This window comes from Heptranchias perlo, chromosome 25, assembly GCF_035084215.1.
Source record: "Heptranchias perlo isolate sHepPer1 chromosome 25, sHepPer1.hap1, whole genome shotgun sequence".
NCBI lineage: Eukaryota > Metazoa > Chordata > Chondrichthyes > Hexanchiformes > Hexanchidae > Heptranchias > Heptranchias perlo.
The window spans coordinates 38,449,765-38,586,566 of NC_090349.1; the positions used below are offsets into that span (position 1 = coordinate 38,449,765).

The 136,802-nt window shown below is 43.6% G+C and overlaps 3 protein-coding genes and 1 long non-coding RNA gene across 9 annotated transcripts; 2 read left to right on the forward strand and 2 right to left on the reverse strand.

Annotated features, from left to right (window-relative positions):
• Nucleotides 1–40,244: 40,244 nt before the first annotated feature.
• Nucleotides 40,245–79,276, reverse strand: hps4 (HPS4 biogenesis of lysosomal organelles complex 3 subunit 2). Of its 5 annotated transcripts, none has more exons than XM_068006075.1 (14): nucleotides 79,206–79,276; nucleotides 76,007–77,091; nucleotides 62,728–62,818; nucleotides 60,079–60,222; nucleotides 59,847–59,954; nucleotides 58,611–58,727; nucleotides 56,701–56,795; nucleotides 55,846–55,918; nucleotides 54,233–54,251; nucleotides 50,746–50,845; nucleotides 49,320–50,214; nucleotides 48,121–48,253; nucleotides 44,562–44,670; nucleotides 40,245–43,309 (listed from the first exon to the last, which is right to left on the reverse strand). In XM_068006075.1, exons 2-14 carry the CDS (start codon nucleotides 76,045–76,047, stop codon nucleotides 43,138–43,140), a joined length of 2,097 nt encoding a protein of 698 aa, XP_067862176.1. In that variant the 5' UTR covers nucleotides 76,048–77,091; nucleotides 79,206–79,276; the 3' UTR covers nucleotides 40,245–43,137. The 5 variants fall into 5 exon arrangements, with proteins under 5 accessions (XP_067862176.1, XP_067862175.1, XP_067862178.1 ...); XM_068006074.1 differs by lacking the exon at nucleotides 79,206–79,276 and adding an exon at nucleotides 78,797–78,845; XM_068006078.1 differs by lacking the exons at nucleotides 40,245–43,309; nucleotides 79,206–79,276 and adding exons at nucleotides 43,860–43,944; nucleotides 78,797–78,845.
• On the forward strand, nucleotides 78,855–89,858 carry dgcr6 (DiGeorge syndrome critical region gene 6). Of its 2 annotated transcripts, none has more exons than XM_068006082.1 (6): nucleotides 78,855–78,990; nucleotides 82,008–82,213; nucleotides 85,909–86,069; nucleotides 86,844–86,944; nucleotides 87,631–87,771; nucleotides 88,698–89,858. In XM_068006082.1, exons 2-6 carry the CDS (start codon nucleotides 82,104–82,106, stop codon nucleotides 88,773–88,775), a joined length of 591 nt encoding a protein of 196 aa, XP_067862183.1. In that variant the 5' UTR covers nucleotides 78,855–78,990; nucleotides 82,008–82,103; the 3' UTR covers nucleotides 88,776–89,858. The 2 variants fall into 2 exon arrangements, with proteins under 2 accessions (XP_067862183.1, XP_067862182.1); XM_068006081.1 differs by having other exon boundaries at nucleotides 82,029–82,213.
• Nucleotides 89,859–96,322: 6,464 nt separating this feature from the next.
• LOC137342246 (uncharacterized) lies at nucleotides 96,323–119,303 on the reverse strand. The gene is made up of 3 exons (XR_010967219.1): nucleotides 119,231–119,303; nucleotides 118,052–118,439; nucleotides 96,323–96,516 (listed from the first exon to the last, which is right to left on the reverse strand). It is a non-coding gene; the product is annotated as an uncharacterized lncRNA (long non-coding RNA).
• On the forward strand, nucleotides 104,265–121,064 carry slc7a4 (solute carrier family 7 member 4). Its single transcript, XM_068006079.1, has 4 exons — nucleotides 104,265–105,402; nucleotides 109,917–110,584; nucleotides 114,071–114,179; nucleotides 114,956–121,064. Exons 1-4 carry the CDS (start codon nucleotides 104,421–104,423, stop codon nucleotides 115,147–115,149), a joined length of 1,953 nt encoding a protein of 650 aa, XP_067862180.1. The 5' UTR covers nucleotides 104,265–104,420; the 3' UTR covers nucleotides 115,150–121,064.
• Nucleotides 121,065–136,802: the final 15,738 nt, after the last annotated feature.

The following is a 136,802-nucleotide window of genomic DNA, read 5'->3' on the forward strand; positions in this document are numbered from 1 at the left end:
TTTGTTCAGCATGGGCACGCCCATCTACCTAAACCCGTAGAATTTAAGTTCAGGTTGGTAGGAGCCGGTTCTGGGTAAGGGGTACTGCTGAAGTTTTAACTAGTAAAAACCGCACAAATTCCCAGCAAATGTATGTTTCCTGCTGCTTGTCCAACTAAGATCACCCTACCCTACTTAAGACATTACCTTATAGGGTTATTTGGAACTGAAGGAAAAGTTCTAGTCTCCAGTGACAGGTCTCATCCTCCAGAATCTCATCAATAAGCCAGGTTGGCTGGGTCAGCTATCACAATGCCCTGGATCTGCCTACCTCAGTACTAAGTCTGCCACAGAAGATTAACTGTGTTCCAATTTCCCGTTGTTAAGTGTAATATCTTGGAGTCAATGGGGTCCCCCGTGCCTTCTTTGCTCCCACCCCCATGTTACCCAGAGGATAGCAACCAGCTGGTCATTAGACAACTGTTAAGTGCGGATCCAACCCCTTCCTAGAAGGATAGCAGGTACCAGGAAAAGCTCCTATGCAGTATTGTGAGCAGCATAGCTCACCGTAAAGTATGAGAGTAGATTGCCAACATCATTGTAACTACAACATACATGTATCATACTCCATTTATCAGTTAGAGGTGTGGATCTTCAGTGGCAATTGCCTGCCTCTCTACAATCCAGTCAAGGTATACAAGCAAAAGGGCTGTTTTCATTAGAATAGAAGAGATTAACGGGTGATTTGATAGATAAATTATGATGGAATAAACAGAGTAGATAGAAACAGACTGTGACCAGTGATTGAGGGGCCTAGAATGATGGCAACTAGATGCAAGATTAAATGCAAGAGATTTAGGACAGAGAGCAGGAGAAACTTTTACAGACAGTTGTGAGGCTGTGGAATGCACTACCAGAGTTAGTGATTGAAATAGAGACCATGTTGTTTTCTATGCATGTGCGCAGTGTAATGGCCTGGCTTTGGTGCTCCATTTCAATCTGACCAGTTGGGCAGTTAAGGCTACTGACTTGATGATGCCATTGAGGTCAGACAAACTAAAACAGTTTCGTATGTTTAGTGTGTGAGAAGGGAATCTGGCAGCAGCTGACAAAGAAAATGCAGAACATCGAAGGTTGGGTCATTTACATTTACGTGTGGAGCGAACAGCAAGATAGCTGCTTGTTGACACTGGCTGTGTCCTAACATAAAAGCATCTTAATGACCTGTCCTAATATCTCCTTCTTTGGCTAGGTGTCAATTTTTGTCTGATTACGCTCCTGTGAAGCGCCTTGGGACATTTTACTACATTAAAAGCACTACATAAATGCAAGGTTGTTAATATTGGTTTCACCCATTTTAAATATTCCACTATTCAAAACCTGGGAAGTCTTCATATTCCTCAGTGTAGCACTTGTAAAGATTCTTGTTTACAGTAATACCTCAATTTATATTGAATTCAGGTAATCTGTTCTAGTTTAGTCTTACTAGCAGTTTTTTTTATTTTAGCCAGTAAAGCTGGTTCTGCAAAAAAAAAGTGAATAAATTTGTACAGTTCCAAACTATAATCGGCTTGTAGTTATACTTCAACTGGATGCTGAACATTGTTGCTAGTGTTTTGGCCTGATTTTGCCCAGTTTTCAGCAAAACCTTAGTTATCCTGTACATTAGGAAGCGAATTACATTCTCGTTTACAAAGTGCAGTACAATCCACCATTGTTAAGGATGCTATTTTGCTTTTGATAGAAATTGCCAGAAGTGAGTGAAAAACCTTTTTTTTAGGGGAAATGGGGATGGAAAAGCAGGCTGCAAAATACAACTGGAATACTAAAACTGGTATTTACTGCAGGATTGAGAACCTTTTCAGATTTCCTTATTCCTCAGAGATGAAAATATATTTTATTGGAAAGTAAAATATATTTAGTCCCAAGTATTTTCCCCTCTCCTGAAGGCAATGACTCTTACAGTTCCACGGGTACTGGCCTGACACCTCTTCAGTACTTCACCCAAGTTGCTGATCTCAACGCCTAGACAGCAAGTATCTGCAGGATATTCAACCATCAAAGGCATCACAGCCAAATTACCAGATGCCCTTTTCTTTCCAACAGTAAATGGGACACTTTGTAATAGGGGCCACTACGTAGCAATCGAGTGGGAATCGTGGTTGATTTCTCCCTGTCTCCCTAACTCCGATCTGTTAACTAAGTACAGGCGGGAATCAAACCTGTATGCAACACCAGCTGGGACTTTTACCTATGAGACCATCAGGAGATCTGATAAAAGTATATTAAATTGAAAATTTCATAGTGGCGCATGAGGAAGAGAACAACCTCCTGTAAGTTTGGGTTTAAGGTGCTTTGACTCACATGTTGAAAAACCACGTGGTATTAACACTCTGCCTGTGATTTTCCGCTTCTGTGCCCTCCAATCCTTTCTCATCTTTCATCCATTTTAATGGATGGAAAATCTTGGGCCAAGGAATGCAGAAGCAGAAAACCTCCCCTTTTGCGTCATGGTAACGCAGTCAATTCCGCAACACAAGCAAGGTAAAGGAATTATTTAACACCAATGCAGAAACAAAGCCGGTGAAAAATGGACAGTCCGAACCATGAATAAGTTTGGAACGCAACATTAGAGTAAACTTATAAGTCCGTTTGGCTGCGATCCATCCATAGTCAAATTAACTGGTTGAAATTCACTATCTAAGGTTTATACATCAAAGAATCAGAACTTGGGTGAGCTTTTTTTTATTAGTTCATGGGATATGGGCGTCGCTGGCAAGGCCAGCATTTATTGCCCGTCCCTAATTGCCCTTGAGAAGGTGGTGGTGAGCCGCCTTCATGAACCACTGCAGTCCGTGTGGTGAAGGTTCTCCCACAGTGCTGTTAGGTAGGGAGTTCCAGGATTTTGACCCAGCGACGATGAAGGAATGGCGATATATTTCCAAGTTGGGATGGCGTGTGACTTGAGGGGAACATGCAGGTGGTGTTGTTCCCATGTGCCTGCTGCCCTTGTCCTTCTAGGTGGTAGAGGTCGTGGCTTTGGGAGGTGCTGTTGAAGAAGCCTTGGCGAATTGCTGCAGTGCATCCTGTGGATGATACACACTGCAGCCATGGTGCGTCGGTGGTGAAGGGAGTGAATGTTTAGGGTGGTGGATGGGGTGCCAATCAAACGAGCTGCTTTGTCCTGGATGGTGTTGAGCTTCTTGAGTGTTGTTGGAGCTGCACTCATCCAGGCAAGTGGAGAGTATTCCATCACACTCCTGACTTGTGCCTTGTAGATGGTGGAAAGGAGTCAGGAGGTGAGTCATTCGCCACAGAATACCCAGCCTTTGACCTGCTCTTGTAGCCACAGTATTTATGTGGCTGGTCCAGTTAAGTTTCTGGTCAATGGTGGCCCCCAGGATATTGATGGTGGGGGATTCGGCGATGGTAATGCCGTTGAATGTCAAGGGGAGGTGGTTAGACTCTCTCTTGTTGGAGATGGTCATTGCCTGGCACTTGTCTGGCACGAATGTTACTTGTCACTTATCAGCCCAAGCATGGATGTTGTCCAGGTCTTGCTGCATGCGGGCACGGACTGCTTCATTATCTGAGGGGTTGCGAATGGAACTGAACACTGCAATCATCAGCGAACATCCCCATTTCTGACCTTATGTTGGAGGGAAGGTCATTAATGAAGCAGCTGAAGATGGTTGGACCTGGGACCCTGCCCTGAGGAAATCCTGCAGCAATGTCCTGGGGCTGAGATGATTGGCCTCAAACAACCACTACCTTCTTCCTTTGTGCTAGGTATGGCTCCAGCCGCTGGAGAATTTTCCCCCTAATTCCCATTGACTTCAATTTTACTAGGGCTCCTTGCTGCCACACTCGGTCAAATGCTGCCTTGATGTTAAGGGCAGTCACTCTCATCTCACCTCACCTCTGGAATTCAGCTCTTTTGTCCATGTTTGGAGCAAGGTTGTAATGAGGTCTGGAGCCGAGTCGTCCTGGTGGAACCCAAACTGAGCATCGGTGAGTAGGTTATTGGTGAGTCAGTGCTGCTTGATAGCACTGTTGACGACACCTTCCATCACTTTGCTGATGATTGAGAGTAGAGTGATGGGGCGGTAATTGGCCGTATTGGATTTGTCCTGCTTTTTGTGGACAGGACATACCTGGGCAATTTTCCACATTGTCGGGTAGATGCCAGGGCAGTGCCCTAGGCCCAACCATCTAGGCCCGTAGCTTTTGTTATATCCAGTGCACTCAGCCGTTTCTTTACCACGTGGAGTGAATCGAATTGGCTGAAGACTGGCTTCCGTGATGGTGGGGATATCGGGAGAAGGCCGAGATGGATCATCTACTCGGCACTTCTGGCTGAAGATGGTTGCAAACGCTTCAGCCTTGTCTTTTGCACTCCTGTGCTGGACTCTGCCATCATTGAGGATGGGGATGTTTACAGAGCCTCCTCTTATCGTTAGTTGTTTAATTGTGCACCAGTACAGATAGACAACTGTCACCTGTATAATCGTACTTCAGCAAGAGTCAGTACCTTCAGAAGAGAAAAAATGACAGAGAAGCCTGCACTGGGTACAATCCATATCGGTTAGGCAATTATGGACTAGGGAAACATCTCCCTGTAAACTGTGTGCAATAATTTGATAAACTGTACAAGGAGATAGTGTTGCCAACCTGGTTAATTGTTGTAGAGTAGATTTTGTTTAATTAAATGTTTGAGGTCTCAATAAACCAAAGAGCTAAATTTAAAAAGAGAAAAAAGTTAAACAGAGGATCCTCTGAAGCCATAGGCACTGTTCTTTTCCAATTACCTGCAGAACCACAGTACTTTCAATCTGTATAGAACAAAGATGTGGTTCCAGAGTGATGCTCTGACATACTTGGAATATGTAATATGATTATTTTACATTGCAGCCTGTACAGGATTACTTTTTCAAAACAGAAACAAAATCTCTTGGATGCTGATCAATTTAAAAAATTCTGCACTTTCTGCAAAAAAAAACTAATTTCTATTGAATGTCCATCAAGATTCTAAAATAAGGAGGTGATCAGCATAATTGAATTGCTTCCGTGGAGTTATGGCACTGGCGCCTTTCTGTAGCTGGCTTATGTTCTACTCACAGCACTGAGATTGCCCTGGTCAAAGTCACCAAATGTATCCTATGTCGGTCCCATCTGAAACTTTAACTTTTTTGTTCTCTTTCAAACACTGCTGTGTGTCTTTCCAGCATTTTGTCTTTTTATTTCAGGCTTCTGGATTTGTGATTTTATTTTTTTAATCTCCAAGATTTAAAACTTTTCTGCTGGGAGATCAGACAGTGGACCTGTCTGACCATTAATGTAATGCTTCTCGCACACTTCGGGAAAGGGATGAAATTAATAAAATCTTTAATGTTTTGGGATGTCAAAGCCAGACGCAGGTCCTAGATTTGATCCATGATCTGTGCTGAGTTAGATAATCGCAACAGTAATTGGGGTGGTCTCAATACCCTGGGCTAGGGAGGGGGAAAGAAATCAGTGACCAACATCTCTGAAACAGATTATCTGGTCATTATCACATTGCTGTTTGTGGGAGCTTGTTGTGCGCAATTGGCTGCCCAACCTTCTAGAGGAGAAACTTGCCATCAATTTTTTTTAAAAGCCAGGAATTCAGTCTGAATATTTTTAAACCATTGCAATTTTGAGGTGACACCAGCTTTGGTATAATTAGGTACACTGTTCCACCGTAAGAAATGTGTTACAAGTCATTATTGTGTGTGGTATTATGGGATGTCTAAGACACACCTGCTCATCTCAATAAGTAATTTTACACCACCAAGTTATAGTCCAACGATTTTATTTGAAATCTACAAGCTTTCGGAGGCTTCCTCCTTCCTCAGGTAAATGTCAGGAATTCCTCGAAGCCTACGCATTTATGAGGAATTATGAGGCTTCGAGGAGTTCCTGACATTTACCTGAGGAAGGAGGAAGCCTCCGAAAGCTTGTAGATTTCAAATAAAATCGTTGGACTATAACTTGGTGGTGTAAAATTGTTTACAATTGTCAACCCCAGTCCATCACCGGCATCTCCACATCATCTCAATAAGGTGTATGAGATGCCTGAATACTTGCCTGAAACAAAAATAAATAAATGTTGTATGAAATGTGGGAACATCTGTTTTAAATCTCTAAAGAGTCAGTGGTATACTCTGCATACAGCAAGTTTACAACAGGTCTGCAAAGTTACCTTGCTTTGCAACAGACTGTACTGTGCCTAGTGTTGTGTGGTCCTGTTTCATTGCTTTTGCCCAAGTTGTGGGTGATAAAGAAATGGATTTCTCATATCTTCGGAGAGCTGATTTTTTTTTTTAAAAACGTGTGTGTGTGGTAGAAAGGGATTGCGACCTGTGAATTTCTGAATTTGCAAGCTAGAACTGTCTGGTTAAACCAAGTGACATTTGAAGGTGACGGGTTGCAGCAGGTTTTAATTATATTACATAGATTGGCCTGTTTCTGTGCTGTACATTTGGTCCAACTGGTCTATGTTGGTGTTTATGCTCCACACGAGTCTCCTCCCACCCTATTTCATTGAACAGTGTCAGTATATCCTTCTATTCCTTTCTCCCTCTTGTACTTATCTAGCTAGCTTCCCCTTAAAAAAATAAATATCTTTTTCAATTGCTTCCAAGATACGACCTTTGCACAGAATCTTTTACAGTCAATGTTGCCTTATCGGTAATTTGATTCTTCTTTTGATTCAGAACTTGAAAAGTTACATGCACTGTTTTGTATTCATTCTTTTCAAATGTGTATTTTAAAGTAAATTTGCATTGTTTGAAATATTGCAATGAAATGCTTTTAATGCTGAAATAACAAACTGTCCATTTTATAGAGCTTTTACTGCTATTTTTACCTCTTTTCCCCCCCCCCCCCTTTCCCATTTTCACTGTCCACTGCTCTGCCCTGGACATGTGCCCGAGAGAGGGCAGGCTAGTTGATTTAACAGAAGGCGCCCATCAGCGCTGCTAAGAAACCAGTAACTTCAAAATGGCCTGAAATAATCATCCCTCTGACCTCTCCAACCCTGTAGGAAGGTGTCTGGCCTGTGATTTCACCACCCACCCCCCCTCCCCCCAAAGTGACTGAAATTAGGAACTCTGCAGAGCAAAACAAAAGAAAGAACTTGCATTTATATGGCACTTTTCATAACCTCAAGACGTCCCAAAGCGCTTTACAGCAAATGAAGTACTTTTTGAAGACACTATTATAAAGTAGGTAAACGCGGCAGGCAATTTGTGCACAGCAAGGTCCTACAAACAGCAATGAGATAATGATGGGATCATCTGATTTTTTTGGTGTTGGTTGAGGGATAAATATTGGCCAGGACACCGGGGGAACTCCCCTGCTCTTCACATATTGCAGTGGGATCTTTCACGTCCACTTGTGGGCAGATGGTCTCATCCGAACGACTGCACTTCCAACAGTTGTGCTCTGGCGTGGGACTTGAACCCACAACCTTCTGATTCAGGGGCGAGAGTGCTATCACCGAGCCAAGGCTGACAATTAACAGAGGAGGCAATCTGCACCCCACCACTTTATAGCAGCATACATTTTCTGTCAATTAATTATAAAGTGATGGCCTTAAGCAAGTCTGCAGCTCTGCCCTTCCACCCCCCCTTATCGTACCAGTGAGCATAGAAAATAATTGGACATGGAAGAGATGATATTAACGTTAAAATATCAGGTTGTTAGCCGAGCCATAACCTTGCAGATGAGTGCTGAGTTAGCCAATTGGCCGGAGCATTATTGGGTTAAGGAGAAGAAAAAACTAACTCGTACTCCAGTGACCCTTACTGAAAAGTGTGCATGTGTGGATTTGGAGTATGATGTGGAGATGCCGGTGATGGACTGGGGTGGACAAATGTAAGGAGTCGCACAACACCAGGTTATAGTCCAACAGCTTTATTTGAAATCACAAGCTTTCGGAGCTTTGCTCCTTCGTCAGGTGACGAAGTAGCAAAGCTCCGAAAGCTTGTGATTTCAAATAAAGCTGTTGGACTATAACCTGGATTTGGAGTAGACAGGATTATGCTTGGGTGTGATGCTCCACACTTTTGATGACCTGGCAACACTTACTAAATCGGCTCACACTTGTAGAATGGCCACTTAGGTAAGGTACTGAGAGTGATCAGTAGCCCAGCAAGGAGTCAGTCAGTGCCTTCAGGGAAGGAAGGAAAAATTGACAAGAAGGGGGGGTATATTAGGTTGTAATCAGTATGCTCAATATCTGCAGGTAGATGGGTGAAGACATGGAATTATGAGCTGTTAATAGGAGATGTCTATGATAGTCACAAGGCCATTCAGGAATTTCACACTTTTTAAAGATTAACAGGAAAGTGTTGAATATAAGAGCCAATGTTTGAGTAAAATGCTTTAGTTGGGTTTATATGGGTCATCCCAGAATGAAAATAAGTAAGGTTGTCCCAAATATTCTCACTCCTACCTCACATTCATAGTCTTTCATTCAATTAGAGGTTGGTGTTCATTTTGTTGGGAGGGGGAATAAATATAACTTTCAAAGTGATTTCCACGTGTGTTCTTCCAATTGATTCCCAGACTAAAGCATTTAAATTGTATTTACACTGCAACTGTATCAGTGCTAAGCAGTTAGAATCAGAGCTCAACCTGATCCTGGAGCAGGCAGCCTCACTTCACTTTGCTCAGGGTGGTGCCTGACTGGATTTACACTATACTGTAATTTAAATACAGCCTAAGAAAACAACACCTGTAAGAAATAACTATACAAAATAAAATCTCTTTATTAGCAGCTTAGTGATCTCTCCAATAAGGACATTTATTATTAAAGAAACTGTGAATTTTTTGGAAGGAAGGATCCACTATTGATTGCACCAAGCCCATGAGCCTGGAGGTTGCTGCTTTAGTGAAAAGATTTTTCAAGTAACTTTCCTTTGTCATCTTGCTGATTTCAAGTTTAAAGCACTCTAACGGCCTCTGTATGGTACTGTTAGCCTGCCATATTTGTACCACTCAGAATTGTAACTGCCTGAGTTTATACAATAAAGCTTTATTTTTTTTTGAAAGAGCAGAAATTCCTTATGCCATTACTTTGTGTTGCATAGCAACCTCAATAACTTCAGTAAACATGCAACATTTTTTTGGTGGGTAGTGGGGGGGTAGCAATTGATAGATAAAATGAGTTTAAAGAAAGAACTTGCATTTATATAGCGCCTTTCACGACCTCACAGGATGTCCAAAAGCGCTTTACAGCCAACAAATTACTTTTGAAGTGTAGTCACTGTTATAATGTAGGAAATGTGGCAGCCAATTTGTGCACAGCAAGGTCCCACAGTTAAAATGCTGACCTTTCAGCTCTGGTATCTAGGTTTGAATCCAGCTCAGAATGATGGGAAGAAAGACCCCTCGCTGAGGTTGTTGACTGAAACATACTGAGCAGAAAGGTCTCTTGTTCTATCCCCTGTCTTGTGTTGAATTAACTGACCTCGACTGGGGAACTAACATTGGCTTCATTGCTCCTACGTCAGGGAGGGGGAAATCAGCCAGGGATCCTGTAATCCAGTCACCCCTGCTGGAAAGTGTGTGTGTGTGCGTGTGTGAGAACATCGAGTGAGGACAGAATCAGGCTTGGTCACGATACTTTCTGCAGTTAAATAGCCTATGACACAACCTGAGCTCACGTGCAAAGTATGACCAATTGTGTGAGATACTGGAGAGTGATTGGTGCCTGTGGAACCGTATTCTAATAGGGAGGCAGTGCCTTCAGGGAAGGGGAGAAAGTTGATATATTTTTTTTAAATTGTAATCAGTGTGTGCAGCCTCTGTGATTAGGTGGGTGAAAAGGGTGAGATTTGAGAACTGATGATAAGAAAGGTACCTGTCGTAGTCACCAGATAAATTGGGCTTTTCATACTGCTTAATTTGTAAAGGGAATGTGCTGAATGTGGAGAGCAAGTATTACATAAAATATTCATCACATTCCCATTAACTGTTAAAATTTACAAAATGCCCAAGAAACTCCAGGCTCAGTTACCTGATGTAATCAGTAGTACCTTCCACCTCCACCCAAAAAAGTGCAAGGGTGCTTTAATAGTTTCTTTATATGGGGTGATCGCTTTAAACTAATAAGGAGATTTTATTTTGTATAGATAATCCATTTTTACAGATGCTGTTATTTTTAGGCTACGTTTAGGCTGGTCGTCAGGGTCCCATGTTAAAGGTTTTTGGCCAGTCTCAACCCAGTTCTTAATTGACGTGCGTCTAGACTGACTGTCACTCAAAGACCATAAAGTGTGGCAGTTGTGGGAATTGAAGTAACATACGGGTACAGTAGTGGGGGGGTTCTCTATTCAGGTAGCAAAATAACATTTTGGGATGCAGTATATGAGTAATTTGAGACAGGACGTGTGGCAAGTGTAGCATGTTTGGGAGGACAAAGGTAACTTTGGTCCTATGGTTCCCAAAACACACTCTGGTTTTCCTCGCATCATGTCTGGGTCTGTTGGAGACTAATTGATGGAGATTGATTGCTATGATTAGTCAACAACTACCAGGATGGTAGAAAGCAAACTCGATGGACTTTGGTCTTTTGTCATCTAGTAATTCCTATGTTCCTAGGTTGGGTTCAGATTCATTGTTGAGGCAGAATAAAGGAAGCACCTGAACAGTGCTATCCTTGAGCTGGAATATAGGACGTTGACACTCAAAAGAGTTCTGATACTGGAAGCAATTTCCATATCCTCAGCTGGACTAATGCAAACATTGACCAAAGGAAACGTATTTATATAAATTTGAAAGAGATTTTGAAAAGGCTACAAGTTTGGAGTGAGAACTTTTGAGAAATTCTTTTTAAGAAATATGTGATGTTCTAGAGACTGTATCTGTCTCAGTAACTGAGGAATGTAGCATGTATATCAATACCAGTTTAGTCAGTCTCCATCTGTGTCTTTTGTCTCTTTAAGTGGTGCCTGTTAAAAAATCTGCTTAAGTGATGATGTTATGTCCAATTTTACATTAAGAATGTGATGTATTCAGATCGTTATCTCTGACACAGCCCAGTGATGCTGATCAGGTACAGATTTTCTCCTTTTTTAAATCCAATATGATATGATTTGATTCAGGATGATACATAAAAAGCTGGAGTATAATCAAAAGTCAATTATCCAAACTCTCCATTTTAAGTACTGGGTCAAGTTTGCTCTCCCTACTCTGGAGTTGAGAAAACAGAGTTGTGTCAAAGTGAATGCTGCACATTTTCCAGCAAAATTCACATACAAATGCCTAATGCACTCGTTCTGCATTTCCTTGTGCACTGTTTTAAGGTTAACTCCTGTCTTTCAGGTGAGACATTAAACCGAGACCCTGTCTACCCTCTCGGGTGGACATAAAAGATCCTTATTCGTAGAAGAGCAAGGGAGTTCTCCCCAGTGTCCTGGCCAATATTTATTTCTCAACCAACGTCACTAAAACAGATTATCTGGTCATTATCACACTGCTGTCTGTGGGACCTTGCTGTGCGCAAATTGGCTGCCGCGTTTCCTACATTACACCAATGACTGCACTTCAAAAGTATGTCATTGGCTGTAAAGCGCTTTGGCATGTCCTGAGGTTGTGAAATGCACTATATAATTCAAGTTCTTTCTAAAGTAGTGCACAGGGGAATGTAGTACGAACACAATAAGCATTCCTGCCGCTCAGAAAATATACCCCAAAGTATCTCGGAGGTGGTGTGTTTTGGTTATCCACACTCCCGTTGCCAGGTTTTCCAAAGCTTGTTTTATTTGTGTCAACAAATTTTTCTCTGCGCCTCACTTGGAAGAGAAAACATGACCTGTGCCCCAGCCCTCATGGTTTCAATACACGAGTGATCTGTCACTGTTCCTGTAGGCCTGACTTGGCTAGTGTGTCTCATTGGCAGTAAATTGACTTTTTTTGAGTCAGTATGTTGCTCGTCTGAAGAGAAGGGGACTATTTTTGAACCAAATTCTTGGAGCTTGCCCGCAGCAGCCTCATGCTTTGGCGAGGTTGAACCGCTGGTGTGCCATTGTTCCCACTGTGTGTACGACGTTCTGTTCAATGTGCTGTAATTTTAAGAAAACACAGTGTTAACCAGTGTCACATTCTCAGCGCTTAAATAAATGTGTGTTGGTGACAATATGTTGAATGGTTTCTGTCTGATCTTATTTTCCCTTTCTCTTTGTGTTGAGGAGGATTCACTAGGCCTCATTCCTTCTGTTCATGCGTATCGGTGTCTGTTTATAACCGATGATTCCTATTTGAATTGCCAGTTTTGCTTAAAAAAAAATAAACTTAGCACAGACCCTGCTTCATAGTAGGCCCAGCAGTGGATGATGGACCCACACTGGATGATGGGCCCACACTGGATGCTATGAGTTATGACTACCCCCTCATGGTGGCAAAAAGATTAGCTTCTTACTTGAAATCTGACCTTTGTTAGCTGATGTAAACTGTCTCAGTTCCAAGTTGTGAATTGCCAGCAGTGCAGACTGACCCCATATCCTCTCCGTCACTAAGACCGCCTACTTCCACCTCTAACATCTCCCGTCTCCACCCCAGCCTCAGCCTATCTGCTGCTGAAACCCTCATCCATGCTTTTGTTACCTCCAGACTCAACTACTCTAATGCTCTCCTGGCCCACCTCCCATCTTCCACAAACTTGAACTCATCCAAAACTCTGCTGGCCCTATCCGAACTTGCACCAACTCCCGTACACCCATCTCTCCTGTGCTCGCTGACCTACATTGGCGGATTCCCATCCTTGTGTTCAAATCCCTCCATGGCCTCGCCCCTGCCTTTCTCTAACTTCCTCCAGCTTCTACAATCCTCCGAAAACTCTGTTTCTCCAATTGTGCGTCCTCAATTTCCTTTGCCCACCATTGGCAGCAGTCCCTACAGCTGTCTAGGCCCCAGGGTCAGGAATTTCCTCCCTAAACCCCGCCATCTCTAGGAAGTTCCTTAAAACCTCCCTCTTTGATCGAGCTTTTGGTCACCTGTCCTAATGTCTACTTCTTTAACTCATTATTAATTTTTTGTCTGATTACCTTCTTGTGAAGCACCTTGGGATGTTTTACTACGTTAAAGGCACTATCTAAACATAAGTTTTTGTTTGACTGACCTGAAGGCCAGATCTTGTGCTGGATTTGGTTGCATATGCACACCTAGTAGCATCAACCAGCAGCAGCCTTCAAGCCCTCTCTATACCTATTGACAAGGTTGGTGTAATGAGGATTTCAACTATGACTGCAGGGAATACTTCTTACACCCATCCATCTTTTCCATGGCACTTTTCTCTCCTCCTCTCCTGGATACATAAGACTCCTTGCTTGGGTACAGTGCCAGTCTCCTTGTACCTCACTCAAGGGTGCCCATTCTTTATGTGCAAGCCTAGATAGTGAATGTCAGCAAGCAATTCATTCATGGGGTGCATCGCAACCAAACCCAACCCCATCTTCATCCAGCGTCCAGACCACACTTCCAGCAGGAGTCGCTGAACAGTGATCAGGAGGAGGACCCTGACTCGGGAGCACTGCGATCGATTGTACTAGTCCTACCAACGGCCCAGCTGATACTGGTTAGCGGAACACAGAATGGGAATTAAACCGAATGCCTTCGGGGGTCTCAATGGTTCAGCTACTCACTACCTTAATCATCTGTTAAGAAGTTTCTATTTTCCAGTTGAATATGCTCTGATAAATTAGAAAGAGTATTTGAGAGTACATCAGTTTGGATCATTTGGTAGCCCATTGACCAATGGGACGAGCAGTTGTGGCTTTGTGCCCCATAGCAGGAGTTTGACCTCAGTCCAAGTTCAGGCTCCAGTGCAGAAGTGGGGGAGTGCTGCATTGGTGAAGGTGCCATAGTTCAAATGAGACATTTAACCAATGCCCTGTCTACCTGTTCAAGTGGGGGTGGGGGTGGGGCTAAAGATACCACATCACTATTTGTAGAAGAGCATGGAGTTCTTACAATATCCTTAAAAAAAACATTCCTTTCCCCCAGCCAATTCCATCAAAATCAGAGTAACTGGTCATTCATCTCATTGCCGTTAGTAAGATCTCACTGTGCAAAATGGCTGTCGAATTTGCCTATAAAAAAACACCCATTGCAATTTAACGTAGTTCATTGTGGCTCAAAAAAATCTGCAGCCATTCCAATAGATTCTCTCTAAGTCTGCCAGAACAGCAGTAAACTTATCCAGCTCCTAGCCTTATGCCAATGTTTCTGGGATGGTCTTTTAGGGGGAGGAGCCACCACCTGCCCCTATAAACCCATCAATGTAAGGGAGCGCAGACTCCCCACTTCGGGAGTTCCCGTTTCTAGGTCCTCAGTCAGGACCTGGCATATGATTGATGTAGGTCCGCCTAATCGCACAAGCGTATCTGCCCAAAAGGGGGCGGAAGTGGAGCCCACCAGGGGATTCAGGACGGTGTCCGAGCTTGGACCCCTTATGGAACAGGAGGTATTCGAAGGGGAGGGAGATGCATCTCCAAGGTCTACGGTCGGGTACCACAGATAACGTCCGCGCACCATGGAAGGTCCGCTTCTCCTGACCCTGCAAACTTCGACAGGGCCAGCAGCAGTGGACGCTTACGCCAGGAAGCGGCCCCCTCCCACAAATTTTTGGGGCCTGTAGGTGAAGCAATATGAGGCATTTCTGAGAGGTGGGGAAAAACTGCAATACAAATCTTTTAGCTTAAACTGATCATCTTTTTTTCCATCTTTGCTGATGTAATTGATGACTTGTCCCTCTGCAGCTGAGCTTTACAAATCAGTCTGTACAAGCAGAACTGCATGGACACAGTTTGAATGCTTAATCTGCAAGGTGTGGTTTTGCATCAATGATTGAGACCCATGCTGCGGTAAGACATCATCTGCATTTCTTACTCCTGAATGCTATCCAGCCTGAAAGTTGCATGAGGATAGGATCAGACTTGGGCTGGTATGCCCCCACCCCCAGTTGGAGACCCTTGATGCTCACTCTCGGAAGACTCGCATAAAAAGAATAGCCATTCAGATGAGGTACTGGAGGGTTGCCAGCACCTGTAGAACTGTATCCATTAAAGAGGCAATGCTTCGTGGAGAGGGATGGAGAAAACTGGAGTGGGGTGGGGTGGGGGGGAGGGATGTGGCAGAGAAATATTATAACTCTGATTTTTAAAGTGGGCATTACCATCCATACTGCGTGAAGCAGCTGCAAGGATTTAATATTTGGATTTTACAGTGAATATTCTTGAATTGTTTTGTTCTAAACAGTTAAATGTTGATGACATCCCCAGGGGAAAAGGAACCAACTTCTGCATCGCTCCCGGCTTCTGCACCAACATCCCATTCCACTCCCGGCCTCCGCACCAACATCCCATCCCATTCCACTCCCGGCCTCCGCACCAACATCCCATCCCATTCCACTCCCGGCCTCCGCACCAACATCCCATCCCATTCCACTCCCGGCCTCCGCACCAACATCCCATCCCATTCCACTCCCGGCCTCCGCACCAACATCCCATCCCATTCCACTCCCGGCCTCCGCACCAACATCCCATCCCATTCCACTCCCGGCCTCCGCACCAACATCCCATCCCATTCCACTCCCGGCCTCCGCACCAACATCCCATCCCATTCCGCTCCCGGCCTCCGCACCAACATCCCATCCCATTCCGCTCCCGGCCTCCGCACCAACATCCCATCCCATTCCGCTCCCGGCCTCCGCACCAACATCCCATCCCATTCTGCTCCCGGCCTCCGCACCAACACCACGCTGCACTCCCTGCTTCCTCTCTGCTCCCGGCCTCCGCACCGCTCCTGGCAGCTTCCACACCAACATCCCATTCCGCTCCCGGCTTCAGCACCGACACCCCATTCCGCTCCCGGCCTCCGCACCAACATCCCATTCCGCTCCCGGCTTCAGCACCGACGTCCCACTCCGTTCCCAGCCTCCGCACCGACGTCCCACTCCGTTCCCAGCCTCCGCACCGACGTCCCACTCCGTTCCCAGCCTCCGCACCGACGTCCCACTCCGTTCCCAGCCTCCGCACCGACGTCCCACTCCGTTCCCAGCCTCCGCACCGACGTCCCACTCCGTTCATAGCCTCCGCACCGACGTCCCACTCCGTTCATAGCCTCCGCACCGACGTCCCACTCCGTTCATAGCCTCCGCACCGACGTCCCACTCCGTTCCCAGCCTCCGCACCGACGTCCCACTCCGTTCCCAGCCTCCGCGCCGACGTCCCACTCCGTTCATAGCCTCCGCACCGACGTCCCACTCCGTTCCCAGCCTCCGCACCGACGTCCCACTCCGTTCCCAGCCTCTGCGCCGCATCGAAAACGCCCAACCCCGTTTGATCTCAGAAGTTAAACAGAGTTGAGCTTGGATAGTACTTGGATGGCAGACCGCCCGGGAATACCAGGGGCAGTCGGCTTTATTAAAATAGACCTTGGGGGAAAGAAGACATGGAGGAATTACAGAATCCAAGAGTGCAAGGGTGCTGAACATACTTCCCTCACTTTGAGGGAAGTATGTTCAAAGCAAAAATCTAAATAAATCTGGGTGGGACATACTGCAGAAAAAAAATTGAAAAAGGAAAGGCTGCACACCCCAGTAATATGCTTGTACAGGCACGGTTTTTCCAAAATGGGTTTACCTTGAGATTTATCCCAAAGATGCAGCAGCATAACACTGGTTAGTGTCACAAAGTCTCAGCTTGGCTCAGAGGTAGCACTCTCACCTCTGAGTCAGAAGGTCGTGGATTGAATTCCCACTCCAGGGACTTGAGCACGTGCTTAAAACGTCAGCGCGGTACTGAGGGGATGCCGCATTGTCGGAGATTCCATCGTTTGGATGAGACATTAAATCAAGGCCTCTCAGGTGGATGTACAGATCCTATGGTACTGTACGAAGAAGAGCAGGGGAGTTCTCAGTGTCCTGGTCAACATTTATGCCTCAAGCAACACAAAATAAACAGATTAATTGGTCACCTATCTCATTGCGTGTGGGACCTAGCTGTGTGCAAATTGGCTGTCCCATTTGTCTACTCAATAACATTGACTACACTTTTCCACACAAAGGATAGTAGAAATCTGGAACTCTCTCCCCCCAAAAGGCTGTGGATGCTTTCAAGACTGAGATCGATAGATTTAAGTTAGGTAAGAGCATCAAGGGAAATAGAGCAGGATGAGGCGGGAAAATGGAGTTGAGGTGCAGATTAACCATGGTCTAATTGATTGGCGCAGCAGGCTCGAGGGGCTGAATGGCCTACTCCTGTTCCTAATGTTCCTATGTACACTTCAAAAATGCTTCATGGCTATAAGTCACAGATACCCTAAGGACATGAAAGGTGCTATATAAATGCAAGTTCTTTTTTCTTTTCAGTGCAAGGTACTATATTTTTAGGACTTTGTCCTGAATTCCCTACCTCCTGTTTTTGGGCTGCCAAAACCTCTACCCAACATATCCCTTTCTCATACTGTGTGGTTTAATCACTACCAGTGTATTTCTCCCAGGTTACTCTTTCCTTCCTGTCCTGAAGGCATTTACATTTGTGTTGCCAGCTACCTCCCCCGCTCCCCTGCTGTACTCACTATTCTACAAAAACACCTCGCATTTTTATAGCAGCTTTCGTGTAGAGGAGTGTCTCAACAAGAGGGTGGAGAAGACATTGCGAAGGAGTGAGGCCGGATTAAGATGCGGGGTTGCGGGGGAGGAGAGGACTAAAAGCGCTGTTGAAAAGATAGAAGCCGTGAAATTCCTCACGAAAAGATCTTCGGGCAGCAGCCAGCCCACCAGAAGCAGCAATCCAACCCCACCTTACATACAGTGAGAGCGGGACTGAAGGGATCTCGTGGCCTGGCTTTTAAAGCTGCTTTTACATTGTGTTAAGCGCCAAGCTGCTGTTGCTACTTCCCGACATGCAGGACTTGCACAGCTGGCAGCAACTCCAAAGTAACATGAAAAAGGCAGCCATTCCCATCATGCATGAGCCTAGTGAGTATAGGTGAACTATTCGGCCATGTAGGGAATCACAGATCAGTTCTAATACCCGGTGTGCTACCCTGGCGATTCACTCCGGAGACTTTGAGCACAATATCTGGGCTGTCACTCCCGATGCCATTACTGAGGGAGTGCTGCACTGTCGGAGGTGCCGTCTTTCGGATGAGACGTTAAACCGAAGCCCCCGTCTGCCCTCTCAGGTGGGTGTACAGGATCCCATGGCCCTATTTTGAAGAAGAGCAGGGGATTTCTCCCTATGTCCTGGCCAATATTTATGCCTCAAGCAACATCACTAGAACAGATTATCTGGTCATTATCTCATTGGTGTTTGTGGGATCTTGCTGTGCGCAAATTGGCAGCTGCATTTCCTATATTACAACAGTGACTACACTTCAAAAAGTACTTAATTGGCTGTAAGGTGCTTTGGGAGATCCTGAGGTCATGAAAGGCACTATATAAATACAAGTTCTTTCTCCTTCAGTTTTAATATTTTTCTTTATCTTTCTGTGAAATCTGTTCTTTCATCACAACAAATAAGTCAAATTATTTGCTTGTACTTGTCTCATCATCGTGATCATAGAGATACATAGAGTCCACAGCACAGAAACAGGCCATTCAGCCCAACTGGTCTGTGCCAGTGTTTGCTCCGCACGAGCCTCCTCCCACCTCTCTTCATCTCACCCGATCAGCATATCCTTCTATTCCTTTCTCCCTCATGTACGGAACCACTCGTTTGCGGTAACTGAATAAGTCAAATTCCATTTTTACTATATGGGATTTTACTGGCGTTTTAGGAATTGCATTCCGTGATTCTGTTCCTTTTTATAATTGGGCCAGTTAGTTTACGGTGATTTAATAAACCAAATTCTGTTTTCATTACATGGGATTACAGGATTTAATGGGATTTTCACTGTGATTTTGTGGGGTCACATTCCATGACTCAGTCAAATAGCTACAAATCAGTGACCTTCATTATGGGCTACAGTGAAACTGCAACATAATACCAGGTTATTTAAACACAAACAGACTGGTGTGAATAGGCCATTAAACACCAAATCAATGTGTGAATGATTATTTAGGCAGCAAAAGAACACACCTGGAGCCTGATAATCTGTTTATGTTTTTTTTAAATGCAGTTTTTTAAATGTTTTTTTTCAATAACACCAATCCGCCATTAAGTGGACGGGTTTGATGCAGCTCTATGCGAAGGTGCTGGGAGGTCTACAGAAGTAACCTGGGAAACGAGCCCCACCCCCACATTCACCTTTAACCTGATGGAATTAAAATCTCCTCCCTGTGAAATAATTTTTATCTAGTTTCAAGCAGAGTTCCTAATGGGCACAGACCCTCAGCGCAAAGCTACTTGAGTACAAACTGACAGCCAATTATCTATTTCATTTATTTTCTCAGTTGTTGTGGTGCTATGGAGTCCACAACGGTCACCACTGGGTTCCCCTGGCAATATCTGTGCACCGCCAATCACCTACCTTAACAATAATCAGTTATTAAGATCTGCAACGTACTACCCGAAATGATGGTGGAAGCAGATTCCTTAGGAACTTTAAAAAGGCAATTGGACATGTAGTTGAAGAGGACTCATTTGCGGGGTTATGGGGAAAAAGCTGGGGTGTGGGACTAAATTCGACAGGTCTTTCAAAGAGCCGGCACAGGCACGACGGGCCGAATAGCCTCCTTCTGTGCTGTACGATTCTATGATTCTATCTCACAAATCATTTTGAATGCCTTCTTTCAAGAAACCGGAACCAGATCAGCAGGACAGATCCCCGCCAATCGTCTCCCCCTTAAAGCTGATGTCCTTATGCCGTCTGACTTACGACTGTTATGACTGACTGCAGGGAGGGCCAGAACGCTCATCTGCAGTTAATGGAAAAGCTTGAGCGAGGCATCCTTCAGCTCGTCTGCTAAGCCTTCAGAGTAAAAAGGTAGATAAGTGGCCATTAATGCTCATAATTCTTTAATAATGTTGCGTTACTGGTTCTTTCACAACTGTCTTAATCATCCTAAGGGTGTGTCACATTAACTAGTGGACATTTCTCTATGGATTGGTACTGCAGTCTATTAAATTTCAGCTTTGTTTCTTCCACATTGTCCTACAAATGAGGGCGGGCACCAGTCAGATACGTGTTCTGAGTTAAAGCACATTAATTGTTCTCCTCCCCCTCCTCTCCTCTCCTGAAGGCATTACCTCACTCACTCACTTGGGTATGGTTTCACCTTCACGCAAGTGACCACTGTTCAAACAAGGGACATGAGAGCAAGAGCCCATCTGACTGTGGCAAACACAACAGCTGAGCCCAATCCTGTACTCACCCAGCATCCATCCCCACGCGCATACTTCCTGCAAGGACCACTGCACAGCAATCAGATTGGGAGCCCAGACCAAGGCACTCTGCCCAATTATAGACTCTGCTTACTCAGCACAAAGTTAGGAAGGCTCCCAGGATCTACAAGGCTAACAGATGAAGGCCTTGATTGAGGTACATGTCCCGCAGGGTGGCATGTCCATCCGCCCTCAAGATCCCTAGCCGTGTCTTAGACCTCGAAGTAATTTACCTTTGGGAGGCAGACTCCCGAGCTTCTTCCGGGAGGTCACCCTAATCTGGGGGCGGAGACTTGTTGCTGCATACCTTGGGTGGGGGGCCATCCCCAGCGGGAGAAAGAGGTGGCTAGCAAGCTGCCTTCTTTGGATGATGGAACCTGTGCGTGGCCACACCCTGACAGTGCTTGCAAAAGCCTCTTTTCTCCATTTGCCACATGGCCCCCTTCACGGACCTTTAAAAGCTGGATGACATCACCTAATAGGCAGCCCCTGGATCCAACGTTTCAAGAGTGCAAATGGTGCAAAACACGGCGGACCCCATGTTTCCCTCATCTGTATGAATTGTACAGATTCCCACCCACATCTGCATGGACATATTGTGCCCTGATGGGCCTGTGCATCAAAAAAAGTGGGGGAGGTGGAGGCGCAGCAGAACGTGCCCCAAGTAGCTTTCCACCTCCAGTGTCCATTGGACACAAAGGGGAAATATTGACCAGGCTGATTGTTATCCAGCCAACCTGTTGAAAGTTCATATGTGTGGATCAAATGTAGTACATTTCAGGGTATTTACTAAAGGATAAAGGAAGGCACTGATTAGTAGGTGGGGACGATTAAGGAGAGAGGGAGGCTGATAACACGGCCGGAGAGATGGGTTTTTAAGAGGTTCTTGAAGGAAGGGAGGTTAAATGGTCAGGGAGACGGTTCCAAAGACCATGGGTGTAATGGCTAAAGGATCAGCCAGTGTAGATAGAGTGAAGAGACAGGGATTAAGCAGCCAATGCTTTTCTAGAGTGCGGTGGAGAAGGAGGATTTTAAGAGAGAGGCAAGAGGGGTGGAACAAGGTGAGGTGTTCAAAGGAGGAGACAGTGCCAGAGAAGTAGGGGGACAGACCAAAATAAGATTTGGTGGTAAGGGCCACACCACCACCAGGGGGGTTTGGATGGGGTGGGTGGTGGAAGGTATAGCCAGGCGGAGAGGCTTCAGTAAAGGGGAAGGTGTCAGCTCCTGTGAGCCAAGTTTCCATCAAGGCCATGATGTCAATGCAATCATCTACAATAAGGTCATGGATGGCAAGGGATTGTTCCCAAGTGAACGGACATTCTGAAGGGAGATGTTGAGAGGGATGGTGATTGTTTTTCTGCTGGCAGTGTCCACGGGGTCAGCGATGGGAGGGATGAGTGGGACCAGAAGGGAGGGAACACAATCAGTCCCAGTTGTGGTCTTGCCTAAGTTGGATAGCCCACTGACACTCATTTGTTAGGCTCACTCACGAAGTATGGTCAGTTGGGTGATCATTGACTGTGAGGCCATTCCCTACCATGTGCTGTTGCTTCCAGCAGAGGAGGTGCAAGGGGAGGCGGGGGTGGGATTGGGAATTTTTTTTGTAGGAGTCATTGTGTATGAATCTAAAGTTGTTCAGCCAAGTAGTCCACATTGCTAAAGTATTTGACCTGTATCTTTGCCAACTGTAGAATTACCAAATCCTAGAAATGATCTTCATTGAAGTTATTAACTAAAAAACAGGACCAAACTCCAATACCACAAACAAAAACATTCAATTGATTGCCCGATGTGGTACTGAACAACACAGAGCAGGACGGCTCTAGGCTCGATACTTGGTTTCTGTTGAATTAGCTGATTTCAGCTGGGTCAACAACAAAAGTGTTACAATCGGTCTCAGGACCCCTGGGTTAAGGAAGGGAAAAATCAACCAGGGTTCCCACTCTTGATCCAGGTCTGGAAAGTGCAGGTGAATATCAGGTAAGGCCACGTTCAGGCTTGGCTGTGATGCCACACACAATCGAATAGCTTGACCACAAGTGAGGTACTGAACCGTGGATTTATACTCATGACTCAAGCACCTTCAGGAGAGGAGAGAAAAGGGAAGCAAATGGAGGGTGGTGAGGGGAGTGAGTAATATATGCAGAATGTAAAGTTACAGCCCAAAACCATATATTCAAGCACAAGGTTTTTTATTTGTTTTAAAATATCAGATTTTAGAGATAAAAAGAAAAAAAACTGCAAATGCTTTAAACCTGAAACAAAAATAGAAAACGCTGCAAATAGATTAATTCTACACCTGACGCATTAGACTATCATTTTCTTTACAGATATTGAGAGTCCTAATTAAATATTTTCAGTAAGAGAACAGCTATGAAGCACGAACAGGAGTGGATTCCTTAACTAGTAGTCAACCAACTGGCCATCTTTCATTTGTGAGCCTGGAGAGTTAGTGTCAGCAGGCTATTCAATCATAGACACCATCACAAACAAGACTGATCATGTTCTCACCTTACATTCACAGACACTAACTTCCAACAAGTTGGTTTGGGTAACAGTCAGTAATCTAAACAATATTACCCCCGCCCCGCCTCACCGTAGTCCACCATAGGGACACTGGGTCCATAGTTGCAATGATAATTCAGCTCATCTCCCATTCCTATTCTGGAATATCTTTCACGTCTGGTGGGGGAGTCCAGAACAAGGGGGCATAACCTTAAAATTAGAGCTAGGCCATTCAGGGGTGATGTCAGGAAGCACTTCTTCACACTAAGGTTAATCTGGAACTCTCTCCCCCCCAAAAAGCTGATGAGGCTGGGGGTCAATTGAAAATTTCAAAACTGAGATTGATAGATTTTTCTTAGGGATTAAGGGTTACAGAACCAAGGCGGGTAGATGGAGTTAAGGTACAGATCAGCCAAGATCTAACTGAATGGCAGGACAGGCTTGAGGGGCTGAGTGGCCCACTCCTGTTCCTACATTCCCGGTTCCATTGGTGCTGAGTTAGTTCTATTTACAGTGTGGACCAGATTCACCAACCTCACCTGCACAGTGACCACAACATCAAATCTATGACTTTATTTACTCTGGTCACTGCCCCTTCCCCAATCTAAGCCGCACTGCTCTGCTATAACAGAGTGTGTGAACAACTCTGCCTGCCCACCTCCAGAATCAAACTGATGCAATTGCCACTTCCAATCACCATTTCCTTAGCTGCCGATGGTGTGCGCCTTGGCTCTGGAGACAGGCAGCCAACCCGCCTGCTGAGAAGGATTTTATTATCTCCAGGGGTAAATACAGGGCTTGTCTCCAATGACTCGCTTGCTGTCAGAGACAATCCTGTAATTTGATCGGGTATAAGTAAGCAACCATGTCACATTATCCTAATGCCTCTTCATTAAACCGTAACCCTGCAATTTACATTCAGTTGTGTGTTCAGTTAAGTTTTTACATAATAATAAAGTAATGGGTAGCTTTAATGATCAGCAAGACACCAGTGGGCCTTAACCTCACGTAATTGGGAACTGTTACTCTAATTGCCTCTTCATTCACACTAATGTACTTTTGTTCCCATCCAAGAAAGAGCTTATGTCGTCTTTCGAAGACCTCAGTTATATTGCGGAGCCACTTCTACAATATGTTCCAACTCCAAGCACACTGGGACCTGTTGCACCTACTTTGTTACGACAAATTTCAGAACAACAGTGGGCGTGTGCAGCAGCTCAAAAACAGTAACCATTGCATCTCCATGTTGAGAGAATGTTTCTTTTGGCCTGAAAATCTCCAATGCAACGGCAGCACCAGGCAAAACAAACTTGGTGGCACCTGCTGGAGTGAGTGCAGCCCTCCAACATGTCTCTGTACAGGTTGTGAAGCAGTTTTACCAACCTCCACAACAACTCGTATTTTTATGGTACAACAGCAACAACTTGCATTTATATAGCGCCTTTAACATAGTAAAACATCTCAAGGCGCTTCACAGGAGTGATTACGAAACAAAATTTGACACCGAGCCATATAAGGAGATATTAGGACAGGTGGTCAAAGAAGCAGGTTTTAAGGAGCGCCTTAAAGGAGAAGAGAGACGTAGAGAGGTGGAGAGGTTTAGGGAGGGAATTCCAGAGCTTAGGGCCTTGGCAGCTGAAGCCAAGGCCGCCAATGGTGGAGTGATTAAAATCAAGGATGCGCAAGAGACCAGAATTGGAGGAATTGAAGGTTGTAGGGTTATAAGAATGGGAATTTTAAAATCAAGGCTTTGTTGGACCAGCAGCCAATGTAGCTCAGTGAGCACAGGGATGATGGGTGAATGGGACTTGGTGCAAGTTAGGATACGGGTAGCAGAGTTTTGGATGAGCTCAAGTTTACGGAGGGTGGAAGATGGGAGGCCGGCCAGGAGAGCATTGGAATAGATGAGTATAGAGGTAACAAAGGCATGTATGAGCGTTTCAGCAGCAGATGAACTGAGGCAGAGGCAGAGACGGGCGATACTATGGTGGTGTAAGTAGGCGGTCTTGGTGATGGAGAGGCTATAGGATCATTAGCTCAGCTCAGGGTCAAATAGGTCGCCAATTTTGCGAACACTGGTTTACTATGTACTAGTTGGAACCCTCAAATAGTACATTTCCGAATATGTACAAAAGGGTAGAGGAAGGCATTGATCAGAAGGTGGGGAGGATTAAGGAGAGAGGGAGGCTGATATCATGGCCAGAGAGATTGGTTTTTAAGAGGTTCTTGAAGGAAGGGAGGTTAAATGTTCAGGGAGACAGTTGCAAAGACCATGGGTGTAATGGCTAAAGGATCAGCCAGTGTAGATAGAGTGAAGGGACAGGGAATAAGCAGCCAATGCTTTTCCAGAGTGCGGTGGAGAAGGAGGATTTTAAGGGAGAGGCAAGAGGGGTGGAACAAGGTGAGGTGTTCAAAGGAGGAGACAGTGCCAGAGGAAGAAGGGGACAGACAAAAGTAAGATTTGGTGGTAAGGGCCACACCACCACCAGGGGGGTTTGGATGGGGCAGGTGGTGAAAGGTATAGCCGGGGGGGAGGCTTCAGTAAAGGGGAAGGTGTCAACTCCCGTAAGCCAAGTTTCCATCAAGTCCTTGATGTCAATGCAATCATCCACAATAAGGTCATGGATGGTAAGGGATTGTTCCCAAGTGAACGGACATTCTGGAGGGAGACATGGAGAGGGGCGGTGATTGTTTATCCGCCGGCAGAGTCCACGGGGTCAGCGATGGGAAAGATGAGTGGGACGGGAAGGAGTTTGGTAGGATTAGGCCCCAGCAGACACGTAGAATAGGTAGGCCGGCGAGAGAGTAGGATGGGGCTCGTAAGGAAGCAGCAATGAGTGCTTCAATGGGCCCTTCGGAGAATGCCGAGGCACAGAGGGAAGCTGCGGGCTTATCCATGAGGGAGTTAAGCCTGAGACAGCAGCAGGAGAGTCGGAAGGTCAAGGAGTAGTAAAGGGTTGGGGTAAGGATCTGGCGGGAGGGAAGAAATGTCCTGGCAGATGCTGTCTGACCTGATTCCAGCATTTTCTGTTTATAAAGTTTAGGAGGTGGGGTGTGTTCTTCTGAAATAGGATCTGGGTAAATAATTCTGAAACCATTTGTATGTACACGTTGTATTTTTCAAGAAGTAACTTTCTTTGCAACTCAAACCTTAAGTTTTACTTCTAATTTATATTTTTTAATATTATCTTTTTAGCCTAAATCACTGGCACATTTTCTAACTGTTTTATTTTCTAACTTTTTTTAAGTGCAATATATCGGTTTTATTCTTAGTAATCATACATACATATATGATACATACAGTTCATGACACTCTAAGGTGCCTCATGCATTACAAATTACAGATACAGTACATGACATTACATTAATTTGTCATTTCACATTTGGCTGGGGGGGGGTTTCTCTGATTCTAGCCTAACTCTGTTGCTCTAAGTGGAGGCACCTCCCAATGCCTGTCAATGAACGCCGTTAAGGAGAAGTCTCATTATAGTTTTATCTTCCCATTCATACGCAAATCTCTTTTCACATCAGCGGACGCCAAAAAGCTAGACACACCCTCTGAATGCTTAGCCCAAGTGTAAAAGGACCATCTTTGTGGCACCAGCATAAATGCGTTGTCTGAAGATTACAGACGTCAGTGATCATTGGTCTCCCTTTATGCACTAAAGATCCCCCAAAGGTTTCTGTTGCATGCAAGAAGTTTATAAACTGGAGGTTAATATCTTCCCAGCACTTGTTGGAGAGAAGGACCATGCTTCGAGCTACCGTCATTTGCTGCGTGTTGCTGAGCCTCTTGCACGTTCCTTGGGCTCTACCTCTCCATTCCAAAAGGCGTGCGAGATCTTTCCCATCTGAAGACGACGATTTGTTCTATGGTTTTCTCAGTGGACCCCATGAGATGGAGGTGAGAGAAGATCCTCTGGAAAGTGGCAGCAATAAGAGAATGGGCAGAAGAGAGACAATCATGGGGCTGAGGCACTCTCACTGTTCCAAGGCGAGTGAGATCTGGTCAACGGTGTCCAGCAGCTCCACCTTGTTCTCCCAGAACGTCATGTACCGGGTCACCGTCACCACAGCCTCCACCGAACCCCCTTGGAAAGTCTTCCCACTTTGGCACCTTATGATGTTCATGAAGCGTTTTTACAGCTGTTGCAAACTTGGATACCCGTGTAAAAAAATAAAAGGCTACCAAGGACGTTTAATTGGGCGTAAGTATTACCAACGACACGAGTGTAGCGGAAAGGTGTGTTCTGTTTCTTTGGTTAAGAAACCGAGGCGAGAAGCCATGAGTTGAGAACACACAAAATGTTGGAAATAGGTGGGATAAAGCAAGAAATTGTGGTTAAGTGACTTCAAGCTTATGTTTTAAAAACCTGCAGAATATAGAAGGATGGGAAGACTGAGAGAAGTAACTTTTAACTGTTTGATTTTTATATAGTGTTAGTTATTCCTCCAACCACACTGATTTATCTTTTAATTTAATGTAAGGTGATTGTGCCATTTTCAACTTCGGGGAAATGAGAAAATGAAGCTTTTTACAAAAAAAATGAAAAGGAGCAGCCTGAGATGAAATAACAGGGAATATTTAAACCATTAAAGCTCCTAGTAATTTCTCAACAATATGTCCCCTATTAGTTAATAGTTGCTTTATAATTTATAAAGCTAAATGATTAAATTTGTCAATGTATGAGAAGTGGATAGTGATGGTCGATTCAATGCTCCAAATTGTCATCAGGACTAGCAGATTTGTTTTTAAAAACTTGCACATGCAGTTACTTTAATGTAGAAAAATATCCCACAGGGGTTGGGGGGAGGTGGATTCAGACATGGAGCAGGAATTGAAAGGTGGGGGAGGGGGGTGTGATTGAAGGAGAGGTTGAAAGTATAGGTTCTGTGGAGGTTTTTTTTTGAGGGTGGGGAGAAACAAAAGCAAGACAAGAGGAGTTTAGGTCCCAGCCAGCAATGCCTCAAATCTCCAGCACCGATTGTGGTAGGAATTGGGAAGGAGGAATTTTTCTTAAAACTTGTGACACAAGGCCAAAGAATTGTAGGTGCAGGTGTCAAGCTAGTCAATGGTGGGGGGGGCGTAGGGAGAAGAGATTTAACCCAACACAAAGGATTAGAAACAAGACAATTGAGTGACCAGAGCCTGATGTATAACCAAGGAGTGAAACCCTTTGCAACTTCACAATTCTTCAGCATTTTAGGGAGCAGTAATCAGAATAATAGAGTCAAGATGCACGGTGTGACTGAGGGAGGTAAATTTAATCTCTACTACAACATGTGTCCCCTGACAATTGCTACCAGGTGTGAGAATGAGGAGCTGTGGTGAATATAGTGTTGTGCATAATGGCTGCTTTAAATATTAATTATTAAACATTAAATATCAAACCACTTCTTTCCCCCTCTTCCCCCCCCCCCCCCACACACACGGCAAATTTCCAATCTCATTACTTTCTTGGGAGAGGGAATGATTATGTACAATGTGAATGCAAAGGTAAATTCTGGTCAACGGCAATCTGATGCAATAGCTTCTGCTTCATTACAGGTTTTAAAATGTCTTAGAAAATTAACCAGGCGAGTTATTTTAGAATCATTGAATGGTTACATCACAGAAGGAGACCATTCAGCCCATCGAGCCCCTGCCGCCTCTTTGTAAGAGCAATCCAGTTAGTCCCATTCCCCCCGCTCTTTCTCCATAACCCTGCAAATTTTTTCCCTTCAAATATTTATCCAATTCCTTTTTGAAAGCCACGATTGAATCTGCTTCCACCACCCCCCCGGGCAGTGCATTCCAGATCATAACTACTCGCTGTGTAAAAAAGATTTTCCTTGTGTCGCCTTTGGTTCATTTGCCAATCACCTTAAATCTGTGTCCTTTGGTTCTCGGCCATTCCGCCAATGGGAACAGTTTCTCTTTATTTACTTGATCCAAACCCTTCATGATTTTGAACACTTCTATCTAATCTCCTCTCAACCTTCTCTGCTCTATGGAGAACAACCCCAGCTTCTCCAGTCTATACGTGTAACTGAAGTCCCTCATCCCAGGAACCATTCTAGTAAATCTTTTCTGCACCCTGTCTAAGGCCTTCACATCCTTCCTAAAGTGCGATGCCCAGAATTGGACACAATACTCCAGTTGTGGCTGAACCAGTGTTTTATAAAGATTCAACGTAACTTCCTTGCTTTTGTACTCTATGCCTCTATTTATAAAGCCCAGGATCCCGTATGCTTTTTTAATCACTTTCTCAATCTGTCCTGCCACCTTCAAAGATTTTGCGCACATATTTGAGACCCCCAGGCCTCTCTGTTCCTGCACCCCCTTTAAATGAAACAAAGTGGTTAACAGCAAAGTCTCACAAACATATTTCTTGTTTCCCAGATGATGAAATGGCGATGGAGTTCTTCCTGAGACCAGAGTATTTGAATCTGAATGTACTCAGAGCACAGCTGCACCTGCACATTGCCAATCCAGACAGAGTGGTGCTGGAGGCAGAGATCAGAGCAAAAATACAGGGCATCACTGTTACCACAACCACACGGTAAGGAGATATCAAACCTTTTTAACCGTAGCCCAGTAACTTAATTAGCCATAGCGTATTCCACCAATGTTGCCAGGAGTTTATCCAGTGATTTGCTGAGCCATAGACCAGGAGGATCCCAGGCTTCATTCCCCAGCAGCAAATTCAGCACAGACTGGGATAGCGGACGCTACAATTAGTCCCAATCCCCTGGGGTAGAGGAAATAAAGTCAGGCAGGCTTCCACTTGTGATCCAGAAACCTCTATTGGAAATGTGTGTGTCTATCAGGTGAAGTCAGATTGGGCTAGGCTGTGATGCCTCACCTATCCAAATAGCCCGCCACCATTCCTCATCAATAGTTATACGTGAATAATGGTCCTCGGGCAGGGTACCAGTTAGCACTCTGTGCCTGTGGAACTGTACCTCAGGAAGGGAGGGGATAAAATTTTGAGAAGAATAAAAACTGCTGGCCGCAAATGAAGTTTTATTTTTAAATTGATCTGGCCACATTGTTGGAGTAAGGTAACCTTGCCTGCTTTTGTCAGTTGCAAGTGTAAAGTCCCTGGCAGGGGGACTGGTATGTGTGCTGATTTACATCTTCAGGGGCAGACTGATGAGTCACCAAAATAAAATTAACCCATCAATGTGTTTGAGAGCCTCCAAACCATTGAGAAATTAATTCAGATAAGAGTTTTTGTTTGTCTGATATGGACTGCACACTCTCCCCGTAGCAATGCATCCCAAGTCTAGACAGCTGAGGTGCTGATTAGTGGAACTAAGGCTGTGTGACATCCAAGTATGTGCAGGAGCACTGCTGGAGTTTAACATTTAAAACTGGGCAACTTAACAGTGTAGAACACAGTGTAGACTTCCCACTGCTAGTGCAGCAAAGACCACCCACATTAGGCAATAGTTTGCAGGATTTTCTGAAGCTTAATGGGAAGAAGCATAGCCCCCAGGAGCAGGTCTGCAAAATACTCCAGGCTGGCTAGTCAAATCATCGACACTGCCCTGGGTACTGCCCGAGACAGGTCCTGAATCTGCCACAAACATTTGACTTAGTTCTGGACTTGCTTCAGCAGGAATGTCATCTTGGAATCACCTCTTCTCCAAGAGACCCTTTTTTTACTTTCCCCAAAGAGAACAGGCACTAATTCCTTTGATCTTTCTAAACCATAAGTCAACCCAGCTGAGCAGACAAGTAGGCAATCTGCTATCTGTCCTCTGCCAATGTCGTTCTAGGCTGCGACTAGGGCTGTGCGTTCTTCACCGGCTGCATTTGTTTCATGGAGATTGAAGTTCCTCACATTTGGGCAGAGCCTGAAAATTTAGCAGTGCTTCTTAAAAATCAGTGTAATTGATGAATTTCACTGGGCTGCTGACTTCATGAACTATAAAAAAATGCAGAAGGTGAAAACTGATGAATGTTTGCAAAACTGTGTCAGGGGGGAATCTCGCTCTGATTTTTCTGTTCCAGTGTGTAGCTTTCACTGAGTATCCGTGTTGAGAAACTGGAAGGTGAGCCTAGGAAAGCTGCACCCATTACTTTGCCGTTACTTAAAATCTCTTGTCTGTTTTTTGTTTTGCAGAAACATCACCTGGCACAAGAGCGATGAGTCTGAGCTGGCCTTCGACACGTTGTTCCTGTTCAAGATGATGAAGGAGGCGCATTTGAAGGCAGGCAGAGGGACAACCGAGTTCTCCCTGATACTGAAATGCTCTCAGAACAATAATCCACTGTCATGCAGCGAGCACGGGGTGGGTGTATTGCGCGCACCTTTCATGGCCATTGGTTACATTTAAAGCATACTGCATCTTAAAGAGGGGCGTGCACCATCAGGGTCCCCCTTAAACCGACTAACTGAGTGAATGTGCAGATTGTTGCGGCTCCCCAGAATAATGGGAACATCACTTGATATTCGGTTCCTTACTGCGTTGGAATCAATAAGTTAACCAGTTTGCAACAGCTTGATAGCTCTGTTAGTGCCACGGATGGTCCTGGTGGTAACACACGCTCTTTAATTGGGGGTGCTGATAGTGAGACACATTCTGTGTGAGGCTCCCGATGGTGAGGCTCATTCATAAAGTGCTTTAAAATCAAAAATGTTTAGACCGTACGGCCACTTAGAGGACCAAATATGCCATGGTTCCTCAATGTGAGCATCTGGCCGTAGTAACTCGAATGAGGGGTGCGGGAGTGCGTGATGTGTAAAAAGTTGGCAATGATATCAACTGTACACAATCATTCACTGGAAGAATTGCACCATAGAAACAGATGTAAGATGCAGATACATTGTCTGCTCAGCCATAATGGGATTTACCCAGTTTACAGGGTTTATAAATCTACTGGAGCTGACGCAGAGACGCACGTGAGTTGAGACAGTGTTATGCGTGGAGCGAATGGTCGACTTTTCTTCCAGAGTGTTAGATTGAGACCGGAGGAGTGCAAATGGAAGACATGCTGACAAGTGATCATTTACAACGGTTAAACCTCACCAAATCACATGGGTCAAAACGATTTGACCTAGTGCCTCTACTAAGTTTATGAGAGCCAAGAAAAATCTTCTGAATAATAATCTATTTGAATAAATGGTTATTGTGGCCATATCACTACCAAGTGTCACCTATTTACAGCAATATTAGCCTAGACATTACACTGTGTGATATTAGCATACAAATGTTAAAATGCTAATATGAAATTATTTTATTTGTTACTGTGTTGCTAGTTTGCAATAATAGTGGACAAAGTAATTTCATAACCACTTTAAACATCGCACAATATCATTTCTAGGTTAGAGTCTAAGGGTAATGTCACGCACATTATCTCCAGTCATGCACTTTAGTATAAAAAATGTACAGAATTTGTAAACATACAGAACCTGTAAATACAGATTGAATTTATTTATGTAATTTTAGAAGTTTTTTGTTAAATAAATCTGAGAAGTTCAATTAAAACAGCTTTTACTGTGATCTGTTACAATGTGCTGTAAAAAGACATTTCGTTATTCAGAAATGTTCTGTATTAAAAACTTTTGTATTAAACACCATCTTTTTTTTAAATTAATTTTCTTCCATCCTGTCCTCCCCTCTCCAATTCCTTACTGGAATACAGTTCACGGGCACCAGTTGCCCACTGGTATCTCATCCACTCTCCGTGTGTGAGCTGAGACAGTGAGTGTTGGCGGTCTGTATCTTTTGTCTCCATCAGGCAGGTGCACGCAAGAGATGCAGTGGGACAGTTTTGAAGGAGAGCAGGGAATTCTGTCCAATATGTGGCCCTCAACCATCACCATCAAAAAAAAATTACCTGGTCATTCTCCTTGTTGCATTTGCGTTCATAACTATACTTAAAAGTAATTAATTAATTTGAAGCGATTTGGGATGTCCTGAAAAGACAAAGGGCATACATTCTCTCCTTATATGACCATGTAAGGGTAGTGGAAATCTGGAACTCTCCCCAAAAAGCTGTTGAGACAATTGAACATTTCAAAACTGAGATTGATAGTTTTGTTAAGTAAGGGTATTACGGAACCAAGGCAGATAGATGAAAGATAAGATACAGATCAGCCATGATATTATTGAATGTCGGGACAGGCTCGAGGGGTTGAATGGCCTCCCCCTGTTCCTATGTAATCTAAGAACACACAAGTGGATGCAGCCACACTTTCCAGCAGGCTAACACAGTAATTGTAGAATTCTGATGGGGACAAACACTGATGCTGACACGCCATCAAAGATGGCCAGACTCGGCAGTGGATGTTCCTGTGAGACTCACTGACCTATGTGAGCCGCTCGTCCCGTCAATGCATCTGGTTTTGCCATCACAGATGGACGGCTACTGTCCGTGGCGGTGAAACAGCAAAAATAAGTCCGTGTTTGAAAGAGTAACTAACTGATTAACACACTACAGGAGAACTTTTATGATTCAATGAGAGACTGAACGAAGAGGATAACCCACAGACTTCGAGCTTTGGACCAAACTCTTGATGATCAGTATCCTAATACAGCACAGCCCATTCACCACTACTCATTACACTGTTGGAACTCTGGAGGTGAATTTTAACCCACCTGTTTAACCCTATTTCTGAGGAATACTCTTATTCTAGGACATCATTAATGCCTACTTTTTAATCATAATTAGAAATATAAATTGTATAAATAGTCACATATAAATTTCCTCCAGGACAAAATTCATGCATTTATTTTTGGTTGGGTTTGGCAGGGCAGGGACTCCCTCGATAGTTCAATTGGTTACAGCAATGACTTACTGACCCACAACAATCTCTGATTTGATCTCTAGACTGCTGAATTAGTTGATCTCTGTCAAGTGGCAGTAAAGCCACTAAAGAGGCCAGTCCTGATTCTGGCCAGCGATCCCCGACAAAGTGGACGTGTGCATATTAAGATTGGGGATAGATAGATTCAGCGATGACCCACTTTGGGCAATGACGCTGACCATAGGGCCACAGATTAGCATGAGCCACAGCCTTCAAGAGAGGAGGGGAGAAAATTGGCATAAAAATATTAAAATATTCTTTTTAAAACAGTAAAATAGTTTATAAATGCACATTAGCCTGTCAGCCATGTCATCCCTTGCATCGAATTCCTCTCTCCACTATTTTATAACAGACATTAATTAATCTGTTCATTTTAAATCACTATTTGTTTTTAAGACTTTACTTGAGACTGAAGTTCTTGTGTAATGGAAAATTTATTTTTGCTCTTAAATGAATACTCTTTAGTTTAACACAAGGTTCCTGATCCTTAGCATTCAGTTAACAATCCTGCTCTTCATTGTGATGCAGCTCTTTGTGAAGAAAGGTTGGGGGGCGGGGGGGGGGGGGGGAAGGTCAGGAGACAAATTTTTGCTTAAGTAGGTGATGATGATGTGGAACCAGTAATCCCAAAGAGAACTGAAGGCTTCCATTCAACGCTCAGTTAAAGTGCTTTCACATTAAGGGAATGCGACCAAATGCTGACGTGCAGTTTTCTCACTGTTGGCCGCACTCCCATGTACAAATGACCCAGACATACAGGGAATCATAAAAAGACCCACAAAGATGGGCCTAGGAATCTGTCATTGGATTAAGGGCCCCTGTTGCAGTAAACTAAATGAATGGAACAGTTTCTGAGTGCTAGGTCACTAATAGAAAGAGGAACAATTTGTATTTATCGCCTTTCATGACCTCTGGGACATACCAAAGAAGTGTAGTCATTGTTGTAATGTAGAAACATCGAAACACAGTACACCTAAGAAAAGCTGCATCTGACACCAAATATAAAAGGGGGAGGATAGTCATCAAAATATCCTCCTTCCTTTCCTCTCAGCCTTTGCCTCATCCTTGTGATTTCGATCTCCATCTGAACTCATCTCGCCCTCTCTCCTCTGATTTCAATGCTCTCCTGAACTCTCAACCGCTCCCTCCATTTAAACTCTGCCCCATATTCATGGCCACCCCCTCGACCTTGCCATCTCATGCAGTCTCTCTACTCCCATAGTCTTGATTGCAGACAAAGGCATCTCCAATCACTTCTTTGTATTCCACCCAAACCCCTCCTAACCCTTCCGAGTTTACACCCCAAGTCACTTACAACTGTGCTTTCAAACTCCAAACTTTGACCCTCCATTCGTCAAAATACTAATGCAGCTGTGGATCTGTTCAACCACTCCCTCAGCTCCACCTTTGAAGCCCTTGTAAAACCCTTACTCTTTCCCATCCTCATCATTCCCCCACATCTTTGCTTCCTTAAGTCGAAGGGGCGCAGACTTGAGCACATTTGCCGCACAACTGGTTTAGCCATCCATCACAGCATCTGGCTAAGCCACATCAAACATTATCAGGCCTTGCTCTCCTCTGCCAAAACCACTTACTACTCCAAGATCATCCCTGAGAGCAAAGGTAACTTCTGGCTTCTTTTCTTCACTGCATTCCATCTCCTTAAAGCCCTCTCCCCGACCCCTCCAATAAAAAGTGCAAAAAGATCACGGACTTCTTTGTCAATAAGATTGAGACCATCTATTCCATTGCCTTTGCCATATCCCCCCATTCCCTTTGCCCACCAAGCTAACTATCCCCAAGGCTCCCCCCTGCTCTAGACCTGGACCCATGTTTTTCGTGCCCACAACAAACTCATCTTGTCTACAAGATCGACCTCCTGCTCCCTCAATGCCATTCCCACTAAACCGCTGACCACCCAACCTCCCTTCCTGGCCCCTATGCTAGTTGACATTGTAAATGGATCCCTCTCCTCAGGTTCTGTCCCCCACCCTTTCAAAACTGCAATCAACAACTCCCTCACCCACTTCTTAGCAGATTTACCCTCAACCCCATTCTTTGCAAATTCCTACCCCATCTCCAACCTCCCTTTCCCTCCACAGTCCTTCAACCTCCCAAATCTGTATTCAACTTTCTTGCAACTCCATGTTTGAATCTCTCCAATCGTGTTTCTGCCCCTACCAAGGCATTGAAAGGGCTTTAATCAAATTAATTAATGACATCCTCTGTGACTGACAGTGGCACACTATTCCTTCTCGTTCTTCTTGACCTCTCGGACCCCATATTCCTCCAGTACTTTTTCTCCATTGTCCTGCTAAGTGGGACTGCCTTTGCTTGGTTCCCCTCTTACCTATCCAATTGTAGCTTGAGCATCTCCAGCGATGGCTTCTCTTCCTGCTCCCGTTACGTCTGGGGTCCTCCAAGGATCTATCCTTGACCCCCACCCCCACCCTCTCCCTCAGCTACAAGCTGCTTCTAGGCGACATCAGAAGGTATGCGGTCAGCTTCCTCAGATATGCTGATGACAGCCAACTCTACCTCTCCACCAACTTTCTCAACCCCTCCACTGCTTGTGTTGTCAGCCTGCTTGTTCAACATCCATTCTTGGATAAGCTGAAATTTCCTCCAGTTAAACACTGGGAAGACCGAAGGGATTATGGTCAGACCCCGCCACAGACTCCGTATCCTCGCCACCGATTCCATCCCTCGTCTTGGCCACCGTCTCCGGTTGAATCAGACTGCTCACAACCTCGGAATCTATTTGACCCTGAGCTGAGCTTCCGACCCTATATCTTCTTTATTACCAAGATCACCTACTTCCACCTCCATAACATCGGCCGTCTCCACCCCTGCCTCAGCCCACTACTGCTGAAACCCTCATCTATGCCTTTGTCACCTCCACACTTGACTATGATCTCCTGGCCGGCCTACCATCCTGCATAAACTTCAGCTCATCCAAAACTCTGTTGCCCCTAAACTATTCTCAGCCAAATCTCTCTCACCCATCACCCCTGTGTTCCCAGTCCCCCAATGCCTCAAATTTAAAATTGTCATCCTTATGTTTAAATCCCCTCATAGCCTAGCTAATTTCCCACATTAGCAGTGACCACACTTCAAAAGTACTTCAATGGCCGTAAAGCGTTTTGGGTCATCCTTAGGTCGTGAAAGACACTCTATAAATTAAAGTTCTTTCTTAATATATAAATGTCAGCCGTGGCTCAGTGGGTAGCACTCTCGCCTCGAAGTCAGAAGGTCATGGGTTCAAGCCGCACTCTACAGACTTGAGTACATAATCTAGGTTAACACCCTGATGCAGCACTGCACTGTTGGAGATGCCGTCTTTTGGATGAGACATTAAAGCAAGGCCCCGTCTGCCCTCCCAGGTGGATGTAAAAGATCCCATGACGCTATTTTGAAGACGAGCAGGAGAATTCTCCTTGGTGCCCTGGCCAATATTTATCCCTCATCCAACATCACTAAATCAGATGATCTGGTCATTATCTCATTGATGTTTGTGGGACCTTGCTGTGTGCAAATTGGCTGCTGTTACAACAGCGGCTACACTTCAAAAAAGCACTTAATTGGATGTAAAGTGCTTCGGGACATCCTGAGATTGTGAAAGGTGCTATATAAATGCAAGTCTTACTTTTATATATATGAACCTAGAAATTACTATTGGTGATATTAGTGGGCTAATCTTTAACACATTCAAAATTCCTCTCCAGTTTATTTTAAATGTAAACAATTTTACAACACCAAGTTATAGTCCAGCAATTTTATTTTAAATTCACAAGCTTTAGGAGACTTCCTCCTTCCCTAACATTTACCTGAGGAAGGAGGAAGTCTCCGAAAGCTTGTGAATTTAAAATAAAATTGCTGGACTATAACTTGGTGTTGTAAAATTGTTTACAATTGTCAACCCCAGTCCATCACCGGCATCTCCACATTATTTTAAATGGGTTAACATCTCTGCTAAAATAGAAGACAAAGTAAGGCCACACAAAGACATTACTTGTTCACCCACTAATATCACCAATAATAATTTCTAAGCTATAGTTCTTCCTTAAATAAAAAAGACACCACATGGTGACTCTGGATTTAAACAGTAGCTTGTAAGAGCAGTGTCCAAAAATTGCAGAAGAGCCAGCATTGATCAGTCCACCATTCACATGCAGAATTTTAACCCAGCCCTTAGACAATATAGTACATGAGTGTAAATGAGGTGATAACGGTTTTAAGAATAAGCAGCACTGAATCCCTTGGCACTCCTGCTATTTTTTTAAATTAAGCTGAGCAAAGCTTCATTCTCATGCAGAAACTGCATTGAGCATCTAACGGAATGCAAAGTACAGGATTAGTGTTTAATGTAAAAACATTAGGGCCACACAACACCATCACCTACAAGGCTAGGATTTCACTTCTATGTAAAAACTGTGGACAGCTGAAATGTCTATCTGATATACTACTTAAAAAAAAAGTCTTTTGAGACTCTTCAAAAACATATTTAGTTTAAAGACAATAACAAAGCCCCAAATGACTCAAGCCAGTTTATCCAATAAATTGCAGAGCCAAACAGAACAAGGAGGGTCCCAGGTTGAATCCCAGCTCCGTGCTGAGTTAGCTGATGTCAGTGCAGTGCTGGGGGGAGGGGGGGGGGGGGAAGAAGGTAAATAAAATGAGCCACCTTTTCCACTTCTGATCGCTATCCACTGGTTTGTGCTGGATTATGTGCATGTCCAGAAGAAGCAATTGGATAATGAACAAAATTAGATTAGGCAGTGATGCTGCCACCAGTTCAATGGTCTGTCAGTAGTCATTGCCTAATTGCCTGGGTTCACACATTAACAATGGACAATTGAGTAAGGTACCAGAGAGCAAACCGCACTAAGGAGACAACACTGTTAGTGGAGGAGAAAAAAATATAATCAAATAAAACGAGTTTGAGGGGCACCTGATAGCTTAAAAGAGTGGGTAATTGGACTTCAAATACTTTCATATTTAGCCCAGGTTTTAGGTAAGCAATGCCAAACCTACGACTGTGTTACTCTCCCATGTTTATATACTATCTTGTGCATTCGTGTTCTTGTAGAGTTGTTGGAGGCCAACTTGGAAAGGGGAGACCCAGTCATTTGCACAGACACAATCAGCTAATTAGCCTCCTCCACCAGGCCAACTGGTGCATGGTATCTGCTTCCTCTAGATAAAAATTCTTCTATTTCTGTGTAAAGTCATGCCAACAAATAGGTAGGTTACAGCACGGAAGGAGGCCATTCGGCCCATCGAGTCCATGCCAGCTGTATGCAGGAGCAATCCAGCTAGTCCAACTCCCCAACCTATCCCTGTAGCCTTGCAAATGTTTTCCTTTCAAGTACTTATCCAGTTCCCTTTGATTGAATCTACCTCCACCACCCCCTAGGGCAGTGCATTCCAGATCCTAACCATTCGCTGTGTAAAAAAGTTTTTCCTCATGTCACTTTTGGTTCTTTTGCCAATCACTTTAAATCTATGTCCTCTGGTTCTTGACCCTTCCGCCAATGGGAACAGTTTCTCTCTACCTAGTCTGTCTAGACCCTTCATGATTTTGAATACCTCTATCAAATCTCCTCGCAATCTTCTCTGTTCCAAGGAGAACAATCCCAGCTTCTCCAGTCTATCCACATAACTAAAGTCCCTCATCCCTGGAATCATTCTGGTAAATCTCTCCAGCACCCTCTTGAAGGCCTTCACATCTTTCCTAAAGTGCGGTGCTCAGAACTGGACACAATACTCCAGTTGTGGTTCGAACCAGTGTTTTATCAAGGTTCATCATGATTTCCATACTTTTGTACTCTATGCCTCTATTTATAAAGCCCAGGATCACAAGTGACAGAACCAGTCAGTGCTGGACAATCTGGTTATGGGGCATCTATGATTGCCTACATGGCCAATATCCAATGCCCGTTCCAAGCTAGGTCCACTCAGAGAGGAAGATAAACAAAAAGTACACTAGGCAAGGAACCCTAGGATGACTTTTGTGCACCTCTGAATGGCATAGCTTAAGAGTGGCATCAGTAACGGCCTGCGAACAGGTCATTTGTATACTGGGTTGTACAATGTAAATGTCATGGGTGAAAGTGGGAAAAATACAAGTTTCACAGAAATCCCTCATTTTCATTAAATTAAAATTACCCTCTCCTCCCCGGGAGCCGACGCCAGCAGGGATACAGTTGCATTGGTGCCAGTTCGTCTCTGGGTACCTTGAGTAGCGGACCATTCTTTATGTCCGAGTCAAAGGCAATACTCTGCAAGTTATTTGGGACTTCACAGCCAAGCCTAATCCAACTTTTGCCAGATGTTCTGAAGCACAATTTTCAGCAGTGGACACTAAATAGCTTGGAGAGGTACTAAGGCCAATTGTTGCACCCCCTCCTGCTACATCAGTGAAAATCAGCTAACTCAGCACAGGCCAGCAATGTGACCTGTATGGTTCAGTTCTACAATAGGTGACATAATTACATGGTGGAAGCCTAGGGCTGAGATACTACAGGATACACTGAGCAACTAAATCTTCAGAAGAGCACACTCCCTCCTCTCAATTTAAATACTTTACTCAAAGAAAGGCACATTGAGCAGTGCATATTCGATTTATTGTACAGATGTGAGAAGATAGCAGCCCGAGAGTACCCAGAAGGAGTTTTACTCAAGCCTGCATACAGCAGATTTGCCACATAAAATTCTACAAAGTACCATTAAAACAAATATCTCACAGCATTGAGACTATTGATAATTAATAAATGTAGTTAAGAACTAGTAGTTTAATAATAATTGATCAGTCAGACTGCAGCACCGAGTGCAAGGTCACACTATCGATAAATACTGTAATTGTACAAAATATAACAGACTGCACAGCTACTATAACCTAATTAGATGCAGTGTGGGTCATATAATGCAGACCAAACAGTCCTATTCCCTTGGTTGGTGGGTAAGGCAGATTGAACAGCTGAGGAGGAGCAAGTTGCAGTGGCAAAGACACAGGCCAACCGCCTATATGGTTGTCACTGTACTTTGGGAAAAGTAGTGTGCTGACAATGGGCAGCTGTGCTATATTCCTGTTACTCTTCAGTGGAGAAAAGGTGAAAGTGATGGCCATGTACTGCTACATACCCACAGGGAGAGGCAAGATGGCTCATTAAAATTTACAAATACTTTATATGTATCATTTAATACATACTTTGCTAAAAAGTTTAATCGACTTGATTTTCCACCCATTCGTAGTCAATGGTAAAAAATCTAGCTCAAAAGCTTTTAGGAATAAGGCCTATAAAACCCATTCCTTTACAATAGATCTCAACTTCGGCTACCTGTCCAGTAATCACTGCTTTCTTCCAGACATGACATCTAGAACCCATTTATACTGTCTACTTCAATGACCTTCCAAAGTAATTTGTTTCGCCCTTTACGTAATGCTATAATACAATACCAAATGTACAATGAAGTCAAGGAGACCTTCCTTTAGTTTGTCATAAGTACAAGACATCATTCACTGTACACATTCAGTTTACTTTTCTAATGATTTCAATGCAGGATGGATGGCTCCTATCATAGGTAAGACAGCCTGCTGTATACACATTTTCACCATTATCCTCAATCGGTCACAAGAAGCAGGATTTGAGACAGTAAGTCTGCCCAGCGTCTCTCCTTCCCCCTCCCTATCACACACATACTGGGCAAACTAATCACTCATGAGCTTCCAGATGGGAGTAAAACAAATCTTTAGCTTAAGTTCCCAGGTCTCCCAAACTTTCAGAGGTACGTTCCAAGATTCAAAGAAAGAATTGTGAAATTAAAACATTGAAAAATGATGGAAATACATAGCTGGTTGCTCAGTATCTGGAAGAGAAAAGGTATTTCAATAGGACCCTTCATCAGCATAAAAGGGTCCCTGTTTTTTCTGCATTTCCTCAAAAGTAAAACCTCTTACATTTGATAAATATATACACATCATTGCTTCCTATTTAATACAAGTGCTATATACTACAGTCTCTCTTTTTCCTTTATCCAGTTAGCGGTAAAATTTAATTAAGTCATGTATAAATGTTAAGAAAATCAGCTACCATGACGAGCTATCAATATTCCTAATACCTTTCAATTCAGCTACAGCATCTGTGTAAAGTGCAAAACTTAACAGAGGAAAAATATTACATGCAACTGGATGTCAAGTAACCAAATAGATTTGAAACAAAGAAAAAAAATATTAAAATCCAAGTGATTTTCACATGTTAACCTACTTTTAAAATACCATCACAAAACACGCAAGAAATACCTAGCCATATACACATGGGGCTGGGCAAATATTCTCAAATCAATATGTTAATGGATACCCAGGAATATGCAAACCAATAAAGGCGGAAGCGGTCACTATTTAACAAAATGGGTTCCAGGTATGTTTCCCAGTCTGCTGAGTTATGTGGTCGCAGCCCAGGCAACAGTGAGCTGTTACAATTAGCCTCAATGCCTCTGGGCTAGGGAGGGGGAGAAAAAAAAAAGGGTCAGGGTTCCCACTCCTGAAACCTACCTCTCTTCCGCGGCCTTGTCCACGCCCGGGTGGCCCCGGAGAAGGAGAACGCGGTGTCCGCCAGTACGCTTGAAGACTTCCGCGACTGGTGAGCACTGCAGGGACTGGAGTGAATAGTGGATAATAGTAATGACATTATGATTCCTTTGTCCTTTATGATTTGGGTTTTTTAAAAATTCTTTAAAAAAAGTACATTTGTGAATGTCAGATGATTACAGGATTGAAAAGGCTGGGCTCACAAATGAAGAATGAGCACTTGGGCCAGGTATCAGAAGTCTGTTAGCACCCATAAAGCGACAGAAGTATGAGGAGAAATAAAAACATTAAAATTATTGTACTAGTGTCATAATGTGAATGGGGTGGGGGGGGGGGGGGTTGAAAAATGGGATGTGCAGCCACTGATATTACACTGTTACGACAGAGACTGCAGTGGGAGTTGATCAGAAACGTTACAGGAGTCAACACTTCCTTCCACAAGTTTGATTGCCAATATGAACTTATCTATTATGCCAGAAACTATTGATAAGCAAGGTGTGAGGATATTAGAGTCAGCCCCAGGTCTATTTAGAAGCTTTCCACTTCTCGAAGTCCACAATATATTTTCCATCAGATAGACTGGCTTGTGATTTTCTGTTGGTCCATCAATTCTCTTGCACAATGTCAGAAGCCTCGATTCAAGTAAGGCAAGCTGGGCAATGTCACTATTTCCCCCCCACAACCCCACAAACAAAAAAATAATTTTCTAGGGTGCTCCAAGTATTACTCAATTTAAGCAAATATACCGGAGTAAAAGGCAGCCCCTGGAACCTGAGCGTGGCGTCTAATGCTTGTAAATCGAGTGTGACTTTAAAAAAAAGTTACATTTAGCTCCATTTGTTCTTTTAAAAAAGTGCTAGTAACTGTCCATTTAATACTGCTGGTGAATGTCAGGGATCAGTCTCGCTCAGAGCAGATTTACTCCGTGTTTTAGCAGTTTCTGCTTGGCTTTTCCCGGTAAACCGAAGGCATTGTCGTGGGGGTTTGGAACACCCGAGTTGAGGACAGGAGTCACAAGGTATTGGAAGTGGGTTTCCTGGGCTGAGTTACGGCAGCTGTAAACAGCAGTGGAGGCATTTCTGTTGGAGAAAGTAGTATTGATTAATGCAGGATCTTCGACTGGGGAACGGCAAATCACAATGTTTTATTTTCATCTCTTTTTGTCTTAGAAGTCTAGGCCGACACTCCTGGGGTCAGTACAGAGGGAATTATACACTGTTGGAGGTGCCGTCTTTCAGGTGAGACGTTAAACCGAGGCCCCATCTGCCCTCTCAGGTGGACGTAAAAGCCCACGGCACTATTTCGAAGAAGAATAGGAGAGTGCTCCCTGGTGTCCTGGCCAATATTTATCCCTCAACTAACATCACTAAAACAGTTGATCTGTTTGTGGGGCCTTGCTGTGTGCAAAATGACTGCCGTGTTTCCTCCATTACAACAGTGGCTACACTTCAAAAGTACTTCATTGGCTGTAAAGCACTTTGGGACGTCCGAGGTCATGAAAGGTGCTATGTAAATGCATGTCCTTTCTTTCTTTTGAACTTAGATCATTTACAATTGTCTCCGGTCGTACCTACCCATTCTGCATTTTGCCCCAAGATAACAAGACAGTAGGATGACCTGATCCCAGCTCTTCGCCACTGCCACTCTATTACTGGTCCCCAAGTCCGAGGGAAGAGTCTTTTTCTGATATTTCTTCCCTGTTGGTCACCGCTCACTGTAAGGTAAATCCATAGAAAAGTGTGAAGGGCATGAAGCCCCACTCTCCTAGACTGTTGCTCATGTTGGGAGTTCTAATGGACTGCACGAATCCAGAAGATATACACCACAAGCTCTACCCCCCCTGCATCTTTGTCCAGTGAATAAGTGAGAGCCAGGATGGTTCCCAAAGTTTCAAACCTGGGTCTCTGCGGAGTTAGTGACTTCAGCCAGGGCAATCGTACGGGTGCTACAACTGGGGAATCAGCCTGGATTCTCACTCTCCCTGCAGTCAAATGTCTTGCCAACAGACACAGGGCCAGAAATAGCTGGGATTATAGTGACATAGTAATGGTGTGCGTCTTTATTAGTTTGTTAAAAATCCAGCAATTTGCAGCATAAAAGAGATACGCCATGAATTCCGATTCTCCGCAAATTGCTGGACGATTTGCGCCACTCTGCCGTTATATCGGCTTTGGCGAAGCTAAAGCATTTTCTTGCCGTGAGGCTCCCCGCGGTCTTGTAGCAATTACTCAACCACTTTTAAGCCTGCAGTCTGACAAGCATTATAAACTTTAGACAAAGTCTATTCTCTACAACCCTCCCAACTCTTTACGGTATCAGAAAACAACATACCGGACAGTCATCTCATGAGTGGTAGTGTTGTGGTTCAAGTCAGTGTGCATCAAAGCTGTTGCTCTAATGAAGTGACCCTTCTGTGGGCCAGGGGTTGGAGAGAGCTGAGCTTTAAAAGAAAAGGAATAGTACAGCAGTGGTTATTCAGTCACAAGGAAAAAGTTGTTTTGCTGCCGGGGCTTTCACCATTATATCCCCTGATCTATTGAACCACATCAGATGAAACATTACAGTTTAGTCTGTTTTGTAGATTTCTTCCCCCCCCCCCCCCCATCAATTTTCCTACCTCCTTTGCTAATGAAGTTTTTGGGGTACAGTTCCACAGATGTCGATCACCCTAAGTGGCAATGATTCAAATGCCAACCTTGACAGAGCATCAGCCTAGTCACATGCTTGCAGGGGTTACTGGATAGCAATTAGAAGCTGTAACCTTGGCTGATTTACCCCTCCCTAATCCTGGGGCTCTGACACCAATTGTAGCAGCCTTACCATTTGCTGAAATCGGCTAACTCAACATTACACAGGGAATTGAACCTGCTACCTTCCTATTCACTATGGCTCAGCTACTCACTGAAGCTTCAGCAAGCTCCTTTTCTCGATTCTGATTACTTCTTCCATTCTTAAATTCTGGGCCCTTAAGGCATACTATTATTTCACAGTATGGTAATAGATACAGTACAAGAGGAAGCCATTCAGCCCATCATGCCTGTGCCCATTAATATCCTATCATGTGATTTTAGCTTTACTTTATCTAATTCAGTTTAATTTACTCTAACTGGCTTGAGTGGTTCACTGCCTGGAGTTGGTACTCACTCTTTACTCATTCACTCTTCCCTCATTTATTTATGCTCCATTTTTCCCAAGTGATCTGTGCTTTCAGCGCTTCTAGAGGTTGAAGCGGATACCATAACTTGCTACTTGCAGGACTAGTTCCTGCACATCTTCATGGAGGCTATTTTCAGGGTGTTGGTGGATGGGGAAATAATTCCTTTGGTCATCTTCAGGCTCAACTTTTCCAAAACCCTCCTCGTTGGACTTCAATCTTCACCTTACAAAAACTCCCAACTCATCCAGAGCTCTGCCACGCACATCCTATCTTGTACTAAATTCCACTCACCCATCATCCCGTCTTCACCTGACCTTCACTGGCTCCTCATTTCCAGGGCATTTATTTCAAAATCCTCAAGTTCATTTATAAATCCCTCCAGAGCTTCACTCTACCTCTGGAATCTCCTCCAGCCCCTACTTCTCATCTCACATCGTAAGCTCTTCGAAGTCTGGAATATTGCAGGTCCTCTCCCTTCCGTGTGCTCCACCAACAATGGCAATTCTTTCAACCATAATAATCCTGCAATCTGGATTCTTGCCCTAAACAACTTCCACCTTACAACATCTCTCCCCACCTTCAAAAGCTTCCTTTAAATCTACCACTCTGATCAAGCTTTGGTCAGCTCTCCTAAAAACTTGCATTTATATAGCGCCTTTAATGCAGTAAAACATCCCAAGGCACTTCACAGAAGTGGTATCAGTCAACAATTACACTGAGCCACATAAGGCGATATTAGGACAGGTGACCAAAAGCTTGGTTTAAGGAGCGTCTTAAAAAGGAGAGAGATTTAGGGAGGGAATTCCAGAGCTTAGGGCCTAGGCAGCTGAAGGCATGGCTGCCAATGGTGGAGTGATTAAAATCGGGGATGCGCAAGAGGCCAAAATTGGAGGAGCGCAGAAATCTCGGAGGTTGTAGGGCTGGAGGAGGTTATAGAGATAGGGAGGGGCAAAGCCATGAAGGGATGCAAAAACAAGGATGAAATCAAGGCATTCCTGAACCGAAAGCCAACGTAGGTCGAGCGACCACTGGGGTGATGGGTGAATGGGACTTGGTATGAGTCAGGATACAGACACCAGAGTTTTGGATGAGCTCAAGTTTATGGAGGGTGGAAGATGGGAGTCCGGCCAGGAGAGCATTGGAATAGTCAAGTCTAGAGGTAACAAAGGCATGGAGGAGGGTTTCAGCAGATGAGCTGAGGCAGGGGCAGAGCTGGGTGTTGTTACAGAAATGGAAGTAAGCGGTCTTGGCGATGGAGTGGATATGTGGTTGGAAGCTCATCTCAGGGTCAAATAGAATGACAAGGTTGCAAACGGTCTGGTTCAGCCTCAGACAGTGGCCAGGGAGAGGGATGGAGTCGGTGGCTGGGGAATGGAGTTTGTGGCAGACATTGAAGACAATGGTATCGGTCTCCTAATATTTAGTTGGAGAAAATTTTTGCTCATCCAGTAACCTTCTCATTCCCGCTCAGTGTTGGATCTATCCCTGTATGAAGCACCTTAGGATGATAGAAAAATGCTGTTATACCTAAAGTAAAGAGACTGTCTGGATTTGAACATTAGAAATAGGAGCAGGAGTAGGCCATACAGCCCCTCGAGCCTGCTCCACCATTCAGTAAGATCATGGCTGAACTTTTACATCGACTCCACTTTCCTGCCCTATCCCCATATCCCTCAGAATCCAAAAATCTATCGATCTGTTTTGAATATATTTAACGACTGAGCATTCACAGCCCTCTGGCGTAGAGAATTCCAAAGATTCACAACCCTCCAAGTGAAGAATTTTTTCCTCATTTTGGTTCTAAATGGCCAATCCCTTATCTTGAGACTATGCCCTCTAGTTCTAGACTCACCAGCCAGGGGAAACAGCCTCTCAGCATCTACCCTGTCAAGCCCTCTAGGAATTTAATACATTTCAATGAGATCACCTCATTCTTCTAAACTCGAGAGTATAGGCCCATTCTACTCAATCTGTCCTCATAGGACAACTCTCTCATCCCATGAATCAACCTAGTGAATCTTCGTTGCTCCCCCTCTAAGGCAAGTATATCCTTCCTTAGATAAGGAGACCAAAACTGTACACAGTACTCCAGAAGTGGTCTCACCAGAGCCCTATATAATTGCAGAAAGACCTCCTTACTCTTATATGCCAACTCCCTTCCAATAAAGGCTAACATACTGGAGACCAGAGAACATCTGTTAGTCCCTTTCTAGACACCATTTTCTTCTCCAGTGTTTTGCCTTTATTGACTTTTGCAATTTCAATGAAAATTGATTTTGTTATATATAATCTGTGATTTTATTTATTTCAGCATAAAGACAGAATGTTACAGACATGAACAACCATTTCGTGGATAACTTAGTATGGTCATGTCCTGATGGAAAACCAGCTCCAGGGTTAAACCTAAAAATGGTCTACACTGACATTTCACCAATATCTCATGTTGCATGTATCCAATTAACTATGCAGAATATAAGGGAGAAAAAGAAAATTCCTATCCTGATCACAATCCAGTGACTCCTGCTGGCAAGTGGATGTGAGTGAATACAGGGCATGAACAGTATTGGGCTCATTTGCGATGACCTTCCCACCCATCCCCAACGCTCACTCTCAAGGCGCACACGTGAAGAATAGCCACTTGTGCAAGATCTTTTGAGGACAGTCGGCAAACCTGTTGAACTATTCCAGCTTAAGTCAGCACCTTCAGAAGAGGAGACACACACAAATACTGACCTGTGAGTATATGCTGAATGCAGTCATAATGTGCAAAGTTATAGCTGGGTCTGCTGGCAGAGAGATGCTCTCTGGGTAAAGTCTCACTCAGGTGGACTTCTAAGCCATTTAAAGATGCCAGGGAGCTGTGGTACTGTGGAGGAGACAGAAATGATTGGATTCTCTTAGTCAGGTAATGCGGAGGGATAATTGCCAAGTGCTGTGTGACTGCAGTGAACACTGCATCAGATACATCTCACGTCCAAACATTTGCAAAATCTAGTCAACATTTCAAAGTATCATAATAGGGCTTTAGTTCCCTCAGTGTTCTATTTTTAGTGCACTGCCTAACATTTTCATATTAAATGGGTTAGGAAGTGTATTAAAATAATGCAGATAGGAATTTAAAATAAACGTGTTAACCTCTGTGCTAGAAGTAGGGCAGAAAGGGAATTAAATTCAAGAGTTTGCAAACATATCTGACAGTAGATACCAATCAGCATGTTGTATGTATCTTACAAAATAGTAAACACATTATTGGATTGATTCACCAACATAAACCACAAGGTTGAAATGCACCTAAGCCAAATAATTATTTACAATATAATTCTCAAGCATCTATATGAAAAATACAGCCTGATGGAACAGTGGGCAAATGTAGTGCCTAATGTGGTACCGAGCTATTCAGAAGGTTCCAAGTTCAATCCTTCATCTCTGGCAAGTTATCTGACCTCAGCTAGGATGGCAGTTTGAGCACCACAATCGACCTTAAATGCCTTTAGGCTAGTTGGGAAAGGAGTACAAATCAGTCAAGTTTCCTCATCACAATCGTATCATTTCTATTGAAGAGCACATTTGGTGTGGATGTAACTAAAACCATTGCCTTGGCTCATACAAGAATGGCCACTTGGATAAAATATCAGAAGGCTGCCCGTGGAATGGTACTCAAGTACAAGTAAGCGCATTCAGAAGGCGGGAGGAAACAGGAACTTGAAAAAAAATGATAATGGTGGCCCCATGAGGAGGTCAGAAAACCTCAACACTGGACTGCATTTTTGGCAGTACTCACTTCAGGGCCTTAACCAGGGATAATATGTTGAACAAAAATTGGTTACAGGATTTTACTGCAGTTGCTAACTCTCCTTATCTCGTCTACATCTAATTTACATCATTCATAGACTAGCCTCATTATTTAGAAGACACAGGTTAAAGTTACTTACAACATCTTCAATAGCACTGCGATTAGCTCTAAATCCATCTTCAGCCAGAAGAGACATTACCAACCCTTTCACTGTATGAACATATAGATTCAGTTTCACCAAATTCACATGGTCTTTGGGTTCATCGAGGCTTCCACACTCTGGTGTCGCAGTCTGCTTAATTCCTGCACCTTCTTCTCTATCCTCTGTAGCTAGTGCAGAGTGAGGAGAGTGTCTACCTGAGGCACCACGGGACATCGGAGTATTACCATGTACTGAAATCCTATGTTGTTGTGAGGGCAAAGTTTGGACATCAACAGAACGGCTTAAAGGAATCTTAATACTGGGCTCTTTCTGGTCAGAACCAACACTGTTTTCAGATTCAGAAGTAAAATGTGCTTTCAGAGAATCAGAGGTAGCGTACCTATTCACAGAATTTAAAACTGGATCATTGAAACTTTCAGAATGTCCTTTCATTCTTTCAACATCCTGATCATTTCCATCTTTTGTCAATTCCATGTAGAGATTACTAACTTCCTTGGAAACTGCATCAGACTGCCCCTCATCCAATTGTAGTGAAGGGGAAGAGTTTGTAGGAGGGGAAGACAATGGGTTTTTGTTCTGTGGATGAGAGTTTGCACTCCCTGAAGACTTGTAGTCAACTTCCATTGGACGAGATTGTATGGAGTGTTCTTCTTGGTAATTCTGGGCAACACCCATGGAGTCTGCTGGTCTATTATTGTCTTTGGTATTTGGAGATGGGGCCCCAAACTCAGCATAGTTTTCACACTCTGCCTCTGAGTGTCTGTACTCACCGTTCATCTCCTCAAGATCTGGACTGGCTGACAGTGTTCTGGACAGCGGCCGTTTCTGAATTTTCTTCTCAATCAAATCTGGCTTTGGAGACTCAGGTAACCTACAAAATGAAAAAAGCAATACCAAGTCAGCTTTGTTCCAAATTTTATTTTACTTTTAAATCTCAACATTAGTTTCACGGTGAGATGACTGCTTTTCAAGGCTGCTACAATAGTTATGCAACGTAAGCATTTTCTCCCCATCACTGTTAACCCTTCATTGGAGTATGGTTCCTTGGGTGCCCAACTGGCCATTACTCATGTGTGGGCACTGACAATGTTGACAGGTATTCTATCACAGAGGTTATTAACAAGTCCAATAATGTCCTCATCTAACATCCACACACACCTCCAGCATGGGTCTCTACAGTTGACCTTAGTGTCCTTGTATGGAGAGGGGTGTTAAAAGAGAAAACAGCTCATGATTATAATCTAGCGACTATGGTTGTGTGGACGTCAGTAAGGCCAGTATCTAGTCAAGAAGCCATCATCTAGGCTCACATATCAAGAATGGTCCCTTGGGTAGGGTACTACAGTGGGATTGTGCTTCAGTGGGTCAGCATCTCTCCCGCTCCTTGTAAAGCCTGTCTCACCCATGCATCCATTCAACTGGGAACTGCCGCAGGGCTGCAGACTCATCTTCAGTAACAAACACAGCCAAAATAGTTACATCCCGTGGCAATGGGGCATCTTCTGCAAATACAAAATAGAGACAGCAGTGTATTATATTCAGTGGAACATTATTCAGTGTAATATGACAACCCCAAAGTAACTACTTTTAGAAATAACTGCAGCAGACAGGCTCAAGTCACATGGAAGCACACTGATGTCTAGTCTCTAAGCAGGGTGGCCTCATCAGACTTAAGACACTTTAAGGTTGTAGCTTGGAGCAGTTGGACCCTGGGACGATGATACCAAAACAACCACCCTACTTCACTGTCCCTTTTCTTCAATTTGAAGTCTACCATTAGTTCCCTGCAGTGTAATTGGATCCATGGAGGAGGTAGTTGCGATGGCAATGAAATCAGATCTGTGTAAAATGGATTCCCACTGATGTCATAACAAGGTAGATTGGGCAATTTATACTGGAGAATATTTGTAGGCCACAGTGTGACACTGATATAAAAGCACCTTTAAAAATCAGTACTAAATGTATTTCTATCAATAAGTCTGCTGAGGAATGTTTCGGAGCCTTTAAAGTCAGACATTGAAGCTTAAATTCCAAGGGCTATACCTCCAAATTAAACTGAAAAAATTGTGTTGCTTTACTCTTCATCATGGAGCAAGCTTTTGGTTTAGTGGTACCATTCCCGCCTGAGTCAGAAGGTGTAGGGTTCAAACCCTGCTGCAGACAGTCCCGGCGAGTGGAGACTGCAGCTCCAGACAGTCCGGCGATTGGAGACTGAAACTCCAGACAATCCCGGTGAGCGGAGACCGGAACTCTGGCTCAGAATTCTGGGTAGACATCCAGCAAGGATACTCGCGTCCGGTGGGTGTGGGTGCCCCCCCTCCATCATAAGGGTTGTTGGAGTCCATAAAACCCTCCCGTCGTATACAACTAACCACTCCATCAGCTGGTATGATGGTAGTTATGGCCATGAAAGGAGTGTTCCTGTCACAGCCTGTCAGATTGCTAATCAGCCTGTGAATCCTTCCTCTCCAAGGGAAGAGTGTGAAGATACGAAAACAAAGCTCCATCATGGGTTGAACAGACAATGCAAGAAACATTGAAACAAAGTGAACAAAAAAGGTAGGCCGGAGGGAGGAAGGGACAAGTTTGCACAGTAAGATTGCAGAGTACAGATGAAAGAAGCCATCTGGCTCAACTAGATCATTCTTCCAGATTAACTGGTCATTCCTTCACGGTTTATGGAATCTCGGTGTGCAAATTGGCTGCCGTTCTTGCCAACATAAAAAAAAACATTTTGGGATGTCCTGAAAATGTGATAAGGTGCTTATGGAGAGGAAGTAATTATTTAGTAAAAGTTAACTATTTTTATTTCATCTTCAGTTTTAACCACATTTGCATCCTTTGATAACTCTTTTGGTCTTATAATACTAGAAGACTTTCTTATTGGGCTCTACAACAGTGCTCAAATCTAATTCCCTTTTTAACTCTCACAACCCATTTTAATATTTTTTGGAGGTTCCTGAATTATTCTCTCTGGTTTTCCTCACTTCCCTCCCTGCAGTCTTTGTAGAACTTGTTTCTGTTATTTTGTTTTGTAATGTCTTGCAAATTTAGGGACAGATTTATTTAGTCTACACTTTCTAGTCTTTCATATGCATTTACTCTAAGTATATATTTAGAGTTTTAAACATTTGAATAAAGAATATGTTCCTTGCCCAACTTAACTGAAAAAAAACAAGAAAGATAAAGAAAATGGAAGAACGATGCTTGCATAACATATATGTCAGCTTTCACAACCTCTGGCCATCCCAAAACACTTCACAGCTGATGAAGTATTTTTGAAGTGTAGTCACTGTTTATAATGTAGGGAAACACAACAACCAATGTGCACACAGCAAGGTCCCAATAATTTAGTAATAATTTCCAAACCATGTTTCCCCTTCCGAATTCAGTCGCTCTCTCCAGATCCCTGTAGGCATCGACCAGGATTATTGGACACGAAGATGGCTTTATAGAAGAAGCCAATGCCATTCCACATCCGTCCACAAGAGGGGTGTTTCTGTCGGCCAGGGTTGACACTTGCAAATACGAAGAAGGTCTCCATCTAGTGGCCAATCTTTAGAACTAACCAAATCTTCCAAATTCAAATAAAGTACTGCCATCAAGTCTGCCCTGTAGTGGTAATGGTGTTTGCAGCTGGAGGCTGCAAACACCATTACCACTACAGGGCAGACTTGATGGCAGTACTTTATTTGAATTTGAATTACACCATAAACTATGCTTGATTGATTTGTGACCTCGTTTGATATTTCTGCTGCTCCATCTAGAATAATTTAATTTATATATTTAAAATGCACTGTTCATTATAGCTCCCTCAATAGCTTAGCTCGTTAAGACAGTGAGTAATTGAGCCACAACCACCAGGAAGGTCCTAGGTTTGATTTCTGGCCCTTGCTGAATTAGCTGATTTTAGCCAGGCCGGTGGTAATGGCGCTTAAATTGATCTCAGCACTGCTGGGTTAGGGAGGAGGGGAAAAAAGTCAGCCTGGGTTTTCAGTCCCAATTGCTATCCAAAGGACCCTTGCAGGAAATGCACGTGTGGAATCAGAATCGGCTATTGGAAATTGGCTAGAATTTCCATCCTGGAAGTGTGAGGACATAGGACATTCCACAAGAGAAGAATGGATACTTGGGTGACATACCAGAGTCGATGACTTCAGGACAGGAGCAAGGGAGAGAGAAAAAAAAAACTGTCCGGTCTATATATTCAAAAAATTTTATGCAACCTCTGGCCAAACTGCCAATTTGTGCAGAATTCTGGGACGTTTGTGCTGTCCCCTAGACCTTCCATGATTGGGTTGAGGCAGCCCATCCATCTAGGACTCCTACAGCCAGAGGGAGAGGAGGCGTTAAACCCATCAGTCTGGGTGGGATCCCACTTCAGATCCCAGAGATAGAAAGTATGTTAACTCACTGCGCCATTCAATCCCCCCACCCCCTCAAATGAACCTGTGGGTTGGCCTGAGTAAAGACTGAGGGTGTTAGAGAACTGCAAGTATATTTGTGATAAAGGAGATACAGAATAAAACAGCAACTTTGTAATGGAATCAAAAAGTAGATTAGAGAAGTAATGGCAAAATGCAGAGAATACTTGCAAAAACCACTCATTCCGTTGTGCAACTGCTTATTTTTAAACCCAGTAGAGTGGCAACATTACACATCCCATGGTATAAATGTTCCACTATTGGTTGGTTAGCCTTCGGACGCTCATTTTCTAAGCTCACACATAGAATAATCACTTGGGTGAAGTATTGGAAGCAGGCAACCCCTGTGAAACTGTGTCCCACAAGACAGCACATTTAGAAGGGAAGAACATTTGTTTTTTTTTGGGGGGGGGGGGGGGGGAGGGGAGGGAAAATGCGAGGATAAATAAATAAAATAAATCTTACCTGTCCTCTCAGTCAGATTCTGAAAGAAAAGGCAGTGACTCAATTAAACCTCACTGTACAAACATTCTGCATCATACTACCAGAGAAAGTTCATATACTGGTTAATAGATAGTGTATCCAGACAAAAAAAAATGAAACAATATCTACTACTTCACTAGACATGCAATGTCTGGGAGTAAAAAAGATCTGGTCACCATACTGACATCAACAGAAACTTTACTTTATTGAGAAACCCCAAGTCCCAAATTCCAGGACACCAAGGTTAAAAAGGGTGGGAGCGAAAGAGAAATATCTGGAAAAAAGTGCTTAATAGAAGCCAAGCTTGAATTTTAAAAGCTAAACAGTAAGAGGAATGGAAGATCGACTGAGGTACGGAGTTCTACAGGTTTAAGGTCTTGGGAAAGAATGAATTCGAGTAGGAGACCATGTGATAAGTCTTAATTTCAACCAATGGGAGTGCAGGGCAAAAGAATAGTGTGTAGAGCTGAATATTTTGAACTTAGAAGAAGCCATAACTTCACAGGGGCATTGATCATAGTATTGTCCTTAAAATAGAGAGGTAGGAAAGAGGGAGAGAGTGAGCAGAGGGGGGGGGGGGGGAAAGAGATAATTGACTGAAGATTTGAGAGGGTTTGAGTACAAATTACAAGGTTTTTACTGTGTCCTGTCCACAACAGTAGGAACTTCTCCAAATATGGGAGCAGTATTGAAGCCTTGGACAGACTTGAGCTTTATTAACAGTTATCGAGGAGGAAAGAAGTGTTTGACACAACAAAAAAGGAAACAAAGCCTCCTGGCGGCAGCTTAGGCTAAGAGATGGCGGAGTTCAATTTAAAGGCAGAGATAGTGAACCCTAGAATAAGTGAAGATGTATAAATATGTATTATAGTTCAGTTACATTGCAAATACTGGCACACTATCAACTCTCTTTTCAAAATTCACATAAGTAAGGGATAGCCTGTGCTGGTATCAAGGACTAGTGGGAAGAAAAGAGATGGTCATCAAGAAGTATGCTGTTGTCATACTTCTATGGACTACATCTAATCCACACTAGTATATCAAAGCACCTTGTCCTTATGATACTGAGTGAAAATACTCCGAGGTGCACGAGAAACAATGTAGAAATGCACGAGAGCACTACTTACAGTTTTTCTTTAGGTCACTAAAGCAAGGACACTTCGCCTTACTTATGAGGCCAGCTTGTTGAAAATCTCAGTGCAGCACCAGCCTTAAGAGTGCACTAAAATGGGATATTAATAATACAGAAAACGCAAGAAATAAAACTAGAAGATACGGTGATGAAGTCCAGCACCATGGATCCCCTGTTATACTGAAATCTGGTTTACCACACACGAAGATTGTGCAGGAAAGTGCTCAGAAAAAGTGCTCCCAATCAAAAATCAACCTTCTATGTGCAAGCAGGTAGTGCAGTGGAATGATTTAACCCTTTCAGCACTGAAGAATCTTTTGTACCTTTCAAAGTAGGAAGTGGCTTTCTCTCGCAGAACATCTGCAAATTGTGATCAAGTAAATTACTACACTGCATAGAATATATTTTTCGATTTATAGTATTCACTGAGCACTCCAGTGTAAGCAATGATCCAGTGACTCACCTGATTGTTCACTCCAGGTTGATAAGCCAGTACTTTGGCTGTTAGTGCAGGTGGAAGCTGAGTGCTGACAATGCTATAAAACAGAAAATTAACACATAGTGCTGTGTACATCAACATACAGTATTAGGCAAGAGAATATATAAATCTAATGCTAAATTAAAGCACAGATGAAAATACAGAGTTAGGCCAGAGAGTGTATAAAATTTAACTCTTAATCAAAGCTCCTACGATGTACCCGAGAGATTAATTTGTCCCATTTCAGTATATGTCAAGTTCCTACTTCCTAATATTCTCCCCATTGCATATGAAAGCAGTGGCTCATGCTGGAGTATCATGAGCCTTCTGATACATTATCAAAGTGGCCTTTTTTCTTGCATGGGCCTGGACAGGGATTGTCAACAGGCTATTTGACAGTGCGGGGAACACAGATAAGCCTGATCCTGTCCTCACCTGACAAAGACAAACATACATGTGATTAGCGTTGAAGAAGAAAGCATTACATTTTCTTCCCCATCTCCAGCCCAAGGGTGCTGAAGCCAATTGTGTTTTCCCACTTCCATCCTTATTGAGATCGGTTAACTCAGCACAGAATAGGTAAGCCCTTCCTGGTCCCAATGGCTCAAAGCCATATTCAGTGGTGCACTAACCCACCAAATCTCTGGGGAGAGCTGGAGTTATATTCCAGACAATGTGCACTGGAGAGTGGAAGGCGAACTAGAATTGTGTGTATTAAAACAAAAAAAATGTAATTTAGAGTTCTACCTCAAAAAAATAAGCAGCATAAAACAAAAAATTTTTATCAATAGATGTTGGCTTGCTACATATGAAAGCAGTGCAAGTGCAGTGCAGACTCACAGGTTAGTGTAAAGGATGCAACCAGCCAGGATCTCTGGGCAGCGCTGACAAGTCTGTAAAATGAGTGCAGCTTTCAGCAGCAACAGGGGATCCACCTGTTAGGAGACAGAGCAGAGGATTGGGTCAGAAAACTTAAAATGCCTGAGAAGGTAACAAGTCAACTCCAGATCATTGCATACCTGAGCCAAACAAATTTTGGCCAAGCACAGTATTAGCAGCGTACAATCCGTAAACCAAATTGGTTCCCATTATAAACCACTCACAACATCAGTAGTACCTCAAATTTACAATGTATCCCTTGTCCCACTGTGCATAACAGTTTCAAATCTACAGTATTAATATCTTTTCAGTGCTTGGATTTTTGAAGGTACAATCATTCAGGCTTCTCTCCCCTCCCCCCCGACCTCCATGGCCCAGCTGGTAGGCACACTGCAGTATGGAACTGAGCTGTACAGACCAGGGAGAGCCCAGGTTCAATCTCGGCTGAGTGGGCTGATATGGGCAGGGGCAGCAGCAGAGATGCTATGATTGATCTTAGCACCCTTGGGCTTTTAATAGGGAAAGAGAGGGGAGTGGGGGTCGAAAAGTCAAAATAGATTTTAAGCTTTCTGAAAGAGTTCCTGCTCCCTATCTGGTGACTCCTGCTAGAAAGTGCAAGTGTGGATGCCAGATAAGAACAGCACCAGGCTTGGCACTGATGCCTCTCGTGGTACGGTGGCCTGCCTCTGCTCACTGTCTGGCACGCATATTAAGAACAGGCTCTTGGTGAGGTACTAGAAAGCCACTAGCTCCAGCACGTCACCACCTTCAGAAGAGGATAGAACACTGAAAGGGAGAAAAAAAAAGAATTTTGTACTTGATAGGGTGAATAGAACATTATCCTGCTTTTTATACGGTCAACATCAAGCATTTCTAGGCCTGTTGTAAAATCAGATCAGATGCAGATTAATGCTCCCTCTACTCTGCAACACAATAGTAGGTCTTAAGAAAGAACGAACGAACTTGCATTTATATAGTGCTTTTCACAACCTCAGGACATTCCAAAGTGCTTTACAGCCAATGAAGTACTTTTGAAGTGTAGTCACTGCTGAAATATAGGGAACGTGGCAGCCAAATTGCGCACAGCAAGGGCCCGCAAACAGCAAAGTGATAATAACCAGATAATCTGTTTTAGTGACATTTGTTAACCAACCTTGGAACATCTCCCACTGTACCAGGATAACATTACCATTTCCACACTGGCTACCTCATAGCCTCTGTGAGATTGCCAATTTAATGTCAAATGATGGACAGCTTTGTGCAGAGGTGAAATGCTGCACTATGCCATCCAGTGCCTCAGAGCAAGAGTCTTTTGATATATTAGTGGAGTAATGTCACACAGACCTTACAACAAAGAGGTTTGAAGCTCAGCTCAGGGTCCCTCAACATTCTTCCCTCAACTATGACCACCTAAACAAAACTGTTCATTCACCTCACTGCTGTTGTGGGATCTTATTACATGTAAAATGGCTGCTGTATTTGCCTACATAACAACAGTCGGTGCTCTTCAAAGTAATTTATTGTACATGAAGCGCTTTGAAAATTTTTTCAGATATGATAAAGTGCTAAATAAATGCAAGTCCTATTTTCCCAGTAGTGTTTAGCAGGTTTAAAAAACAATTAAAATTTCATCAGAATTGTTATGATCTGGAATGCACTGCCTGGAAGGGTGGTGGAAGCAGATTCAATGGCCTCCTTCTATGCTGTATGATTCTATCCCTTACAAATTAACTTCCATTCTAAGACCAACTATTCCGGTGAATAAACTGATTATTGTTTTGCTATTTACTGCCGCTTTAACTATTGGGATGTTACTGTTACAAAGAATCTCCCACTATAAAGTGTAAAAGTGGAGAGTCTCGCTGGATTACTTTGGTCTTGTCCAGGTTCCGCAAGGAGTTGAATGTCTGGTGCAGGTCACAGCTGTTTTGTTGAATGTGCTCAGTGTACAGGTCCCACTGATGGGCCAGCTCATCTTGTTCCCGTACCTGGGAAGGGAAACCAGAAAAAGTAAATGGGGATAGAAATGATTTGGAAAATCATAGGCTGCATTCTGGAAAGCAAGTGCTGTTCCAACTGAATCCGGCCTAGACCAACAGGATGAAGGCTTTCATTCAATGATCCTACATGGAATGCAGTGCAGCAGTCTCAACACAATTCTCAGTAGTGCCTGTCCACAGGACAAATTTGGCACAAATTGACAACCTCATGCAAAGACCATTTGGATGGCTGATAATGGGAAATGCAAAAATTCATACTGATGCAGCAAGATTTGTATTTCTGAGCTTGTAGAGGGAACTTCATTCTGCATTTGGAACGGCTGTGCCAAACCTGGAAATGCTCACTGTTGACTGTATGCTCAAACTGTTAGGTTCCACAGCACTGACATCCTTTTCTTCGATATGCACAAACATTTACCAAAAACATTTTTAAAAAAGTTAGAAATACAAGAGGCAATTTTCTGACAGAGGATTTTGCTACCTGCTGTTACAAACTTACCTCATCTGAGTGCCTGAGACAATTTAGATTACAGAGTTCCTGGTCACAGTTCACTTCCATTCTAAACTGATTGTTATAAATCCCAACGGGTTCTGAGTAATACTATGATTCTGTTTGTCTTTGTCGGGCAATATGCTGGATTCTGGCCAGCTTAGATTTTGCGATATATATGTACACACACATATATACATATACATACACACTTGGGCCTATTTTGACTGGACCAATAAGGGTGTCATGGAGTTGTCCGAGTGTCACCAAACAAGCATCAGCACAAGTACCCCTTTAAGGGCACCACTAATATAAGGAACAAACATATGAGTCCAGTCAGAGTAAAATCTGACAATGCTCGAGAAAGTTCAGATCATCCAGGAATGTGAAAATTGCATTGCTGGTCTGTACAAGTAGATTGAGCATTCAGCCCACCCAAGGCTGCAAAAGCAAAAAAAGAGGTAGCCAGTGGTGCTGTGCCTTTGGCAGGGAATAACACACAAGCGATATGCTACTGCTGATGGCAGCATAGTGCAAATACAAAGTGAATGGGTTTGTGTTGCAATCCCAAATACTGCATTCGATACATACATTCATAATACAATGCAAAACACTACCTTGTATATATGCTTATTAGATCCATTGTAAAACGTAAAGACGCCTATAAGCTGATCCAGAAAACGCTTACAGCTCATATCAGGGACTTCTATGGCACATCCAAGAGCCTACAACAGACCAGAGAAAATATATTTTAAAAAGTAATTATGGCTCGTAGGGGGTTGGAATCTGTATTGTCAGCATTACCAGGCACTCATCTTTTTGATGTTAAGGTACTTATTTTATACATACCCAAAGGTATTCCCCATCCACCTGGATAGCAAACTTCAGCTTTCGCAAGTGGATGAGACTGGGTGGAGATCCAGAGATCTCAGTAATGCAGCAAACCACGCCAGCAATCTGTCCGCATAGTAGTTCCTGCTGGTCAATGGTAGTCTGCTCAAGAGAAGTTGATAAAGTCTTTGAGAATCAGTCAAAAAAGACAGAGAGTAAAATTCAGGCAAGTGGAAAGAAAACTTCTCAAATTGCTTTTCTTTTACTATTGAGAATGAAAAGTCATTTTACTGGACTGCCGTTTTAATTTAGACTTAAAAACAAGGTAGCCCCACTGGCTAAGCTGGCATGAACCTAACCCACACAGACCAGCAGGTCAATTCCCAGTCTGTACTGAGTTGGTTGATCTTAGCTGGGGTGGCCCCAATGCCAGGGGAGGGGGGGGGGATAATCAATCATCATTCTTATTATATAGAGTAAATCAGGCTTAAAAAGCATCCATGTGAGGACATTGGGCAATGACAGTCGAGTAGTTTGCCAACAGTCAATCTAGGCTCTCGCATAAAAAATGGTCACTTGGAGCCGCACCTCAGCATGCAACTGTACCTTCTGGAGAACAGGGAAGAAAATTGGAGGCAAAAACAAAAACGTTTTTTTTAAAGAAAAGAGCACACAATGAAGGTCCTTGGCTCAATCTTCACTTCATGCTGGGTTAGCTGATCTCAATTAGCATGGCAGTTGGGGCATCATCATTGACCATTTCACCCCTGAGTTATGGGCAAGGAAAATAAATAAATCAGCGAGTGTTCCTGATCCTCATTGTAGTCTGCGCGTGTGAATACTAGATGAGGACGAGATTGGTTTCAGCTACTAAGCCTGGTCCCTCACATGCCTGCTGCACTGCCAACACTCGCTGTTGAAGCTCACATATACATAGCAACTTGGGTGTGGCATTGGAGGATGCCATCACATGTGGAACAGTACCTCAGCATGATTCAACACCTTCAGGAGAGTTGTGGGGGACCCTTAAAAACTGTACAGTAATCATGTATTTTGTCCTGAAATGTATGACCTAAATTGTAATTTTACACCACTTAAAATGTTGTACTCATTTATTCACTTTTCTTTCCAATTTCACTCATTTGTCTGAACTACCTTGCCAACTGGAAGACAGTCATCTTTTAGTCACTTGACAAGTCTATTTATATTTAAATTAGTTTTTTTATGGCTATTGGCACTTGGACAGCCGAATGAGGTTCCCTATGGCTGAGTGACTATACGCAATAGTATTCAACAATGCAGATCAGGAAGAAGTGAGGTGTGGTCCCTAAACAATGCTGAGTTAGCTGATCAAAGCTGAGATACTACAATTGCTCTCTGCTCCTTTATGCTTGAGGATAGGAGGAGAAAAAAAACATCAGACGAGGTTTTCACTCCTAACTGCTATCCAGTATCCCTTTCTAGAAAGTCCAATAACTGGATAGTTATCTATATTAACGATTTGGAGGAGGGGACAGAGTGTAACATATCAAAGTTTGCAGATGATACAAAGATGGAGGGAAAGTAGAGAGTGAGGAGGACATAAAAAACCTACAAGGGGATATAGACAGGCTGGGTGAGTGGGCGGAGATTTGGCAGATGCAATACAATATTGGAAAATGTGAGGTTATGCACTTTGGCAGGAAAAATCAGAGAGCAAGTTATTATCTTAATGGCAAGAAACTGGAAAGTACTGCAGTACAAAGGGATCTGGGGGTCCTAGTGCAAGAAAATCAAAAAGTTAGTATGCAGGTGCAGCAGGTGATCAAGAAGGCCAACAGAATGTTGGCTTTTATTGCTAGGGGGATAGAATATAAAAACAGGGAGGTATTGCTGCAGTTATATAAGGTATTGGTGAGACCGCACCTGGAATACTGCATACAGTTTTGGTCTCCATACTTAAGAAAAGACATACTTGCTCTCAAGGCAGTACAAAGAAGGTTCACTCGGTTAATTCCGGGGATGAGGGGGCGGACGTATGAGGAGAGGTTGAGTAGATTGGGACTCTACTCATTGGAGTTCAGAAGAATGAGAGGCGATCTTATTGAAACATATAAGATTGTGAAGGGGCTTGATCGGGTGGATGCGGTAAGGATGTTCCCAAGGATGGGTGAAACTAGAACTAGGGGGCATAATCTTAGAATAAGGGGCTGCTCTTTCAAAACTGAGATGAGGAGAAACTTCTTCACTCAGAGGGTAGTAGGTCTGTGGAATTTGCTGCCCCAGGAAGCTGTGGAAGCTACATCATTAAATAAATTTAAAACAGAAATAGACAGCTTCCTAGAAGTAAAGGGAATTAGGGGTTACGGGGAGCGGGCAGGAAATTGGACATGAATTTAGATTTGAGGTTAGGATCAGATCAGCCATGATCTTATTGAATGGCAGAGCAGGCTCGAGGGGCCGATTGGCCTACTCCTGCTCCTATTTCTTATGTTCTTATGACAGTCACATTGGTTATCCAGTGTAAAAATCAAGAAGTGTTTGGGACACTTTGTTAAAACAGATGCACAATTCTATAATGTTTTGACATCATATATCACCTCACTTATGCATGAAGTCAATGTAACCAAAATGACTCCTCTTCCCCCCAAAACACAGACAAAACAGTCTCTTTAATTGTGGCCTCACCTGTGAAGGGAAAAAGTAATAGATCCCAGCTCTTGTTGGATCCCCCTCCTCTTTAACTTTTGAAGAATCATAAAGAAAGAAATAATTGCACCTGGAGAAAAATAAAAGTTAGATACACAAATAAATGGATCTGTTAAATGGCACCTCTCTAGTAATGTTAATTACAAATATATTACTAGGACGACATCTGAAAGCAATCAATTCGGAAACACCTCCCCCAAATTTGGAAAACAAACATGGGATTTAATTTTTCTTTTCTTGATTCAACTTGAATTAATTTTCTACTCAAGGTGAGAGATATTAATGCTAGGGATTGGAACACTTCCCATTTAAAGCATCAACATCAAGTACTCCCAGGTGAGATGTAGCATAGCTAGATACAGAGTAACCCTCCCTCTATTCTGTCCCAAAACATGCCTCAGTCTCCACCTCAGAAAAACGTCCAGCATTTTGTTTTGGACCTCACCCATCTTGCAACCTCTCTTAAATGAGATTGCCAACTTATTGCAATAAATTGGAATACTGTGGGTTCATGCCCACTGAGAACTGGATTGAGACTGGCCACACTCACTTAACATTGGACATTTACAGCTAGCAGGCAAAGGAGACTCTCATCCCACCAGTCTGGATCCAAAGCCAGGGCATGGCTTTAAGACTTGCTATGATGAAACTTTCTTCATTCACTGTGGCTTTGCTCCTATAATTGGTTTAAGGCTGTGCTATTGGTTATATCAGTTCCTTATGATTTTGGGTTTTTTTTGATTAGGGGTGGGAAGAAAGGGAAATATTGAGCATATATTAGTCCTGCTCTCTAATATGGAGACAATAAGCTACATTGAGACGGTATTTTGTATGACTATTTTTAAACTCTACCCTCCTTCCCTTCCTGAAAGCAGTCACTCATTGTTGGGTATGATTCCAACTCAGCCATTCAGAGAAGCCTATCAAATCAAATTCCTTTTTCTTTAATTTTATTTGCCTTTTTCTTCTATTGCGTTTCCCATTTCCTTATTTAGTCCATTAATTCTTCATCACTCTATCTGGAGATCAGAAATAATCGGTTTAGATTAACTTAAAATATGTCACTTGAACAAACCGGCTACCTTTTAAACCTTAGCGACAAAAGGATAAAAAACAAAACATGCAAGATAACAAAATAAGCCATGGAAGGGCTTGAACGTTTTATAGTTATGTCTTTTCCAAAGAGCAGGTTCTTATCGTAATGAGAAAAGGTTTTTCTGTTGTTCGTAGCCCATTTGTTTCACATACCGAATAGGCTGAATGTTGACATCTTGGTGACCAATTTCTGGACAGGCTAGAAGCTGGCATCCCTATTAAGTTAACATCCAAGTATCAAAAATCCCTTTAAAAGTGTCAATTTCTGTCGGATTCTGAAGCACCGTGGGACACTTTACCACGTTAAAAAACACTATATAAATGCAAGTTGTTTAAAAATTATTCTGCTAGAGCTCTCAATGGCCTGATGGGTAAAGGCAATGTCCAATGAGATACTGAACATGTAGTAGAAAGATCCTTGGTTCAATTCCCTGGTCTCAGCCAAGTTAGCTGATCAGAGCCGCAGCTACAATTGGACTACAGAGAATGAGGGGAAAAAAAAAATCAGGCAGGCTTCCTAGTGGGTCTTGCTGGAAAGTGCGTACGTCATAGCAAGAAAAAAAAAGCAGCTTTCCCTAAGGAGTAGCTTCATCGCCAGCATACATGTGACACCCCTTGTCTGTGCATAAAAATCAGGAAAACAAACAGCACATATATAGTCTACAATTTGCAGTAAACCTGCCCTTTCTCCTCACCTCCAAAATTTTCTTCCGCCCACTTCTCCAGACTCATACTAGGCTATAGCTCAATGGGTGTAAGCACCCTCCTGTACCTAACAGACTATTGTTTGTGTAGAAGCCTCGGCAGCAACTGTTAACAGCAGTAAAACGGCTTTAAAATTCAAGTCATTTTTTGGGGCAATTATAGCTTAAGGCTAGTGATTGGCCATAGTGTAACAACATATGACAAATCCCATGATTTCGCAACCTACCATAACAAGTATGGTTTTGTTCATCTCATTCATCATGGTAGATAGAATGTTTAATTTCCTCACCTCCACTCTTTCATCGCCTGCAAAAAGTGCTGATCGGCTCACAAAACAAAAATCTTCTATGGTTAACACTGTCATTAGTGAGTGTACACAAGTATTTTGTCCTTTCACAAACACTTCTAAAATATATATGAGAGTAGGGAAAGGGGTCATTGATTGAAACTAGTAATAAGCAAATTTAGGAGTCTTATCAGGAAACACTTCTTCACACAAAGAATGATCAACATATGGAATGGCCTCCAAGTAAGGTAATGGAGCTAGTAAGGTACTGTAATCATTTAAAAAATAACTGGATGCCATGATGAGAGGACTGTAAATTATTTCTGGAAAGATGAGCTAAGGGCAGAATGACCTTCCTTCTGCATTCTAATTTTGTTATCACAATTAATGCAACGATTTAAGAAAATAATGGGCTGTTTGTGTTTCAGCAGACTGGTTTGAGATTATCCCAGAGTTCCAAGCGCTACAAAATATGCAGAATCCAGCCCTTTTGGTGAAACGTTTAGGTTATTTCTCCTTGTATAATCCGATTTTTTTTAAATTGACAAATAAAGGGTATTTTATCTCCTTTTAGAAACACATGAGATTGTAATGAGTGAGTCACTGGAAGGTTTTGAATGTGCTGTGACTCCCCCTAGCGGACAGCAGGAGCCAAGCAGCAACCTCGCACCCAGATCAGTTTGATGACTGTACTGGACCATTTAGAAATAAGCTGCATTCAACACTAATATTGAATGCTGGTGCAAATGGCACTTCTGAAGGGCTCCCCTCCCCAAGACCCAATTTGTTCAGTTGGTAAGTGGACTGCCTTATGTGGCAGTCAGTCATATAAACTAAGAGTATCCCAGGTTCGATCCCTACTTTGTGTCAAGTTAAGCTGCTTTTGCACTACGCCTAGTGGGTGCTAGAACTACAAGTTCCTGATGTGGGATCTTGTGCAGCCAGCAGCAACTGCTAAATAAACTTGCCAGATTCAACACGACCAGCCACTGGGGAAGGTCTGGTTTTTTTTAAAAACTTTAGTGGAACATGTCATGGAGTAGTTGAGGCGAATAGCATAGATGCATTTAAGAGAAGTTAGATAAGTACATGAGGGAGAAAGGAATAGAAGGATATGCCGATCTGGTTAGATGAAATAAGGTGGGAGGAGGCTCGCGTGGAGCATAAACACCAGCATAGACCAGTTGGGCCGAATGGCCTGTTTTTTTATTTAAATTCGATGAAATTCTATGTACTTGTTGACTGACAAATTTACTCTGGAATTGCTGCTAAATGTGAAAGTCCTGCATGATAGGAAGGGGCAATCTTGCACCCCACTAAGTGCATTATGAAAGCAACATTAGCTGTTCTCAGCTATAGTAGTGGGAGGGGTGCTATAATTTTGGCCTCAGCATTGTTGACCTAGGGATTGAACAAAAATGAGTTGATGAGTCCTGATCACTATTCAGCGGTCCTGCTGAACAAAGTGTTTATGTGAACATGTTGGGTGCTGACAGGATCAGACTCAGCTGTGATGCCCTCCTCAGTCAAATAAGTCTTCTGACACATGGGCCCCAATATTACCAGGGAGGCAGGTTGGCAGCGGGGAGTTAACTGGGCGCGTGGGTAACCCGCCCAGTAAAAATCGGTGGGTTCCCCACACGATCGCGAGTAAATTGATGCCGCTTACCTTGGCTTCCGGGTTTCCCATTGGAAACCTGCGCAGTAGTTACACTGTAGGGCAAAATATTAATCAGGAAATAAGGGGGGCTTGTAAAAAAAAGTAATGCAATAATCATGGGCAATTTTAACTGTCACATAGATTGGACAAATCAAATTGACAAAAATAGCCCTGAGGAGGAGTTCATAGAGTGTATTAGGGACTGTTTCTTAGACCACTATGTCAGGGAACCAACCAGGGAACAGGCCATTTTGGATCTGGTAATGGGTAACGAAACAGGATTAATTAATGATCTCAAAGTAAAGGATTCCTTGGGAAGCAGTGATCATAACATGATGAATTTCACATCCAGTTTGAGAGCGAGGATCTTGGGTCTGAAACTACCGTATTAAACTTAAATAAGGGCAAGTGTAAAGGAATGAGGGCGAAATTGGCTAAAGTGGACTGGGTAAACACATTAGATGGTATGATGGTGGATAAGCAGAGGCAAACATTTAAAAAGATATTTTATGACTCGCAACAAAAATATATCCCTGTGAGGAGGAAAGACTCCACAAAAAGGATGAACCAACCATGGCTAATTAAGGAAGTAATGGATGGTACCAGGTTAAAAGAAAAAGCATACAACATGGCAAAGATTACTGGTAAGCCCGAAGATTGCGAAACTTTGAAAACCAGCAAAGGATGACTAAAAGAATAATAAAGAGGGAGAAAATAAATTATGAGCGTAAACTAGCAAGAAATATAAAAACTCACAGTAAAAGCTTCTACAAGTATATAAAAAGGAAGAGGGTAGCTAAAGTAAACATTGGTCCCTTAGAGGATGAGACTGGGGAAATAATAATGGAAAACAAGGAAATGGCAGAGGAATTGAACAGATATTTTGTATCTGTCTTCACAGTAGAAGACACTAATAATATACCAATAATAGTAGAAAATCAAGGGGCAAAGGGGAGGGAGGAACTAAAAACAAACAAACAGTCACTAGAGAAAAAAGTACTAGGTAAACTAATGGGTCTAAAGGCTGACAAGTCCCCTAGACCTGATGGCTTGCATCTGAGGGCCTTAAAAGGAAGTGGCTACAGAGATAGGCAATGCATTGGTTGTAATCTTCCAGAATTCATTAGATTCTGAAAAGGTCCCAGCAGATTGGAAAACCGCAAATGTAATACCCCTATTCAAGAAGGGAGTGAGACAGAAAGCAGGTAACTATAGACCAGTTAGCCAAACATCTGTCATTGGGAAAATGCTAGAATCCATTATTAAGGAGATAGTAACAGGACATTTGGAGAGTCATAATACAATCAAGGAGAGTCAACATGGTTTTATGAAGGGGAAATAGTGTCTGGTAAATTTATTAAAGTTCTTTGAGGAAGTAACGGGCAGAGTAGATAAAGGGGAACCAATGGATGCAGTATATTTGGATTTCTAAAAGGCATTCGATAAGATGCCACATAAAAGATTACTGCACAAGATAAGAGCTCATGGTGTTGGGGGTAATATACTGGTATGGATAGAGGATTGGCTAACTAACAGAAAATAAATAGTCATGATAAAAGGGTCATTTTCAAAATGGCAATCTGTAACTAGTGAGGTGCTGCAGGGCTCAGTGCTGGGGCCTCAACTATTGACAATATATATCAATGACTTGGATGAAGGAACAGTGTCTTGTGACCAAATTTGCTGATGATACAAAGATAGGTGGAAAAGCAAGTTGCGATGAGGACACAAAGTGTCTGAAAAGGGATATTGACAGGTTAAGTAAATGGGCAAAAATTTGGAATATAATGTGGGAAAATGTGAAGTCATCCACTTTGGGAGGAAAAATTAAAAAGCAAAATATTATTTGAATGGAGAAATACTACAAAATGCTGCGGTACAGAGGGATCTGGGTGTCCTCGTTCATGAAACATAAAAAGTCAACATACAGGTGCAGCAGGTAATCCAGAAGGCAAACGGAATATTGGCCTTTATTTCTAGGGGGATGGAGTATAAAAGTAGGGAAGTCATGCTACAACTGTACAGGGTGCTGGTGAGACCACTCCTGGAGTACTGTGTACAGTTTTGGTGCTCTGATTTAAGGAAGGACATACTTGCATTGGAGGTAGTTCAGAGAAGGTTCACTATGTTGATTCCGGGTATGGAAGGGTTGTCTTATGAGGAAAGATTGAACAGGTTGGGTCTATACTCATTGGAGTTTAGAAGAATGAGAGGAGATCTTATTGAAACATACAAGATTCTGAGGGGACTTGATAGGGTAGATGCTGAGAGGTTGTTACCTCTCATGGGGGAATCTAAAACTAGGGGGCATAGTCTCAGAGGTCGCCCGTTTAAGAAGGAAATGAGGAGGAATTTCTTCTCCCAGAGGGTCATGAATCTTTGGAGCTCTTTACCCCAAAAAGCTGTGGAGGCTGGGTCATTGAATGCATTCAAGGCTGAGTTCGACAAATCAGCAAGGGAGTCAAAGGATAATGGGGAAAAGGCAGGAAAGTGGAGTTGAGGTAAAAATCAGATCAGCCATGATCTCATTGAATGGCGGAGCAGGCTTGAGGGGCCAAATGGCCTACTCCTGCTCCTACATCTTACGGTCTTATGGGAGGACTGCGCACCCGCATCACAGGCTGTCAGCTGGAGGAGCCCTATTTAAAAAGGGGCAGTCCTCCAATGCTGCTCCTGCAGCAAACAGCCAAAGTTGCAGCATGGAGCAGCCCAGGGGAAAGGCTGCTCCCAGGTTTAATGATGCCTCACTCCAGGTCTTACTGGGTGGGGTGAGGAGGAGGAGGGAGATCTGTTGTGCCATGTTGTGCAGGATACAACAGACGACTACAATGCTTCCCACTCTGTCTGGTGCAGGAGACAGGATTTACAGGCATTTGGAGAGACAGGGACTGATTAGGAACAGTCAGCATGGTTTTGTGAGAGGAAAATCATGTCTCACGAATTTGATTGAGTTTTTTGAAGGGGTAACCAAGAAGATAGATGAGGGCTGTGCAGTAGACGTGGTCTACATGGACTTCAGCAAAGCCTTTGACAAGGTACCGCATGGTAGGTTGTTACATAAGGTTAAAGCTCACGGGATCCAAGGTGAGGTAGCCAATTGGATACAAAATTGGCTTGACGACAGAAGACAGAGGGTGGTTGTAGAGGGTTGTTTTTCAAACTGGAGGCCTGTGTCCAGCGGTGTGCCTCAGGGATCGGTGCTGAGTCCGCTGTTATTTGTTATTTATATTAATGATTTGGATGAGAATTTAGGAGGCATGGTTAGTAGGTTTGCAGAGGACACCAAGATTGGTGGCATTGTGGACAGTGAAGAAGGTTATCTGGGATTGCAACGGGACCTTGATAAATTGGGCCAGTGGGCCGATGAATGGCAGATGGAATGTAATTTAGATAAATGTGAGGTGATGCATTTTGGTAGATCGAATCGGGCCAGGACCTACTCCGTTAATGGTAGGGCGTTGGGGAGAGTTATAGAACAAAGAGATCTAGGAGTACAGGTTCATAGCTCCTTGAAAGTGGAGTCACAGGTGGATAGGGTGGTGAAGAAGGCATTCGGCATGCTTGGTTTCATTGGTCAGAACATTGAATACAGGAGTTGGGATGTCTTGTTGAAGTTGTACAGGGCATTGGTGAGGCCACACTTGAAATACTGTGTACAGTTCTGGTCACCCTATTATAGAAAGGATATTATTAAACTAGAAAGAGTGCAGAAAAGATTTACTAGGATGCTACCGGGACTTGATGGTTTGACTTATAGGGAGAGGTTAGATAGACTGGGACTTTTTTCCCTGGAGAGTAGGAGGTTAAGGGGTGATCTTATAGAAGTCTAGAAAATAATGAGGGGCGTAGATAAGGTAGTCAAAATCTTTTCCCAAAGGTAGGGGAGTCTATAACGAGGGGACATAGATTTAAGGTGAGAGGGGAGAGATACAAAAGGGTCCAGCGGGGCAATTTTTTCACTCAAAGGGTGGTGAGTGTCTGGAACGAGCGGCCAGAGGCAGTAGTAGAGGCGGGTACAATTTTGTCTTTTAAAAAGCATTTGGACAGTTACATGGGTAAGATGGGTATAGAGGGATATGGGCCAAGTGCAGGCAATTGGGACTAGCTTAGTGGTATAAACTGGGCGACATGGACATGTTGGGCCGAAGGGCCTGTTTCCATGTTATAACTTCTATGATATTGAAGCGCTCCCCCAGAATGATCAAGGCACCTGAAGCGCATCTTGAGCAGCCCTATAGCATGCTCAATTGTAGACCTGGTAGCGATGTGGCTGTCATTATATCGACATTGTTGCTCAGTGGTGGGGTTCCTCAGAGGTGTCATGAGTCACGTGTTCAGGGAGTATCCCTGGTCCCCGAGGAGCCAGCCCTTGCAGATGTTGGCTGCATGGAAAGGCGGCAAGACGTTGGACTCCCAGAGGATGAAAGAATCGTGGCAGCTGTCAGGGTATCTGGTGCACACGTGAAGGAATCTCTTGCGGTGGTCACAGATGAGCTGAGTGTTGGAGTGATAGCCCTTCCTATTGATGAACAGTCCTGGCTCGTGTGGAGGTGCCCGTATTGCTATATGGGTGCAATTGATTACACCCTGCACACATGGGAAGCCAGCCACAGCGTGGAATCCGACTGCCCTCTCCATCTGGCTGAGGTCATCCATGAGGGAAGATGATATAGCACGAGGCCCTGCAAAACAAGCAGTCGGTGACCTGCCTTATGCACTAGTGTGCAGACGACTGAGAGACCCCGGCGACACCCTGGAAGGATCCGGAGGTGAAGAAGTTGAGGGCAGTGGTGACTTTGACAGCGACAGGTAAGATGATGCTGCTCGGGCCAGCTCAGCATGAAGGAGGCTGCAGATGTCTGCGACTACCTGGCGACTGACTCTGAGCCTCCATATGCACTGCTCCTCAGAGAGGTCCAGGAAACTGAGCCTCAGTCTGTAGACCCTATGGCGAGGGTAGTGCCTCCTGCGATGCCACTCTCTCTGTTGTTGCCCTCTGTGCTGTTGTGCAGGTGCCTGTGGAGCTCCAGGTGGGTTATGTGCCTGGCGAGGCTGGTGATGTTGCTCGTCCTCTGGTGGAGTGATGAATGCAGCTATGGCACCCCCCATCCTGACGGTGTGTGTTTGAGGGGGTGCGCGAAGTAGGCAAGTGTGTTTGCACAGCAGAGATTTGGGTATAAATTAATAATTTTGAGTGTAAAGACAAAAGTATTGCAGCCAAAACTTTGAAGTGACAGAGTACCCTGCTGCAATAAATGAGGTTTTCCCCCCACCTGTCAAATAAACCTATGCATCTCCCACTTGCTGCTGGATGAAACAGGGAGTGTTTCCCGCAGCACGTGAAACACACTTAGAATACTTGAAAATTCCACCCCTGCCAAAATCTCCTGTCAATGACATCTGTCAAGGACCTCAACTAGGTAAGTAAGTATTTAAATTGTCATCCCGTCGGCTTTAGTTGCCAGTGGGAGTCCCGCATGTGGGAGCTGTGCGCGCAGGTGAACGAGTCACTGGGGAACCCGGAAGTGGGCGGGTTGGAGCCCGGCTCCGGGATTCCCCAATTTTACGAGCCCCCCCCCCAAACCTAAAATCGACCCCATGAAAAATGGCAACTTGGGTACGGTACACATGAAAAATGGCAATTTGGGTAAGGTACCAAAAGGCTGCCAATGTCCACAGAACCTTACTCAACCATGATTCATCACTTTTGAGAGAGAGAAAAAAAGAACTAGAATTTAAAAAAAAGACCACTCTTCTCATAGTTGGTGATTTTAATGCTCCAGTTGAGTCTAGACAGAGGCCCTTCAGATTGGTGTAATAGGAAATGAATTGTAATACACTCCAATAGAGCGTATGTAAACAAATACATCGTTCTCTCCAGCAGAATCATCTGAAGTATCCTCTGCTCTATAGTGTTGCAAACATTTAGCCAGGAGGATAGTGGCAACATTTCAGAATGATCATGCAAAAACACTGAACTTTATTAACAAATTGTTAAATTCCAACAATGTACATGACACTATATTGAGAAAAGAAGGAGGGGGAGGGAGGAATTCCACAGGTCAAAGTATGAGACTTTCCTGTTTGGAGCTAGGATCGACTGGAAATCTAAATTTTTATACTGTTCACTGGCAAGAAGTGGAGTTCTGGAACAACACAATGTATTGTGACAATTAAATTTTCAGAGTGTTGAGAGAGAGAAGGGGTGGGGAGAGTGCAACATGTTACATTCACATTGTAGAGCTCTCACCAGCAGTAATCCTGACTTTGACATCACTGCTGTAATGTAAACAGGACAGTGTTAAGTGTCCACACCATTGGCGTTTACCATTCTGCTGCAGGCACAACACCATTGGATACTGAAAGCCTCCATTTTCTTCGGGCCGAGAGTAGGTGAAGTGCTGGCCCCGTCTCTACAGACTTCGTACTCCTACCCTGTAATGGACTTTCTCCAGGAAATTAAAACTGATCATGACTTTTAAACAACTCTGCGTGTACAAGCTTGCACTTGCCCAACTGTTATCTTGGTCTGTGGCTTGGAACATTACGCTACGTCAGTGTCGTCAGACTCTCGCCCCAGGTGACACTCAAAAGGTTGCAGAACACCAAATCCACCCTGCAATGCAAATGGGGTGGATTACAGAACACCAAGTGCCAAGACAAACCAACTTCTGTATAATATACAGAGAATGAGAAAATGAGGGGGAAAAAAAAAGTATTGGCTAGCCTTTTCTTTTTTTCTTCCCATTTTATTGAAATACAGTCCCCACCGCATGTTAACGCGGTTAGCCTGCTATAATCATTGGACGGTAAAACCATAATCGGTTGGTCGAAAGTACTGCATTACTAAGAACAGTCCCCACCGTTTATGAAGCCTCCTCACTACTCTCATGAGAGTCCCTGGGGTAGATTTAACAGCATTCCCTGTGTCTCCATGATTCAGCGATGGATTCTAGTCTGTCCGTCACAAGGGCTGAACCAAACTCGATTCTGGATCCAGTGTATCGTCTTTTAGAGACACAGAGAGAGAGAACGGGAACAGAGAAAGGAACAAACGGCTGACTGCTTTCCAATTCCGTCCCTGCGGTCTGCAGGATCGACTATCCAATCGGAGCAATCGTAGTGCAGCATCTTCTTCTCTAAAATGTTTTTTTAAAGAACAGGCACAGAAAGAACCAGGACTGTCAGCACACCCCCTTTAAACAGTTACAGATACTGCCAGAAATAGCCTGCGCACTTAACATGTTATAAGTGGCGCCTTTTTAAATTGACTCCAATGGTACAGGCAAACTTAGCACTATTTGCCCGATATAGGCGGCTGCCTGTGATAAGCGTGGATGGTGTAAATGGTGGTAATGAATGTTGCTCACTAAAAAAAGTTTCAAAATATCCTCAAATGCTGGTCACATTAACACTTACGATGTGCATACTGCTTTGGTGTTCTACAGGTTGCACAATTAATGCTAGTGAGCCACATGGGGCGACAGCCCATGTCCCCACTTTTAATCATTGTGCAGTGACTTCTGCTGGAAGTGAATATGTATGGACTCTGAACTGTTTTTTTACTCAATGACAATGGTGCCATGGCTGATATGATAACCAGTTTTTATAACCCCAGGATCAAAGAAAATCTTAGCAAGAAACCATCGTGACATTAGCAACAACAAATCACATACAATGCAGCCTTGTGCAAGTATGCACACTAAAGTGTGAATTAAAACTTAGGGTAGTTACAAACATCTTTATATCTTGAAAATGCTGGCATTCTCAGACAGACATTCTTTTTACAGCCCTGTGGTTACAGCTATGTTACAATACTCATACAAGTCATGGAATCAAAAGACAAAAAACAGTCACAACAACTTGCATTTATATACCAAGTTATATAAAACATCCCAAGGCGCTTCACAGGAGTGTAATCAGACACCGAGCCAAAGAAGGAGATATTAGGACAAGTGACTAAAAGCTTGGTCAAAGTGGCAGGTTTTAAGGAGCACCTTAAAGGAGGAGAGAGGTGGATAGACAGAGCAGTTTAGGGAGAGAATTCCAGAGCTTAGGGACTAGGCTTGTTCTCCTTAGAGCAGAGAAGGTTGAGAGGAGATTCGATAGAATTGTTCAAAATCACAAAGGGTTTAGATAAAGTAAATAGAGAAACTGTTCTCACTGGCAGAAGGGTCGAAAGCCAGAGGACACAGATTTAAGGTGATTGGCAAAAGAATCAAAGGCAACATGAGGAAAAACTTTTTTTTAATGCAGCGAGTAGTCATGATCTGGAATGTGCTGCCTGAAAGGGTGGTGGAAGAAAGTTCAATCGTGGCTTTCAAAAAGGAATGGAATACATGAAGGGAAAAAATTTGCAGGGCTACGGGGAAAGAGTGGGGGAATGGGACTAACTGGATTGCTCTTACAAAGAGCTGGCATGGGTTGATGAGCCGAATGACCTCCTTCTGTGCTGTAACGATTCTATGATTTTATTCTAGACGGCTGAAGGCACAGCTGCCAATGTTGGGGCAAAGGAAGTGCTGACAACTCATTGTGTTGATATGATCTGATACCCTCTACTAAAATAGTTGAAAAAAAAATTCTGAGAAAAACATTCTTCGATGACCTACTACATGTGTGGAACTTTAAATTTGCACAGCCTGGTGAATTAAAGGGCTGCTGTCTTAATGAAAAATTGTCTGCCAAAAACTTCTTTCACTTGCAAAAACATGATGCAATAATCTAACTGGGGAAGAACATGTCATTGCATTAAAAGGCATGGAATCCTTTTTTGCACAATGTGATTGCATTGTAGATAACATGGGAAGAGCTCTTCTTCAAACAAGTATCATTTTCCTAGGAACAGGAGTAGGTCATTCAGCCCCTTGAGCCTGTTCCGCCATTCAATTAGATCATGGCTGATCTGTATTTTAACTCCATCTACCCACCTTGGTTCCATAACCCTTAATCCCCTTGCCTAACAAAAATCTATCAATCTCAGTTTTGAAATTTTCAATTGACCCCCAGCCTCATCAGCTTTTTGGGGGAGAGAGTTCCAGATTTCCACTTCCACTACCCTTTGTTTGAAAAAGTGCAACTCCTTTGATCATCTTAAACACCTCAATTAGATCACCCCTTAATCTTCTATATTCAAGGGAATAAAAGCCCAATCTATGCAACCTGGCGTCATAATTGAACCCTTTTAGCCCCTTTCATGACGACGTTGACTCTAAGAGATACTGTTCTATAGCACAATACACTGCAATGAATGGAGAATACTTCCGAAAATTCAATCAGGTCTTATCCTTTGCAATTTAATACGTTGTACAGAATCCATAAGACTGGGACAGGAATGGAAGTCCGATTTTGTTTTATATGCTTAAAATTGCGCTGGAAGGAAGCAAATGACAGAAGCAGCATCAAAGTGCCGAGGAATACCAGTCATTCCTGAGCGGACAGCACAATGAATAACCCTAATAGTTTGCAATTCTAATTACTAAAATACGTTCGTCTAACGCATGGACACTTACCATGTTGTGGTTTTCTGTTCTGTAGCAGTCGCGGTGGCCATTTACTGATACCAAGCGCACCCTCCAAAAATAAAAAGCAGTAATAAAAACGCTGGCATCAGGAATGCGATCACATCAAATTCCAGGGAAAAATGTATGATTAACATGCATTCATCTCCTTACAGAATGCATATTAGAGAACATTAAAACTACAGTTTCTGGCCGACCCCACGAGCAGGCAGTTCTCACTCCAGTCAAAACCTCTTCCTGTTCCCGTCTCTTGCTGTTGTGCCGGTTAATTTATACCGGTTCAGTCCTTCTGTTCCCTCCCTTCACATCCAGCCACTCCTCCTGGTGCTCTCTTGTTGGCTGTCGGAAGGTCAGCCCTATAGCAATCATGGGTTGACAATTGTAAACAATTTTACAACACCAAGTTATAGTCCAGCAATTTTATTTTAAATTCACAAGCTTTCGGAGGCTTCCTCCTTCGTCAGGTGAACGATGTGAAAAAAAAATGATGGGTTGGTTTACTTAACTCTATTAGCAACAAGGGAGAAGGAGAGACCCGGATTTTCAAACTGGTCTTGAGATCAAGCGAGGTTTTCCAAGGCTGCTGTTCCCCGTTTTTCTATCTCGCATTGTCGCTGTGCAGTTCATCCACGGATCACTTTGCCTTGTAATCATGTGCAGTGTTAGAAAAGAGACGGCACTTCTTACTTATCAGTTCTGACAGATTAAAAATAAACTGGAAGTAAAATCTATCCAAGGATTTTTCTATGCATAGATAATTTACGAGCCTTTACACCCAACCTCTCAACTGAGAGAACAAGTCCCTTTCACATCGTATTGACAAGGATTTAGCCTGTCACTAACGCTGAATTGTTAAAGGTTCTCTACTGCTCCCTTGAGCTTCTCTCGTTTGCATTCATTTTCTGGGCGTTTCAAGTTTTGGGGCCATTTTTTAAGTTATTTGCTGTTCACAAACACTTGAGTAAAGCGGCACTTTCATGCTCTCAGACCTTTGGCTTTTATTTCATTCCTTTAATCTCTCTCTCCTTATTCCAAATTTGACACTTGCACCAGTCTCCTGGTTCCTCTCACTCCACCTGAAAAATCATACACACAAATACATATTATTTTTAAAGCTGCACTTCAGTGCAGCCGGCATTACACTCCAGATGTTGAATACCAAAACAATCTTAAAATGCTAGGTTCTCCTGAGCTGCATCCTGAAACTAACAAGTAACAACAACTTGAAGTGTATAGGACTTCTAATGCAAAGAAATGTCCCAAGGTGCTACAAAGATGAGCATAGGAAATGGACAGAAAGCAAATACGTGAGAAGTTAGGAGAGGTGAGGAAAGCTTGGCTGAAGAAATTGATTTTGAGAAGAATATAAAGGTGGAGAGGTCCAAAGTATCAGAATGAGGCAGCTGAAGGTGGTGTGTGAAGGAAGATGGAGGAATAGAAAGAGGAATCATAGAAATGGTGCATTTGGAAGAGGTTACAGGACTGAAAGAGTTTATGAAGGTAGAGTGAGTTAAGGCTGTGGAGGCATTTATAGACTAGGGAAAAGATTTTAAATTTAATGTATTGTAGATGAGGAACCAGCGAAAGTCAGTGAGGATGGGGGGATAGGCAAGTGAGACTTAAATATGAGCGAGAACATGAGCGGCAGCTTTGGATAAGCTGGAATCTATGGGGGGGATGGGAGGGCATTGGAATAGTTAATTCTGGAAGTGACAAAGGCAGGTATAAGAGTTTTGGGATCTGAGGTAGGGGAGGAGGCAATATTCTGAAGGCGAAAGCAGTCTTGGTGATGGATAGGATGTGAAGGTTAAAGCTCAGCTCATGGTCAATGAGGATGCCATGATTGGGAACAGTCTGGTTCAACCTGCGAGAGTGGCCAGAAAGGGGAATGAAGTCAGTGGCTGGAGCTTTGGTCTTCCTAGTGTTGAGTTGAAGTTGGGAGTTATCTGGGACTTGATGTCATACAAACTGTATAAATGCAAGTCTTGCTCTCTCTGTATAGGCCCAAATGTATAATTAGTCCCACTGGGATAATAAGCACCCCAATTTTTGATTGTGAGCATACCACAAATGGAGAGAAGGGTGGAAAGGAATAGGGGAATTCCTATAATTACATTTTTAAAAGACTTGCATTTATATAGCACTTTCAGGACCTCAGGATACCCCAAATCTGTTTTTAATGATGTTGGTTGAAGGATAAATATTAGCTAGGACACCAGGAAGAACTCCCCTTGCTCTTCTTTGAAATAGTGCCATGGGATCTTTTATGACCATCTGAGAGGGCAGACGGAACCTCAGTTTAATGTCTCATCCGAAACACAGTAAAACACTCCCTCAGTACTGCAGAGTACTGTCAGCCGAGACTATGTGCTCAAGTCTTTGGAGTAGGACTTGAACCCATCACCTTGTGACTCAGAGGCAAGAATTCTACCAACTGAGCCAAGGCTAATACCTAATAAAATAAACGAATTGTAAAATGTAAAATCAGGTGCAATAAAACAGTTTATATCACCCAGCGCCTTCACCCACCGACCCATTGCTATCCGCCACACGACATAGGAACAGGAGTAGGCCATTCAGCCCCAAAGGTGATACTATCCCCTCCCCCCAAACCGCCTCCATCATCACCACCACGAGCAGGGAGAAGATAATTCTCTCCAACCGCCTCTGATCACCTCACAAACATCTCAGGCAGCGGGGAAAATAGCTACTTGCTTCGTTAGTTTAACGTTAATTCCGCCTGTTTCGAACTCAAGCCGCCGCCCGCTTTTGTTTATTTACCTTTCACTGGGGGAGAGGCAGAACCTTCTGGACGGACGTCGACGTCGATTGCGCGGTGACCTCACCGGGGGCCCCGCCCACCCTCAAAATGGCGGCGGCGGGGAGACGGCGGGATGTGCGAAGAGGGGCCGTTAAAGCCGTTGGGAGTGCGGCTTGGTGCAGTATTCACTTTGATACGGGCCTGGGATATCTATGTTAGTTACGCGATTTATTTTTTTAAATCGATCTAACTTTTTGACTTTTTTTTTGTTCTGTGTGAAAGAGGCGTTCGCTTTTCCTTTACGGTAGAACCCTCTTTTTGTTGCATTTTTGAGGAACATTAGCGCATATTTTAAATGTTATTTCTGGGGATTTGGTTGGTTTGATAACATCATGTGTATTTTTGAATATTATGTGCAGGTTCACTTACTCAGCGCCAGTGACCTCCCAACAGGAACAGTGCAGGGCCAGTTGAAATCGCCTGGAATCAGGGTTGCCAACCCTCCAGGATTGCCCTGGAGTCTCTAGGAATTAGAGATTAACCTCTTGGATGCTGCTGCGAGTAAACCAGGAAAAAAAATCATAGGGGCATTAATTTTCTTTAAGTAATTTTGCATATAGTTAGTTCTAAAAATATTGGAGATTGGGCGGGAGAGTGAGAGAGACTGTTTGACCAGGTAGGGTGGTTGGAGGTGGGAGGTCATGTTATGAAACCTCCAGGACTATATCCAACCTGAGTTGGTAACCCTACCCAGAATGTGAAACTAGAGCACGAGTTCCCCATCTACTGATGATGTGAAACCCATTCACAAAACAGCCTGAGTGCTGGGCTGCCCCTGGCCCAACAGTGATTAGTGTAACAGTGTGTATACAATATACACCAGTTATAAGTGATGCATGAAAAGGAAGGACTTGCAGTTATATAATGCCTTTCACCACCTGAGGACATCCCAAAGTGCTTCACAGCCAATGAAGTACTTTCTGAAGTGTAGTCACTTGTAATGCAAGAAGCGAGGCAGCCAATTTGAGCGTGGCAAGGTCCCACAAACAGCAGTGAGATAATGAACAGATAATCTGTTTGCATTACAGGGGAGTTGCAGTTTGGACACCCCTGATTAGACTTTAAAGAATATAATGATTTAGTTACACCAGTTGTGGCCAGAATATTTGTATACAGTGTACATAAGACACAATTCCCCATGAGACTGCTGGCAGGCCCAGGGGAATTCCAGTCTCGCTGGCTGACCAATTTTTAAAGTTTTCAGTTTGCACCTGAAACAAAACCTAATGTTAAGGCAAATAAAGCAACTGTATCAAGAGCAGCTTTATTGCTGTAATGTTTTTTACCCTAAGCTGCAAAAATAAACACTTTACACCTTGCACCTAAATGTGCATTTCCTGTTGGTGTTACTAAATATAAACCTTTTCTACCTGTATTCCTCTGCTTCTTGGGTCACACCTTCAGGAGAAGTGATAATTAAAATATGGATCATTGCCATATTTATCTACCGAGTCATTGGAAGACTGTCTTCATGTTATTAGCTGCAAAAACCATAGATGTAAGTGCTTTGGTAGCTTAGTAGACGAATTGCCACATGTTGAGGTACTGAACTGATCCCTAATCCCAACTGAGCTAAAGTGGCATTAGAGTTGGCCTCTAGACCATCAGCCAAGGTTCCTACTCACTTTCTATCCATTGTTCTCTATTGGAAGTGCACATGTAGGTGTCAGGTAAGGACAGTTTGGGCCTTGATTTTGAAGGCCCCCTCAGACAAACTTCCTGTCCAGCCTTGTGCGTGCAGAATGGCAAATTGAGTGAGGTACTGGAGGGCTGTTTGCCCATAGAAATTTTGATCTCTGGATATGGGTGACTCTGGCAAGGCTGCATTTATTCCTTATTTCTAGTTGTCCTGAGAAGATGATGGTGGGCCTTCTCCTTGAACTGCTGCTGTACTTATGGTGATTGTGCTCCAACGGTGATGTTATGTAGGGATTCCAGGATTTTGACCCATCAACAATGAAGGAATGGTGTGTCTCTTCGAGGGGAACTTTTGGAGGTGATGGTGTTCCCAGGGCGTTAGTGATTTTGCTCTTGTTGGTAGAGGTCATAGGGCTGAGATGTACTGTCAAAGTAACCTCGGTGAGTTGCTGCAGTCTATCCCATAGATTGTACGTACTGCAGCCTCAGTATGCTGGTGCTGGCAGGGGCATCGATCAAGCAAACTCCTCTGTCTTGGATGTTGTCGAGCTTCTTGAGCATTGTTGCAGATTACACTGCTCTTGTAGTCATGGTGTTCATATAGCTGGTCCAGTTAAGCTTCTGGTCAATGCTGACCCCCAATATGTTGATAGTGGGAGACTTGGCGATGGTGGTGCAGTTGAGATGGTCATTACTTGGCACTTAAGTGGCAGATGACTTTTGCAGCACTTGTCAGCCCAAACCTGGATGATGTTCAGGTCTGCTGTAAGCTTGCAGTGGCTGCTTCATTATTGAGGGCATTGTGAATGGTGCTGAACACTGTAGAATCATCAGCGAACAGCCCCACTCCTGACCTTGTGACTGAGGTCATTGAGGAACTAGCTGAAGATGGTTGGGCTGAGAATACTTCTGCGAGGAACTATTGTTGTGACGATTGGCCTTTGACAACCACTTTCCTTTGTCAGGTGTGACTCCAGCCGTTGTAGGTTTTCCCTTTGGCCTCTATTGACTTCAGTTTTGCTAGGACTAGGACTCCTTGGTGCCGTACTTTATTGAATGCTGCCTTGATGTTAAGGGCAGTGACCCTCACCTTTATCCTGTATTCTAGTGTGAATTATTACCCTCAGAAGAGGGAGGCAAAGGGAGAAGGGGAACAAATGTAATTCCCAGTGCACTAGTGCATAGATGGCATGTAACTTAAATGGTGATGCAAGGGTTGATTTGACAGTTGGCTTAATAGCTGGTTACGGTACTGGATAGCGTGGGTAGAGACCCAGGTGCTTTAACACAGAAAGGAAAGCTCTTCTCGTTATGTCTCTGTGCATCGCACAATTCCTGGCCAGCAGTAGAGTGAATACAGAAATGCAGTTCTAAGTATCATTGTGACAAAGAGTACAAATATGTAATTACATCAAATGTCAAATTCACTTGTATCAGATGAAAAAAGTCAAAGATCTATCTTATAATAGTTTGTGCTATGAAGTCTTTGACATTCTGCACTGTAGCTACATTGTTGGTGTATCTTTACAACAGATGATTAAATCTCCGTTTTAGGAGAGGAGGCTCCTCGTTGAAAGGAACAAGTATCTTGCTACCGGAGTGATTTTACTGTGAAACCTCCGTTCAAAGATGAATAAAAACATTGGGATATATGAAGAGCCAGCGGATATCACTAAACAGCAGGAGCAGCATTACCACCTTCTCTCTCAGCTACAGAATCTGGTCAAAGACTTACCAAGGTAGCAGAGTACTGAATTCAGATATTGCAAGTCTCCATTTTTAGATTATTCCTGCAACCTTGCTGAAAATATCTAAACTCTGAATAACAAGCCCTCTGAATAATGAACTATTTTGTACTGAATGCTATATGATATAAATCTGTACTTTATGTATTTTTTTAAAATGGTATATAAAATTCAGCTACTTCACTTTAGAAATTGCTCAACAAAACATGGAATTAGTAATTGCTTTCTTTTAAAACAAAGCACCCAAACATCTATTTAATGAGGCAAAAAGGTGTTAAACAAATTTAAATGTTGGCACTTTTGTGAATGTCAAGGAGCATACAGGGTAAGATAAGGCAGAAAAGGAAAGCTTATGTCAGACACAGAGAACTCCATACTACAGAAAGCCTAGAGGGGTATAAAAAGTGCAGGGGTGAAATTAAAAAGGAAATTAGGAAAGCAAAGAGAGGCCATTAAAAAATATTGACAAGTAAAATCAAGGAAATCCCAAAGATGTTTTATAAATACATTTAAGAGCAAGAGGATAACTAAGGAAAGAGTAGGGCCGATGTGAGACCCAAAAAAGTAACCTATGTGTGGAGGGGGAAGATGTTGGTATGGTTCTTAATGAAGACTTTGCATCTGTCTTCACAAAAGAGAGGGACGATACAAACATTGCAGTTGAGTATGAAATATTGGATGGGATAAACTTAGTGAGAGAGGAAGTATTAAGGGGATTAGCATCTTTGAAAGTAGATAAATCACCAGGGCCAGATAAAATGTATCCTAGGCTATTAAAAGAAGCAAGGGAGGAAATAGCAGAGGCTCTGACCATCATGTTCCAATCCTCACTGGATACAGGCGTGGTGCCGGACAGTTGGAGGACTGCTAATGTTGTACCATTGTTTAAAAAAGGAGCGACGGATAGACCAAGTAATTGCAGGCCAATCAGTCCAACCTCGGTGGTGGGCAAATTCTTGGAATCAATTCTGAGGGACAGGATAATCAAGAACATTCAGCATGGATTTGTTAAGTGAAGGTTGTGTGTGACTAACTTGTGTCATTTTTTGAGGTGGTAACGAGGAGGGTCGATGAGGGTAGTGCATTTGATGTAGTCTACATGGATTTTAGCAAGGCTTTTGACAAGGTCCCACATGGCAGATTGGTCAATAAAGTACAAGCCCGTTGGATCCAAAATTGGCTCACTGACCGGAAGCAAAGGATGATGGTCAACAGGTGTTTTTGTGACTGGAAGGCTGTTTCCACTGTGGTTCTGCAGGGCTCAGTACTAAGTTCCTTGCTTTTTGTGATGTATATTAATGATTTGGAATTAAATGTAGGGGCATAATTAAGAAGTTTGCAGATGATACAAAAATTGGCCATGTGGTTGATAGTGAGGAAGACAGCTGTAGACTGCAGGAAGATATCAATGGACTGGTCAGGTGGCAGGTGGGCAGAAAAATGGCAAATGGAATTCAGTCTGGAGAAATGTGAGGTAATGCATTTGGGGAGGGCAAACAAGGTAAGGGAGTACACAATTAATGGGAGGATACTGAAAAGTATAGAAGTGAAGGACCTAGGAGTGCATGTCCACAGATCCCTGAAGGTAGCAGGACAGGTAGATAGTGGTTAAGAAGGCATATGGAATACATTCCTTCATTAACTGAGGCATAGAATATAAGTGCAGGGAGATTATGCTGGAACTGTATAAAACACTGGTTAGGCCGCAGCTTGAGTACTGTGTACAGTTCTGGTCACCACATTACAGGAAGGATGTAATTGCACTAGAGAGGGTACAGAGGAGATTTATGAGGATGTTGCCAGGACTGTAGAATTTTAGCTATGAGGAAGGATTGGATAGGCTGGGGTTGTTCTCTTTGGAACAGAGGAGGCTGAGGGGTGATTTAATTGAGGTGTACAAAATTGAGGGCCTAGATAAAATGGATAGGATGGACCTATTTCCCTTAGTGGAGAGGTCAAAAACCAGGGGGCATAGATTTAAAGTGATTGGTAGAAGGATCAGAGAGGAGCCGAGGAAAAGTTTTTTCACCGAGGGGTGGTGGGGGTCTGGAACTCACTGCCTGAAAGGGTGGTAGAGGCAGAAACCCTCAACTCATTTTAAAAAGTACTTGGATGTGCACCCGAAGTGCCGTGAGCTACAAGGCTGCGAACCAAGTGCTGGAAAGTGGGATTACGCTAGGTGGCTCATTTTCGGCCGGCACGGACACACCGGGCCAAATGGCCTCCTTCTTTGCTGTAAAGTTGCTATGACTCTTTTCAGCTCTGGATTTTTGAATCCTGTTTTATACACTTAGCTGAAGTATTGTGCATAAATGTTGCCTATTGTCCCATCATGCAATTTGGTTTAAAGTTGAGGCATAATTTGTCATTGTTTTCAGAGCAAATGCAATTAATCCCTTTTGAAAAGTGTAACAAGATCAGTTCAGTAATCAAATCTAAAGTGCTTCCCTATCCCTGAAGCCTGCCTCACGCATAGAATAGTTTGTCACTGAAGGAAGCTATATTTTGTTTTTAGTCCAGTCATGCTGCACCCTCAAGGAGCCCAGTAGTTTTCCTGGTTGGAAATAACTTACATGATTGAGGTATTTGACCTCGACTGGTGCCTTTCAATTGAATTATGTCCTCCACTCTTGGATGTTGATTCTAATATGTGAGTGATAACTTACAGCAGGAGTGTCGATCCTATGCAATTATACAAATTTTTTGTGAAGTTAAATATTTCATTGTCAGTACTCTAAGCAATCTGTTTTTTGCTTATGGGAAAATCTCATTACTGAGGCAGACAGCACAAAGGTGTTGAATTAACATGCACAGTTGAAATGGCTCATTTCAGATTAACAGTATCGCCTGCTGTTAATTTTGATTCCCTCGTGCTGCCTGGTTCAATAATGCCTTCAAAGCAATTGCCTTCGATGCTGTTGGCACTTGCCCTTTTAATAATAATTTAAAACTTCACTAGGAAGTGTGATAAGTTAGTTTTAATTCTTTGCAATTTTTAAAAATAAGAGTAGTCCCAATGTGTGTGTTTTTTTTTCACTTTTCATATCTAACTTGTAGAGTGGTTGATGTTGCAAAAAAAGAAGCAAAATGTTTTGTTTAAGTTAATATTTGGACATAAGGATTGCAAAAGAAGTACAGACTTAATGGGCCGTTTCTTTTAACACTTAGTGCAATGCTACCACATTATTTTTCAGGTTACTGTCACTTCAAATATTCAAGCTGTTTAAACATTCAGCAGGTCGGTCAGCATCTGTGGAGAGAACAAAGAAGTTAACTTTTGAGGGCAGAAACTTCATTAGAAGCGGCAAAAAATTACAGATGAACAGCATTTAAGAAGGAATAGAGCAAAGGGAAGGCAGAGGGAAATACATATACACGTACTTACACTGCATATGTTAAATTTCTTTTATTGTGCTTCCTATTGTCTTGTTACTATCAGTTCAGCCATTTAATCATCTCCTGTTTTCTATTTGAGCACTTTACAGATCATTCCACTTCATCTTTCTTTTTTGTGTTAGTGTTTTTTTCCCCCTTTCCCCTGTTCCGTTTTAAATGCTGTTCATCTGTACTTTTTTCCAGCTATGATGAAGGGTCTACTCCTGAAATGTTAACTTGTCTGTTCTTTCTACAGATGCTAACTGATCAGAGATTAGCTTTCTTGTAATAGCTTTTTTCCTTTTTTTTTTTAGCTCTTGCCAACAGCGATTGTCCTATGATATACTAAGTAACTTGGCCTTGGCTCTGATTGATGGCACAGTCTTTGAGATTGTGCAGGGTTTGCTTGAGATTCAGCACCTGACTGAGAAAAACCTCTACAACCAGCGTCTGAAATTGCACAGTGAGCACAGAGGTAGGACTGCTGTGGGAGTCCCAGATCGAGATCTGGGCTTTAAAGGGTGAAAAGGAGGGGAGAGATTTAAACTTTTTCTAATGTGATTTTGCACATAAACAGCAGATGAACACTATTGGCAGAACTAGCCATTGATCCAGGAACCACCAACATTACTAAAAGTTTATTTTTAAAACTTGTCTAGTGGGACCGAAATGTTGGCTCAGCGTTTTAGGATTACCAGTCTGCTGTGTCGCAGCAGTGAGGGATTCATGTCTGAATTCCATCACATGCGAGAGAACATCGAAGTCTCTACTGGGCCATTGCCGCACCCCTCCTGGTGGCCAATGTGAGCGCAGTAGAAGCAGAGTCCTTGGCACAGATCACTTGGCAAGCCCATAACAAGGAGAGAATGAAGAGGATGTGCCCAACAGAGAAATCATTTTCTCCTATTTTATGCAAATTTAAAACCACAACAACTTGCATTTATATATAGTGTCTTTTAAGGTAGCAAAATGTCCCAAGATGCTTCACGGGAGCATTATCAAACAAAATTTGACCGAGCCACATGAGATATTAGGACAGGTGACCAAAGGATGCGTTGTAATACTGTTGCATTGGTTACGGTGCACCACTGGGTTTACTTAATTTATAAAAAAAGGCCTTGCGGTTCACAAGTTGATCTTGGAACAACCACCCTCTGCTCAAAATAAAAGTTCTGTTTATATTATCTTATTTCATGATGAAATAGGTCCTTTTTAGAAAATTTAATTTGTACTGTTTTTGTCCTTTAAGCCCTTAAACAGGAGCTGCTGAGAAAACACAAGGAGGCACTGCAGGGCTGCAAGACTCACAATCTAGCAGTGCTCAGAGCAGCACAGCAAAGGGAGCTTGAGGTAGGAGGGCTAAGTTTAAACTGCTTTCACGATGGCTTTAATCCTTTCACCAAGCTGTTCTGATTGTCTAATGTAGCTGGTTTTAGTGCAGTACCAAATAGTTTTCAGGGATTTGCTTTTTTAATTTGTGAGTTGTGTTCAGTTATTGTATGTGTCCTTTGTGGAATGGCGTGTATGTGAGAAGTGGTAATTTTAAGGTAATTTACATTAAAAAGTCCAGGGTGAGTGCTACAAGGCAGTGACACATTTGTTTAAATATGTTGTGGCACTGGAAAATGTCACTATATTTTTGTTTCCATTTTTAATAGTTTGAATGCTGATTCCTAAATCATACACTTAGATATATTCAGATTGTCCAAAATTTGGCCACTTATAACCTGAAATTTGGATTTCAAGTGGTCATGAGCAGAGAGCTCTCTCAAGGCTGTCAGGACTTAAAACCTATACCAGAATTGGCAGGGAATGTGACCATTGCAAGACACCAGGGAAATGGGCAAATATAACTTGTCCCCACCAAGGCTGCTAAGGTTGTATGAACAGTGGCATGACTTGACAGGTCTCATATATCTTGTATCAAAACAAAAAAATAATAATTCCTTTACCATCTGTTTAAATTTAGGGTAGAGCCAGTGATGTTGTTTTCCCCTTTTCTATAACCAGTCTAGAGCTCTGTCACTGTTTTCTAGGCCTTGGAGCAGAGAGTTAAGGATGAGCAAAGAATGATAGATGAGAAGATAGTATTAGAGCTGGATCAGAAAGTGATCGACCAGCAGAATACCCTGGAGAAGGCTGGTGTTCCAGGATTTTACATTACTACGAACCCCCAGGTGAACCCATTCACATACATATTTGTGTCTTTAAGAGTCACTTCTTTTTTTCTGATTGGTTAATTGTTTATCATTTACATTTTACAACAAACGTTTTTGAGATACATTGATCATTACACTCCTAAACCTCAGCCCCAATCTCTTGCACCAGCTACCACCAACAGCAGTATACTTGCTTTTGAATTCTGCAGATTACAGCTGAAGGTGGGGAGGAGCACTCTAGAAAACGTCAGGATGTGCGATCCTGCTGAGGGAGGCTTACTATCGGGGCGGCTTGATGAGCCTGTGTTACAAAACTGCATATCCATAGACTCACTGAGCAACACCACAAGAAAGCTGCTACTGTATATGTGTGTTCGTTTGTGATATTTATTCTCTTTGGTAATTCTACTTTAGAAACGCAAAAATGTTGCCTCTACTTTCCAATTGGTTCAGAAAGTTTATCCTATGCAGTAAATAGTTGAGCCATTCAGATCTGAAAGGTCCCAGGTGGTGTACCGTTCTGCTCAGTTAGTTGATGCTAAATGGGATGGTAGTAGCAATGCTACAATTGGTCCCGTTGTCGCTGAATTAGGAAGGGAGAAAGTTAGCCCGGGTTTGCACATTTTCTTGCTATTGAGCAACCTTTGCTGCGACTGCAGATATATGCGGAGAGGATCTAGGCTTAGCTGGGATGCTTCCCTGTGGTCAGGTACCTGCTGACATTCAGGCTAATGTCACAGGGGATCCACCTGCTGCAGTCAGGGCAACAGACAAACGGCTGCTTGCAACATTTGGGTGTCGGGAATCAGCACAAGTGATCTGGTTCAGTTGGGAGACTTGTAAGATAATAGAATCATGGACAGCAAATTGTGTCCTTGATGGGTGTTTAGGATACTTTCAGTGGTTAAAAGATTGAAATGGTTTAATTATCCTTTATCTTACAGGAACTAACTTTACAGATGAATTTACTGGAACTGATCTTAAAAATGCAGCAGAAAGTATCTGAATCGGGGAGCTGCTGAAGTAGCAATGTTGGTGGGCCTCATTCAGAGAACATACGGAAGAAGTAGACCAGCTCGACTAGGAAATTACCAGAGGCTACTGGATTTGAAATGGCAAAACTGAAACCTTTAGTATGCACAGTCCTAGCTTGTCAAGTGCTATTTGTACAGGAACTCCTGACTTGTGGTTGGCTTTACAGTGAGATTCCTGTATACTTCAATTTGGATAGTGTTAGTCAAATCATTGTACATGCACTGTGAAAGCTAGATCATAAACCAGATTACAGTTGTTCCTGTTCTACAATTGCCATTTTGGTTCAGATGATGCAAATTGCTTGGTGCTTAATTTGCTCCCCTTTTGTCTAAAGTAGATTTCGCAAAAGGAAGTTCAACTTACAGTACATTTGCAGGACTTTGTGAAATGCTTATCCTTGAATGCGATTGGCAAGACTGTGACACTGGTATGCAAGTTGACCAAGAGTATTTGAGAGGAACCATGTAAGGAATGTACAAAACCACATCACCTTATGACGATATAACTAGGGAATGTTTGTGCTGACAGTAAGGAATGCAAGTGCAAGAGAATGAAATTGATGAGTGACAGTTGTAATACTTACCGTCTCCAGGGTATTATTTTTGTTGTTGTGGGTTCACTGAGAAATTATGTGTAATCATTGCAACAAAAAAGAATCTGTGGTTTTTTGTGGATGAGAATTTTTAGAATTTTGTTAAGATGTAGCTTCTGTGATGTCACATGAACTTGGAGTCCAAGAGTCACAATTATTTTACATATGTATTATTAGTTAATTATAAATCTGGGAAATGACTTGTGATTGGGGGTGGAGGGAGATGAGGTAAAATCACCAGGAGGCAAGTCAGATTTATGGCTACCTTACCAAAGCCACTCTGAGCTACCACACTCTTTTTATTCTTCACTGTTTAAATTCAGAAAGCACCTTGCCATATCAATGTTGTGTATTTTTAATTTGGTTTGTTTTACATCTGTACATGCCCTCTTGTAATTAACTTTCAATAATTGAACACTCGCATTTGCTTTTTCATGCAGTTGAATAAAAAGTCTTATTTTTCTAATTCTATTTAAAATCATATTCCTGTTGTACTTTGCTTTTTAATCAAATTTGTTCAGTAAATGTACTCATAGTACTGCTCTTTGATAGGCAATTAGCTCACGCAGTGAAACGTTCAAGTAGAATCGTGAGTTGGAAACGGTTGTCTTAAGTTGCTGTTTATTATTGATTTTGGAGTTTTTAAAAAAAAAAATCAAATGTAAATCAAAGTACCCAGTTTTGTATAGTTTGAGTAATATAACTTTGTACGCATGAGATTTTAAAGCAGTATTTCACTGCGTCTTGTTTTTGAGAACTATGAATATTTAACTCTCAGGGATTCTTCCTGGAATATCTAAAATGCATTCATACTGCAACAGAGTTATGTATTGCCAGATGACTTTTAATTTGCATTTTTTTAAAAAAATGTATTGCAACCAGAAACAGCTAATCAGGTCCAGATGTCATCAAGCCAACCCTGCTAGTTCTGTTAAGAACTTGTGCTTAGATACTTCAACAGGTTAAATCCCCATTGATTCTGTATTTGAACTTGACTGTACAAGGGACAGAATTCAAAGCAATGCTGCTGATTGGCAGAGAATAAAACTGGCAGGAGAAGCAGTCTAGCCCTTTGCTACTTTACCACTTACTACTGGTCCTTTGTTCATACCTATTGGATGGATATTTCAATCTCTTGTGTTTACGAATCGTCTGTTTTTTCACCCTAGTCCCCATTGGTGACTTCAATTAACCTGTTACAGCGGAAGAAGGTACCATGTCTTTGCGGAGATGTATGCGAGAACAGCAGAAGGACATCTGGCGTCTGTTTGGCACTGGCTGAAGTTAGGGACTCGGTACCTTTACACATAATGAGCTCTGCCACAATATAGTACACTTATTTTAAAAGCTCCTTTTATTTAAAGTTTAAGGGCTAACATGCAAGCTCAATATTTTATCTCTGGTGCATTTGTGGTAAGTGGATGGCTTAGAAGAAAAAATGAACTTGCATTTATATAGTACCTTTCACAACCTCAGGATGTTCCATAGCGCTTCACAGCCAATGAAGTGATTTGATGTGTAGTCACTGCGATGTAGGGAATTGTGGCAGCCAATTTGCACATAGCAAGGTCCCACAAACAGCGATGGGATAAGTGACCAGATAATCTCAATGATGTTGGTTGAGAGATAAATGTTGGCCGGGACACCAGGGAACACTCCCTACTCTTCAAATAGAGTCATGGTATTTTTTACATCCACCTGGGAGGGGCCTTGGTTTAACACCTCATCTGAAAGATGGCACCTCCAACAGTGCAGTACTCCCTTAGCACTGTACTGTTGGCCTAAATTTAAGTGCTCAAGTTTCTGTAGTGGGGCTTGAACCCACAACCTTTTGACTCAGAGGTAAGAGCGCTACCACTGAGCCACAGGTCTGTGTAAATTTTTGATGGGGCTTAGGTCTTAGTCCAAAACATCACCATGCAGTGACATTTGATATCTGCTGATGTTTGCAGGTAAGGTCTTAAATTTTTAACACCACTTCTTAACAACACTTTTGCAGTCCTAAAAACCCATGGTCCCCTGTTTTAAAAAGAAACACAGAAAATCCATTGTGGCTCTTCGAGAGCCCAAGGGTTTAAAAACAACAACATTTTTTTCTTCTATCACCCTTTATTCTGGGACCAGAGAGGACTCCATGCACGTTTGTGAATGAATCTAATTACCTCACTCCAGGAGGCATCTTCAGCAATGGGAGCACAAAACTAGTGCCCAATATTTCCTTCTATCACATGGGGAAATATCCACTTAAATTAAGAAATGCAAAGTTTGTTGCTCGGTAAATTAAAATCAGATGTCGGTGTCCTTGGAAGGGGTTAACTCCTTTACAGAAAAATAACTCGCAGCGTCTGTCAACGCAGCTTTCACGTAAAACTTTTTTAAAAATCTGGTGCAGGGAAGATAATATTTCAGTTTGTTCATTTTAGATAGTCCAACATTTTCAGATTGTTGTCAGAGACAGGAGATTAAGTTTCATTTCTTCCATTTCTACTGAAGGAGGAGTTAGCCTTCACAGCTAAACAAAATCTTTGAAACATTACACAAAAGAACACAAAGCAAACATGTGAAAAGGGGGCCTAGCCTGCAACAGTGAAAAGAAAGCACCAACACCGGCTTTTAAGGAGAAATAGTACACAATCTGTAGCTTGTAACTTTCTACTGATTCTTACATAATTCCTTTACAGCCTCTGCTGTGAAAGGACTCATTTTAACTCCTCGTCCTGCACAATTTCTTTCACTTCTCTTTCGCTTCAACCTTTCCTCCAATTCCTCTATTTTAACTCCTTGTCCTGTTCAATTTCTCTCCCCTTTTGCTTAGAACATAAACTATCCAGTGCACTCGCCATGGTTTATTCTTTTATCTGCTTGGGGGGGGGGGGTAAAAGAGTTGCAGCTACATTTAACTCACTTGGCCACAACCATTTATTCCTCTTCCCTGTATCATCAGAAATTACTCAGTCAATCTCTTAACACATTATTTTTAAACCTTTAATTCTTGGGCACACCCAGGTATGCCATTTGTTAGTAGATATTTCCATTACCGTCTCGCGCAAAAAAAGGGTTGTTAATCCTTCAACAATAACTTGCACTTGATTCTGGCCTGAGTACTTATTAAACAACAAGCTTTAATAGATTGACTCACAACAGTATTAATACAACTGTCTTCAGATTACATTAAATGACAAGCAATTAATACAATCTGATTTGCCCACAGACTCAGATTGATCAGATCTGATCTCCGTGGCGGTGGACTTCCGACTGTCCTTGAGAGCTCTAACCCTTGGGAGGGAGCATACCCTATCTTTATACTATCTCCTGCTTTGTTCTGTACGTAAGCATCTCTGGTCTTACCTCCCAGTTGACATCCCATCATGTGGACGCCACATTAGCAACTCAAGGTAAGCTGTTTTTCGTAACGTAGCTAACAACCTCAATGTTTCATCTCTGATTACAAGCTGTTTGTTCATTTGAGGAATGCATGGCCCTACTTATCTGAGTACAGCCCCTCCTATTCGGTCTTGCATGGCCCCACCAATGTCAGTTTCGTAGCAACCACATCTCTTTTGATGTAAACCACCTTCTGATGTTAATGTTATCTATTCCGTGGCCTCTCTGATGTTCTGCTGTGTGAGCTGTCCTTGCTCTCGCAGAGATGCTGAACTCCGCCACCCACCCCTCCTTTAACATTCGTCCTCTTGCTGAAATATTTTGGTGCCATGCTAGCCGGGATATTTGACTATTCCTAGTTTTAAAACTACATTCTTACAAGAAGTTTCTCCTGAATTCCTTATTGAATTTATTAGTGACTATCTTATATTTATGACCCCTAGTTTTGAACTCCCCCATAAGTGGGAACATCTTCCCAACATCTACCCTATCGAACCCCTCCATAATTTTAAAGACCTCTATTATATCACCTCTCAGTCTTCTCTTTTCTAGAGAAAAGAGTCCCAGCTTGTTCAGTCTTTCCAGGTAGTTATACCCTCTCAGTTCTGGTATCATCCTCGTATATCTTTTTTGCACTTTCTCCAGTGCTTCGATATCCTTTTTGTAATATGGAGGCCAGAACTGTGCACAGAGTATTCTAAGTGTGGTCTAACAAGTTTAACATAACTTCCCTGCTTTTGAATTCTATTCCTCTAGAAATGAACCCCAGTACTTTGTTTGCATTTTTATGGCTTTGTTAATTGTGTTGCTACTTCTAATGATGTGAATCTGTACCCATAGATCCCTTTGCACCTCTAACCCATTTAGACTCTTATTTTCCAAGGAGTAGGTGGCCTCCTTATTCCTCTTGGCAAAATGCACCGCTTCGCACCTATCAATGTTGAAATTAATTTGCCATTTACAAGCCCATTCTACAAATTTATTAACATCTTTTATTTTGTCGCAGTCATCTTCAATATTAACTTTACTCCCCAATTTGGTGTCATCCGCAAGTTTTGAGATAGTACTTCCGGTTCCCGAGTCCAAATCATTAACAACAGTGGTCCCAGCACTGATCCCTGTGGGACACCACTTCACACCTTCCGCTGGTCTGAGTAACTACCCTTAACCTCTATTCCCTGTTTTCTGATCTGTAGCCAGTTTGTTATCCATTCTGCTACTTGTTCCCTGACTCCACGTGCTTTGACTGTAGTCATGAGTCTGCTATGCAGTACCTTGGTGAATGCCTTTTGAATGTCCATGAGTACAAATTATAGCATCTTGTCTGTGGCTGGAGCTGTAAAGTTTTTTTTAAAAAAATTCAGAACCCATAAGAAGGAGATTAAATTTCAAACTTGTTTGTACACAGCTTTGTGGCTTGGTGATGTTTTACTGTTTAACCAGTTTATCAGATCGAACTAGTTTGTGGTACCCAACTCTCAATTTGACTTTTCAACAAGTGATTGCTCGATTAAAATAAATTTGCGGTGGCTGTTCAATTCAGAACTTACATTGGCCCAGAAATTGCTGGAAAAATAATAGTGAGTTCACGGCGCACGCCATTACCAGTGTGTAAAAAAAAAACCCACCAATTTGTGGCAAGGAAGAGATACGCCATGAGGTGCAAATTGCTGGACGATTTCCGCCTTTAGCCCCTCAATAATGGGAGCTCATCATCAACCTCCCCATCGACATTCATTGGGTGTTAAGAAATTGTTGGATTTGTGCCATAAATACCAATTAATCTCGCCACAGCCATTTAGGGCTGGTAATTCATGTTGCCATGATCCTGTTAATCACATGATTTATGGTGCTGATATGCCACTCAGCCTTGGAAGCCCAGAAAGGGAACAATTAAACTGTGAAGTCTCACTCCCGCAGATAGTAAATCATTCCTAGAGGTTTCTAAAATTTAAGTTTTCAATTTTTTTCTTACGTTTCCTTTCTGTCCCTTTCTCTGTCTCTCTCTCTTTCTTTTCCTCTATTTCTCTTCCTGAACCTAATTTGATTCTATTTCCTTCTCCGTGGTTCGCTCTGATTCTTTCTCTATCCTTAAGTTTAATTGGTGAAGGAGAAAGATCGTTGGACCTGACGTTCAGGAGGTCCCAGATGTCCCTTTACCCGCGCCGCGATCAGCTCGCACTTTCAGCAATTTGCGGCGCAAAAATAATACAATCTGAAGGGTGAGGTAAAACGAAAAGCTCACTGCGAGATGCCCCACTCCAGCAATTTCTGAGCCATTCAGTCAATGGCGACATAAAATACACCTGTGTAAAGATTCAAATCAACAGTTAAGATTTTTTGTAACATTGGATGTCAATTCCAATAGAAAATCATACCACATTAAATCTCCAGACAAGAGTGATATAGCTAGAATTCTATATTTGTAATAAATATATCAACGGAGAGCTCGCTTTCACATTTAAATCTTTGTAGGTTCAACCAAATATTAATGATCTCCCTTAATCCTTAGAGCCCAAACAGCTCCTGGGAATTGTTTTTTCTAGGTGGCCACATATATTTTATAAAGCGGCTCCCACCTCTGCTCTCCCTTTTGTTTTAACCTTCCCTGCTGTGTCGTTCTTCTGTTTTAAATGGTTTCTCTCGTGTTATGTATTTGAGGACCTTCTGGATAGCTCAACGGTTTAAACGCACCATCCAGTGTGCAATGGAGCCACACAGACCTAAGAAACCTTAGATTTAATCCCTGGCGTGTTCTTTGTGTCAGCCTTGGCTCAGTGGCCGTACTCTTGCCTCGGAGTCAGAAAAGTCTGCTGAATCCTCTAAGACTGCTCTGGTCCCGATTGGTATCCTTCGTATTGACGTCAAAACGTATGTCCTTGACCGTGTCCCTCATTCCTTCCATCTCTTTTACTCCCAGTCCTCTGTCTCTCTCTCTCTACCACCTTCTATCCATTTCCTCTCTCTCTCTCTCTACAACCTTCTATCCATTTCCTCTCTCTCTCTCTCACCTTCTATCCATTTCCTCTCTCTCTCTCTCTCTACCACCTTCTATCCATTTCCTCTCTCTCTCTCTCTCTCTTTCTCCACTCACTCCCTATTTCCTTCTCTCCACCTGCTATTCAGTGCTGCTGCTTGACGTCAGTGCGATCAGAGAGGGAGAGAGAGACTATAAGAAGCGGTCGGAGAGAGAACACAGGAGCCAGGAAAAAAAAAACAGGTGCAGCCTTGCTTCATCTTCCCAGCCTCACCACATCCCTTCCCCACCTGTGTGTCTTTGTTTTAATCGGACCTCTTTCCCTGATTCGGGTCGGTCTGTTTCCGAGGAGCCGGATGGTTGATGTGTGTGTGTGTTTCTTTTTGCTAAACCTTTCATCATCTTTTCGCCAACGTAGAGCGCGCCCCAACGGAGATTTGCAAATTTACCTGAATCTTGGGACATTAAAGTATTTGATTACCCATTTGGAAATCAAAAGGTGCAAATTTTATTTTATTTTTTGGCTGCAGCGTTTTTGCTATGCAATTTTTAAAAAAAAAACAAAATCTTTCGCTGGCTTTAAATTATTTATTTAGCCGGAATGGGAACATTAAGGCCATCTGTTAATTTTTTTACATCCTTGTTTCCGAGGCTAGACGAAACCAACGAGTTAATCTGAGATGAAATTGCAAATGGTTTTGTCGATATCACATGAAATTGACACCAATGTATCACGGGGCAACGAGATCTGGTGTTCGCTCATCGTGTATCGAATCTGATAACAAAGCAAAACAGTATATGTATCATTGCTGTGCGTGTCAGTCTTTACATATTGCACTTTATATATATATATATTTGAGAAATTAATCTACTTGTGCAATTAATTGCGTCTTTATCAGTTACTCCGGTTCAACTCTCCATCCACAGGTACACAAGACCTGTTTTGTCTCCATGAGCTATTAACTAGATACCAGAGTTTGGTTTGGGGAGGGAGGGAGGGGAAGCTTAAGAATGAAAAAAAAATGTTTCTGTTGTATTTGGAATCCTATCAAAATATTTGGAAAGTTTTTTTTAAAAAAAAAGTTTTATTTTGTTTATTCATAAACGGTATTTCCTTTTTTTCCGATGAGTAACTGAACCATTCAGACTGAGAAGATTTCAGGTCTGATCCCTGTCTGTGCTGAGTCAGTTGACTTCACCGGAGGCAGTATGTGGTGGGCGGTTAGCTTCATAGTTTCAGGAGTAGGCCATTCACTTGAAGCGTGTTTCTCCCATTCAGTTAGATCATAGCTGATCTGTACCTCAGCCCTGCTCTTTATCCCTGGCTCCAGGGTCCCCGCTCCTGCTGGGACTGCACGTGTGCCTGGATGTCATGTGAGAGCAGCAGGAAAAGAGCTCAGTTGTAATGCTCTTCACAGCAAGATGCCCAGCCCACATCCATGCCCACACTCGAGGCTAACTCGTGAACGATGATCAGGCTGAGGCACCAGGCGACTGTTGCCTGTGGAACTGTATCCTAGTAAGAAGGAGGGGGAGGTTGGAGGAGGAGGAGGAGAGGGGAGGGAAGGAAAAGGGTGGGAGTGGAGGGGAGAATAACATCAAGCATATATTTCCAGAAATGATATCTATGTTTTCTTTCCAAGAAGTTTAAAAACTAATGCATTTAAACTGGAGTTTGAATGTTTCATAGTAATATAATATATATAACAACATTTGTTGTTTCATTTACTATGTTTAGATTGATGTAAGGGCAGCGCTCGGGGCTTGTAACTGCAAGATAACTGCAATATAACAACAGCTTGCATTTATATAGCGCCTTTAACATTGTAAAATGTCCCAAGGCGCTTCACAGGAGCGATTATCAGACAAAATTTGACACCAAGCCACATAAGGTAAAAAACGGGATGAGGTCCCACAAGCTGAATTTAGGGAGTTAGGAGTTAAACTAAAAAGTAGGACCTCAAAGGTAGTAATCTCAGGATTGCTACTGGTTCCACGGGCTAGTCAGAGTAGGAATGACAGGATAGCTAGGATGAATACGTGGCTTGAGAGATGGTGCAAGAGGGAGGGATTCAAATTCCTGGGACATTGGAACCGGTTCTGGGGGAGGTGGGACCAGTACAAATTGGACAGTCTGCATCTGGGCAGGACTGGAACCAATGTCCTAGGGGGAGTGTTTGCTAGTGTTGTTGGGGAGGGTTTAAACTAATGTGGCAGGGGGATGGGAAACGATGCAGGAAGTCAGTGGGAAGTAAAGTGGTGACAGAAACAAAAGGCAGTAAGGGAGAGTGTACAAAACATGACCGGACAGATGGTCTGAGAAAGCAGGGCAAAGACCAAGGGAAGTCTAGATTAAACTGCATTTATTTCAATGCAAGAAGTCTGATGGGCAAGGCAGATGAACTCAGGGCATGGATGGGCACATGGGACTGGGATGTTATAGCTATTACTGAAACATGGCTAAGGGAGGGGCAGGACTGGCAGCTCAATGTTCCAGGGTACAGATGCTATAGGAAAGATAGAGCAGGAGGTAAGAGAGGAGGGGGAGTTGTGTTCTTGATTAGGGAGAACATCACGGCAGTAGTGAGAGAGGATATATCCGAGGGTTCGCCCACTGAGTCTATATGGGCAGAACTGAAAAATAAGAAGGGAGAGATCACATTGATAGGATTGTACTACAGACCCCCAAATAGTCAACGGCAAATTGAGGAGCAAATATGTAAGGAGATTACAGACAGCTGCAAGAAAAATAGGGTGGTAATAGTAGGGGACTTTAACTTTCCCAACATTGACTGGGACAGCCATAGCATTAGGGGCTTGGATGGAGAGAAATTTGTTGAGTGTATTCAGGAGGAATTTCTCATTCAGTATGTGGATGGCCCGACTAGAGAGGGGGCAAAACTTGACCTCCTCTTGGGAAATAAAGAAGGGCAGGTGACAGAAGTATTAGTGAGGGATCACTTTGGGACCAGTGATCATAATTCCATTAGTTTTAGGATAGCTATGGAGAAGGATAGGTCTGGCCCAAAAGTTAAACTTCTAAATTGGGGAAAGGCCAATTTTGATGGTATTAGACAGGAACTTTCAGAAGTTGATTGGGAGAGTCTGTTGGCAGGCAAAGGGACGTCTGGTAATTGGGAGGCCTTCAAAAGTGTGTTAACCAGGGTTCAGGGTAAGCACATTCCTTATAAAGTGAAGGGCAAGGCTGGTAGAAGTAGGGAACCTTGGATGACTCGGGAGATTGAGGCCCTAGTCAGAAAGAAGAAGGAGGCATATGACATGCATAGGCAGCTGGGATCAAGTGGATCCCTTGAAGAGTATAGAGATTGCCGGAGTAGAGTTAAGAGAGAAATCAGGAGGGCAAAAAGGGGATATGAGATTGCTTTGGCAGATAAGGCAAAGGAGAATCCAAAGAGCTTCTACAAATACATAAAGGGCAAAAGGGTAACTAGGGAGAGAGTAGGGCCACTTAAGGATCAACAAGGTCACCTATGTGCGGAACCACAAGAAATGGGTGAGATCCTGAATGACTATTTCGCATCGGTATTTACGGTTGAGAAAGGCATGGATGTTAGGGAACTTGGGGAAATAAATCGTGATGTCTTGAGGAGTGTACATATTACAGAGAGGGAGGTGCTGGAAGTCTTAACGCGCATCAAGGTAGATAAATCTCCGGGACCTGATGAAATGTATCCCAGGACGTTATGGGAGGTTAGGGAGGAAATTGCGGGTCCCCTAGCAGAGATATTTGAATCATCGACAGCTACAGGTGAGGTGCCTGAAGATTGGAGGGTAGCAAATGTTGTGCCTTTGTTTAAGAAGGGCGGCAGGGAAAAGCCTGGGAACTACAGACCGATGAGCCTGACATCTGTAGTGGGTAAGTTGTTAGAGGGTATTCTGAGAGACAGGATCTACGGGCATTTGGAGAGGCAGGGACTGATTAGGAACAGTCAGCATGGTTTTGTGAGAGGAAAATCATGTCTCACAAATTTGATTGAGTTTTTTGAAGGGGTAACCAAGAAGATAGATGAGGGCTGTGCAGTAGACGTGGTCTACATGGACTTTAGCAAAGCCTTTGACAAGGTACTGCATGGTAGGTTGTTACATAAGGTTAAATCTCACGGGATCCAAGGTGAGGTAGCCAATTGGATTGATGACAGAAGACAGAGGGTGGTTGTAGAGGGTTGTTTTTCAAACTGGAGGCCTGTGACCAGCGGTGTGCCTCAGGGATCGGTGCTGGGTCCGCTGTTATTTGTTATTTATATTAATGATTTGGATGAGAATTTAGGAGGCATGGTTAGTAAGTTTGCAGATGACACCAAGATTGGTGGCATTGTGGACAGTGAAGAAGGTTATCTAGGATTGCAACGGGATCTTGATAAATTGGGCCAGTGGGCCGATGAATGGCAGATGGAGTTTAATTTAGATAAATGTGAGGTGATGCATTTTGGGAGATCGAATCGGGCCAGGACCTACTCCGTTAATGGTAGGGCGTTGGGGAGAGTTATAGAACAAAGAGATCTAGGAGTACAGGTTCATAGCTCCTTGAAAGTGGAGTCACAGGTGGATAGGGTGGTGAAGAAGGCATTCAGCACGCTTGGTTTCATTGGTCAGAACATTGAATACAGGAGTTGGGATGTCTTGTTGAAGTTGTACAAGACATTAGTTCGGCCACACTTGGAATACTGTGTACAGTTCTGGTCACCCTATTATAGAAAGGATATTATTAAACTAGAAAGAGTGCAGAAAAGATTTACTAGGATGCTACCGGGACTTGATGGTTTGACTTATAGGGAGAGGTTGGATAGGCTGAGACTTTTTTCCCTGGAGAGTAGGAGGTTTCGGGGTGATCTTATAGAAGTCTATAAAATAATGAGGGGCATAGATAAGGTAGATAGTCAAAATCTTTTCCCAAAGGTAGGGGAGTCTATAACGAGGGGGCATAGATTTAAGGTGAGAGGGGAGAGATACAAAAGGGTCCAGAGGGGCAGTTTTTTCACTCAAAGGGTGGTGAGTGTCTGGAACGAGCTGCCAGAGGCAGTAGTAGAGGCGGGTACAATTTTGTCTTTTAAAAAGCATTTGGACAGTTACATGGGTAAGATGGGTCTAGAGGGATATGGGCCAAGTGCAGGCAATTGGGACTAGCTTAGTGGTATAAACTGGGCGACATGGACATGTTGGGCCGAAGGGCCTGTTTTCATGTTGTAAACTTCTATGATTCTATAAGGAGATATTAGGGCAGGTGATCAAAAGTTTTGTCAGAGGTAGGTTTTAAGGAGCGTCTTAAAGGAGGAGAGAGAGGTAGAGAGGTTTAGGGAGGGAATTTCAGAGCTTAGGGCCTAGGCGGCTGAAGGCACGGCCGCCAACAGTGGAGCGATGAAAATCGGAGATGTGCAAGATGCAAGAATTGGAGGAGCGCAGAGATCTCGGAGGGTTGTAGGGCTGGAGGAGGTTACAGAGATAGGGAGGGGCGAGGCCCTGGAGGGATTTGAAAACAAGGATGAGAATTTTAAAATTGAGGCATTGCTGGACTGGGAGCCAATGTAGGTCAGCCAGCACAGGGGTGATGGGTGAACGGGACTTGGTGTGAGTTAGGATACGGGCAGCAGAGTTTTGGATGAGCTCAAGTTTATGGAGGGGGGAAGATGGGAGGCCGGCCAGGAGAGCATTGGAATAGTCGAGAATAGAAGTAACAAAGGCAATATTTGTATATCATTTTTATTTGAATGAAGATCTTGATTAAAGACAAACTGCTTTCACCTGAATTGCTACACAATCTAAATCTCACAATAGGAATGACTGTGTACTAGTATAGGTTTACTAGTATAGGTTTTCTAGTCCAGTGCAGAGCCAGCAGGATTGGATTGCAGTGAGCAAAGTGCTCGCATGTTTTCGAGAGGCTGATTCATGCAATTATGTGAGATTAGTTCATTACAGTACGACATGTGAACTCTGTGCTCAGCTTGAATCTGGAGCTGGGGGTGGGATATCCTGCACAGCAGCATCTGTTAAATGGTTGCTATCATTGAAAGGAAAACAGCTTGTCATTTGGTAAGTGACAGTTTTTTTTCCATGTCCAACTGTTGAAACGTGAAGAGGGGGAAATAGAACAGTGTGTTGCAAAGATATTGCCCTTGAAATGGTTCTGGAGCAGGTGCAGGAATGGAGGGTTGACCTGTTTGGGGCAGAGGGGCTCCCTCCTCCAAGAACAACGGTACAGGAGCAGCTGTCTGAAAGGGCCAACGTCACTCACTCTACCTGTTGCAAACACTAGCTCAGGCACATGCACACTGAGGGATTTGGGTAGTACTTTTCAGACGGGGACACTGGGTGAGCCACTAAACAGAGCGAGGAGGAGTAAGCCGAGGAGGCAATAGAGGAATGAGAACCTGCTGGCTGGAGGGCCATTTATCAACTGCTGAGCCCAGAGATAAGAATCTCACAGGACCTGACTACAAAGGAAGACCGCTGTCTGAATACTAATGTTTTATGCTGGCCATTTGACGGAATGCACAGTGCCCTGCAATCCCCTTGACAGTGGCTTTTGAGGCATCTCAGACATATGTAGCGACACATGACCACTTAATAGAACTGTGGTCCAGTATGGAATACCTGGCAACTGGAGGACCATCTTTAGTGAAGTCCCCAAAAGTCCGAAACCCAATTGCAGTTTCTCTCCTGGACTGGTTTCGATTGCCTGAGGGGGTTGGAGAGGAATCGTCCAGAGTATTTTTTTCCCTTATTCACTCTCTCACTAACCCTAACCCTAACTCGTCCAGAGTATTTTTTTCCCTTATTGACCCTGTTTTTTTCTCTTTTTTTTGCCTCTCCCAGGAGATCACATGGCTGCAAGGGGAATTTGGGGGGGGGGGGGGGTGGAGTGGGTGGGGGAGGGGGTGGTGGTGGTGGAAGAAGTGCAAGTCTTGATGCTCTGGCCATCATGGTGTGGGGCAGGCTTGATGGACCAGCTGGTCTTTACCTGCCCATCAATTTTGTATATAACACTGGCAATGGAAATCTTTGGCTCCAATGTGCAGGAGTCCCTCTTGCCAAGATTCTACATATTGGGAGTGCAGGATTGCGGAATTATATATATCTCTAATCTAAACATGCATCATCACCTAATTTGCTTCTTTATGTTGGGTAGTAGTGGGGCCTTTACTGACATCCATCATGTACAGTCCAGAAGAAGCAGTAATTCCTGGTGGTGTTCCTGTTACTTTTACCAAGTGTTAAAGCCACATTATCAACAGGAATAATTACAAATGAAAGAATTAGCATCTATAATCTGTTCAAACACCATATCGCTACAGCACTGCTGAAGCAAGTTTGGTTGATGACTTTATGGATCTAAATCAACTTATATACTGTCCAAATTAGTCCCATGACGGAAGCCTATGTATAATGTTAAAACACGCACAGAGAAAGAAATAAAAGTTAAAGTTAATTTGTTTTAGCTATTTAACTTTTAAAGGTGCGCTGATCAGAAAAATCCCCATTTCAAAGGGGCATCGTCTGCCTGAAAACGTCACAGATCTCTTTTGCTTGTAAACTTATGGCAATGTAAACTGTGCGGAGATGCAGCACTGTGTCGCTTGCACCGTATTACGATGAAAACGACACATGGCTCCACTCCTTCTCCAAACAAATACAAAAGTCAACGGGACTGATTATCGGACGGGACGTATAACGCACAGCAGGGGCGATACCGTCCATCCTACATCCCCGCCCACGTCGAATTTTGCCCCCTTAATGTGCGCAAGCATCAAGAAAGACCACCTGGCAGAGGTTGCCGGCACCTGTGGAACTTTGGTTCAGCGGGAGGAGTCCGAATCTTCAGAGTGTCGAGTGTGGAGGGCGTGAGTGAAGCTTTCAGTGGCAGATGGGCTGAGGTGGGACAGGAGGCAGGCGATGTATGGAAGTGGAACCTTTGTGCTGGACAGGATATGGGATTGAAAGCTCAGCTTGGGGTTGAAAGGGTCATCGAGGTTGCGAATGGTCTGAGGTAGTGGCCAAGGAAGGGGATGGAGTTGATGGCATGGGTACAGAGTTTGTGGTGGGGGCTGAAGATGATGGCTTCAAAAGAATTATTTAACTATAGGTTGGAAACTATACAGGAGGAATGTTTTAACTGTACAGCCTGTACACCACAATCACTTTGCATTGAAAATACTTTTCCCTCCCATTAATTATCCTCTTTCGATCAACAAAATACAGCCTTTCAAAGAGTTTGTGGATCATAATTCATTGTATCCTCTCAATTTTTAAAAATTGATGAGGATGTTGGTGAGAGTAACAAGCTATGCCCATTAGCAACTGCTCAGGGTGGTACATTTGAAATCAGGAGCTCACTGTGCAAAGCATCATGTGGCACATACTCAGATCTCCGCACGCTGTCACTGAAGTATGCTGCCCCTTCACAAAACCTCAGTAAATAAAACTATTTCAAAGCTTTTACACCAGGCTGCAAAAAAGTAATTAACAATCGCTAACACTTTTTGTTTTCCTCTTCGATTCACAGGTCTGCAATCATCGTCGACCTGCCCTCTTCCTGAAATGAGATCTTCTCGGCTGCATCGGAGAATACAATGAGATGCGGATAAACCGAGCCCCCGGCTCCTCTGTTAACAAGCCCTCACTTTTAACACAGAATATCTCGGACACAATAAGGGAGTAAACATGGTGAGCAGGTTGCCCAGCTGTAACTCCCTGGCTCGATTCTGCCAGAAGCTGAGCAGAGTGAAGACCCTAGAGGCGGATATGATGGAGACGGTCCTGAATAGGTGCTTGTCTACTGTGGACCTGACCATGCTTGGTATTGGTGGCATGGTTGGCTCCGGCCTTTACGTCCTGACCGGCACGGTTGCTAAGAATGTCGCAGGCCCCGCTGTCATCATCTCTTTCATCTTTGCCGGTTTTGCCTCTCTGCTGGCGGCCTTTTGCTACGCCGAGTTCGGTTCCCGCGTGCCAAAGACCGGTTCCGCCTACATGTTCACCTACGTCTCCGTCGGTGAGATCTGGGCCTTCATGATTGGGTGGAACGTCATTCTGGAATACATGATTGGCGGAGCTGCTGTGGCCAGAGCTTGGAGCGGCTATCTGGATTCCATTTTCAACCACAAGATTCGAAACTTCACTGAAACAAACGTCGGCACATGGAACGTGCCCTACCTTGCCCACAACCCCGATATGCTAGCCGCAGGGATATTGCTCGTTGCCACGGCATTCATCACTTGTGGGGCCAAAGTGTCCTCCTGGCTGAATCACGTGTTCGCTGCCATCAGCATGGGAGTGATCATCTTCATTCTGATATTTGGCTTCATCCTAGCTGACCCAAAGAACTACAGCGCCGAAGAGGGCGGCTTTGCCCCCTTTGGATTTTCGGGCATCATGGCTGGCACAGCGACCTGTTTTTACGCCTTTGTAGGATTCGACGTCATTGCGGCATCCAGTGAAGAAGCTCGGAACCCTCAAAAGGCTATCCCTATTGCAACGGCAGTTTCCTTGGGACTGGCTACTTTGGCGTACACCACGGTTTCTGCAGTACTCACCCTGATGGTTCCCTGGCACTCCTTAAACCCAGACTCGGCCCTCTCGGATGCCTTTTACAGGAGAGGCTACACCTGGGCTGGATTCATCGTGGCCGCCGGATCTCTTTGCGGTGAGTTTTTTTCGGAAACTCGAATGGAGCGTTTTTTATAAATTTTTGTAAGCTGCATACTTTGCCTAGTGGAGCAATGTCCAGATGTTTGATTCACAGCTGGGATAGAAACATGGTTGATGGCCACTTGGCCTTCTCACTCATTTTCCAGCAAATACGTTTGTAGTCCAAGTCATGTAATAATAAAGATTTTTCATTCCTTCCCCCTCCATCTATTGTTATGGAGATCTGTGTTGTGAATGCCCACATGGATCTCTGCATGGGTAAAATATCTTGTAATGTATCTCAGTTTTGCTCTCGGGAAGAATAGAGATCTGTTCTTTTTTTTAGTTAAGAAACCTAGTTGAGAAACGATGAAAGGCTAAGGTTAATAAAAGTGTAAGATGCCGCCAAGTTTGACAAGAGATTTAAGTGGCCAGGACAATGGCAGATAAAGTTGAATGCATAGAAGTGAGCATGTAGGGAGGAAAAATGGATGATGTACTTTATGGATGGGGTTGGAAAAGCTAATGATGGAGCTGTAAGAGACCTAGGAGCATTAGTAGACTCGATGCTACATGTGTCCAACAAATGAAGAGCAACAATTAACAGAGCCAACAAAATGTTGAACTGCATATCCCGAACAGTAGAATATAAATCAGAGGAGGTAGTAGGTACTTCAGCAGTGCCTACCCAGAACTGCCAGTCAGAATGTTGGACTGGTAGCAGAATGCCATGACCACGGAGAAGGAAGCCTTGGAAGGGCTGGATGAAAATCTTCATCGTCACATATTTTGCCCATTGGGGGAGGTAGTCAATCCCCTTCTGGACTGAATACCTTTCCTAGTAAAGGTTTGAGCCCTTCATAAAGCCTTCAGGCATGAGTTCCCCAGAGGCGTTATAAGGGTTGAATAAATGGAATATTCTGGGTAACCTGAGGATGCTCTCGGACATGCCACCTTGACAAGGTGGGTGGGTGGGGAGGGGGAGGGGGGGGTGCGGTGGTGGTGAATGCAGGCGAAAGATCCAGCCATGCTGCATGGAATTTAAAGGGGCGCTTTGGTCGGGGCAGAATCCTGGCAGATCCGGGTTCCGCCCCACATTCCTGGCCCTCCCGGAAGGAAATCTTCTTTTCCCGTCCTCTCAAAACCTAGGAATTTCAGGGGGCCATAGTGAGATTGCAGGAAGGAGGAAGAGTGTGTACAATGTGGTACTTGGAATTTCGGAGGAATGAGTGAAGAAAGTTCAGAGGTGCAATAATCATCGTATTGTTGATAAAATAGAGAGAGGCAAGAGAAGTGTCGTAGTAGATCATCACAGCGGGAGAATTATGGCCAACTGCAGAAGATTTCTACCAAAAGATGTATTGTGCTAGCAAACATCTGCTTTGATTTCTGTGATAGTAAGAACATGGCATAAGACAGGCAATTTTGTTCACGTGGACATTCATAGACACAGTGAGGAGCTCCAGATGTTAGTTTTAAATAGGCAACGGAACTTGCAATCCCTTGCTTCACAATGAGTAGCCCACTGTTGATAGTCCCATTAGCTCTAGGCTATCAAACCCTGTTCCTAATAGACTTCATCCTCTCGTCTCCCCCTTGGTAAAAGATGAAATTTCTGCGAGCAAAATATTCACATCTCATGGCGGATTGTTGACCTCCCTAAACCTCTCCGCCTCTCTCTCCTCCCTTAAGACCCTCCTTAAAGCCTACCTCTCTGACCAAGCTTTTGGTCACCCGTCCTAATGCCTCCTTCTTTGGCTCAGTGTGAATTTTTAGTCTTGAAATGCTTCTGTGAAGTACCTTGGGATGTTTTACAACATTAAAATGCTGCTATATAAATGCAAGTTGTTGTTATTAACTATTGCTACAACATTGGCTAAACATGCATAAAGTCACTGTGTATTAATTGGTTATTGACAATTTTGATGTCTAATATTAGTGTTCTGAACGATTAGGTCATATGATTTGTTGAAACACTGACAGAGGATGAGGTAAGCATTGCTGCGTCATTCAAATTGAGGAACTTTTCAAGATATTCTAGATGCTAGTCATTAAAAAAAAGTTGTTGACATTGGATGTCTATATCTCAACAGCTCAGTGGTTCAATCATTGAGCCATACAGACCAAGAAAGTCCCCATTCTGTGCTGAGTTATCTGACCTCAGTCAGGCTGTCGATAGAGCACTATATCATTCGCCTCAGTGTATCTGGGCTAGGGGCGGAGAAAGTCAGCAGATCTCTTTCGTAGCTCCTGATTAAAAAATGCCTGCGAGTGGACCCCGGGGGAGGAGAAGAGCAAGCTCGCCGCTGATGCTCTCAAACCTTAAACAGCCTGTCAACACTAACGATCCAAACTTACGTGCAAAGAGAGGCAACTTAGATGGCTGCTTGTGCCTGTGGATCCCATATCCGGCAAGACACAGGCTTTCAGGAGAGGGCAAGTGGGCAAAAAGATAAGATAAATAAATATTTCTGTTAAGTGGATGGAAGTTGGAGATCCAGAAGCCGTTTTAATCTGCACCACTGAATTCACTCCTGTTTAATTGATAATTGAACTCTCCTTCAATGAGTGGCCTAGTTTTCTGCCATTTACCCTGTTTATAGCCCCATCTGTGTAAACTGCACAATTTCAACTTTTCTATACCGTCTTTTAAGAATGCAGCAAATGAAAAGTACCGTAACACCTGCAGAATTAGTTGTTATTTTTGCATTGACCGGCTGGCAAAAGTGTCTCATGGACTGATCCCGATTTTCATGTCTCAATTAAGCATGTGTAGGTGTGGCTTATATACCGGGTAAGAATGTAAGAAATAGGAGCAGGAGTGGGCCACATGGCCCCTCGAGCCTGCTCTGCCATTCAATAAGATCATGGCTGATCTTCGACCTCAACTCCACTCTCCCACCTGATCCCCATATCCCTTGATTCCCCTAGAGTCCAAAAATGTATCTCAGCCTTGAACATACTCAATGACTCAGCATCCACAGCCCTCTGGGGTAAAGAATTCCAAAGATTCATAACCCTCTGAGTGAAAAAAATCCTCCTCATCTCAGTCTTAAATGGCCGACCCCTTATCCTGAGTCTATGCCCCCTAGTTCTAGACTCTCCAGCCAGGGGAAACAACCTCTCAGCATCTACCCTGTCAAGTCCCCTCAGAATCTTGTATGTTTCAATGAGGTCACCTCTCATTCTTCTAAACTCCAGACAGTATAGGCCCATTCTACTCAATCTTTCCTTCTAGGACAACCCTCTCATCCCAGGAATCAATCTAATGAACCTTTGTTGCACCGCCTCTAAGGCAAGTATATCCTTCCTTAGATAAGGAGACCAAAACTGTACACAGTACTCCAGGTGAGGTCTCACCAAAACCCTGTAAAATTGTAGTAAGACTTCTTTACTCCTGTACTGTGAACGCAATGTGAAACAATTAAATTGTGTAACAGAGAAGTTTTACTAATATTTGGGGCTGACTTCTTGGCGAATTAAATATTTTAGCTCCCTTGATGGCTCAATTGGTACACATGCTGCCCAGTGTGGTACTAAGCCAGACAGATCAGAGGGCCTCAGCTTTGATCCCTGGTCTTTGCTGAGCTAGCTGATCTCAGCAGCAGCTAAGGTGTAACTGCTAACTGCTATGTTGGCTGAGATTAACTAGCTCAGCAAAGCTAGGGAGAGGGAAGAATTGGCGTCAAGATAGGGAGAAGGAAAAATCAGCCAGGGCCCCCATTCCTGATTACTACCCAGTGCCTGCCTGCTGGACAGTACTTTTGAATGGATGTAGGGTGAAGACAGCTTGCTGTAATGCCCCCTACAGTTGAATATCCTGTCAACACTCGTATCTATTCTCATGAAGATCTTGAGTGAGGTATCAGAGGGTTGAAAGGTGCCTGTGGCACAACATGGGGTGGGAGGAGAAAGAACATGGTTAGGTGTTTTGAATTCTATACAACAACAACTTGCATTTATATAGCGCCTTTAATGTAATAAAACATCCCAAGGCGTTTCACAGGAGCGTTATCAAACAAAATTTGACACCAAGCCACATAAGGAGATATTAGAACAAGTGGACAAAAGCTTGGTTAAAGAGGTAGGTTTTAAGGAGCGCCTTAAAGGAGGAGAGAGAGGTAGAGAAGCGGAGAGGTTATGGGAGGGAATTCCAGAGCTTAGGGCCTAGGCAGCTGAAGGCACGGCCGCCAAATGGTGGAGCGATTAAAATTGGGGATACACAAGAGGCCAGATTAGGAGGAGCGCAGAGACCTCGGAGGGTTGTAGGGCTGCAGGAGGTTACAGAGATAGGGAGGGGCGAGCCCATGGAGGGATTTGAAAACAAGGATGAGCATTTTAAAGTTGAGGCATTGCCGGACCGGGAGCCAATGTAGGTAATGGATGAACAGGACTTGGTGCGAGTTAGGATACGGGCAGCAGTGTTTTGGATGATAAATCGATTATAATACAAGAAACATCCAACAAATCTTACTTGTTTTGATTTGCCTCTTGATTATTACTATCTTTTTTTTTCCACTCTTATTCAAGCAATGAACACAGTTCTCCTCAGCAATCTGTTTTCCCTCCCTCGGATTGCCTATGCCATGTCTGAAGATGGCCTGTTCTTCAAGATATTCTCACAGGTGAACCCAGTCACCAAGGTCCCCGTGATTGGCATTGTGGTGTTTGGAATCCTGATGGCCCTCTTGGCGTTGGTGTTTGATCTCGAATCCCTGGTGCAGTTCCTGTCCATCGGAACGCTCCTGGCCTATACGTTCGTTGCTGCCAGTATCATTGTGCTACGCTACCAGACGGATAAATCAAAGCCCTCTGAGCCATCGGCGCCCACCCAAAGCCCTCAAACCCAGGACAGCGATGGGCTGAAAGAATACGAGTCATTTTCCGATAAACTCCAATTGGTGGAGAGGCAAAAAGCGGCCAAAGAACGGAGGGAGCCTGGCCAACTGAGGTCCTCCTTCGAGCCTTACTTACCTTTCCTTGGTGATTTTGCACCTGGAGAGATAGTGACGGTGGCAGTTGTCGCTATGATGGTCTGTTCAGTGTGCCTGTGTTGCATATTGGTATTCGGTACCAGCCATCTCCAGCTTCCTCAGTGGGCTTATATTTTATTCATCGTATTCTTTGGAATTGGGTTTCTCCTCAGCATGTTCCTCATCTGGATTCATGAACAGCACCAGAAATTGAACACCTTTCAGGTGGGTCCTTAAGGAGATTGCATGTTAGCATTCAGGAATGCTGGGTCATCAATGGGCACTCCCAGGTCAGGGGTAGCACAGCGTGGCACAAAGTAAAGTCCTGAGTTATGATTTTTTCAAAAATTGTGCTTGCATGGTTGTCTGTCTTTTGCTATTAGCGCTGAAAACGCCACGCCATGTGAATGGGGCAGATGCGGAACACTAGCTGCTATAGCTACTAAAGCTGTTTCTGTGTGCCTACATAACAACAGTCACTGCACTCCAAAAACAAATAATTGCGCAAAGTGCTTTGGGAAGCTTCGATGGCATGATGAGACGACAATATAAATGCATGAAGCTCTCCTTAGAGCGGAGAAGGTTAAGGGGAGATTTAATAGAGGCGATCAAAATTATGAGCGGTTTTGAGAGAATAGATGGAGAGAAACTGTTTCCACTGGCAGGAGGGTTGGTAACCAGAGGACACAAGATAATTGACAAAGGAAGCAGAAGGGAGATGAGGAGAATTTTTTTTACGCAGCGAGTTATGATCTGGAAAGCACTGTCTGAAGGGGTGGTGGAAGCAGATTCAATAATAACTTTCAAAAAGGGAATTGGATAAATACTTAAAAAGGAAACATTTGCAGGGCTGTGGGGTAAGAGTGGGGGAGTGGGACTAATTGGACAGCTCTTTCAAAGAGCCAGCACCGGCACGATGGCCCGAAAGGCCTCCCCTGGTGCTGTATGATTCTATGAAGCTCTTTCTTTTTACTTGGAGCAGCTCTGTAATGTATTCACAACATTAGAAGCCGGGCTAGACAGTGACAAGGGTGCTGGAAGCAAGTCACCTACCGGCCCTCTAATTCCTCCAACTTGAAAACCATCGGAGGCAACACTGTGGCATAAGAGATCTGGCAAAGTGCCAGCGGTAGAGCTGCCATCTTTATTCTGGCGGTGGGCAGGCTGACATCTCAGCCAATGTGCGTGAGCCCACAAAACACTTTTGCTGACCTGTACAAACCTTCCTCAACCATCACATTTGATTTTTTTTCTTGCTAAATCTGCACCAGTGTGTAAGTGGGGTGAAATCTCCAGAATGAGACACTGCACGAGGAGCCTACAGTCTTTTCCAGGTCTACAGTGTTCTTTGAATAGCAAAAGGAATATGTCCCTGTAATATATTATATGACAGCAGTCCGACCTGTGGCACTGCACACGAGGAATCAAGACCAAGTGTCATCTTTAGATAACGAGGTGTTAGAGGGCAGGCATAAGTGGATAGAATTAATTCAGTCCCCATGTTAAAGTCATACATTTTGTGCATATTTTTATACAGTGCGGTTTTTTTTGTATTATTATTTGTAGTTAAGTTGTGAAACTTATGGTAATTTGGGAAGCAGAGGAGTTGGTTAGAGCACAGGAGTTTCTCTACAGGGCGGGCTGAGGAGCTGAGAGATGAAAAAGTGAGGTGCTACAGTGCCACCACGGACAGGAGGGCGTAACTACAACATGACAAGTTTACATAGGCAGTTCCCATTATAAATGGGGGCAAAGAAATTTATAATGGAAAGTTGACACAAAACTGTGACAAAAATGTGAAAATAGGAAGTCAAATTTTGCAGATAGGAATGCACACAGATGTAAAATATTTAGCATTTTACAGATAAGTAGAAACCATATTTGCACAATAAAGTTGCCACATTAAGAGCCCTATGCCCAGGTACGTGAGGTCAGCTTGAGATGCAAAGACTAATACAGCGCTCGCTGCTAACGGCAAGAAGATGCCTCTTCCACTATGATAACACCCTACAAAGGTGTGAATTAAGCACCCGTGGGACATGTGCCTGTCACACTGCCCCGATGTACCGTCTCTTCTTAGAACTGGGAAAGTACCAAACAGTCTCAGTCTCTTTCTGAAGGCCCACACACGTCCTTCTCACAAGTCCCATAACATACACCTGATGAGGTAGGAACTGGTTGATTCCCAGACCAACAGTGAAAGTGCACCATCATTAGTACCCCAACCGTACAGGAAGTGTGACCTAACCCAAACCAGCCCTAGAAAACATGGGCTAGTTCCTGTGCTCGGCAGTTCCATTCCCTCCAATCCTGAAACATGTTAAACCATGGTTCAAGAATGCTTAATTGTGCCATCAATGTGCCCTACACGGAATGTCATATTGAGAATATCTACCAGTACTATATCATCGTGATAAACAAGAATACAATTTTTCTTCTGGAAAAAAAAAATCTTTTTTTTGAATTGATACCTTAGCTGTTAATTGTTGAATGTTTCCCTTTTTTCTTGTTTTAATATGTGATGTTTGTTGAGATTGGCTTCTTGAACTAAAAAAAAAATCTTACAATAGAAAACCTGTGCCTATCACGTGATGCCACAGTGCTTTGGGATTAAACACTGCAATCAGCATTAATCTCCGTTCTCCTTGACTGCCTCACCCCAGTCTCTCAATCATGTTGAATGCACCTGGTACATAAGTGTTAAACCCTTTTAAATCCTTAACAAGAGATGACTCATCACCTTCTGTAAAATTCAAACAGGCATTTAGGATTAAGTCGAACTTCTTTCCCCTCACCAGTTATCTCCTGTACTTCCCTGAAGGCTCTGTTGCATGCTGGAGTAAGGTTACATGTGTGCCAGTCACACCCTGCCACCTCACCCGAGTGATCATTCTTCATGCTGTAGCCAAGAGAATGACTATTGGCAAGTTATTCGAGGACTGTACACTCTGCCAAGCACAAACCCTGTCTCACCCGATGTTCACTGGACAGCGGCCAGGAAGCCATGGTCATTTTTACCCCTCTCCCTAGACCAGGGAGAAAGACTTGCATTCATATAGCACCTTTCATAACCTCAGGACATCCCAAAGTGCTTTACAGCCAAATTAATTACTTTTGAACTGTAGTCACTGTTGTAATGTAGGAAACGCAGCAGCCAATTTGAGCACAGCAAGGTCCCACAAACAGCAATGTGATAATGACCAAATAATCTGTTTTAATGATGATGGTTGAGGGATAAATATTGCCCAGGACACCGGGGAGAACTCCCCATCTTGTCTTCAAATTGTGCCATGGGATCTTTTACGTCCACCTGAGAGGGCAGAAAGGCCTTGGGTTAATGTCTCGTCTGAAAGACGGCACCTCTGACAGTGCAGCACTCCCTCGGTACTGCACTAGAAATAGCAGCCTAGATTTTGTGCTCGAGTCTCTGCAGTGGGATTATGAACCCACAACCTTCTGACACAGAGGCGAGAGTGCAACCCACTGAGCCACAGCTGTCACCTCAGAGGCACTGAGGCCAATTGTAATATCCCTATTGCCTCTCTAACTGAGATCGGCTAACAGCACATCCTAGGATTGAGACCTGCAATCTTCTGGTCTGTATGGCCTGTGCTTTTACCCATCAGTCCATCAGGTAACGATACTGTCATTTTTAATAACAATTAAATTAGTTGTATCACTGATCAGACCCGTCCGTTTTTCTTTCTGTAGGTTCCACTGGTGCCCTTGGTTCCTGCTGTGAGTATTTTACTCAATGTGTTCCTGATGTTAAAGCTGAGTTTATTGACCTGGGTGAGATTTTCCATTTGGATAGCAGTAGGTACGACAACTTTATTTTAAAGCTTATTTCTATAAGTCAAGAGTACGTTTGAGGAATACCTATGCGAGGCTCCACTGATGGCATGTTGCCCTGTTAGTAGAGATCATAGGTCGGAGAATCTGGGCTATATTATCATAGCCCTATCTCCTACTCAACTCTCCATGCCAGCAATGGATCGTCATAAAGTTACTGATAATCCAGTATGAGAAATGAAAAAAACAACTGGGGGTAATATACCAGCAGTCACCTTTTGCCATGTACCTCCAGGTATCCTCCCCTCACCTGGATTTGTTAACTTCATTACTCACACGATAGGTACTGAAGGCTTATTCGGCTTATCCTAGCTCAGCCATGCAGAAAGTACCTACAGTTCCACCGATTACAGTATCTATTGCATTATACAGAATGTACAGCTCAGAAACAGGCCATTCGGCTCAACTGGTCTATGCTGGTGTTTATGCTCCACATGAGCCTCCTCCCACCTTACTTCATCTAACCCCATCAGCATATCCTTCTAATTTCTAATTGCTCTGCCTCTCGACCTCTCTCTCCTCCTTTAAAACCCTTCTTAAAACGACCTCTTTGACCTGTCTGAATATCTCCTTATGTGGCTCAGAGTCAAATTTTGTCTGATTACGCTCCTGTGAAGCGCCTCGGGACGTTTTTTTACTTCGTTAAAGGCGTTATATAAATGCCAAGTTGTTGTTGTCGAGAACCGCTAGTGTTGGTGAATGCTGTGCGTGTAAAGCTTCTAACACCTTCTTGTCCACTGAAAGGTTTTCTCGTCTATTTTGGCTACGGGATTTGGCACAGCAAGGAGAACCTGAAGGAGCCGAAGCCCCGGAATGTCACCGCCCGGTACGTCGTCCTCCCGAGCGGCAGCTTGGTAGAAACGGTACAAACCGTGCAGCCGGGCCCGCAGGACACCATGGGCATGGCGGAAGTGACTGGAGAAGAAGTGAGTAGATAGTAGCAGGCTCCGCCGGTCACTCTTTGACGGAGGACCCCTCTCCTTCCCAGCATCAATGTTATTCCAGGAGCAGTTGGTTAGAGCTGCGCCATGTACACATTCCCTGGGGCACAGTTTGTGAACATGTGTTGCACCTTTGTTAATTTCACCCGTGAGCTTGATAACGTCTGTTGATGTTAGCTTCTCTACCAAATTAAAAGGACGGCGGTGTTAACCCATTTAAAGTAAATGGGATAGCACCCTCCACTGAAAAGCAGAGAGGGGAATTTCCGATGAATTCACTGAACACTCATACAATCGTGTCCCAAAGGTATCATTCCAAATCTTCCATACTTCACCGAATGATTTTTTCCCGGTTTGATTCAATTGACCCAGCTTCTCCCTCTTTCCCTCATTTTGTTATCCAGTAAAGTAGAGGAAAAAGGAAAAAGCTTTGTAGAAACATTCCCGTCCCCACCAGCTTTATATTAAAGGGAGATTCAAGCTTGTGATGTCATTACTCCAGGCTTCTGCAAGGAATATTTAGTGATGCATCAGTTCTATGGGTCAGTATATATTGTACGATAATCATCTAATTCCTGTCACATGTAACTTCAAGGATTTTACAAATCCTCTACTCATAATATGGCCCAGGAACCATTTCTGTCCTGACCCTTCTCACTGCGGCTCTTGGCAAACTCATCCTCCATTAATCACCAATTCACCTTTGCCATGTTGACATTGAATATAGTCCAGTGTCCCCCATTAGAGTTTTCCAACCTGCATCCCCCTCCTCCCCACACTGAGGTAATGTCCCTACCTTTGCTCTCCTAGCCTTGTACTCCTCCTTATTCCCCCCCTCCTCCACTCTCTCCTTTTCTTTCTCTTGCATTCTCCCCTCTCCTTTCCTCCTGCTGTCCTCCTCCCCTTCACATTACTCTGTCACACTTTAACCATTGCACTCAAATGCCTGCATCATAATTCAAAAAAAGTAAAGAGAAGCAGAAGAACTCTCCAGGACCACAAAATACCAGTAGACCTGAATGTCTGCAGTCTCTTAATTGACCTCTGTATGAACTCACCCTGTGTTTACTTAACAGCAATTGGACTTTGTAGCCTTAAAGAGACACAAAACTACATTTTAGCAGCAGAATAATGCATTAAGTTATAGTGTTCCGGCCCTTATAAAACACTCTGACTTACCCGGACTAGCATTGCAGTAGATTTGCTAATCTTTTCAAAGCTTTGAGTACAATGTGTGTCGCACTTTAAATGTGTCTGTAGCTTTTGTGATTGGCTTAAATTTCTCAGGAACCCAATCAAAAATAGCTTACCACCGTCCACTTATACTGATTGGTTCAGAATTGGAGCCAATCAAAAAAAAACTCCGCCATTATCCAATTGCTTCACTGTCTCTCGTCACATCCCTCACAAGCCTTGACCATATCTTTCAACTCACTTATGAGTTCAGATAAAGAAGGCCCTTTGGCTGATTTGACCTCTCCTTTCCAGAATACCAAGGGGTAGATTGTCAACTTGCCTCCCTCACATAAAATTAGCATTGTGGATCAGCTGCCTGTTATAGAAACCACACGCTTTTCAATTCCATTAATGTCAATATAACTGGCGGCTGATTCGCAACAAGTTGGTGAGTTTAGAAACCTACCCCCCCAAAGTCTACCATCTTCCCATGACAACATCCAGCTGTTCGATAATGAGCCTAAAGTCCTGGCCTCAACTACCCTTCCCAGTCCCAGCTATCAATGAACTGTGATAAAGGCCATTTTGGTTCCAGAAAGGACACACTAATCAGCATGTTTCCACAAATGAAATGTGCCTGCTCTCTGAAAGAGCTACCAATTAGTCCCACTCCCTCTGTTCCTTTCCCATAGCCCCGCAAATCTTTCCTTTTTAAGTATATATCCAGTTCACTTTTGAAAGTTATTATTGAATCTGCTTCCACCACCCTTTCAGGCAGTGCGTTCCAGACTGTAACAACTCGCTGAGTAAAAAAAAATCTCCTTTTTGCCAATTATCTTAAATCTGTGCCCTCTGGTTCCCGACCCTCCCGCCGAAGGAACCAGTTTCTCCCTATCTATTCCATCAAAACCCCTCAACTTCTGCTTTGTTTCATGATTTGGACATTGAAATTATCCCTGCTCCCAAAGATCACACGGCTCCCCTTTAAATAGCAGCAGCTTTAAGAGTTACGTGCCAAATAACCTGCCCCTCCCCCACCCGCAGCAAATCAGCTACTTATCCCAGGCCTATTCCGTGCAGGGAGCATGCCGGTCATATGTTAAGTAGCTGATCTCGCAGTGTTGCATAAGACGTACGTGTTAGCAAACCAGTGACTGCTTCAGTCACCCGTGTCCAATCCTGTGGGTTCCGCACTGAGGTGAAAATGTCTACTCTATAGTCACCACTGCTACATTTATCGGAGACGGAAGACAAGTAAATCAATCTCCATCGCCAACAGCCCTGGCCCCGCCCTCGCAGGCTGGCTGCTGTTACATCAGCCAAGCACTTTATCCAGCTTGCTGCAGACAAGGTCAGGAGTCGTTCAGTACCAGATGCAAGTCGGATTTGATCCAGTGCGCACTGAGAAAATCTTCTTCTATCTCACGTATTTACAATAACAGGTGGATAAATTTCTCTGTGTGCAAAGTCCCACAATTGACCCCTTTTTAACTGGACAAAACAAAACATTTAATTGCACTAGGAGCAGATTTCAGCAATGTCGGAGGAATGTGTTAAATCCTGTGACAGGCTTCATAGTGCCTTTAAATTGCCCTTCACACCCAGCAGTGAATGTGTTCCACACTAAGCTGCTTCACATTAACCCCTTACTATCTATGCCTTAGTCAAAAGTACTGCTTTACTCACATCTCCTTCAAGTGTACATACTTTAAAAAAAAAATACCTTTTTTCCTCCAAGCTTTTTCTTATTCCTCTTTAAATGTTCATGCACTGTTGTCCGCTCCTCCATTATGCCAATGACGCTGTGGCTTTAAGAGACAAGCCAGGGGCTCTGACTATCCCTCTCGAATAGCTCAGGCCGTTGTCAAGCGAGGAATCTCGGATTTAAACCTGAGTTGGCTCAGTTAGTCAGTGGGGCTGTTGCAGCCGGGTCCGGAAGGTTTGGGTTTGAGTCCTGTTCATTGATTTGCTCGTGTAATCAGTGGAGCGATGTTGGAAGTGCTGTCTTTTTGGTGAGATGTTAAACCAATGCCTTGACCACCTGGTTCACCTGAACGTAAAGATCATGGGGGGAGGGGGAGGGGATTTCTCCCGATCTCCCACTGGAAGCCCTGGAGAAATGGAATGGGGAGGAGCAGATGTCATTTTCAACTTGGCAGCCTGGAGGGTATCTTGACGGAGAGGATCGCACGCTCGTGTGTGTGGGTCATATCTGGTTTTCACCCCATTGCTTTCGATTAGATAAAAATAGGCAGGTTCTACATGAGTTAGCAATCCGCTGCGGCAGATTGCCACCCAGGCAGTCAAGTTGAAAATGACCCCCTCCCCGCTCCCCGCCCTCCGCCCCCACCGTGGTGAAATCCGCTGTTTTCAGCCATTTACGTCTATACCAGGTGTTTCTGTTGATCTTACGATGAAGTTACATTGGGAGATGGGGAGAATCCTTGCAGGAATTCCAGGCCTCTCTGCCCTGGCTGATATTCCCCCCTCAACCAACACCACTCACTGGCTGGTCAGCTTATTTGCTGTTTGTGGGACTTTGCTACGTGTCTGCCGTGTTTGCCTACATAACAACAGCAACTACACTTCAAATGTAATTCACTGGTTGTAAGCACGTTTGGGGCATTGCGACAAGGCACTATATAAATGGAAGTTCGTCCCTCCTTAATTTGGTGGCAATACACTAGCTTCCAGTGAGCTCCTATTATGACTTGTTTGCTGCTACCATCTAGCTCTTTCCAAACAGAATAATGACAAAACAAACAAGCCTTTCTTCTAATACAACGCTGTGTTCAATCTTAAATTTAGCAGCTCCAACTCAAAATTTAATTAAAACAATTACACTGCTCTCTCCATTTTCCCCCCTGCTTTGAATCCCTTTGGATGATGCACTAATTGATACCTGAATGAAAGGATTGGAAGGCAGCATTCGCCTAGGCTTATCCAGGAAGTCACCACCTCCAGCTGATTCACCCTCTAATCTGTAAAACCTCGTGACTGGCTGATTGAGATCACAAAAACTTGCTGAGCAGGAATTGCATATCTGGATTTTTCTTGCAAATAAGACAGAAGGTTTTGTGTTAGGATTGCCAACTCTGGTTGGACGTATTCCTGGAGGTATCATCACACGACCTCCTGCCGCCAACGCCACCCCCTCCCCCCCCCCCCCCCCCCCCCAACGTTCCCGCCATTGGTCGGCCAACATGTCCATCCTCGCTATGCCCCACCTTCCCCCTCCAATTGGAAAGCGAAAGGACTCTTCATTACCCAATTGGCTGTTAGTCAAATATTATGGGAATAAAAATGGGGAGAGATGTAAGATGAGCTGTCGATTCACTATTACCTGTTTTTTCACCATCACACAAAGTCAAAATCTACCCCTATGATTGTAGAAGGGAACTTGGATTCTGACGATTATGTCAATTCCTGATTTGAATTGGCCTCTTTAATGAATGGTTGTATGTAAACGTTGCTCAGTTTTGCCAAGTTTCAGGCTTAATTCTATTGAGCCATTAAATTGCTGGCCTTTTAGAATGCTCTTACTCTTTAATAAAATGGCAAGTGTCTTTGCTATTTTAACTTATTTATTTAATAGTCAGTTCCACTTAACTCACCTCCCACAACACACACACACTGTAACTTTCTACTGCTTGAACTGAGCATTGAGAGAGACCACATACTATCTTCTTGGCACCAAGAGATACTAGAGGCAATGCTCTAACAAAGGATTGACATAGACACGGTGGCCTAAATGGTCTCCTTCTGTGCTGTAAGTTTCTATGGTTCTTGCCTGGGATCAATTGCCATTCCCCTTCTCTCCAATAAGGCTCTCACCTCTCGCCTCCAACCTCCCTCTCTATTGCAGCCCGTCTTATTGTTCCTTGTTTATAAATACTATTATGGTCATTGCTCTTCAGAACTTTTTGCTCGTCTTAGGTTTCAAAAATCCATCCTACACTCCTCCTGAATCCTCACTGTATTGACTCATTGTACTATCACCTGCTGTAGCTCATTCTTTCTCAGTGCCTCGTAACTGTAGATCTCCTCACCTTCCTCAGTTTCCCTTCCTCCTACAATCTACAAGCTGAAGTTTGGCATCATCCAACCGTTACTTTTTGAATGACCTCTAGTCTTTTCAACCTTGGTGGTTATCAGCACTGTGGACTTTAGCCCTTTGCCTAAATATAAAGACTTCAACCAGGATCCTGCCTTGTGACTCCCCCTCCCCCACCTTGCCTTGTGACTCCCCCTCCCCCACCTTGCCTTGTGACTCCCCCTCCCCCACCTTGCCTTGTGACTTCCCCCCTTCCCCCTTCTCCAGTCTACACTGGAGGCAGTCCAGTGAGATATTCTGTGACATGGCCATATAACATCCAAAGCATCATAAAGCCTTTCGAGGAGGGGAGTCCCCAATTCTATTTGAATTCAATTTTAGGACTGAACTTCTTTTAGTAATTTCCAACTCTCTAAACACTTCATCTTCCAAAAAAAAAGGGTGAAACCTTTCTAATCATCTCTTTGCTTCTGTACCTCCATAAATGATAAGTGCTGGCAAACCTGTATTTATATTTTTGTAGCATAGAATTTTTTAAAAAAATGATTTGTCCCGCACTCTTGTAAAAATTATGTTACTCTTTGTCTTTAAAAGATTGTAACCCGCATTTCTGTAGCATTTCTTGTCAATGTTGTATTTGTTTTGGGGACAAACTTCTAATTTGGTGAATAAATGTTCTGAAGCAGCAGGATGGTGTGTTTTGTGCGTTGGTGGTTACTGACTGTTTATTAATTTTCCAGTTGTCCCTCCCTTTTCTCCTGAAGCCTGTTTTATGGGCAATTTTTCCCAGCGGCCATCTTCCATGTGTGAGCCCAGACAGTGAGTACTGACCAGCACAATAGGGCCTGATTCTGACCTCAGTCCATGTTCCTACGCCCACCACATCCACTAAACAATGATCAACAGCAGGAATCTTGAGTGATTTCAAGGGCATCCAGGATAACTGTAGTCCCCTCACTGCAGTTGTGCCCAAGATCAGCTGACTCAACGCAGTCCAAGGATTGAACCTGGAACCTTCCTTGACAACTCTTGCTGGGATATGATTCTGTGGGCACTATCCTCCGGTACTTCATCCGTGTAGCCATGGTGGCAAGTTATTCAACTGCAGGAGGCATCATACCTGAGCCTGATCCCGTTCTCGCCCGACGTGTGCACGTACGCCCTTTCCAGCTAGGGTCATTGGATAGGGATCAGGAGCAGCAATCTGGGTTTACCTTTTCCTTCTAGCCTAGGATACTGAAGCCACATTGCAGTCCCATATCACCACCTTGGCTGAGGTAACTGACTTAACACAGACTGGGGAGCAAACCTGGGACCTTTTGGATCTATGTGGTTCAGCTACTCATTGGGAAATGCATTTCACTCACAATTTGCTTGAAACATTGGAAGAATTCTTTCTTTGGTTTCCGTAGTGCACAATGTGACAATGTAAACTAAATATGTCAGTGTATCATGAAAATATCACTGTTTCTCTTACATGTGGTGTCACGGTGATACAAACATACAAACAATGACAGACAGGAAAAGACCCTCTGGTCCATCCAGACAGTCCCACACAATAGTGATGCCTTGTGTATCACAATATATACACTCCCGCCTCACCCAATCCTGGGAGAGGTGAAAAAACCAGATAAAAAAACCCAGGCCAATTTTGGGGGGAGAAATCTAGGAAATTCCTCTCCCACCCCTTGATCGAAACCAGTCCAGGAGATCACGCTGGCCCTGATAATTGTATATATCACATACGTTTTGTAAGAGGTGATCGCTGCCCCAGCCAGGAACAGGTCCAGCTTTCACTTGATACATTGCAATTCTCTCTGGCAAACAAAAAAAACAACCAGAATAGGGCTGACTTTTAAAATAGTGCAACAAGAATGTGCTTGCATTCTGGAATGGAAAGGGTTAAAGTTCCCTATCTGCTCATTTGACTCTTGGGCGTATTTGGAGCTTATGGGATTAACCAGTCACTTATTAAAAAGTGAGGCAGAATGTGAAGGGAGAGGATTTAGAGCTATTATGCAGTTAGAGAGGCCCTGGAGCTATTCGCAGGCTGCTTCTCTTTCAGCTACAGGCCTTGCAAGACTTGCTGCTTCAAGTACCTTTGGGCCACCATCACGGCCTGCAAATCCATGGCATATTGGCTGAGCTGACATGCATTGCTGTTCTTTGTCCTTTTCTTGATCAGCAATAAAATGAAAAGGCGAGATAATCCTATTAGAAGGCAGCATTCTTGTGGCTTTCATACAGTACGTGAAAGGCCCCCATTCATAGAATCTTACACAGGAGGAGGCCATTCGGCCCATCGTGCCTGTGCCGGCTCTTTGAAAGAGCTGTCAGCTTTTTCCCCATAACCCTGCAAATGAGTCCTTTTTTTTTATTCGTTCATGGGATGTGGGCGTTGCTGGCAGGGCCGGCATTTATGGCCCATCCCTAATTGCCCTTGAGAAGGTGGTGGTGAGCCGCCTTCTTGAACCGCTGCAGTTCGTGTGGTGAAGGTTCGCCCACAGTGCTGTTAGGAAGGGAGTTCCAGGATTTTGACCCAGCGACGATGAAGGAACGGCGATATATTTCCAAGTCGGGATGGTGTGTGACTTGGAGGGGAACGTGCAGGTGGTATTGTTCTCATGTACCTGCTGCTCTTGTCCTTCTAGGTGGTAGAGGTTGCGGGTTTGGGAGGTGCTGTCGAAGAAGCCTTGGCGAGTTGCTGCAGTGCATCCTGTGGATGGTACACACTGCAGCCACTGTGCGCCGGTGGTGAAGGGAGTGAATGTTTAGGGTGGTGGATGGGATGCCAATCAAGCGGGCTGCTTTGTCCTGGATGGTGTTGAGCTTCTTGAGTGTTGTTGGAGCTGCAATCATCCAGGTACTCATCTTCAAGTACATGTCCAATGCCTTTTGAAAGTTCCCATGGAATCTCATTCCACCATTATTTCGGGTAGTGTGTTCCAGATCTTAACAACCCTCTGTGTGAAATAAATTCTCCTAATTTCCCCTCTAGTTCTTTTGCCAGTTATTTTAAATCTATGACCCCTGATTACCCTCCCACTTGCCAGAGGGAACAGTTTCTCCCTACTTGCTCTATCAAAACCCCTCGTAATTTTGTACACCTCTATTGGGTCTCCCCTTAACTTTCTCTGCTCTAAGGAGAAAAGTCCCAACTTCTCCAAACTCTTTACGTAACTTAAGTCCCTCACCCCTGGCATCCATTAACGCTAAACTATTGAATACAAGAATTGGACCTGGATGCTTTTGATTTTCACCAGGGGGGCACCCCAATGGTTCAGTTGGTGAATGCATTGCCTAGTGTGGTACTGAACCACATAGACTAGGAAGGTCCTGGGTTTGATTTCCCCACTCTGTGCTGGGTAGCTGTTCTTAGCCACAGAGGCAATGGTATAAATACTTCCAGAAGGCATTCGACAAGGTGCCACATAAAAGATTATTGCTCAAGATAAAGAATCACTGGATTGGGGGTAATATTCTGGCATGGGTGGAGGATTGGTTATTTAACAGGAAGCAGAGAGTTGGGATAAGTGGTTCATTCTCGGACTGGCAACCAGTAGCTAGTGGTGTTCCGCAGGGGTCGGTGCTGGGTCCCCAACTCTTTACAATCTATATTAACGATTTGGAGGAGGGGACAGAGTGTAACATATCAAAGTTTGCAGATGATACAAAGATGGGAGGGAAAGTAGAGAGTGAGGAGGACATAAAAAACCTACAAGGGGATATAGACAGGCTGGGTGAGTGGGCGGAGATTTGGCAGATGCAATACAATATTGGAAAATGTGAGGTTATGCACTTTGGCAGGAAAAATCAGAGAGCAAGTTATTATCTTAATGGTGAGAAACTGGAAAGTACTGCAGTACAAAGGGATCTGGGGGTCCTAGTGCAAGAAAATCAAAAAGTTAGCATGCAGGTGCAGCAGGTGATCAAGAAGGCCAACAGAATGTTGGCTTTTATTGCTAGGGGGATAGAATATAAAAACAGGGAGGTATTGCTGCAGTTATATAAGGTATTGGTGAGACCGCACCTGGAATACTGCATACAGTTTTGGTGTCCATACTTAAGAAAAGACATACTTGCTCTCGAGGCAGTACAAAGAAGGTTCACTCGGTTAATCCCGGGGATGAGGGGGCGGACGTATGAGGAGAGGTTGAGTAGATTGGGACTCTACTCATTGGAGTTCAGAAGAATGAGAGGCGATCTTATTGAAACATATAAGATTGTGAAGGGGCTTGATCGGGTGGATGCGGTAAGGATGTTCCCAAGGATGGGTGAAACTAGAACTAGGGGGCATAATCTTAGAATAAGGGGCTGCTCTTTCAAAACTGAGATGAGGAGAAACTTTTTCACTCAGAGGGTAGTAGGTCTGTGGAATTTGCTGCCCCAGGAAGCTGTGGAAGCTACATCATTAAATAAATTTAAAACAGAAATAGACAGTTTCCTAGAAGTAAAGGGAATTAGGGGTTACGGGGAGTAAGCAGGAAATTGGACATGAATTTAGATTTGAGGTTAGGATCAGATCAGCCATGATCTTATTGAATGGCGGAGCAGGCTCGAGGGGCCGATTGGCCTACTCCTGCTCCTATTTCTTATCTTATGTTCTTATATGGGTGCTCCTGCACGAGGGAAGAGAAAATTGGCATGGGTTCCCACATCTGATCGCTGGAAAGTGGGAACATCAGGTGAGGACAGGGTCATTACTGGTGGTAATGCTTGCTGCAGTGAATAGCGCGATAGCACTCACTGTTCAGACTGGCATGTGAGTAATCGCTAATCACACCCAGACAGGCAAATCCCATTCCTTCAGGAGAGGGGTGGGGGACATGGAAAGATAACAGTCAAAATAAAATGTTACAAACCTTCTTCATTTTGCTATTTACCTTTGGCTGCTCCCCGACCCCTCTGTAAAACTCTTCTTGTCTCACATACAAAGAGCACACTCTGCAGCTGTTCCTCCACTATCAATATTTCAGTAGCAATATTGCTGCTCGTGGATTAAAACCTTGTTGAGCCATAGACCTGTTGAAAAATACTCTGTGTACTAAATGATCGTACATTCACCCCACTCATGAAAAATTTAAGAGGTGAATTTAAGAGTATTTATTTTAATTTATATATTACATATAATTTATTGAAAACCACAGTTACTATAATATTACACTACTTGCCATGTGATTCTCTTCAGTTCAAATCATATTAATGACATTTAGATTTTTAAACCTGTGCACAAGCTCCCAGATGACTCAATTGGTAAGTGCACTGTCCAGTGTGGAATAGCCTTTTGAGTCAGAAAGTCATGGGTTCAAATCCTTTTCCAAAGGCTTGAGAACTTTAGCCAGGGTGACACTCCAGTGCAGTACTGAGGGAGTGCTGCACTGTCGGAGCTGCCGTCTTTCGGATGAGATGTTAAACCGAGTCCTCGTCTGCCCTCTCAGGTGGATGCAAAAGATCCCATAGCATTATTTCGAAAAAGAGCATTGGAGTTCTCCCCGGTGTCCTGGCCAATATTTATCTCTCAAACAACATCATTAAAGCAGATTATCTGGTCATTATCACGTTGCTGTTTGTGGGACCTTGCTGTGCGCAAATTGGCTGTCGGGCTTCCTACATTACAACAGTGACTACACTTCAAAAGTACTTCATTGGCTGCAAAACGCACCCAGATGTCCTGAAGTTGTGAACATAAGAACATAAGAAATAGGAGCAGGCGTAAGCCACATGGCCCCTCGAGCCTGTTCTGCCATTCAATAAGATCATGGCTGATCTTTGAACTCAACTCCACTGTCCAGCCTGATCCCCATATCCCTTGATTCCCCTAGAGTCCAAAAATCTATCATCTCAGCCTTGAATATAATCAATGATTCAGCATCCACAGCCCTCTGGGGTAGAGAATTCCAAAGATTCACAACCCTTTGAGTGAAGAAATTCCTCATCTCAGTCTTAAATGTCTGACCCCTTATCCTGAGACTATGTCTCCTAGTCCTAGACTCTCCAGCCAGGGGAAACAATCTTTCAGCATCTACCCTGTCAAGCCCCCTCAGAATCTTGTATGTTTCAATGAGATCACCTCTCATTCTTCTAAACTTCAGAGAATATAGGCCCATTCTACTCAATCTCTCCTCATAGGACAACCCTCTCATCCCAGGAATCAATTTAGTGAACCTTTGTTGCACCGCCTCTAAGGCAAGTATATCCTTCCTTAGATAAGGAGAGCAAAACTGTACACAGTACTCCGGGTGAGGTCTCGCCAAAGCCCTGTACAATTGTAGCAAGACTTCCTTACTCTTGTACTCTAACCCCCTTGCAATAAAGGCCAATATGGCATTTGCCTTCCTAATTGCTTGCTGTTAACTTTTGCTGCATACTAACTTTTTGTTTTTCTTGTACAAGAACACCCGACGGCTGTCCCCCACCCACCGCCGATCTCCAAACCCCCCCAACGATTGCGGACCCCCCTTGATCTCCAACCCTCCCCCAATGATCGCGGACTCCCACCCCAATCTCCCACCCCCCCCAACAATCGCTGACCACCCCCCCCCGATTTCCGCCCCTCCCCCAACGATCGCAGACCCCCGACCCCAACACCGACACCCAATGATCGTGGACCCCCGCGATGACCCACCGATCCCGACGCCCCCCCCGTGACTGACCCCCAATCCCTCCCCCATGACTAACTCCCCCCCATGCCCATCAGTGCCCGCCCATGCCCACCCATGCCCCCCTCCATCCATACAATCAAAAACTTACCAAAAGACTTAACTTTTCATGTCCTCTCTCTGGCTGCTCTCCTGTCCGACTGAGGCCAGTCTGTCAATCAGGCCGGTCAGTCAGACGGCAAACCGACAAAAAAAAGACGTCCTAACATCAAAATTGTAAGGACGTCCGGGAAACCTGTACTTCCAGGTTTCCCGTCTGCAATTTGACTGCCCCCCATCCCCTTGCCGGGTCGGGGTCAAAATCATGCCCTTTGTGTCCTCCTCACAGTTTACTTTCCCACCTAGCTTTGTATCGTCAGCAAACTTGGATACATTACACTTGGTCCTTTCATCTAAGTCATTAATATAGTTTGTAAATAGCTGAGGCCCAAGCACTGATCCTTGCAGCATCCCACTAGTTACAGTCTGCCAACCTGAAAATGACCCGTTTATCCCTACTCTCTGTTTTCTGTCCGTTAACCAATCCTCTATTCATGCTAATGTATTAATCCCAACCCCATGAGCCCGTATCTTTGCTACCTTCCAATCCGCTGGGACCGTTCTAGAACCTAGGGAATTTTGGAAGATCATAATCAATGCATCCGCTGTCTCTGCAGCCACCTCTTTTAGAACCCTAGGACATAGGCCATCAGGTCCAGGGGATTTATTGGCTTTTAGTCCCATTAGTTTCTCTTGTATTTTTTCTCTACTGATATTACTTACTTTAAGTTCCTCCCTCTCATTAGTCCCTTGGTTCCCTATTATTTCTGGTATGCTTTTTATGTCTTCCACTGTGAAAAGAGATGCAAAATATTTGTTTAACGTCTCTGCTATTTCCTTATTCCCCATTATAATTTCTCCTGTCTCAGCCTGTAAGGGAGCAACGTTTACTTTTGCTACTCTCTTCCTTTTTACATACTTGTGGAAACTCTTACAACCCGTTTTTATATTTCTTGCTGGTTTATTTTCATGAAAGGCGCTATATAAATGCAAGTCTTTCTTTTCTTTTGAAGGCAGGACTGTGCTCAAGAGTTTTCCGCCCTCTTCGTTCCCCCCCCCCCCCCCCCCCCCACAGTCACATGACCTGAAAATCCTCACTGACAAGCCTCATACATAAAGAATAACCCAAACGGGTGCGGTGTCGGAGGACTGTTAGTGGCTGTGGAAATGTACCTCGGCATGACTCATCGCACACAGGAGCCGCGGGAGAAACTGTGGAATGGGGTGGGCGGAATTGATAAAGAAAAGGAGGAAAGAGAAAACATTTACAAGTGATGGAAACAAAAAAAAAATTCTGCAGTCAGAGGGTTAATTCAGTTCGAATTCAGCAATGTAAAAGGAAGTCAGTTGCTCAGGGTAACGCTTGTACTGTATTTCAGACAGAGGGAATCTCTCCTCATTAATTGGAGACCGTGTGCTGGATGAGCTGTTACGCTTATTATACTGTTCGAGCCCTGCAGGTCTTTACAGTGATTAGAAACAAGAAGCATTTTCATTGGGTTGAAATCCATTGTGTTTTGGAACCCAGCCAGCCGTTGTCATTTCTGATCTATTTTACACATAGAATTATGAATCATTGAAAGGGAGCGAAATAGCTGTAATTTAATTGAGACCTTCAGCTGACATTATAACCAAGCGAAGTTCGCATGGTTTATGAATACTGTCTGATACTCCAGATTCAATTACGGTTTGACTCCCTCTGCCATTTATAAATTTTTATTTTTTAAAAAACACATATAAAAATTATAGTTTGTCATCCAGCATACATCGGTCACACACCAGATGTCAGACCAAAATGGTGCGGATGTGGGGGTAAAGGTTACAGCTCATAGCACCTGAGGAGGATAGGAAATATGTTTCCCTCACCCTGCCACAGTTGCTGCTATGCCATGGGAGCAGCAATCTGGGGAACGGTGCAATGTAAAAATAAGGTCTCACTCCATCAGGAGTTAATTCCCGTAAGATTATTTCACAGCGAGAGTGTTCTGCCCTGGATTAACAAACTAAACAGTCCGTGTAAACAGATGATACTGTTTTAAAACATTGAGTTGGGAGACGGCTATCGCATAATTAACTCCTCCCCTGCTCTGTTCATCTTTGGAATTTCCATTTATCATTGCACGTGGTACAGAGACCTCATCAACCTTGGACTTGTAAAGGGTCCCCTGATGGGTCTTGGCTGGTGTGCCACTGTACCATACATAGTAGGAATGTCTTAATTCCACAAACTATGCTGGCTCAGCTTGTCCCAGATAAGTGACAGCTAAGAGAGGCTCTGTATCCCAGGTTAGTGTAGGGGAAAGTTATCCAAAATCCTACTGCTGATTGCTATCCGGTGATCTCTGCTAGAAAATAAATGTGCGTGTGTGTAAATGCTGGCTGAGGACAGGATGATAGTTGGCTGTAATTTCCCACACTAGTTGAATGAAACGAATTCCACTTGCCTGAACCTAATCCTGCCTTGTTAGCTGTTGATTTTTGCTCATTAATTCTTTTAGGTGTCAGCCATGACTCAGTGGGTAGCACTACTTGCTCTGAAGTCATGAAGGTTGTGGGTTCAAATCCCACTCCAGAAACTTAACCACAAAACCTAGACTGATACTCCAGTGCAGTACTGAATGTATTCTGCTTTGGTAGAGGTGCTGTCCTTTAAATGAGATGTTAAACCAAGGCCCTGCCTACCCTTTCAGGTGGACATAAAAGATCCTACAGCAATATTTTGAAGTGGAGATGCCGGTGATGGACTGGGGTTGACAAATGTAAAGAATCTTACAACACCAGGTTATAGTCCAACAATTTTATTTGAAAATCACAAGCTTTCGGAGGCTTTCTCCTTCGTCAGGTGAATGTGACCTGACGAAGGAGAAAGCCTCCGAAAGCTTGTGATTTTCAAATAAAATTGTTGGACTATAACCTGGTGTTGTAAGATTCTTTACAATATTTTGAAGAACAGCATGGGAGTTCTCCCCAGTAACCTGGCCTATATTTATCTCTCAACCACTAACATAAAAACAGATTATCTGGTCATTGTCTCATTGCTGTCTGTGGGATCTTGCTGTGTGCAAATTGACTGCCGCGTTTCCTACATTATAACAGTGACTATATTTCAAAAAGTATTTCATTGGCTGTAAGGCACTTTGGGACGTCCTAAGGTCGTGAAAGATTCTGTATAAATGCAGGTCTTTCTTTTTTCCTCCTGAGCAAAGTCCCTCACACCCATCACCCTGATCCTTGCTGACCTCTATTGGCTTCTTGATCTCCAGTGCATTGACTTCAAAATCTTTGTTCTTGACTTCAAATCCCTTCATGGTCTTTGCGACCTCCTTGAGCCTGAAGTCCTTGCCCACACCCTCTGCTCCTCCAACACTGGTCTGCTGTGTGTTCTGTCCTTCCTCCAGTTGACCCACCGTCGGTGTCAGAGCTTTCAGCCATCTTGTCCCCACACTCTGATACTCCTTCCCTAAACCGCTCCGTCTCACTACATCTCGCTCCCCCCTTCAAAGGCCTCCTGCAAACCGACCTTTTTTGATGGTCCCTTTCACCACCTCCTCTACTTCACCCCTTATTCCTGTTTGAGTTACACCCCTCAACTGTGAACTGCTTTGGGACATTTTGCCATATTAAAGGTGCCGTGTAAATGCAAACTGTCGTTAGGGCCACACATGAAGAATGACCTCTCGGGTAAGTAATGGAGGGTTGCGAGTGCCCATGGAACTGTACCCCAGCAAGAACCAGCATCTTCAAGAGGGGAGCGAGAGAGGAAACAGCATTCAATTGTGCCAGAGAAAGATACAAGTGTACTTCAAGGTAACTGAGCCAAACTGGCAGACAAAGTCTCTCAAAAAATGAAAACAAAATGCTGGAAATCCGAAATAAAAACAGAAAATGCCGGAAACGCTCAGCAGGTCAGGCAGCACCAGTGGAGAGAGGAACACAAGTTAATGTTCCAGGTCGATGACCTTTCATCGGAACTTTCACCAGAACTGCCTGACCTGCTGAGTGTTTTTCCAGCATTTTCTGTTTCACTCTTTAAAAAAAACTGCCAGGGAGAGTTTGTATTTGGAGCTCTGTAAGTGTGTGTTAAAAAAAAAACAACCACTGTTATTGCTACTATGAACAGACATCATTTGCAAATAACACTTCTTCTTGTTCAGTGACAGATGCTTCATTACACAGTCGTGTTACTTTACATTTGAATCTGACCCGCTCCTGCTGACGGTTGCTATGGATACGTGCCGCTCTGTCACAGCTCCTGGTTGACGAGTCGCATTAGCTGTGAAGCTGGGACTGAGCTGCGCTGTTCCCTCTGTTCCAAGGTCATTTCACTTCAGCTTGTCTCAGATACAAAAAGAGCAAGATAGAAAGATGTACAGGGAGTGGGGGACAACAAGACTGTCGCAGGTCACTTTGAGGCATTTGGATTTATAACTGTGGATCGGAATTAAAAACAGGTCTACAAAAAAACCGGGAGCCACCCTGCCTACTTCTACGAGGTGATGCTTTTGAATGGTTTCAACTCTAATCCAACTGTGAGGGAGGGAAATGAAACCTCCATGGTCACAGATCAAAAGAAAAATAAATCACCAGTGTAGGGCAAATCCTGTTATATTTTAATACAGAGTATTCAAAACAGAGGTTCCAGCATTGGATAGTTAAATTGACAAGTCAAAATGAGGGGATGTTTACAGACTAATGGAAAACATTGGTCTTTAATACAGTGGCTTTCAATACTTTTTGTGTGACAAGGATTCTACAAATAATGACACTCCCGGGGACCTCTACAAATATTGACGCACTCCCGTGGGCCTCTATGATTATTGACACACTCCTAGGGGCCTCTACAAATATTGACACACTCTCTGGGAGTCTCTACCAATATTTACACAATCCCGGCCCTCTACAAATATTGACACACCTCCAGGGGTCTCTCCAAATATTGACACACTCCCTGGAGGCCTCTACAAATATTGACACACTCCTGGGGACCTCTACAAATGTTAACACATTAACTGGGGCCCTCTACAAATAATGACACATTTCTGGAGGCCTCTACAAATTTTGACAGACTCCCAGGGAACCCCTACAAATATTGACACACTCCTGGGGACCTTTACCATTATAGACACACTCCCGGTGACCTCTACAAGTATTGATACACTCCCAGGGACCACTACAAATATTGACAGACTCACTGGAGCCTCTACAAATATTGACACACTCCTGGGGGCCGCTACAAATTTCTGTTTCTTCCCATAGCGTCTCTACAACTCCCCTGCTTCAGGGATGCATTTGTGGAGGGCTGTGTAGCAGGTTGTTTACCCGTCCATTGGGCTGCAGTTGTTCCATTGCCCATGGAGACCAAGGGAGAGGGGAGAAGAAAACTTGTACACAGAGATGTTTATATTCTCACAGAAAATGAGTCCAGCTGATACTTTAAACCATGAAAACTAACCTTGTGCGGTTTATGAATTACATACACAACCTACTGAATGTGTTAAAACTTAAACGCATCCAAACATTTTGTATTATTTATAAAATAGAAACCCTTCCATTTTATGTGCCTTGCCCATTCAAATTTTGCAGTTGAATTTTCTACCCTTTGTTGCTGCTGCCAAATGGGTATTTTAGCAAAAAGTGCCAAGGGTAGTGGTGAACAGTAACAGATGACAGGCTCCTTGCAACACTATATCATTAAAACTGAAGTGCTATTTTACCATGTGATTTGAAGTGGAGTGGTATCAGCTTTAATCTCAGAGCATGTCCAGGATAAAGAGAATCCCCTGTACATCAATAGTACTCGTAGTACGGCTGGGGAGGTGACCTTTCCTTTCCATTCCTTCTCCCATCAATGTTTCTGGGCTCCATTCACGGTCTTCCTGGATGTTGTCTGAAGTGGTGATCGGCCCCTGTTCCTCTCTTTCTTGCTGCCATCAAAAGAAGGCAAGGGAAAGCTATTAGGAGGCAACTTCCATGCAGCAAGTGAATGGGCCCTATTAAAACTCTTAGTCCTATAGTACTTACCTATCTTTCTTTTCCTGTGGCGAAGAACCTAGCCTTTACTTGGCAACTGCTCAGTGGCATGACTGAAACCAGGAACCATAGTCTCAGACCTCATCTAATCACTTTATGATGCAGCCCATTACAGCATTCTAGACAGTTGTCCTCAAGCGAGACATCGGTTGGGCTTTGGCGTTGCTGAACCATTAGTGAGTAATATTGCTATATATTATACATTAGTAACACAATGCTATTAATATTTTATTTTATTTATTAAAAAAACAAAAAAATCTTGCAAGCACTCAGGTTGGTTTAGGTTGGCTTACCTCCCACTGTATTGATTCCCAGGACAAGTCGGCTTGTGCTAATAGAGGTGTAATAAGAGACAGCACACGTGCCATGCAGTGAACTAGCAATTATAGGCTGTGAATCCACAGGCACTAAACATATTACTCAGCCCTTCCTTTTTAAATAAACAATTGATTTCCTGAAACGAAAACAGAAAAATCTGGGAAACAGGGATAAGTCCGTCAACATATAAGAGGATATTTTATAACTCAACTCTCTCAATATGCTGTGCTACTATGATCCAGCGAGTATCAGTTAAGTGTAAAACTAAAATGACATTGATTGGACACTCAGTTGTAAGTTATAATGGACGTCCATCTCAGGGTAGCCATATTCTTGGAAAAGGTAACTGGTCACCTGTTGATGTAACATCTGCTTAAGATTATGAATCTGGTTTACAGCTATGTTGTCCCCTCTGGTTAGGTGTTGAGGCGATAGGAACACAAAATAGTCTGGGTGCCAATGGCTGATTTGAAGCATGGTACTCTTCCCTCAAATCAGACAGCAACACTTGAAATTCCATCTTAAATCGTTTGAACAGGTATGTTATTTTATAATTATTCTAGCGAGTGTCAACGCATGTTAATGCTTCAAAGCGCTGTACTACAGACAAGTAGGATGTGGGTCTGTGCCTGAGGTTCTCCACTAGGTAAGTTCTTGTTATTTTGCCAGAGGAAAACTATGAGCAGAGGTCAGGCACTTCCCCACAGTGAGTGAAGGAAAAAGTAACACAAATTAACCTACGACATTCAGTTGTTGACTCAAGAGCAGCTTTTGCTGAGGTCTGATACCTGCACCCTTGGCTGGGTAATAGCATAGATCACACAATAAGCTTAACAGGAAGGAAGCCCAGGAGAGGATTGGGTGTCTTCGTGACCAAATGTTCACAAATTCTAGTCCCTGTGCTATCTGCCACTCAGATTTACTGTTGCAGTGAATTTTCACCTGTAACTAGGCTACAAGGTGAAGTGGCCGGAGGGAGCAGACGTATCGTCCAGAGAGCAGCTGCAAAATACTGTTTCAATTAAAGTACTTCAAATGATGTTTCCAACCTGGGATCATTTTTACTGAGAAATTTGCCCATAAGGAAACCAGCAGCAGAAAAACCATTAATGTCAGCTCCCCTGTGGTGAGAAGTGGTAATGTTATAAATTAGATTTCTCCACAACATGGTTCAGAAGACAAGGCAGAGACGTCCGCTTGGGGATAAACTACTGAAATGTGTCTGTGTTTTTCCCTTAAAAGTACGGCTGACTTGCCCATTAATAACTCTCCCCTTTGAAGCATCAATGTCACAGTAGGCTCATGATGTAGAAAATACCCTACAGCGGAACATTACTCATGCAGGATTCTGTGACAGAACCGTATCATGATTTACCAGGAACAGTGTCTGCCAAGGAAGGGCTAGCGGACTTAATGAGATCAGGGATTTAAATGGAGTACTGAGTCAGAACTATTGTGCAAGAACAAGTTGGAAAAAAAAATTAAGTTCAGGATTATGTTCAGAGCTGTTAGAAGTCACTGTGAGGCATACATTGATTTTCTTTTGTGCCATAAAAACAAATACAGAGATGCACAATATACAGCTCATGGTTAAATCCATACTGCCAGACATTTTGTCCATAGGCAAGAATTGAAAAAGAAAGACTAGTATTTATATAACACCTTTCATGACCTCAGGACGTCCCGAAGCGCTTTACAATGAAGTACTTTTGAAGTGTAGTCACTGTTGTAATGTAGGAAACACGGCAGCCAATTTGCACACAGCAAGATGCCACAAACAGCAATGTGATAATGACCAGATTATCATAATCTGTTTTAGTGATGTTGGTTGAGGCATAAATATTGGTCAGGACACCGGGGAGAACCGCTCTGATCTTCTTCAAAATATTGTCATGGAATCTTTTACATCCATCAATAAAGCATTAAATAATTTCAGAAGTGATCAGCCCTTTAGTCCTCTCCCAATGGCTCAGCTGGTAAATCCACTATCCAGTCTGCAACTAAACCATTGGACCAGCGAGGTCACAGAGCAGGTGGTCATAACCTTCTTATCATTTTCAAGTTATAAAGTCAACCTCCTTGTAAGGTACTGGAAGATGTGCCACGCACACTCTCCACAATAGCGGCGAGGATGGAGAAGTCCAACTCCTGCATTAGTGGACAGGTGGCACAGGCGGGAGTGTCTGCGATAGCGGCACAGGTAAGTGTGGGAAATTCTGTGATGGAGAAACTGGCAGTCTCCATTGAGCTTCAAGCACGGCTCACCAATGAGCCCCTTCAGGCCCTGACAACGGCCGTGCAGACTCAGGGCAAACTACATTCTGCTGCCTTAAACAGGCAGACAGATATATTAGCACTGGCCTTACAAGGCGTCACAGATGTCCTCCAAGCTGTTGTCCAGCAGTGCGGTAGGAGTAATGTGGCCCTGGCCCAGGGGAGGGATGATGGCAAAAGGGGACATGGAATTGGGGACTCCACTCAAAGCACTCCCACATCTCACCCATTGCCCCACTCTCAACCAGTACCAACAATGCTGCCTCCTCTCCAGGTGGCCGAGTCTGCCCCTGCATAGGTGCAGCTGGAGCAGTCTTTGGAGGGGTCTTCAAGGGCTCCAAAACCCAGAGGATGGAGACCTAGAGCATCTCAGCAGTCAGAGCATGAACATGAAAAACCTGCCACTACTTCTGCTACAGCCACAAGGGATGCACCACGTAGAATTAGTAGGAAGCAAAAGGCTAAGGTGTTGTGATCACAAAGGGTATGCACAAGGCCACAAGGGATGCACCACGTAGAATTAGTAGGAAGCAAAAGGCTAAGGTATTGTGATCACAAAGGGTATGCACAAGGATGTCTGACGGACTGTCATATTTTTCATTTATATTTGTTTTTTGTTAAATTCACATTAAATGTTATAATTCTCATCATTACTACCACGTCTTGCCCATTCTTGACTGCCTTTTGTGATAGCGGCCTTTCATGTGTTTCATCATGAACGGCGAGACTTGATGCCACCCAGTGGGTGCGTTTACAGTGGGTGCATTTACAGTGGGTGTATGCATACCTGTAGGGTTGTTTTGTGCAGGGGGGGCCTGGTGTTAGCGGTGCTTGTTCCAGGTGGCCTGAGGTAAAAGATTTCCAGTAGTCTCAGAGGCTATCAGGGTGTCAGAGACAAGTCCAGCTCAATCCAGGTACAAGGCAAAAAAATAAATTGCTTTAAAATCTCCTCTGTAACTCCAGCAATCTCTCTTGAAAGTTTCTTTAGGCCGAAAGCTCCAAAGTAAAGCATTTGCACCATATCAGCTGATACTAGCTACACATATACCTCTTTTGTTTCTTTCCAAGTTACCCTTGATACAATGGGGGCTCCAACACCA

Coding starts and splice junctions, on each gene's coding strand:
- dgcr6 (XM_068006082.1), top strand. CDS start 82,104: ATGAATAAAAACATTGGGATATATGAAGAGCCAGCGGATATCACTAAA. Junction 82,214..85,908: donor CTGGTCAAAGACTTACCAAG/GTAGCAGAGTAC, acceptor TTTTTTTTTTAG/CTCTTGCCAACAGCGATTGT. Junction 86,945..87,630: donor CACAGCAAAGGGAGCTTGAG/GTAGGAGGGCTA, acceptor ACTGTTTTCTAG/GCCTTGGAGCAGAGAGTTAA.
- hps4 (XM_068006075.1), bottom strand. CDS start 76,047: ATGGCCACCGCGACTGCTACAGAACAGAAAACCACAACATG. Junction 58,728..59,846: donor CTAATAAGCATATATACAAG/GTAGTGTTTTGC, acceptor TTCCCTTCCCAG/GTACGGGAACAAGATGAGCT. Junction 55,919..56,700: donor TGCATCCTTTACACTAACCT/GTGAGTCTGCAC, acceptor TCTGTTTTATAG/CATTGTCAGCACTCAGCTTC.
- slc7a4 (XM_068006079.1), top strand. CDS start 104,421: ATGGTGAGCAGGTTGCCCAGCTGTAACTCCCTGGCTCGATTCTGCCAG. Junction 110,585..114,070: donor AGAAATTGAACACCTTTCAG/GTGGGTCCTTAA, acceptor TTCTTTCTGTAG/GTTCCACTGGTGCCCTTGGT. Junction 114,180..114,955: donor TTCCATTTGGATAGCAGTAG/GTACGACAACTT, acceptor GTCCACTGAAAG/GTTTTCTCGTCTATTTTGGC.